Source organism: Spermophilus citellus (assembly GCF_964194105.1).
Source record: "Spermophilus citellus genome assembly, chromosome: 12".
In the NCBI taxonomy this organism is placed as follows: Eukaryota; Metazoa; Chordata; class Mammalia; order Rodentia; family Sciuridae; genus Spermophilus; species Spermophilus citellus.
Window position 1 is genome coordinate 21,949,044 of NC_138198.1, and position 144,179 is coordinate 22,093,222.

Consider the following 144,179-nt stretch of genomic DNA (forward strand, 5'->3'; position numbering starts at 1 on the left):
AGTGCTTAGGGCTACATCAAGAGGAAACAAACCATAGAGATAGAACGTGAAACTACTTTACTGTGTCAAGTTTCAAGAAGCTAGCCCAAACCGTGTTGGATTTAGAGTTCCAAATACATGTATCAATATAGGAGAAAACAGAGTGAAACCTAAAAATTCAAACTGTTACTGGAAATGAACGCTTCAACATAGAAGAACGAAATTTGGGGAACCAAGTCGCCTTAGTGTACTGATCATTACCTGAAAGTATCATCCAGTTTGGGTGAAAAAATATTTGCTGAGATTTCTGGAGATTCGTAATTTTAGGAAGCTTGGCAACCCCTTTCCATGAAAGTGTTTCTCGCCAGTCAGTGCTTAGGGCTACATCAAGAGGAAACAAACCATAGAGAGAGAACGTGAAACTATTTTACTGTGTCAAGTTTCAAGAAGCTAGCACAAACCGTGTTGGATTTAGAGTTCCAAATACATGTATCAATATAGGAGAAAACAGAGTGAAACCTAAAAATTCAAACTGTTACTGGAAATGAACGCTTCAACATAGAAGAATGAAATTTGGGGAACCAAGTCGCCTTAGTGTACTGATCATTACCTGAAAGTATCATCCAGTTTGGGTGAAAAAATATTTCCTGAGATTTCTGGAGATTCGTAATTTTTGGAAGCTTGGCAACCCCTTTCCATGAAAGTGTTTCTCGCCAGTCAGTGCTTAGGGCTACATCAAGAGGAAACAAACCATAGAGATAGAACGTGAAACTACTTTACTGTGTCAAGTTTCAAGAAGCTAGCCCAAACCGTGTTGGATTTAGAGTTCCAAATACATGTATCAATATAGGAGAAAACAGAGTGAAACCTAAAAATTCAAACTGTTACTGGAAATGAACGCTTCAACATAGAAGAACGAAATTCGGGGAACCAAGTCGCCTTAGTGTACTGATCATTACCTGAAAGTATCATCCAGTTTGGGTGAAAAAATATTTGCTGAGATTTCTGGAGATTCGTAATTTTAGGAAGCTTGGCAACCCCTTTCCATGAAAGTGTTTCTCGCCAGTCAGTGCTTAGGGCTACATCAAGAGGAAACAAACCATAGAGAGAGAACGTGAAACTATTTTACTGTGTCAAGTTTCAAGAAGCTAGCACAAACCGTGTTGGATTTAGAGTTCCAAATACATGTATCAATATAGGAGAAAACAGAGTGAAACCTAAAAATTCAAACTGTTACTGGAAATGAACGCTTCAACATAGAAGAATGAAATTTGGGGAACCAAGTCGCCTTAGTGTACTGATCATTACCTGAAAGTATCATCCAGTTTGGGTGAAAAAATATTGGCTGAGATTTCTGGAGATTCGTAATTTTTGGAAGCTGGGCAACCCCTTTCCATGAAAGTGTTTCTCGCCAGTCACTGCTTAGGGCTACATCAAGAGGAATCAAAACATAGAGATAGAACGTGAAACTACTTTACTGTGTCAAGTTTCAAGAAGCTTGCACAAACCGTGTTGGATTTAGAGTTCCAAATACATGTATCAATATAGGAGAAAACAGAGTGAAACCTAAAAATTCAAACTGTTACTGGAAATGAACGCTTCAACATAGAAGAACGAAATTTGGGGAACCGTGTCGCCTTAGTGTACAGATCATTACCTGAAAGTATCATCCAGTTTGGGTGAAAAAATATTGGCTGAGATTTCTGGAGATTCGTAATTTTTGGAAGCTTGGCAACCCCTTTCCATGAAAGTGTTTCTCGCCAGTCAGTGCTTAGGGCTACATCAAAAGGAAACAAACCATAGAGAGAGAACGTGAAACTACTTTACTGTGTCAAGTTTCAAGAAGCTAGCACAAACCGTGTTGGATTTAGAGTTCCAAATACATGTATTAATATAGGAGAAAACAGAGTGAAACCTAAAAATTCAAACTGTTACTGGAAATGAACGCTTCAACATAGAAGAACGAAATTTGGGGAACCAAGTCGCCTTAGTGTACTGATCATTACCTGAAAGTATCACCCAGTTTGGGTGAAAAAATATTTGCTGAGATTTCTGGAGATTCGTAATTTTTGGAAGCTTGGCAACCCCTTTCCATGAAAGTGTTTCTCGCCAGTCAGTGCTTAGGGCTACATCAAGAGGAAACAAACCATAGAGATAGAACGTGAAACTACTTTACTGTGTCAAGTTTCAAGAAGCTAGTACAAACCGTGTTGGATTTAGAGTTCCAAATACATGTATCAATATAGGAGAAAACAGAGTGAAACCTAAAAATTCAAACTGTTACTGGAAATGAACGCTTCAACATAGAAGAACGAAATTTGGGGAACCAAGTCGCCTTAGTGTACTGATCATTACCTGAAAGTATCATCCAGTTTGGGTGAAAAAATATTGGCTGAGATTTCTGGAGATTCGTAATTTTTGGAAACTTGGCAACCCCTTTCCATGAAAGTGTTTCTCGCCAGTCAGTGCTTAGGGCTACATCAAAAGAAAACAAACCATAGAGAGAGAACGTGAAACTACTTTACTGTGTCAAGTTTCAAGAAGCTAGCACAAACCGTGTTGGATTTAGAGTTCCAAATACATGTATCAATATAGGAGAAAACAGAGTGAAACCTAAAAATTCAAACTGTTACTGGAAATGAACGCTTCAACATAGAAGAACGAAATTTGGGGAACCGTGTCGCCTTAGTGTACAGATCATTACCTGAAAGTATCATCCAGTTTGGGTGAAAAAATATTGGCTGAGATTTCTGGAGATTCGTAATTTTTGGAAGCTTGGCAACCCCTTTCCATGAAAGTGTTTCTCGCCAGTCAGTGCTTAGGGCTACATCAAAAGGAAACAAACCGTAGAGAGAGAACGTGAAACTACTTTACTGTGTCAAGTTTCAAGAAGCTAGCACAAACCGTGTTGGATTTAGAGTTCCAAATACATGTATTAATATAGGAGAAAACAGAGTGAAACCTAAAAATTCAAACTGTTACTGGAAATGAACGCTTCAACATAGAAGAACGAAATTTGGGGAACCAAGTCGCCTTAGTGTACTGATCATTACCTGAAAGTATCATCCAGTTTGGGTGAAAAAATATTTGCTGAGATTTCTGGAGATTCGTAATTTTTGGAAGCTTGGCAACCCCTTTCCATGAAAGTGTTTCTCGCCAGTCAGTGCTTAGGGCTACATCAAGAGGAAACAAACCATAGAGATAGAACGTGAAACTACTTTACTGTGTCAAGTTTCAAGAAGCTAGCACAAACCGTGTTGGATTTAGAGTTCCAAATACATGTATCAATATAGGAGAAAACAGAGTGAAACCTAAAAATTCAAACTGTTACTGGAAATGAACGCTTCAACATAGAAGAACGAAATTTGGGGAACCAAGTCGCCTTAGTGTACTGATCATTACCTGAAAGTATCATCCAGTTTGGGTGAAAAAATATTGGCTGAGATTTCTGGAGATTCGTAATTTTTGGAAACTTGGCAACCCCTTTCCATGAAAGTGTTTCTCGCCAGTCAGTGCTTAGGGCTACATCAAAAGAAAACAAACCATAGAGAGAGAACGTGAAACTACTTTACTGTGTCAAGTTTCAAGAAGCTAGCACAAACCGTGTTGGATTTAGAGTTCCAAATACATGTATCAATATAGGAGAAAACAGAGTGAAACCTAAAAATTCAAACTGTTACTGGAAATGAACGCTTCAACATAGAAGAACGAAATTTGGGGAACCAAGTCGCCTTAGTGTACAGATCATTACCTGAAAGTATCATCCAGTTTGGGTGAAAAAATATTGGCTGAGATTTCTGGAGATTCGTAATTTTTGGAAGCTTGGCAACCCCTTTCCATGAAAGTGTTTCTCGCCAGTCACTTCTTTGGACTACATCAAGAGGAAACAAAACATAGAGACAGAACGTGAAACTACTTTACTGTGTCAAGTTTCAAGAAGCTAGCACAAACCGTGTGCGATTTAGAGTTCCAAATACATGTATCAATATAGGAGAAAACAGAGTGAAACCTAAAAATTCAAACTGTTACTGGAAATGAACGCTTCAACATAGAAGAACGAAATTTGGGGAACCAAGTCGCCTTAGTGTACTGATCATTACCTGAAAGTATCATCCAGTTTGGGTGAAAAAATATTGGCTGAGATTTCTGGAGATTCGTAATTTTTGGAAGCTTGGCAACCCCTTTCCATGAAAGTGTTTCTCGCCAGTCAGTGCTTAGGGCTACATCAAGATGAAACAAACCATAGAGAGAGAACGTGAAACTATTTTACTGTGTCAAGTTTCAAGAAGCTAGCACAAACCGTGTTGGATTTAGAGTTCCAAATACATGTATCAATATAGGAGAAAACAGAGTGAAACCTAAAAATTCAAACTGTTACTGGAAATGAACGCTTCAACATAGAAGAATAAAATTTGGGGAACCAAGTCGCCTTAGTGTACTGATCATTACCTGAAAGTATCATCCAGTTTGGGTGAAAAAATATTGGCTGAGATTTCTGGAGATTCGTAATTTTTGGAAGCTGGGCAACCCCTTTCCATGAAAGTGTTTCTCGCCAGTCACTGCTTAGGGCTACATCAAGAGGAATCAAAACATAGAGATAGAACGAGAAACTACTTTACTGTGTCAAGTTTCAAGAAGCTTGCACAAACCGTGTTGGATTTAGAGTTCCAAATACATGTATCAATATAGGAGAAAACAGAGTGAAACCTAAAAATTCAAACTGTTACTGGAAATGAACGCTTCAACATAGAAGAACGAAATTTGGGGAATCGTGTCGCCTTAGTGTACAGATCATTACCTGAAAGTATCATCCAGTTTGGGTGAAAAAATATTGGCTGAGATTTCTGGAGATTCGTAATTTTTGGAAGCTTGGCAACCCCTTTCCATGAAAGTGTTTCTCGCCAGTCAGTGCTTAGGGCTACATCAAAAGGAAACAAACCATAGAGAGAGAACGTGAAACTACTTTACTGTGTCAAGTTTCAAGAAGCTAGCACAAACCGTGTTGGATTTAGAGTTCCAAATACATGTATTAATATAGGAGAAAACAGAGTGAAACCTAAAAATTCAAACTGTTACTGGAAATGAACGCTTCAACATAGAAGAACGAAATTTGGGGAACCAAGTCGCCTTAGTGTACTGATCATTACCTGAAAGTATCATCCAGTTTGGGTGAAAAAATATTTGCTGAGATTTCTGGAGATTCGTAATTTTTGGAAGCTTGGCAACCCCTTTCCATGAAAGTGTTTCTCGCCAGTCAGTGCTTAGGGCTACATCAAGAGGAAACAAACCATAGAGATAGAACGTGAAACTACTTTACTGTGTCAAGTTTCAAGAAGCTAGCACAAACCGTGTTGGATTTAGAGTTCCAAATACATGTATCAATATAGGAGAAAACAGAGTGAAACCTAAAAATTCAAACTGTTACTGGAAATGAACGCTTCAACATAGAAGAACGAAATTTGGGGAACCAAGTCGCCTTAGTGTACTGATCATTACCTGAAAGTATCATCCAGTTTGGGTGAAAAAATATTGGCTGAGATTTCTGGAGATTCGTAATTTTTGGAACCTTGGCAACCCCTTTCCATGAAAGTGTTTCTCGCCAGTCAGTGCTTAGGGCTACATCAAAAGAAAACAAACCATAGAGAGAGAACGTGAAACTACTTTACTGTGTCAAGTTTCAAGAAGCTAGCACAAACCGTGTTGGATTTAGAGTTCCAAATACATGTATCAATATAGGAGAAAACAGAGTGAAACCTAAAAATTCAAACTGTTACTGGAAATGAACGCTTCAACATAGAAGAACGAAATTTGGGGAACCAAGTCGCCTTAGTGTACTGATCATTACCTGAAAGTATCATCCAGTTTGGGTGAAAAGATATTTGCTGAGATTTCTGGAGATTCGTAATTTTTGGAAGCTTGGCAACCCCTTTCCATGAAAGTGTTTCTCGCCAGTCAGTGCTTAGGGCTACATCAAGAGGAAACAAACCATAGAGATAGAACGTGAAACTACTTTACTGTGTCAAGTTTCAAGAAGCTAGCACAAACCGTGTTGGATTTAGAGTTCCAAATACATGTATCAATATAGGAGAAAACAGAGTGAAACCTAAAAATTCAAACTGTTACTGGAAATGAACGCTTCAACATAGAAGAACGAAATTTGGGGAACCAAGTCGCCTTCGTGTACTGATCATTACCTGAAAGTATCATCCAGTGTGTGTCAAAAAATATTTGCTGAGATTTCTGGAGATTCGTAATTTTTGGAAGCTTGGCAACCCCTTTCCATGAAAGTGTTTCTCGCCAGTCACTTCTTTGGACTACATCAAGAGGAAACAAAACATAGAGACAGAACGTGAAACTACTTTACTGTGTCAAGTTTCAAGAAGCTAGCACAAACCGTGTGCGATTTAGAGTTCCAAATACATGTATCAATATAGGAGAAAACAGAGTGAAACCTAAAAATTCAAACTGTTACTGGAAATGAACGCTTCAACATAGAAGAACGAAATTTGGGGAACCAAGTCGCCTTAGTGTACTGATCATTACCTGAAAGTATCATCCAGTTTGGGTGAAAAAATATTGGCTTAGATTTCTGGAGATTCGTAATTTTTGGAAGCTGGGCAACCCCTTTCCATGAAAGTGTTTCTCGCCAGTCAGTGCTTAGGGCTACATCAAGAGGAAACAAACCATAGAGAGAGAACGTGAAACTACTTTACTGTGTCAAGTTTCAAGAAGCTTGCACAAACCGTGTTGGATTTAGAGTTCCAAATACATGTTTCAATATAGGAGAAAACAGAGTGAAATCTAAAATTCAAACTGTTACTGGAAATGAACGCTTCAACATAGAAGAACGACATTTGGGGAACCAAGTCGCCTTAGTGTACTGATCATTACCTGAAAGTATCATCCAGTTTGGGTGAAAAAATATTGGCTGAGATTTCTGGAGATTCGTAATTTTTGGAAGCTTGGCAACCCCTTTCCATGAAAGTGTTTCTCGCCAGTCAGTGCTTAGGGCTACATCAAGATGAAACAAACCATAGAGAGAGAACGTGAAACTATTTTACTGTGTCAAGTTTCAAGAAGCTAGCACAAACCGTGTTGGATTTAGAGTTCCAAATACATGTATCAATATAGGAGAAAACAGAGTGAAACCTAAAAATTCAAACTGTTACTGGAAATGAACGCTTCAACATAGAAGAATGAAATTTGGGGAACCAAGTCGCCTTAGTGTACTGATCATTACCTGAAAGTATCATCCAGTTTGGGTGAAAAAATATTGGCTGAGATTTCTGGAGATTCGTAATTTTTGGAAGCTGGGCAACCCCTTTCCATGAAAGTGTTTCTCGCCAGTCACTGCTTAGGGCTACATCAAGAGGAAACAAAACATAGAGATAGAACGTGAAACTACTTTACTGTGTCAAGTTTCAAGAAGCTTGCACAAACCGTGTTGGATTAAGAGTTCCAAATACATGTATCAATATAGGAGAAAACAGAGTGAAACCTAAAAATTCAAACTGTTACTGGAAATGAACGCTTCAACATAGAAGAACGAAATTTGGGGAACCGTGTCGCCTTAGTGTACAGATCATTACCTGAAAGTATCATCCAGTTTGGGTGAAAAAATATTGGCTGAGATTTCTGGAGATTCGTAATTTTTGGAAGCTTGGCAACCCCTTTCCATGAAAGTGTTTCTCGCCAGTCAGTGCTTAGGGCTACATCAAAAGGAAACAAACCATAGAGAGAGAACGTGAAACTACTTTACTGTGTCAAGTTTCAAGAAGCTAGCACAAACCGTGTTGGATTTAGAGTTCCAAATACATGTATTAATATAGGAGAAAACAGAGTGAAACCTAAAAATTCAAACTGTTACTGGAAATGAACGCTTCAACATAGAAGAACGAAATTTGGGGAACCAAGTCGCCTTAGTGTACTGATCATTACCTGAAAGTATCATCCAGTTTGGGTGAAAAAATATTTGCTGAGATTTCTGGAGATTCGTAATTTTTGGAAGCTTGGCAACCCCTTTCCATGAAAGTGTTTCTCGCCAGTCAGTGCTTAGGGCTACATCAAGAGGAAACAAACCATAGAGACAGAACGTGAAACTACTTTACTGTGTCAAGTTTCAAGAAGCTAGCACAAACTGTGTTGGATTTAGAGTTCCAAATACATGTATCAATATAGGAGAAAACAGAGTGAAACCTAAAAATTCAAACTGTTACTGGAAATGAACGCTTCAACATAGAAGAACGAAATTTGGGGAACCAAGTCGCCTTAGTGTACTGATCATTACCTGAAAGTATCATCCAGTTTGGGTGAAAAAATATTGGCTGAGATTTCTGGAGATTCGTAATTTTTGGAAGCTTGGCAACCCCTTTCCATGAAAGTGTTTCTCGCCAGTCAGTGCTTAGGGCTACATCAAAAGAAAACAAACCATAGAGAGAGAACGTGAAACTACTTTACTGTGTCAAGTTTCAAGAAGCTAGCACAAACCGTGTTGGATTTAGAGTTCCAAATACATGTATCAATATCGAGAAAACAGAGTGAAACCTAAAAATTCAAACTGTTACTGGAAATGAACGCTTCAACATAGAAGAACGAAATTTGGGGAACCAAGTCGCCTTAGTGTACTGATCATTACCTGAAAGTATCATCCAGTTTGGGTGAAAAGATATTTGCTGAGATTTCTGGAGATTCGTAATTTTTGGAAGCTTGGCAACCCCTTTCCATGAAAGTGTTTCTCGCCAGTCAGTGCTTAGGGCTACATGAAAAGGAAACAAACCATAGAGAGAGAACGTGAAACTACTTTACTGTGTCAAGTTTCAAGAAGCTAGCACAAACCGTGTTGGATTTAGAGTTCCAAATACATGTATTAATATAGGAGAAAACAGAGTGAAACCTAAAAATTCAAACTGTTACTGGAAATGAACGCTTCAACATAGAAGAACGAAATTTGGGGAACCAAGTCGCCTTAGTGTACTGATCATTACCTGAAAGTATCATCCAGTTTGGGTGAAAAAATATTGGCTGAGATTTCTGGAGATTCGTAATTTTTGGAAGCTTGGCAACCCCTTTCCATGAAAGTGTTTCTCGCCAGTCAGTGCTTAGGGCTACATCAAGAGGAAACAAACCATAGAGATAGAACGTGAAACTACTTTACTGTGTCAAGTTTCAAGAAGCTAGCACAAACCGTGTTGGATTTAGAGTTCCAAATACATGTATCAATATAGGAGAAAACAGAGTGAAACCTAAAAATTCAAACTGTTACTGGAAATGAACGCTTCAACATAGAAGAACGAAATTTGGGGAACCAAGTCGCCTTAGTGTACAGATCATTACCTGAAAGTATCATCCAGTTTGGGTGAAAAAATATTGGCTGAGATTTCTGGAGATTCGTAATTTTTGGAAGCTTGGCAACCCCTTTCCATGAAAGTGTTTCTCGCCAGTCAGTGCTTAGGGCTACATCAAGAGGAAACAAACCATAGAGATAGAACGTGAAACTACTTTACTGTGTCAAGTTTCAAGAAGCTAGCACAAACCGTGTTGGATTTAGAGTTCCAAATACATGTATCAATATAGGAGAAAACAGAGTGAAACCTAAAAATTCAAACTGTTACTGGAAATGAACGCTTCAACATAGAAGAACGAAATTTGGGGAACCAAGTCGCCTTCGTGTACTGATCATTACCTGAAAGTATCATCCAGTGTGGGTCAAAAAATATTTGCTGAGATTTCTGGAGATTCGTAATTTTTGGAAGCTTGGCAACCCCTTTCCATGAAAGTGTTTCTCGCCAGTCACTTCTTTGGACTACATCAAGAGGAAACAAAACATAGAGATAGAACGTGAAACTACTTTACTGTGTCAAGTTTCAAGAAGCTAGCACAAACCGTGTGCGATTTAGAGTTCCAAATACATGTATCAATATAGGAGAAAACAGAGTGAAACCTAAAAATTCAAACTGTTACTGGAAATGAACGCTTCAACATAGAAGAACGAAATTTGGGGAACCAAGTCGCCTTAGTGTACTGATCATTACCTGAAAGTATCATCCAGTTTGGGTGAAAACATATTGGCTGAGATTTCTGGAGATTCGTAATTTTTGGAAGCTTGGCAACCCCTTTCCATGAAAGTGTTTCTCGCCAGTCAGTGCTTAGGGCTACATCAAGAGGAAACAAACCATAGAGAGAGAACGTGAAACTACTTTACTGTGTCAAGTTTCAAGAAGCTTGCACAAACCGTGTTGGATTTAGAGTTCCAAATACATGTTTCAATATAGGAGAAAACAGAGTGAAACCTAAAAATTCAAACTGTTACTGGAAATGAACGCTTCAACATAGAAGAACGACATTTGGGGAACCAAGTCGCCTTAGTGTACTGATCATTACCTGAAAGTATCATCCAGTTTGTGTGAAAAAATATTGGCTGAGATTTCTGGAGATTCGTAATTTTTGGAAGCTTGGCAACCCCTTTCCATGAAAGTGTTTCTCGCCAGTCAGTGCTTAGGGCTACATCAAGAGGAAACAAACCATAGAGATAGAACGTGAAACTACTTTACTGTGTCAAGTTTCAAGAAGCTAGCCCAAACCGTGTTGGATTTAGAGTTCCAAATACATGTATCATTATAGGAGAAAACAGAGTGATACCTAAAAATTCAAACTGTTACTGGAAATGAACGCTTCAACATAGAAGAACGAAATTTGGGGAACCAAGTCGCCTTAGTGTACTGATCATTACCTGAAAGTATCACCCAGTTTGGGTGAAAAAATATTGGCTGAGATTTCTGGAGATTCGTAATTTTTGGAAGCTTGGCAACCCCTTTCCATGAAAGTGTTTCTTGCCAGTCAGTGCTTAGGGCTACATCAAGAGGAAACAAACCATAGAGATAGAACGTGAAACTACTTTACTGTGTCAAGTTTCAAGAAGCTAGCCCAAACCGTGTTGGATTTAGAGTTCCAAATACATGTATCAATATAGGAGAAAACAGAGTGAAACCTAAAAATTCAAACTGTTACTGGAAATGAACGCTTCAACATAGAAGAACGAAATTTGGGGAACCAAGTCGCCTTAGTGTACTGATCATTACCTGAAAATATCATCCAGTTTGGGTGAAAAAATATTTGCTGAGATTTCTGGAGATTCGTAATTTTTGGAAGCTTGGCAACCCCTTTCCATGAAAGTGTTTCTCGCCAGTCAGTGCTTAGGGCTACATCAAGAGGAAACAAACCATAGAGATAGAACGTGAAACTACTTTACTGTGTCAAGTTTCAAGAAGCTAGCCCAAACCGTGTTGGATTTAGAGTTCCAAATACATGTATCAATATAGGAGAAAACAGAGTGAAACCTAAAAATTCAAACTGTTACTGGAAATGAACGCTTCAACATAGAAGAACGAAATTTGGGGAACCAAGTCGCCTTAGTGTACTGATCATTACCTGAAAGTATCATCCAGTTTGGGTGAAAAAATATTGGCTGAGATTTCTGGAGATTCGTAATTTTTGGAAGCTTGGCAACCCCTTTCCATGAAAGTGTTTCTCGCCAGTCAGTGCTTAGGGCTACATCAAAAGGAAACAAACCATAGAGAGAGAACGTGAAACTACTTTACTGTGTCAAGTTTCAAGAAGCTAGCACAAACCGTGTTGGATTTAGAGTTCCAAATACATGTATTAATATAGGAGAAAACAGAGTGAAACCTAAAAATTCAAACTGTTACTGGAAATGAACGCTTCAACATAGAAGAACGAAATTTGGGGAACCAAGTCGCCTTAGTGTACTGATCATTACCTGAAAGTATCATCCAGTTTGGGTGAAAAAATATTTGCTGAGATTTCTGGAGATTCGTAATTTTTGGAAGCTTGGCAACCCCTTTCCATGAAAGTTTTTCTCGCCAGTCAGTGCTTAGGGCTACATCAAGAGGAAACAAACCATAGAGATAGAACGTGAAACTACTTTACTGTGTCAAGTTTCAAGAAGCTAGCACAAACCGTGTTGGATTTAGAGTTCCAAATACATGTATCAATATAGGAGAAAACAGAGTGAAACCTAAAAATTCAAACTGTTACTGGAAATGAACGCTTCAACATAGAAGAACGAAATTTGGGGAACCAAGTCGCCTTAGTGTACTGATCATTACCTGAAAGTATCATCCAGTTTGGGTGAAAAAATATTGGCTGAGATTTCTGGAGATTCGTAATTTTTGGAAGCTGGGCAACCCCTTTCCATGAAAGTGTTTCTCGCCAGTCAGTGCTTAGGGCTACATCAAGAGGAAACAAACCATAGAGAGAGAACGTGAAACTACTTTACTGTGTCAAGTTTCAAGAAGCTTGCACAAACCGTGTTGGATTTAGAGTTCCAAATACATGTTTCAATATAGGAGAAAACAGAGTGAAACCTAAAAATTCAAACTGTTACTGGAAATGAACGCTTCAACATAGAAGAACGAAATTTGGGGAACCAAGTCGCCTTAGTGTACTGATCATTACCTGAAAGTATCATCCAGTTTGGGTGAAAAAATATTGGCTGAGATTTCTGGAGATTCGTAATTTTTGGAAGCTTGGCAACCCCTTTCCATGAAAGTGTTTCTCGCCAGTCAGTGCTTAGGGCTACATCAAAAGGAAACAAACCATAGAGAGAGAACGTGAAACTACTTTACTGTGTCAAGTTTCAAGAAGCTAGCACAAACCGTGTTGGATTTAGAGTTCCAAATACATGTATTAATATAGGAGAAAACAGAGTGAAACCTAAAAATTCAAACTGTTACTGGAAATGAACGCTTCAACATAGAAGAACGAAATTTGGGGAACCAAGTCGCCTTAGTGTACTGATCATTACCTGAAAGTATCATCCAGTTTGGGTGAAAAAATATTTGCTGAGATTTCTGGAGATTCGTAATTTTTGGAAGCTTGGCAACCCCTTTCCATGAAAGTTTTTCTCGCCAGTCAGTGCTTAGGGCTACATCAAGAGGAAACAAACCATAGAGATAGAACGTGAAACTACTTTACTGTGTCAAGTTTCAAGAAGCTAGCACAAACCGTGTTGGATTTAGAGTTCCAAATACATGTATCAATATAGGAGAAAACAGAGTGAAACCTAAAAATTCAAACTGTTACTGGAAATGAACGCTTCAACATAGAAGAACGAAATTTGGGGAACCAAGTCGCCTTAGTGTACTGATCATTACCTGAAAGTATCATCCAGTTTGGGTGAAAAAATATTGGCTGAGATTTCTGGAGATTCGTAATTTTTGGAAGCTGGGCAACCCCTTTCCATGAAAGTGTTTCTCGCCAGTCAGTGCTTAGGGCTACATCAAGAGGAAACAAACCATAGAGAGAGAACGTGAAACTACTTTACTGTGTCAAGTTTCAAGAAGCTTGCACAAACCGTGTTGGATTTAGAGTTCCAAATACATGTTTCAATATAGGAGAAAACAGAGTGAAACCTAAAAATTCAAACTGTTACTGGAAATGAACGCTTCAACATAGAAGAACGACATTTGGGGAACCAAGTCGCCTTAGTGTACTGATCATTACCTGAAAGTATCATCCAGTTTGTGTGAAAAAATATTGGCTGAGATTTCTGGAGATTCGTAATTTTTGGAAGCTTGGCAACCCCTTTCCATGAAAGTGTTTCTCGCCAGTCAGTGCTTAGGGCTACATCAAGAGGAAACAAACCATAGAGATAGAACGTGAAACTACTTTACTGTGTCAAGTTTCAAGAAGCTAGCCAAAACCGTGTTGGATTTAGAGTTCCAAATACATGTATCATTATAGGAGAAAACAGAGTGATACCTAAAAATTCAAACTGTTACTGGAAATGAACGCTTCAACATAGAAGAACGAAATTTGGGGAACCAAGTCGCCTTCGTGTACTGATCATTACCTGAAAGTATCATCCAGTGTGGGTCAAAAAATATTTGCTGAGATTTCTGGAGATTCGTAATTTTTGGAAGCTTGGCAACCCCTTTCCATGAAAGTGTTTCTCGGCAGTCACTTCTTAGGACTACATCAAGAGGAAACAAAACATAGAGATAGAACGTGAAACTACATTACTCTGTCAAGTTTCAAGAAGCTAGCACAAACCGTGTGCGATTTAGAGTTCCAAATACATGTATCAATATAGGAGAAAACAGAGTGAAACCTAAAAATTCAAACTGTTACTGGAAATGAACGCTTCAACATAGAAGAACGAAATTTGGGGAACCAAGTCGCCTTAGTGTACTGATCATTACCTGAAAGTATCATCCAGTTTGGGTGAAAAGATATTGGCTGAGATTTCTGGAGATTCGTAATTTTTGGAAGCTTGGCAACCCCTTTCCATGAAAGTGTTTCTCGCCAGTCAGTGCTTAGGGCTACATCAAGAGGAAACAAACCATAGAGATAGAACGTGAAACTACTTTACTGTGTCAAGTTTCAAGAAGCTAGCACAAACCGTGTTGGATTTAGAGTTCCAAATACATGTATCAATATAGGAGAAAACAGAGTGAAACCTAAAAATTCAAACTGTTACTGGAAATGAACGCTTCAACATAGAAGAACGAAATTTGGGGAACCAAGTCGCCTTAGTGTACTGATCATTACCTGAAAGTATCATCCAGTTTGGGTGAAAAAATATTTGCTGAGATTTCTGGAGATTCGTAATTTTAGGAAGCTTGGCAACCCCTTTCCATGAAAGTGTTTCTCGCCAGTCAGTGCTTAGGGCTACATCAAGAGGAAACAAACCATAGAGAGAGAACGTGAAACTATTTTACTGTGTCAAGTTTCAAGAAGCTAGCACAAACCGTGTTGGATTTAGAGTTCCAAATACATGTATCAATATAGGAGAAAACAGAGTGAAACCTAAAAATTCAAACTGTTACTGGAAATGAACGCTTCAACATAGAAGAATGAAATTTGGGGAACCAAGTCGCCTTAGTGTACTGATCATTACCTGAAAGTATCATCCAGTTTGGGTGAAAAAATATTGGCTGAGATTTCTGGAGATTCGTAATTTTTGGAAGCTGGGCAACCCCTTTCCATGAAAGTGTTTCTCGCCAGTCAGTGCTTAGGGCTACATCAAGAGGAAACAAACCATAGAGATAGAACGTGAAACTACTTTACTGTGTCAAGTTTCAAGAAGCTAGCACAAACCGTGTTGGATTTAGAGTTCCAAATACATGTTGGATTTAGAGTTCCAAATACATGTATCAATATAGGAGAAAACAGAGTGAAACCTAAAAATTCAAACTGTTACTGGAAATGAACGCTTCAACATAAAAGAATGAAATTTGGGGAACCAAGTCGCCTTAGTGTACTGATCATTACCTGAAAGTATCATCCAGTTTGGGTGAAAAAATATTGGCTGAGATTTCTGGAGATTCGTAATTTTTGGAAGCTGGGCAACCCCTTTCCATGAAAGTGTTTCTCGCCAGTCACTGCTTAGGACTACATCAAGAGGAAACAAAACATAGAGATAGAACGTGAAACTACTTTACTCTGTCAAGTTTCAAGAAGCTAGCACAAACCGTGTGCGATTTAGAGTTCCAAATACATGTATCAATATAGGAGAAAACAGAGTGAAACCTAAAAATTCAAACTGTTACTGGAAATGAACGCTTCAACATAGAAGAACGAAATTTGGGGAACCAAGTCGCCTTAGTGTACTGATCATTACCTGAAAGTATCATCCAGTTTGGGTGAAAACATATTGGCTGAGATTTCTGGAGATTCGTAATTTTTGGAAGCTTGGCAACCCCTTTCCATGAAAGTGTTTCTCGCCAGTCAGTGCTTAGGGCTACATCAAGAGGAAACAAACCATAGAGATAGAACGTGAAACTACTTTACTGTGTCAAGTTTCAAGAAGCTAGCACAAACCGTGTTGGATTTAGAGTTCCAAATACATGTATCAATATAGGAGAAAACAGAGTGAAACCTAAAAATTCAAACTGTTACTGGAAATGAACGCTTCAACATAGAAGAACGAAATTTGGGGAACCAAGTCGCCTTAGTGTACTGATCATTACCTGAAAGTATCATCCAGTTTGGGTGAAAAAATATTTGCTGAGATTTCTGGAGATTCGTAATTTTAGGAAGCTTGGCAACCCCTTTCCATGAAAGTGTTTCTCGCCAGTCAGTGCTTAGGGCTACATCAAGAGGAAACAAACCATAGAGAGAGAACGTGAAACTATTTTACTGTGTCAAGTTTCAAGAAGCTAGCACAAACCGTGTTGATTTAGAGTTCCAAATACATGTATCAATATAGGAGAAAACAGAGTGAAACCTAAAAATTCAAACTGTTACTGGAAATGAACGCTTCAACATAGAAGAATGAAATTTGGGGAACCAAGTCGCCTTAGTGTACTGATCATTACCTGAAAGTATCATCCAGTTTGGGTGAAAAAATATTGGCTGAGATTTCTGGAGATTCGTAATTTTTGGAAGCTGGGCAACCCCTTTCCATGAAAGTGTTTCTCGCCAGTCACTGCTTAGGGCTACATCAAGAGGAAACAAAACATAGAGATAGAACGTGAAACTACTTTACTGTGTCAAGTTTCAAGAAGCTTGCACAAACCGTGTTGGATTTAGAGTTCCAAATACATGTATCAATATAGGAGAAAACAGAGTGAAACCTAAAAATTCAAACTGTTACTGGAAATGAACGCTTCAACATAGAAGAACGAAATTTGGGGAACCGTGTCGCCTTAGTATACAGATCATTACCTGAAAGTATCATCCAGTTTGGGTGAAAAAATATTGGCTGAGATTTCTGTAGATTCGTAATTTTTGGAAGCTTGGCAACCCCTTTCCATGAAAGTGTTTCTCGCCAGTCAGTGCTTAGGGCTACATCAAAAGGAAACAAACCATAGAGAGAGAACGTGAAACTACTTTACTGTGTCAAGTTTCAAGAAGCTAGCACAAACCATGTTGGATTTAGAGTTCCAAATACATGTATCAATATAGGAGAAAACAGAGTGAAACCTAAAAATTCAAACTGTTACTGGAAATGAACGCTTCAACATAGAAGAACGAAATTTGGGGAACCAAGTCGCCTTAGTGTACTGATCATTACCTGAAAGTATCATCCAGTTTGGGTGAAAAGATATTTGCTGAGATTTCTGGAGATTCGTAATTTTTGGAAGCTTGGCAACCCCTTTCCATGAAAGTGTTTCTCGCCAGTCAGTGCTTAGGGCTACATCAAGAGGAAACAAACCATAGAGATAGAACGTGAAACTACTTTACTGTGTCAAGTTTCAAGAAGCTACCACAAACCGTGTTGGATTTAGAGTTCCAAATACATGTATCAATATAGGAGAAAACAGAGTGATACCTAAAAATTCAAACTGTTACTGGAAATGAACGCTTCAACATAGAAGAACGAAATTTGGGGAACCAAGTCGCCTTAGTGTACTGATCATTACCTGAAAGTATCATCCAGTTTGGGTGAAAACATATTTGCTGAGATTTCTGGAGATTCGTAATTTTTGGAAGCTTGGCAACCCCTTTCCATGAAAGTGTTTCTCGCCAGTCAGTGCTTAGGGCTACATCAAGAGGAAACAAACCATAGAGATAGAACGTGAAACTACTTTACTGTGTCAAGTTTCAAGAAGCTAGCACAAACCGTGTTGGATTTAGAGTTCCAAATACATGTTGGATTTAGAGTTCCAAATACATGTATCAATATAGGAGAAAACAGAGTGAAACCTAAAAATTCAAACTGTTACTGGAAATGAACGCTTCAACATAAAAGAATGAAATTTGGGGAACCAAGTCGCCTTAGTGTACTGATCATTACCTGAAAGTATCATCCAGTTTGGGTGAAAAAATATTGGCTGAGATTTCTGGAGATTCGTAATTTTTGGAAGCTGGGCAACCCCTTTCCATGAAAGTGTTTCTCGCCAGTCACTGCTTAGGGCTACATCAAGAGGAAACAAAACATAGAGATAGAACGTGAAACTACTTTACTGTGTCAAGTTTCAAGAAGCTTGCACAAACCGTGTTGGATTTAGAGTTCCAAATACATGTATCAATATAGGAGAAAACAGAGTGAAACCTAAAAATTCAAACTGTTACTGGAAATGAACGCTTCAACATACAAGAACGAAATTTGGGGAACCAAGTCGCCTTAGTGTACAGATCATTACCTGAAAGTATCATCCAGTTTGGGTGAAAAAATATTGGCTGAGATTTCTGGAGATTCGTAATTTTTGGAAGCTTGGCAACCCCTTTCCATGAAAGTGTTTCTCGCCAGTCAGTGCTTAGGGCTACATCAAAAGGAAACAAACCATAGAGAGAGAACGTGAAACTACTTTACTGTGTCAAGTTTCAAGAAGCTAGCACAAACCGTGTTGGATTTAGAGTTCCAAATACATGTATTAATATAGGAGAAAACAGAGTGAAACCTAAAAATTCAAACTGTTACTGGAAATGAACGCTTCAACATAGAAGAACGAAATTTGGGGAACCAAGTCGCCTTAGTGTACTGATCATTACCTGAAAGTATCATCCAGTTTGGGTGAAAAAATATTGGCTGAGATTTCTGGAGATTCGTAATTTTTGGAAGCTTGGCAACCCCTTTCCATGAAAGTGTTTCTCGCCAGTCAGTGCTTAGGGCTACATCAAGAGGAAACAAACCATAGAGATAGAACGTGAAACTACTTTACTGTGTCAAGTTGCAAGAAGCTAGCACAAACCGTGTTGGATTTAGAGTTCCAAATACATGTATCAATATAGGAGAAAACAGAGTGAAACCTAAAAATTCAAACTGTTACTGGAAATGAACGCTTCAACATAGAAGAACGAAATTTGGGGAACCAAGTCGCCTTCGTGTACTGATCATTACCTGAAAGTATCATCCAGTGTGGGTCAAAAAATATTTGCTGAGATTTCTGGAGATTCGTAATTTTTGGAAGCTTGGCAACCCCTTTCCATGAAAGTGTTTCTCGCCAGTCACTTCTTTGGACTACATCAAGAGGAAACAAAACATAGAGACAGAACGTGAAACTACTTTACTGTGTCAAGTTTCAAGAAGCTAGCACAAACCGTGTGCGATTTAGAGTTCCAAATACATGTATCAATATAGGAGAAAACAGAGTGAAACCTAAAAATTCAAACTGTTACTGGAAATGAACGCTTCAACATAGAAGAACGAAATTTGGGGAACCAAGTCGCCTTAGTGTACTGATCATTACCTGAAAGTATCATCCAGTTTGGGTGAAAAAATATTGGCTGAGATTTCTGGAGATTCGTAATTTTTGGAAGCTGGGCAACCCCTTTCCATGAAAGTGTTTCTCGCCAGTCAGTGCTTAGGGCTACATCAAGAGGAAACAAACCATAGAGAGAGAACGTGAAACTACTTTACTGTGTCAAGTTTCAAGAAGCTTGCACAAACCGTGTTGGATTTAGAGTTCCAAATACATGTTTCAATATAGGAGAAAACAGAGTGAAACCTAAAAATTCAAACTGTTACTGGAAATGAACGCTTCAACATAGAAGAACGACATTTGGGGAACCAAGTCGCCTTAGTGTACTGATCATTACCTGAAAGTATCATCCAGTTTGTGTGAAAAAATATTGGCTGAGATTTCTGGAGATTCGTAATTTTTGGAAGCTTGGCAACCCCTTTCCATGAAAGTGTTTCTCGCCAGTCAGTGCTTAGGGCTACATCAAGAGGAAACAAACCATAGAGATAGAACGTGAAACTACTTTACTGTGTCAAGTTTCAAGAAGCTTGCACAAACCGTGTTGGATTTAGAGTTCCAAATACATGTATCATTATAGGAGAAAACAGAGTGATACCTAAAAATTCAAACTGTTACTGGAAATGAACGCTTCAACATAGAAGAACGACATTTGGGGAACCAAGTCGCCTTAGTGTACTGATCATTACCTGAAAGTATCATCCAGTGTGGGTCAAAAAATATTTGCTGAGATTTCTGGAGATTCGTAATTTTTGGAAACTTGGCAACCCCTTTCCATGAAAGTGTTTCTCGGCAGTCACTTCTTAGGACTACATCAAGAGGAAACAAACCATAGAGATAGAACGTGAAACTACTTTACTGTGTCAAGTTTCAAGAAGCTAGCACAAACCGTGTGCGATTTAGAGTTCCAAATACATGTATCAATATAGGAGAAAACAGAGTGATACCTAAAAATTCAAACTGTTACTGGAAATGAACGCTTCAACATAGAAGAACGACATTTGGGGAACCAAGTCGCCTTAGTGTACTGATCATTACCTGAAAGTATCATCCAGTTTGGGTGAAAAAATATTTGCTGAGATTTCTGGAGATTCGTAATTTTTGGAAGCTTGGCAACCCCTTTCCATGAAAGTGTTTCTCGCCAGTCAGTGCTTAGGGCTACATCAAAAGGAAACAAACCATAGAGAGAGAACGTGAAACTACTTTACTGTGTCAAGTTTCAAGAAGCTAGCACAAACCGTGTGCGATTTAGAGTTCCAAATACATGTATCAATATAGGAGAAAACAGAGTGCAACCTAAAAATTCAAACTGTTACTGGAAATGAACGCTTCAACATAGAAGAACGAAATTTGGGGAACCAAGTCGCCTTAGTGTACTGATCATTACCTGAAAGTATCATCCAGTTTGGGTGAAAACATATTGGCTGAGATTTCTGGAGATTCGTAATTTTTGGAAGCTTGGCAACCCCTTTCCATGAAAGTGTTTCTCGCCAGTCAGTGCTTAGGGCTACATCAAGAGGAAACAAACCATAGAGATAGAACGTGAAACTACTTTACTGTGTCAAGTTTCAAGAAGCTAGCACAAACCGTGTTGGATTTAGAGTTCCAAATACATGTATCAATATAGGAGAAAACAGAGTGAAACCTAAAAATTCAAACTGTTACTGGAAATGAACGCTTCAACATAGAAGAACGAAATTTGGGGAACCAAGTCGCCTTAGTGTACTGATCATTACCTGAAAGTATCATCCAGTTTGGGTGAAAAAATATTGGCTGAGATTTCTGGAGATTCGTAATTTTTGGAAACTTGGCAACCCCTTTCCATGAAAGTGTTTCTCGCCAGTCAGTGCTTAGGGCTACATCAAAAGAAAACAAACCATAGAGAGAGAACGTGAAACTACTTTACTGTGTCAAGTTTCAAGAAGCTAGCACAAACCGTGTTGGATTTAGAGTTCCAAATACATGTATCAATATAGGAGAAAACAGAGTGAAACCTAAAAATTCAAACTGTTACTGGAAATGAACGCTTCAACATAGAAGAACGAAATTTGGGGAACCAAGTCGCCTTAGTGTACTGATCATTACCTGAAAGTATCATCCAGTTTGGGTGAAAAGATATTTGCTGAGATTTCTGGAGATTCGTAATTTTTGGAAGCTTGGCAACCCCTTTCCATGAAAGAGTTTCTCGCCAGTCAGTGCTTGGGGCTACATCAAGAGGAAACAAACCATAGAGATAGAACGTGAAACTACTTTACTGTGTCAAGTTTCAAGAAGCTAGCACAAACCGTGTTGGATTTAGAGTTCCAAATACATGTATCAATATAGGAGAAAACAGAGTGAAACCTAAAAATTCAAACTGTTACTGGAAATGAACGCTTCAACATAGAAGAACGAAATTTGGGGAACCAAGTCGCCTTCGTGTACTGATCATTACCTGAAAGTATCATCCAGTGTGGGTCAAAAAATATTTGCTGAGATTTCTGGAGATTCGTAATTTTTGGAAGCTTGGCAACCCCTTTCCATGAAAGTGTTTCTCGCCAGTCAGTGCTTAGGGCTACATCAAGAGGAAACAAACCATAGAGATAGAACGTGAAACTACTTTACTGTGTCAAGTTTCAAGAAGCTAGCACAAACCGTGTTGGATTTAGAGTTCCAAATACATGTTGGATTTAGAGTTCCAAATACATGTATCAATATAGGAGAAAACAGAGTGAAACCTAAAAATTCAAACTGTTACTGGAAATGAACGCTTCAACATAAAAGAATGAAATTTGGGGAACCAAGTCGCCTTAGTGTACTGATCATTACCTGAAAGTATCATCCAGTTTGGGTGAAAAAATATTGGCTGAGATTTCTGGAGATTCGTAATTTTTGGAAGCTGGGCAACCCATTTCCATGAAAGTGTTTCTCGCCAGTCACTGCTTAGGGCTACATCAAGAGGAAACAAAACATAGAGAGAGAACGTGAAACTACTTTACTGTGTCAAGTTTCAAGAAGCTTGCACAAACCGTGTTGGATTTAGAGTTCCAAATACATGTTTCAATATAGGAGAAAACAGAGTGAAACCTAAAAATTCAAACTGTTACTGGAAATGAACGCTTCAACATAGAAGAACGACATTTGGGGAACCAAGTCGCCTTAGTGTACTGATCATTACCTGAAAGTATCATCCAGTTTGTGTGAAAAAATATTGGCTGAGATTTCTGGAGATTCGTAATTTTTGGAAGCTTGGCAACCCCTTTCCATGAAAGTGTTTCTCGCCAGTCAGTGCTTAGGGCTACATCAAGAGGAAACAAACCATAGAGATAGAACGTGAAACTACTTTACTGTGTCAAGTTTCAAGAAGCTTGCACAAACCGTGTTGGATTTAGAGTTCCAAATACATGTATCATTATAGGAGAAAACAGAGTGATACCTAAAAATTCAAACTGTTACTGGAAATGAACGCTTCAACATAGAAGAACGACATTTGGGGAACCAAGTCGCCTTAGTGTACTGATCATTACCTGAAAGTATCATCCAGTGTGGGTCAAAAAATATTTGCTGAGATTTCTGGAGATTCGTAATTTTTGGAAACTTGGCAACCCCTTTCCATGAAAGTGTTTCTCGGCAGTCACTTCTTAGGACTACATCAAGAGGAAACAAACCATAGAGATAGAACGTGAAACTACTTTACTGTGTCAAGTTTCAAGAAGCTAGCACAAACCGTGTGCGATTTAGAGTTCCAAATACATGTATCAATATAGGAGAAAACAGAGTGATACCTAAAAATTCAAACTGTTACTGGAAATGAACGCTTCAACATAGAAGAACGACATTTGGGGAACCAAGTCGCCTTAGTGTACTGATCATTACCTGAAAGTATCATCCAGTTTGGGTGAAAAAATATTTGCTGAGATTTCTGGAGATTCGTAATTTTTGGAAGCTTGGCAACCCCTTTCCATGAAAGTGTTTCTCGCCAGTCAGTGCTTAGGGCTACATCAAAAGGAAACAAACCATAGAGAGAGAACGTGAAACTACTTTACTGTGTCAAGTTTCAAGAAGCTAGCACAAACCGTGTGCGATTTAGAGTTCCAAATACATGTATCATTATAGGGGAAAACAGAGTGCAACCTAAAAATTCAAACTGTTACTGGAAATGAACGCTTCAACATAGAAGAACGAAATTTGGGGAACCAAGTCGCCTTAGTGTACTGATCATTACCTGAAAGTATCATCCAGTTTGGGTGAAAACATATTGGCTGAGATTTCTGGAGATTCGTAATTTTTGGAAGCTTGGCAACCCCTTTCCATGAAAGTGTTTCTCGCCAGTCAGTGCTTAGGGCTACATCAAGAGGAAACAAACCATAGAGATAGAACGTGAAACTACTTTACTGTGTCAAGTTTCAAGAAGCTAGCACAAACCGTGTTGGATTTAGAGTTCCAAATACATGTATCAATATAGGAGAAAACAGAGTGAAACCTAAAAATTCAAACTGTTACTGGAAATGAACGCTTCAACATAGAAGAACGAAATTTGGGGAACCAAGTCGCCTTAGTGTACTGATCATTACCTGAAAGTATCATCCAGTTTGGGTGAAAAAATATTGGCTGAGATTTCTGGAGATTCGTAATTTTTGGAAACTTGGCAACCCCTTTCCATGAAAGTGTTTCTCGCCAGTCAGTGCTTAGGGCTACATCAAAAGAAAACAAACCATAGAGAGAGAACGTGAAACTACTTTACTGTGTCAAGTTTCAAGAAGCTAGCACAAACCGTGTTGGATTTAGAGTTCCAAATACATGTATCAATATAGGAGAAAACAGAGTGAAACCTAAAAATTCAAACTGTTACTGGAAATGAACGCTTCAACATAGAAGAACGAAATTTGGGGAACCAAGTCGCCTTAGTGTACTGATCATTACCTGAAAGTATCATCCAGTTTGGGTGAAAAGATATTTGCTGAGATTTCTGGAGATTCGTAATTTTTGGAAGCTTGGCAACCCCTTTCCATGAAAGAGTTTCTCGCCAGTCAGTGCTTGGGGCTACATCAAGAGGAAACAAACCATAGAGATAGAACGTGAAACTACTTTACTGTGTCAAGTTTCAAGAAGCTAGCACAAACCGTGTTGGATTTAGAGTTCCAAATACATGTATCAATATAGGAGAAAACAGAGTGAAACCTAAAAATTCAAACTGTTACTGGAAATGAACGCTTCAACATAGAAGAACGAAATTTGGGGAACCAAGTCGCCTTCGTGTACTGATCATTACCTGAAAGTATCATCCAGTGTGGGTCAAAAAATATTTGCTGAGATTTCTGGAGATTCGTAATTTTTGGAAGCTTGGCAACCCCTTTCCATGAAAGTGATTCTCGCCAGTCAGTGCTTAGGGCTACATCAAGAGGAAACAAACCATAGAGATAGAACGTGAAACTACTTTACTGTGTCAAGTTTCAAGAAGCTAGCACAAACCGTGTTGGATTTAGAGTTCCAAATACATGTTGGATTTAGAGTTCCAAATACATGTATCAATATAGGAGAAAACAGAGTGAAACCTAAAAATTCAAACTGTTACTGGAAATGAACGCTTCAACATAAAAGAATGAAATTTGGGGAACCAAGTCGCCTTAGTGTACTGATCATTACCTGAAAGTATCATCCAGTTTGGGTGAAAAAATATTGGCTGAGATTTCTGGAGATTCGTAATTTTTGGAAGCTGGGCAACCCATTTCCATGAAAGTGTTTCTCGCCAGTCACTGCTTAGGGCTACATCAAGAGGAAACAAAACATAGAGATAGAACGTGAAACTACTTTACTGTGTCAAATTTCAAGAAGCTTGCACAAACCGTGTTGGATTTAGAGTTCCAAATACATGTATCAATATAGGAGAAAACAGAGTGAAACCTAAAAATTCAAACTGTTACTGGAAATGAACGCTTCAACATACAAGAACGAAATTTGGGGAACCAAGTCGCCTTAGTGTACAGATCATTACCTGAAAGTATCATCCAGTTTGGGTGAAAAAATATTGGCTGAGATTTCTGGAGATTCGTAATTTTTGGAAGCTTGGCAACCCCTTTCCATGAAAGTGTTTCTCGCCAGTCAGTGCTTAGGGCTACATCAAGAGGAAACAAACCATAGAAATAGAACGTGAAACTACTTTACTGTGTCAAGTTTCAAGAAGCTAGCCCAAACCGTGTTGGATTTAGAGTTCCAAATACATGTATCATTATAGGAGAAAACAGAGTGATACCTAAAAATTCAAACTGTTACTGGAAATGAACGCTTCAACATAGAAGAACGAAATTTGGGGAACCAAGTCGCCTTCGTGTACTGATCATTACCTGAAAGTATCATCCAGTGTGGGTCAAAAAATATTTGCTGAGATTTCTGGAGATTCGTAATTTTTGGAAGCTTGGCAACCCCTTTCCATGAAAGTGTTTCTCGGCAGTCACTTCTTAGGACTACATCAAGAGGAAACAAAACATAGAGATAGAACGTGAAACTACTTTACTCTGTCAAGTTTCAAGAAGCTAGCACAAACCGTGTGCGATTTAGAGTTCCAAATACATGTATCAATATAGGAGAAAACAGAGTGAAACCTAAAAATTCAAACTGTTACTGGAAATGAACGCTTCAACATAGAAGAACGAAATTTGGGGAACCAAGTCGCCTTAGTGTACTGATCATTACCTGAAAGTATCATCCAGTTTGGGTGAAAAAATATTGGCTGAGATTTCTGGAGATTCGTAATTTTTGGAAGCTGGGCAACCCCTTTCCATGAAAGTGTTTCTCGCCAGTCAGTGCTTAGGGCTACATCAAGAGGAAACAAACCATAGAGAGAGAACGTGAAACTACTTTACTGTGTCAAGTTTCAAGAAGCTTGCACAAACCGTGTTGGATTTAGAGTTCCAAATACATGTTTCAATATAGGAGAAAACAGAGTGAAACCTAAAAATTCAAACTGTTACTGGAAATGAACGCTTCAACATAGAAGAACGAAATTTGGGGAACCGTGTCGCCTTAGTGTACAGATCATTACCTGAAAGTATCATCCAGTTTGCGTGAAAAAATATTGGCTGAGATTTCTGGAGATTCGTAATTTTTGGAAGCTTGGCAACCCCTTTCCATGAAAGTGTTTCTCGCCAGTCAGTGCTTAGGGCTACATCAAAAGGAAACAAACCATAGAGAGAGAACGTGAAACTACTTTACTGTGTCAAGTTTCAAGAAGCTAGCACAAACCGTGTTGGATTTAGAGTTCCAAATACATGTATCAATATAGGAGAAAACAGAGTGAAACCTAAAAATTCAAACTGTTACTGGAAATGAACGCTTCAACATAGAAGAACGAAATTTGGGGAACCAAGTCGCCTTAGTGTACTGATCATTACCTGAAAGTATCATCCAGTTTGGGTGAAAAAATATTGGCTGAGATTTCTGGAGATTCGTAATTTTTGGAAACTTGGCAACCCCTTTCCATGAAAGTGTTTCTCGCCAGTCAGTGCTTAGGGCTACATCAAAAGAAAACAAACCATAGAGAGAGAACGTGAAACTACTTTACTGTGTCAAGTTTCAAGAAGCTAGCACAAACCGTGTTGGATTTAGAGTTCCAAATACATGTATCAATATAGGAGAAAACAGAGTGAAACCTAAAAATTCAAACTGTTACTGGAAATGAACGCTTCAACATAGAAGAACGAAATTTGGGGAACCAAGTCGCCTTAGTGTACTGATCATTACCTGAAAGTATCATCCAGTTTGGGTGAAAAGATATTTGCTGAGATTTCTGGAGATTCGTAATTTTTGGAAGCTTGGCAACCCCTTTCCATGAAAGTGTTTCTCGCCAGTCAGTGCTTAGGGCTACATCAAGAGGAAACAAACCATAGAGATAGAACGTGAAACTACTTTACTGTGTCAAGTTTCAAGAAGCTAGCACAAACCGTGTTGGATTTAGAGTTCCAAATACATGTATCAATATAGGAGAAAACAGAGTGAAACCTAAAAATTCAAACTGTTACTGGAAATGAACGCTTCAACATAGAAGAACGAAATTTGGGGAACCAAGTCGCCTTCGTGTACTGATCGTTACCTGAAAGTATCATCCAGTGTGGGTCAAAAAATATTTGCTGAGATTTCTGGAGATTCGTAATTTTTGGAAGCTTGGCAACCCCTTTCCATGAAAGTGTTTCTCGCCAGTCACTTCTTTGGACTACATCAAGAGGAAACAAAACATAGAGACAGAACGTGAAACTACTTTACTGTGTCAAGTTTCAAGAAGCTAGCACAAACCGTGTGCGATTTAGAGTTCCAAATACATGTATCAATATAGGAGAAAACAGAGTGAAACCTAAAAATTCAAACTGTTACTGGAAATGAACGCTTCAACATAGAAGAACGAAATTTGGGGAACCAAGTCGCCTTAGTGTACTGATCATTACCTGAAAGTATCATCCAGTTTGGGTGAAAACATATTTGCTGAGATTTCTGGAGATTCGTAATTTTTGGAAGCTTGGCAACCCCTTTCCATGAAAGTGTTTCTCGCCAGTCAGTGCTTAGGGCTACATCAAGAGGAAACAAACCATAGAGATAGAACGTGAAACTACTTTACTGTGTCAAGTTTCAAGAAGCTTGCACAAACCGTGTTGGATTTAGAGTTCCAAATACATGTATCATTATAGGAGAAAACAGAGTGATACCTAAAAATTCAAACTGTTACTGGAAATGAACGCTTCAACATAGAAGAACGAAATTTGGGGAACCAAGTCGCCTTCGTGTACTGATCATTACCTGAAAGTATCATCCAGTGTGGGTCAAAAAATATTTGCTGAGATTTCTGGAGATTCGTAATTTTTGGAAGCTTGGCAACCCCTTTCCATGAAAGTGTTTCTCGCCAGTCAGTGCTTAGGGCTACATCAAGAGGAAACAAACCATAGAGATAGAACGTGAAACTACTTTACTGTGTCAAGTTTCAAGAAGCTAGCACAAACCGTGTTGGATTTAGAGTTCCAAATACATGTTGGATTTAGAGTTCCAAATACATGTATCAATATAGGAGAAAACAGAGTGAAACCTAAAAATTCAAACTGTTACTGGAAATGAACGCTTCAACATAAAAGAATGAAATTTGGGGAACCAAGTCGCCTTAGTGTACTGATCATTACCTGAAAGTATCATCCAGTTTGGGTGAAAAAATATTGGCTGAGATTTCTGGAGATTCGTAATTTTTGGAAGCTGGGCAACCCATTTCCATGAAAGTGTTTCTCGCCAGTCACTGCTTAGGGCTACATCAAGAGGAAACAAAACATAGAGATAGAACGTGAAACTACTTTACTGTGTCAAATTTCAAGAAGCTTGCACAAACCGTGTTGGATTTAGAGTTCCAAATACATGTATCAATATAGGAGAAAACAGAGTGAAACCTAAAAATTCAAACTGTTACTGGAAATGAACGCTTCAACATACAAGAACGAAATTTGGGGAACCAAGTCGCCTTAGTGTACAGATCATTACCTGAAAGTATCATCCAGTTTGGGTGAAAAAATATTGGCTGAGATTTCTGGAGATTCGTAATTTTTGGAAGCTTGGCAACCCCTTTCCATGAAAGTGTTTCTCGCCAGTCAGTGCTTAGGGCTACATCAAGAGGAAACAAACCATAGAAATAGAACGTGAAACTACTTTACTGTGTCAAGTTTCAAGAAGCTAGCCCAAACCGTGTTGGATTTAGAGTTCCAAATACATGTATCATTATAGGAGAAAACAGAGTGATACCTAAAAATTCAAACTGTTACTGGAAATGAACGCTTCAACATAGAAGAACGAAATTTGGGGAACCAAGTCGCCTTCGTGTACTGATCATTACCTGAAAGTATCATCCAGTGTGGGTCAAAAAATATTTGCTGAGATTTCTGGAGATTCGTAATTTTTGGAAGCTTGGCAACCCCTTTCCATGAAAGTGTTTCTCGGCAGTCACTTCTTAGGACTACATCAAGAGGAAACAAAACATAGAGATAGAACGTGAAACTACTTTACTCTGTCAAGTTTCAAGAAGCTAGCACAAACCGTGTGCGATTTAGAGTTCCAAATACATGTATCAATATAGGAGAAAACAGAGTGAAACCTAAAAATTCAAACTGTTACTGGAAATGAACGCTTCAACATAGAAGAACGAAATTTGGGGAACCAAGTCGCCTTAGTGTACTGATCATTACCTGAAAGTATCATCCAGTTTGGGTGAAAAAATATTGGCTGAGATTTCTGGAGATTCGTAATTTTTGGAAGCTGGGCAACCCCTTTCCATGAAAGTGTTTCTCGCCAGTCAGTGCTTAGGGCTACATCAAGAGGAAACAAACCATAGAGAGAGAACGTGAAACTACTTTACTGTGTCAAGTTTCAAGAAGCTTGCACAAACCGTGTTGGATTTAGAGTTCCAAATACATGTTTCAATATAGGAGAAAACAGAGTGAAACCTAAAAATTCAAACTGTTACTGGAAATGAACGCTTCAACATAGAAGAACGAAATTTGGGGAACCGTGTCGCCTTAGTGTACAGATCATTACCTGAAAGTATCATCCAGTTTGCGTGAAAAAATATTGGCTGAGATTTCTGGAGATTCGTAATTTTTGGAAGCTTGGCAACCCCTTTCCATGAAAGTGTTTCTCGCCAGTCAGTGCTTAGGGCTACATCAAAAGGAAACAAACCATAGAGAGAGAACGTGAAACTACTTTACTGTGTCAAGTTTCAAGAAGCTAGCACAAACCGTGTTGGATTTAGAGTTCCAAATACATGTATCAATATAGGAGAAAACAGAGTGAAACCTAAAAATTCAAACTGTTACTGGAAATGAACGCTTCAACATAGAAGAACGAAATTTGGGGAACCAAGTCGCCTTAGTGTACTGATCATTACCTGAAAGTATCATCCAGTTTGGGTGAAAAAATATTGGCTGAGATTTCTGGAGATTCGTAATTTTTGGAAACTTGGCAACCCCTTTCCATGAAAGTGTTTCTCGCCAGTCAGTGCTTAGGGCTACATCAAAAGAAAACAAACCATAGAGAGAGAACGTGAAACTACTTTACTGTGTCAAGTTTCAAGAAGCTAGCACAAACCGTGTTGGATTTAGAGTTCCAAATACATGTATCAATATAGGAGAAAACAGAGTGAAACCTAAAAATTCAAACTGTTACTGGAAATGAACGCTTCAACATAGAAGAACGAAATTTGGGGAACCAAGTCGCCTTAGTGTACTGATCATTACCTGAAAGTATCATCCAGTTTGGGTGAAAAGATATTTGCTGAGATTTCTGGAGATTCGTAATTTTTGGAAGCTTGGCAACCCCTTTCCATGAAAGTGTTTCTCGCCAGTCAGTGCTTAGGGCTACATCAAGAGGAAACAAACCATAGAGATAGAACGTGAAACTACTTTACTGTGTCAAGTTTCAAGAAGCTAGCACAAACCGTGTTGGATTTAGAGTTCCAAATACATGTATCAATATAGGAGAAAACAGAGTGAAACCTAAAAATTCAAACTGTTACTGGAAATGAACGCTTCAACATAGAAGAACGAAATTTGGGGAACCAAGTCGCCTTCGTGTACTGATCGTTACCTGAAAGTATCATCCAGTGTGGGTCAAAAAATATTTGCTGAGATTTCTGGAGATTCGTAATTTTTGGAAGCTTGGCAACCCCTTTCCATGAAAGTGTTTCTCGCCAGTCACTTCTTTGGACTACATCAAGAGGAAACAAAACATAGAGACAGAACGTGAAACTACTTTACTGTGTCAAGTTTCAAGAAGCTAGCACAAACCGTGTGCGATTTAGAGTTCCAAATACATGTATCAATATAGGAGAAAACAGAGTGAAACCTAAAAATTCAAACTGTTACTGGAAATGAACGCTTCAACATAGAAGAACGAAATTTGGGGAACCAAGTCGCCTTAGTGTACTGATCATTACCTGAAAGTATCATCCAGTTTGGGTGAAAACATATTTGCTGAGATTTCTGGAGATTCGTAATTTTTGGAAGCTTGGCAACCCCTTTCCATGAAAGTGTTTCTCGCCAGTCAGTGCTTAGGGCTACATCAAGAGGAAACAAACCATAGAGATAGAACGTGAAACTACTTTACTGTGTCAAGTTTCAAGAAGCTTGCACAAACCGTGTTGGATTTAGAGTTCCAAATACATGTATCATTATAGGAGAAAACAGAGTGAAACCTAAAAATTCAAACTGTTACTGGAAATGAACGCTTCAACATAGAAGAACGAAATTTGGGGAACCAAGTCGCCTTCGTGTACTGATCATTACCTGAAAGTATCATCCAGTGTGGGTCAAAAAATATTTGCTGAGATTTCTGGAGATTCGTAATTTTTGGAAGCTTGGCAACCCCTTTCCATGAAAGTGTTTCTCGACAGTCACTTCTTAGGACTACATCAAGAGGAAACAAAACATAGAGATAGAACGTGAAACTACTTTACTCTGTCAAGTTTCAAGAAGCTAGCACAAACCGTGTGCGATTTAGAGTTCCAAATACATGTATCAATATAGGAGAAAACAGAGTGAAACCTAAAAATTCAAACTGTTACTGGAAATGAACGCTTCAACATAGAAGAACGAAATTTGGGGAACCAAGTCGCCTTAGTGTACTGATCATTACCTGAAAGTATCATCCAGTTTGGGTGAAAACATATTGGCTGAGATTTCTGGAGATTCGTAATTTTTGGAAGCTTGGCAACCCCTTTCCATGAAAGTGTTTCTCGCCAGTCAGTGCTTAGGGCTACATCAAGAGGAAACAAACCATAGAGATAGAACGTGAAACTACTTTACTGTGTCAAGTTTCAAGAAGCTAGCACAAACCGTGTTGGATTTAGAGTTCCAAATACATGTATCAATATAGGAGAAAACAGAGTGAAACCTAAAAATTCAAACTGTTACTGGAAATGAACGCTTCAACATAGAAGAACGAAATTTGGGGAACCAAGTCGCCTTAGTGTACTGATCATTACCTGAAAGTATCATCCAGTTTGGGTGAAAAAATATTTGCTGAGATTTCTGGAGATTCGTAATTTTAGGAAGCTTGGCAACCCCTTTCCATGAAAGTGTTTCTCGCCAGTCAGTGCTTAGGGCTACATCAAGAGGAAACAAACCATAGAGAGAGAACGTGAAACTATTTTACTGTGTCAAGTTTCAAGAAGCTAGCACAAACCGTGTTGGATTTAGAGTTCCAAATACATGTATCAATATAGGAGAAAACAGAGTGAAACCTAAAAATTCAAACTGTTACTGGAAATGAACGCTTCAACATAGAAGAATGAAATTTGGGGAACCAAGTCGCCTTAGTGTACTGATCATTACCTGAAAGTATCATCCAGTTTGGGTGAAAAAATATTGGCTGAGATTTCTGGAGATTCGTAATTTTTGGAAGCTGGGCAACCCCTTTCCATGAAAGTGTTTCTCGCCAGTCACTGCTTAGGGCTACATCAAGAGGAAACAAAACATAGAGATAGAACGTGAAACTACTTTACTGTGTCAAGTTTCAAGAAGCTTGCACAAACCGTGTTGGATTTAGAGTTCCAAATACATGTATCAATATAGGAGAAAACAGAGTGAAACCTAAAAATTCAAACTGTTACTGGAAATGAACGCTTCAACATAGAAGAACGAAATTTGGGGAACCGTGTCGCCTTAGTGTACAGATCATTACCTGAAAGTATCATCCAGTTTGGGTGAAAAAATATTGGCTGAGATTTCTGTAGATTCGTAATTTTTGGAAGCTTGGCAACCCCTTTCCATGAAAGTGTTTCTCGCCAGTCAGTGCTTAGGGCTACATCAAAAGGAAACAAACCATAGAGAGAGAACGTGAAACTACTTTACTGTGTCAAGTTTCAAGAAGCTAGCACAAACCGTGTTGGATTTAGAGTTCCAAATACATGTATCAATATAGGAGAAAACAGAGTGAAACCTAAAAATTCAAACTGTTACTGGAAATGAACGCTTCAACATAGAAGAACGAAATTTGGGGAACCAAGTCGCCTTAGTGTACTGATCATTACCTGAAAGTATCATCCAGTTTGGGTGAAAAGATATTTGCTGAGATTTCTGGAGATTCGTAATTTTTGGAAGCTTGGCAACCCCTTTCCATGAAAGTGTTTCTCGCCAGTCAGTGCTTAGGGCTACATCAAGAGGAAACAAACCATAGAGATAGAACGTGAAACTACTTTACTGTGTCAAGTTTCAAGAAGCTAGCACAAACCGTGTTGGATTTAGAGTTCCAAATACATGTATCAATATAGGAGAAAACAGAGTGAAACCTAAAAATTCAAACTGTTACTGGAAATGAACGCTTCAACATAGAAGAACGAAATTTGGGGAACCAAGTCGCCTTAGTGTACTGATCATTACCTGAAAGTATCATCCAGTTTGGGTGAAAAAATATTTGCTGAGATTTCTGGAGATTCATAATTTTTGGAAGCTTGGCAACCCCTTTCCATGAAAGTGTTTCTCGCCAGTCAGTGCTTAGGGCTACATCAAGAGGAAACAAACCATAGAGAGAGAACGTGAAACTATTTTACTGTGTCAAGTTTCAAGAAGCTAGCACAAACCGTGTTGGATTTAGAGTTCCAAATACATGTATCAATATAGGAGAAAACAGAGTGAAACCTAAAAATTCAAACTGTTACTGGAAATGAACGCTTCAACATAGAAGAATGAAATTTGGGGAACCAAGTCGCCTTAGTGTACTGATCATTACCTGAAAGTATCATCCAGTTTGGGTGAAAAAATATTGGCTGAGATTTCTGGAGATTCGTAATTTTTGGAAGCTGGGCAACCCCTTTCCATGAAAGTGTTTCTCGCCAGTCACTGCTTAGGGCTACATCAAGAGGAAACAAAACATAGAGATAGAACGTGAAACTACTTTACTGTGTCAAGTTTCAAGAAGCTAGCACAAACCGTCTTGGATTTAGAGTTCCAAATACATGTATCAATATAGGAGAAAACAGAGTGAAACCTAAAAATTCAAACTGTTACTGGAAATGAACGCTTCAACATAGAAGAACGAAATTTGGGGAACCAAGTCGCCTTCGTGTACTGATCATTACCTGAAAGTATCATCCAGTGTGGGTCAAAAAATATTTGCTGAGATTTCTGGAGATTCGTAATTTTTGGAAGCTTGGCAACCCCTTTCCATGAAAGTGTTTCTCGCCAGTCCCTTCTTTGGACTACATCAAGAGGAAACAAAACATAGAGATAGAACGTGAAACTACTTTACTGTGTCAAGTTTCAAGAAGCTAGCACAAACCGTGTGCGATTTAGAGTTCCAAATACATGTATCAATATAGGAGAAAACAGAGTGAAACCTAAAAATTCAAACTGTTACTGGAAATGAACGCTTCAACATAGAAGAACGACATTTGGGGAACCAAGTCGCCTTAGTGTACTGATCATTACCTGAAAGTATCATCCAGTTTGGGTGAAAAGATATTTGCTGAGATTTCTGGAGATTCGTAATTTTTGGAAGCTTGGCAACCCCTTTCCATGAAAGTGTTACTCGCCAGTCAGTGCTTAGGGCTACATCAAGAGGAAACAAACCATAGAGATAGAACGTGAAACTACTTTACTGTGTCAAGTTTCAAGAAGCTAGCACAAACCGTGTTGGATTTAGAGTTCCAAATACATGTATCAATATAGGAGAAAACAGAGTGAAACCTAAAAATTCAAACTGTTACTGGAAATGAACGCTTCAACATAGAAGAACGAAATTTGGGGAACCAAGTCGCCTTAGTGTACTGATCATTACCTGAAAGTATCATCCAGTTTGGGTGAAAAAATATTTGCTGAGATTTCTGGAGATTCATAATTTTTGGAAGCTTGGCAACCCCTTTCCATGAAAGTGTTTCTCGCCAGTCAGTGCTTAGGGCTACATCAAGAGGAAACAAACCATAGAGAGAGAACGTGAAACTATTTTACTGTGTCAAGTTTCAAGAAGCTAGCACAAACCGTGTTGGATTTAGAGTTCCAAATACATGTATCAATATAGGAGAAAACAGAGTGAAACCTAAAAATTCAAACTGTTACTGGAAATGAACGCTTCAACATAGAAGAATGAAATTTGGGGAACCAAGTCGCCTTAGTGTACTGATCATTACCTGAAAGTATCATCCAGTTTGGGTGAAAAAATATTGGCTGAGATTTCTGGAGATTCGTAATTTTTGGAAGCTGGGCAACCCCTTTCCATGCAAGTGTTTCTCGCCAGTCACTGCTTAGGGCTACATCAAGAGGAAACAAAACATAGAGATAGAACGTGAAACTACTTTACTGTGTCAAGTTTCAAGAAGCTAGCACAAACCGTCTTGGATTTAGAGTTCCAAATACATGTATCAATATAGGAGAAAACAGAGTGAAACCTAAAAATTCAAACTGTTACTGGAAATGAACGCTTCAACATAGAAGAACGAAATTTGGGGAACCAAGTCGCCTTCGTGTACTGATCATTACCTGAAAGTATCATCCAGTGTGGGTCAAAAAATATTTGCTGAGATTTCTGGAGATTCGTAATTTTTGGAAGCTTGGCAACCCCTTTCCATGAAAGTGTTTCTCGCCAGTCACTTCTTTGGACTACATCAAGAGGAAACAAACCATAGAGATAGAACGTGAAACTACTTTACTGTGTCAAGTTTCAAGAAGCTAGCACAAACCGTGTGCGATTTAGAGTTCCAAATACATGTATCAATATAGGAGAAAACAGAGTGAAACCTAAAAATTCAAACTGTTACTGGAAATGAACGCTTCAACATAGAAGAACGACATTTGGGGAACCAAGTCGCCTTAGTGTACTGATCATTACCTGAAAGTATCATCCAGTTTGTGTGAAAAAATATTGGCTGAGATTTCTGGAGATTCGTAATTTTTGGAAGCTTGGCAACCCCTTTCCATGAAAGTGTTTCTCGCCAGTCAGTGCTTAGGGCTACATCAAGAGGAAACAAACCATAGAGATAGAACGTGAAACTACTTTACTGTGTCAAGTTTCAAGAAGCTAGCCCAAACCGTGTTGGATTTAGAGTTCCAAATACATGTATCATTATAGGAGAAAACAGAGTGATACCTAAAAATTCAAACTGTTACTGGAAATGAACGCTTCAACATAGAAGAACGAAATTTGGGGAACCAAGTCGCCTTAGTGTACTGATCATTACCTGAAAGTATCATCCAGTTTGGGTGAAAAAATATTTGCTGAGATTTCTGGAGATTCGTAATTTTTGGAAGCTTGGCAACCCCTTTCCATGAAAGTGTTTCTCGCCAGTCAGTGCTTAGGGCTACATCAAGAGGAAACAAACCATAGAGATAGAACGTGAAACTACATTACTGTGTCAAGTTTCAAGAAGCTAGCACAAACCGTGTTGGATTTAGAGTTCCAAATACATGTATCAATATAGGAGAAAACAGAGTGAAACCTAAAAATTCAAACTGTTACTGGAAATGAACGCTTCAACATAGAAGAACGAAATTTGGGGAACCAAGTCGCCTTAGTGTACTGATCATTACCTGAAAGTATCATCCAGTGTGGGTCAAAAAATATTTGCTGAGATTTCTGGAGATTCGTAATTTTTGGAAGCTTGGCAACCCCTTTCCATGAAAGTGTTTCTCGCCAGTCACTTCTTTGGACTACATCAAGAGGAAACAAAACATAGAGAGAGAACGTGAAACTACTTTACTGTGTCAAGTTTCAAGAAGCTAGCACAAACCGTGTGCGATTTAGAGTTCCAAATACATGTATCAATATAGGAGAAAACAGAGTGAAACCTAAAAATTCAAACTGTTACTGGAAATGAACGCTTCAACATAGAAGAACGAAATTTGGGGAACCAAGTCGCCTTAGTGTACTGATCATTACCTGAAAGTATCATCCAGTTTGGGTGAAAACATATTGGCTGAGATTTCTGGAGATTCGTAATTTTTGGAAGCTTGGCAACCCCTTTCCATGAAAGTGTTTCTCGCCAGTCAGTGTTTAGGGCTACATCAAGAGGAAACAAACCATACAGATAGAACGTGAAACTACTTTACTGTGTCAAGTTTCAAGAAGCTAGCCCAAACCGTGTTGGATTTAGAGTTCCAAATACATGTATCATTATAGGAGAAAACAGAGTGAAACCTAAAAATTCAAACTGTTACTGGAAATGAACGCTTCAACATAGAAGAACGAAATTTGGGGAACCAAGTCGCCTTCGTGTACTGATCATTACCTGAAAGTATCATCCAGTGTGGGTCAAAAAATATTTGCTGAGATTTCTGGAGATTCGTAATTTTTGGAAGCTTGGCAACCCCTTTCCATGAAAGTGTTTCTCGCCAGTCACTTCTTTGGACTACATCAAGAGGAAACAAACCATAGAGATAGAACGTGAAACTACTTTACTGTGTCAAGTTTCAAGAAGCTAGCACAAACCGTGTTGGATTTAGAGTTCCAAATACATGTATCAATATAGGAGAAAACAGAGTGAAACCTAAAAATTCAAACTGTTACTGGAAATGAACGCTTCAACATAGAAGAACGAAATTTGGGGAACCAAGTCGCCTTAGTGTACTGATCATTACCTGAAAGTATCATCCAGTGTGGGTCAAAAAATATTTGCTGAGATTTCTGGAGATTCGTAATTTTTGGAAGCTTGGCAACCCCTTTCCATGAAAGTGTTTCTCACCAGTCACTTCTTTGGACTACATCAAGAGGAAACAAAACATAGAGAGAGAACGTGAAACTACTTTACTGTGTCAAGTTTCAAGAAGCTAGCACAAACCGTGTGCGATTTAGAGTTCCAAATACATGTATCAATATAGGAGAAAACAGAGTGAAACCTAAAAATTCAAACTGTTACTGGAAATGAACGCTTCAACATAGAAGAACGACATTTGGGGAACCAAGTCGCCTTAGTGTACTGATCATTACCTGAAAGTATCATCCAGTTTGTGTGAAAAAATATTGGCTGAGATTTCTGGAGATTCGTAATTTTTGGAAGCTTGGCAACCCCTTTCCATGAAAGTGTTTCTCGCCAGTCAATGCTTAGGGCTACATCAAGAGGAAACAAACCATAGAGATAGAACGTGAAACTACTTTACTGTGTCAAGTTTCAAGAAGCTAGCCCAAACCGTGTTGGATTTAGAGTTCCAAATACATGTATCATTATAGGAGAAAACAGAGTGATACCTAAAAATTCAAACTGTTACTGGAAATGAACGCTTCAACATAGAAGAACAAAATTTGGGGAACCAAGTCGCCTTAGTGTACTGATCATTACCTGAAAGTATCATCCAGTTTGGGTGAAAAAATATTTGCTGAGATTTCTGGAGATTCGTAATTTTTGGAAGCTTGGCAACCCCTTTCCATGAAAGTGTTTCTCGCCAGTCAGTGCTTAGGTCTACATCAAGAGGAAACACACCATAGAGATAGAACGTGAAACTACTTTACTGTGTCAAGTTTGAAGAAGCTAGCACAAACCGTGTTGGATTTAGAGTTCCAAATACATGTATCAATATAGGAGAAAACAGAGTGAAACCTAAAAATTCAAACTGTTACTGGAAATGAACGCTTCAACATAGAAGAACGAAATTTGGGGAACCAAGTCGCCTTCGTGTACTGATCATTACCTGAAAGTATCATCCAGTGTGGGTCAAAAAATATTTGCTGAGATTTCTGGAGATTCGTAATTTTTGGAAGCTTGGCAACCCCTTTCCATGAAAGTGTTTCTCGCCAGTCACTTCTTTGGACTACATCAAGAGGAAACAAAACATAGAGATAGAACGTGAAACTACTTTACTGTGTCAAGTTTCAAGAAGCTAGCACAAACCGTGTGCGATTTAGAGTTCCAAATACATGTATCAATATAGGAGAAAACAGAGTGAAACCTAAAAATTCAAACTGTTACTGGAAATGAACGCTTCAACATAGAAGAACGAAATTTGGGGAACCAAGTCGCCTTAGTGTACTGATCATTACCTGAAAGTATCATCCAGTTTGGGTGAAAAAATATTGGCTGAGATTTCTGGAGATTCGTAATTTTTGGAAGCTGGGCAACCCCTTTCCATGAAAGTGTTTCTCGCCAGTCAGTGCTTAGGGCTACATCAAGAGGAAACAAACCATAGAGAGAGAACGTGAAACTACTTTACTGTGTCAAGTTTCAAGAAGCTTGCACAAACCGTGTTGGATTTAGAGTTCCAAATACATGTTTCAATATAGGAGAAAACAGAGTGAAACCTAAAAATTCAAACTGTTACTGGAAATGAACGCTTCAACATAGAAGAACGACATTTGGGGAACCAAGTCGCCTTAGTGTACTGATCATTACCTGAAAGTATCATCCAGTTTGTGTGAAAAAATATTGGCTGAGATTTCTGGAGATTCGTAATTTTTGGAAGCTTGGCAACCCCTTTCCATGAAAGTGTTTCTCGCCAGTCAGTGCTTAGGGCTACATCAAGAGGAAACAAACCATAGAGATAGAACGTGAAACTACTTTACTGTGTCAAGTTTCAAGAAGCTAGCCCAAACCGTGTTGGATTTAGAGTTCCAAATACATGTATCATTATAGGAGAAAACAGAGTGATACCTAAAAATTCAAACTGTTACTGGAAATGAACGCTTCAACATAGAAGAATGAAATTTGGGGAACCAAGTCGCCTTCGTGTACTGATCATTACCTGAAAGTATCATCCAGTGTGGGTCAAAAAATATTTGCTGAGATTTCTGGAGATTCGTAATTTTTGGAAGCTTGGCAACCCCTTTCCATGAAAGTGTTTCTCGGCAGTCACTTCTTAGGACTACATCAAGAGGAAACAAAACATAGAGATAGAACGTGAAACTACTTTACTGTGTCAAGTTTCAAGAAGCTAGCACAAACCGTGTTGGATTTAGAGTTCCAAATACATGTATCAATATAGGAGAAAACAGAGTGAAACCTAAAAATTCAAACTGTTACTGGAAATGAACGCTTCAACATAGAAGAACGAAATTTGGGGAACCAAGTCGCCTTAGTGTACTGATCATTACCTGAAAGTATCATCCAGTTTGGGTGAAAAAATATTTGCTGAGATTTCTGGAGATTCGTAATTTTTGGAAGCTTGGCAACCCCTTTCCATGAAAGTGTTTCTCGCCAGTCAGTGCTTAGGGCTACATCAAGAGGAAACAAACCATAGAGATAGAACGTGAAACTACTTTACTGTGTCAAGTTTCAAGAAGCTAGCACAAACCGTGTTGGATTTAGAGTTCCAAATACATGTATCAATATAGGAGAAAACAGAGTGATACCTAAAAATTCAAACTGTTACTGGAAATGAACGCTTCAACATAGAAGAACGAAATTTGGGGAACCAAGTCGCCTTAGTGTACTGATCATTACCTGAAAGTATCATCCAGTTTGGGTGAAAACATATTTGCTGAGATTTCTGGAGATTCGTAATTTTTGGAAGCTTGGCAACCCCTTTCCATGAAAGTGTTTCTCGCCAGTCAGTGCTTAGGGCTACATCAAGAGGAAACAAACCATAGAGATAGAACGTGAAACTACTTTACTGTGTCAAGTTTCAAGAAGCTAGCACAAACCGTGTTGGATTTAGAGTTCCAAATACATGTATCAATATAGGAGAAAACAGAGTGAAACCTAAAAATTCAAACTGTTACTGGAAATGAACGCTTCAACATAGAAGAACGAAATTTGGGGAACCAAGTCGCCTTAGTGTACTGATCATTACCTGAAAGTATCATCCAGTTTGGGTGAAAAAATATTTGCTGAGATTTCTGGAGATTCGTAATTTTAGGAAGCTGGGCAACCTCTTTCCATGAAAGTGTTTCTCGCCAGTCACTGCTTAGGGCTACATCAAGAGGAAACAAAACATAGAGATAGAACGTGAAACTACTTTACTGTGTCAAGTTTCAAGAAGCTTGCACAAACCGTGTTGGATTTAGAGTTCCAAATACATGTATCAATATAGGAGAAAACAGAGTGAAACCTAAAAATTCAAACTGTTACTGGAAATGAACGCTTCAACATAGAAGAACGAAATTTGGGGAACCGTGTCGCCTTAGTGTACAGATCATTACCTGAAAGTATCATCCAGTTTGGGTGAAAAAATATTGGCTGAGATTTCTGGAGATTCGTAATTTTTGGAAGCTTGGCAACCCCTTTCCATGAAAGTGTTTCTCGCCAGTCAGTGCTTAGGGCTACATCAAAAGGAAACAAACCATAGAGAGAGAACGTGAAACTACTTTACTGTGTCAAGTTTCAAGAAGCTAGCACAAACCGTGTGCGATTTAGAGTTCCAAATACATGTATCAATATAGGAGAAAACAGAGTGAAACCTAAAAATTCAAACTGTTACTGGAAATGAACGCTTCAACATAGAAGAACGAAATTTGGGGAACCAAGTCGCCTTAGTGTACTGATCATTACCTGAAAGTATCATCCAGTTTGGGTGAAAAAATATTGGCTGAGATTTCTGGAGATTCGTAATTTTTGGAAGCTGGGCAACCCCTTTCCATGAAAGTGTTTCTCGCCAGTCAGTGCTTAGGGCTACATCAAGAGGAAACAAACCATAGAGAGAGAACGTGAAACTACTTTACTGTGTCAAGTTTCAAGAAGCTTGCACAAACCGTGTTGGATTTAGAGTTCCAAATACATGTTTCAATATAGGAGAAAACAGTGTGAAACCTAAAAATTCAAACTGTTATTGGAAATGAACGCTTCAACATAGAAGAACGACATTTGGGGAACCAAGTCGCCTTAGTGTACTGATCATTACCTGAAAGTATCATCCAGTTTGTGTGAAAAAATATTGGCTGAGATTTCTGGAGATTCGTAATTTTTGGAAGCTTGGCAACCCCTTTCCATGAAAGTGTTTCTCGCCAGTCAGTGCTTAGGGCTACATCAAGAGGAAACAAACCATAGAAATAGAACGTGAAACTACTTTACTGTGTCAAGTTTCAAGAAGCTAGCCCAAACCGTGTTGGATTTAGAGTTCCAAATACATGTATCATTATAGGAGAAAACAGAGTGATACCTAAAAATTCAAACTGTTACTGGAAATGAACGCTTCAACATAGAAGAACGAAATTTGGGGAACCAAGTCGCCTTCGTGTACTGATCATTACCTGAAAGTATCATCCAGTGTGGGTCAAAAAATATTTGCTGAGATTTCTGGAGATTCGTAATTTTTGGAAGCTTGGCAACCCCTTTCCATGAAAGTGTTTCTCGGCAGTCACTTCTTAGGACTACATCAAGAGGAAACAAAACATAGAGATAGAACGTGAAACTACTTTACTGTGTCAAGTTTCAAGAAGCTAGCACAAACCGTGTTGGATTTAGAGTTCCAAATACATGTATCAATATAGGAGAAAACAGAGTGAAACCTAAAAATTCAAACTGTTACTGGAAATGAACGCTTCAACATAGAAGAACGAAATTTGGGGAACCAAGTCGCCTTAGTGTACTGATCATTACCTGAAAGTATCATCCAGTTTGGGTGAAAAAATATTTGCTGAGATTTCTGGAGATTCGTAATTTTTGGAAGCTTGGCAACCCCTTTCCATGAAAGTGTTTCTCGCCAGTCAGTGCTTAGGGCTACATCAAGAGGAAACAAACCATAGAGATAGAACGTGAAACTACTTTACTGTGTCAAGTTTCAAGAAGCTAGCACAAACCGTGTTGGATTTAGAGTTCCAAATACATGTATCAATATAGGAGAAAACAGAGTGATACCTAAAAATTCAAACTGTTACTGGAAATGAACGCTTCAACATAGAAGAACGAAATTTGGGGAACCAAGTCGCCTTAGTGTACTGATCATTACCTGAAAGTATCATCCAGTTTGGGTGAAAACATATTTGCTGAGATTTCTGGAGATTCGTAATTTTTGGAAGCTTGGCAACCCCTTTCCATGAAAGTGTTTCTCGCCAGTCAGTGCTTAGGGCTACATCAAGAGGAAACAAACCATAGAGATAGAACGTGAAACTACTTTACTGTGTCAAGTTTCAAGAAGCTAGCACAAACCGTGTTGGATTTAGAGTTCCAAATACATGTATCAATATAGGAGAAAACAGAGTGAAACCTAAAAATTCAAACTGTTACTGGAAATGAACGCTTCAACATAGAAGAACGAAATTTGGGGAACCAAGTCGCCTTAGTGTACTGATCATTACCTGAAAGTATCATCCAGTTTGGGTGAAAAAATATTGGCTGAGATTTCTGGAGATTCGTAATTTTTGGAAACTTGGCAAGCCCTTTCCATGAAAGTGTTTCTCGCCAGTCAGTGCTTAGGGCTACATCAAAAGAAAACAAACCATAGAGAGAGAACGTGAAACTACTTTACTGTGTCAAGTTTCAAGAAGCTAGCACAAACCGTGTTGGATTTAGAGTTCCAAATACATGTATCAATATAGGAGAAAACAGAGTGAAACCTAAAAATTCAAACTGTTACTGGAAATGAACGCTTCAACATAGAAGAACGAAATTTGGGGAACCAAGTCGCCTTAGTGTACTGATCATTACCTGAAAGTATCATCCAGTTTGGGTGAAAAGATATTTGCTGAGATTTCTGGAGATTCGTAATTTTTGGAATCTTGGCAACCCCTTTCCATGAAAGTGTTTCTCGACAGTCAGTGCTTAGGGCTACATCAAGAGGAAACAAACCATAGAGATAGAACGTGAAACTACTTTACTGTGTCAAGTTTCAAGAAGCTACCACAAACCTTGTTGGATTTAGAGTTCCAAATACATGTATCAATATAGGAGAAAACAGAGTGATACCTAAAAATTCAAACTGTTACTGGAAATGAACGCTTCAACATAGAAGAACGAAATTTGGGGAACCAAGTCGCCTTAGTGTACTGATCATTACCTGAAAGTATCATCCAGTTTGGGTGAAAACATATTTGCTGAGATTTCTTGAGATTCGTAATTTTTGGAAGCTTGGCAACCCCTTTCCATGAAAGTGTTTCTCGCCAGTCAGTGCTTAGGGCTACATCAATAGGAAACAAACCATAGAGATAGAACGTGAAACTACTTTACTGTGTCAAGTTTCAAGAAGCTAGCACAAACCGTGTTGGATTTAGAGTTCCAAATACATGTTGGATTTAGAGTTCCAAATACATGTATCAATATAGGAGAAAACAGAGTGAAACCTAAAAATTCAAACTGTTACTGGAAATGAACGCTTCAACATAAAAGAATGAAATTTGGGGAACCAAGTCGCCTTAGTGTACTGATCATTACCTGAAAGTATCATCCAGTTTGGGTGAAAAAATATTGGCTGAGATTTCTGGAGATTCGTAATTTTTGGAAGCTGGGCAACCCCTTTCCATGAAAGTGTTTCTCGCCAGTCACTGCTTAGGGCTACATCAAGAGGAAACAAAACATAGAGATAGAACGGGAAACTACTTTACTGTGTCAAGTTTCAAGAAGCTTGCACAAACCGTGTTGGATTTAGGGTTCCAAATACATGTATCAATATAGGAGAAAACAGAGTGAAACCTAAAAATTCAAACTGTTACTGGAAATGAACGCTTCATCATAGAAGAACGAAATTTGGGGAACCAAGTCGCCTTAGTGTACAGATCATTACCTGTAAGTATCATCCAGTTTGGGTGAAAAAATATTGGCTGAGATTTCTGGAGATTCGTAATTTTTGGAAGCTTGGCAACCCCTTTCCATGAAAGTGTTTCTCGCCAGTCAGTGCTTAGGGCTACATCAAAAGGAAACAAACCATAGAGAGAGAACGTGAAACTACTTTACTGTGTCAAGTTTCAAGAAGCTAGCACAAACCGTGTTGGATTTAGAGTTCCAAATACATGTATTAATATAGGAGAAAACAGAGTGAAACCTAAAAATTCAAACTGTTACTGGAAATGAACGCTTCAACATAGAAGAACGAAATTTGGGGAACCAAGTCGCCTTAGTGTACTGATCATTACCTGAAAGTATCATCCAGTTTGGGTGAAAACATATTTGCTGAGATTTCTGGAGATTCGTAATTTTTGGAAGCTTGGCAACCCCTTTCCATGAAAGTGTTTCTCGCCAGTCAGTGCTTAGGGCTACATCAAGAGGAAACAAACCATAGAGATAGAACGTGAAACAACTTTACTGTGTCAAGTTTCAAGAAGCTAGCACAAACCGTGTTGGATTTAGAGTTCCAAATACATGTATCAATATAGGAGAAAACAGAGTGAAACCTAAAAATTCAAACTGTTACTGGAAATGAACGCTTCAACATAGAAGAACGAAATTTGGGGAACCAAGTCGCCTTCGTGTACTGATCATTACCTGAAAGTATCATCCAGTGTGGGTCAAAAAATATTTGCTGAGATTTCTGGAGATTCGTAATTTTTGGAAGCTTGGCAACCCCTTTCCATGAAAGTGTTTCTCGCCAGTCACTTCTTAGGACTACATCAAGAGGAAACAAAACATAGAGACAGAACGTGAAACTACTTTACTGTGTCAAGTTTCAAGAAGCTAGCACAAACCGTGTGCGATTTAGAGTTCCAAATACATGTATCAATATAGGAGAAAACAGAGTGAAACCTAAAAATTCAAACTGTTACTGGAAATGAACGCATCAACATAGAAGAACGAAATTTGGGGAACCAAGTCGCCTTAGTGTACTGATCATTACCTGAAAGTATCATCCAGTTTGGGTGAAAAAATATTGGCTGAGATTTCTGGAATTCGTAATTTTTGGAAGCTGGGCAACCCCTTTCGAAGAAAGTGTTTCTCGCCAGTCAGTGCTTAGGGCTACATCAAGAGGAAACAATCCATAGAGAGAGAACGTGAAACTACTTTACTGTGTCAAGTTTCAAGAAGCTTGCACAAACCGTGTTGGATTTAGAGTTCCAAATACATGTTTCAATATAGGAGAAAACAGAGTGAAACCTAAAAATTCAAACTGTTACTGGAAATGAACGCTTCAACATAGAAGAACGAAATTTGGGGAACCAAGTCGCCTTAGTGTACTGATCATTACCTGAAAGTATCATCCAGTTTGGGTGAAAAAATATTGGCTGAGATTTCTGGAGATTCGTAATTTTTGGAAGCTGGGCAACCCCTTTCCATGAAAGTGTTTCTCGCCAGTCAGTGCTTAGGGCTACATCAAGAGGAAACAAACCATAGAGATAGAACGTGAAACTACTTTACTGTGTCAAGTTTCAAGAAGCTAGCCCAAACCGTGTTGGATTTAGAGTTCCAAATACATGTATCATTATAGGAGAAAACAGAGTGATACCTAAAAATTCAAACTGTTACTGGAAATGAACGCTTCAACATAGAAGAACGAAATTTGGGGAACCAAGTCGCCTTCGTGTACTGATCATTACCTGAAAGTATCATCCAGTGTGGGTCAAAAAATATTTGCTGAGATTTCTGGAGATTCGTAATTTTTGGAAGCTTGGCAACCCCTTTCCATGAAAGTGTTTCTCGGCAGTCACTTCTTAGGACTACATCAAGAGGAAACAAAACATAGAGATAGAACGTGAAACTACTTTACTGTGTCAAGTTTCAAGAAGCTAGCAGAAACCGTGTTGGATTTAGAGTTCCAAATACATGTTGGATTTAGAGTTCCAAATACATGTATAGGAGAAAACAGAGTGAAACCTAAAAATTCAAACTGTTACTGGAAATGAACGCTTCAACATACAAGAACGAAATTTGGGGAACCAAGTCGCCTTAGTGTACAGATCATTACCTGAAAGTATCATCCAGTTTGGGTGAAAAAATATTGGCTGAGATTTCTGGAGATTCGTAATTTTTGGAAGCTGGGCAACCCCTTTCCATGAAAGTGTTTCTCGCCAGTCAGTGCTTAGGGCTACATCAAGAGGAAACAAACCATAGAGAGAGAACGTGAAACTACTTTACTGTGTCAAGTTTCAAGAAGCTTGCACAAACCGTGTTGGATTTAGAGTTCCAAATACATGTTTCAATATAGGAGTAAACAGAGTGAAACCTAAAAATTCAAACTGTTACTGGAAATGAACGCTTCAACATAGAAGAACGACATTTGGGGAACCAAGTCGCCTTAGTGTACTGATCATTACCTGAAAGTATCATCCAGTTTGTGTGAAAAAATATTGGCTGAGATTTCTGGAGATTCGTAATTTTTGGAAGCTTGGCAACCCCTTTCCATGAAAGTGTTTCTCGCCAGTCAGTGCTTAGGGCTACATCAAGAGGAAACAAACCATAGAAATAGAACGTGAAACTACTTTACTGTGTCAAGTTTCAAGAAGCTAGCCCAAACCGTGTTGGATTTAGAGTTCCAAATACATGTATCATTATAGGAGAAAACAGAGTGATACCTAAAAATTCAAACTGTTACTGGAAATGAACGCTTCAACATAGAAGAACGAAATTTGGGGAACCAAGTCGCCTTCGTGTACTGATCATTACCTGAAAGTATCATCCAGTGTGGGTCAAAAAATATTTGCTGAGATTTCTGGAGATTCGTAATTTTTGGAAGCTTGGCAACCCCTTTCCATGAAAGTGTTTCTCGGCAGTCACTTCTTAGGACTACATCAAGAGGAAACAAAACATAGAGATAGAACGTGAAACTACTTTACTGTGTCAAGTTTCAAGAAGCTAGCACAAACCGTGTTGGATTTAGAGTTCCAAATACATGTATCAATATAGGAGAAAACAGAGTGAAACCTAAAAATTCAAACTGTTACTGGAAATGAACGCTTCAACATAGAAGAACGAAATTTGGGGAACCAAGTCGCCTTAGTGTACTGATCATTACCTGAAAGTATCATCCAGTTTGGGTGAAAAAATATTTGCTGAGATTTCTGGAGATTCGTAATTTTTGGAAGCTTGGCAACCCCTTTCCATGAAAGTGTTTCTCGCCAGTCAGTGCTTAGGGCTACATCAAGAGGAAACAAACCATAGAGATAGAACGTGAAACTACTTTACTGTGTCAAGTTTCAAGAAGCTAGCACAAACCGTGTTGGATTTAGAGTTCCAAATACATGTATCAATATAGGAGAAAACAGAGTGATACCTAAAAATTCAAACTGTTACTGGAAATGAACGCTTCAACATAGAAGAACGAAATTTGGGGAACCAAGTCGCCTTAGTGTACTGATCATTACCTGAAAGTATCATCCAGTTTGGGTGAAAACATATTTGCTGAGATTTCTGGAGATTCGTAATTTTTGGAAGCTTGGCAACCCCTTTCCATGAAAGTGTTTCTCGCCAGTCAGTGCTTAGGGCTACATCAAGAGGAAACAAACCATAGAGATAGAACGTGAAACTACTTTACTGTGTCAAGTTTCAAGAAGCTAGCACAAACCGTGTTGGATTTAGAGTTCCAAATACATGTATCAATATAGGAGAAAACAGAGTGAAACCTAAAAATTCAAACTGTTACTGGAAATGAACGCTTCAACATAGAAGAACGAAATTTGGGGAACCAAGTCGCCTTAGTGTACTGATCATTACCTGAAAGTATCATCCAGTTTGGGTGAAAAAATATTTGCTGAGATTTCTGGAGATTCGTAATTTTAGGAAGCTGGGCAACCTCTTTCCATGAAAGTGTTTCTCGCCAGTCACTGCTTAGGGCTACATCAAGAGGAAACAAAACATAGAGATAGAACGTGAAACTACTTTACTGTGTCAAGTTTCAAGAAGCTTGCACAAACCGTGTTGGATTTAGAGTTCCAAATACATGTATCAATATAGGAGAAAACAGAGTGAAACCTAAAAATTCAAACTGTTACTGGAAATGAACGCTTCAACATAGAAGAACGAAATTTGGGGAACCGTGTCGCCTTAGTGTACAGATCATTACCTGAAAGTATCATCCAGTTTGGGTGAAAAAATATTGGCTGAGATTTCTGGAGATTCGTAATTTTTGGAAGCTTGGCAACCCCTTTCCATGAAAGTGTTTCTCGCCAGTCAGTGCTTAGGGCTACATCAAAAGGAAACAAACCATAGAGAGAGAACGTGAAACTACTTTACTGTGTCAAGTTTCAAGAAGCTAGCACAAACCGTGTGCGATTTAGAGTTCCAAATACATGTATCAATATAGGAGAAAACAGAGTGAAACCTAAAAATTCAAACTGTTACTGGAAATGAACGCTTCAACATAGAAGAACGAAATTTGGGGAACCAAGTCGCCTTAGTGTACTGATCATTACCTGAAAGTATCATCCAGTTTGGGTGAAAAAATATTGGCTGAGATTTCTGGAGATTCGTAATTTTTGGAAGCTGGGCAACCCCTTTCCATGAAAGTGTTTCTCGCCAGTCAGTGCTTAGGGCTACATCAAGAGGAAACAAACCATAGAGAGAGAACGTGAAACTACTTTACTGTGTCAAGTTTCAAGAAGCTTGCACAAACCGTGTTGGATTTAGAGTTCCAAATACATGTTTCAATATAGGAGAAAACAGAGTGAAACCTAAAAATTCAAACTGTTACTGGAAATGAACGCTTCAACATAGAAGAACGACATTTGGGGAACCAAGTCGCCTTAGTGTACTGATCATTACCTGAAAGTATCATCCAGTTTGTGTGAAAAAATATTGGCTGAGATTTCTGGAGATTCGTAATTTTTGGAAGCTTGGCAACCCCTTTCCATGAAAGTGTTTCTCGCCAGTCAGTGCTTAGGGCTACATCAAGAGGAAACAAACCATAGAAATAGAACGTGAAACTACTTTACTGTGTCAAGTTTCAAGAAGCTAGCCCAAACCGTGTTGGATTTAGAGTTCCAAATACATGTATCATTATAGGAGAAAACAGAGTGATACCTAAAAATTCAAACTGTTACTGGAAATGAACGCTTCAACATAGAAGAACGAAATTTGGGGAACCAAGTCGCCTTCGTGTACTGATCATTACCTGAAAGTATCATCCAGTGTGGGTCAAAAAATATTTGCTGAGATTTCTGGAGATTCGTAATTTTTGGAAGCTTGGCAACCCCTTTCCATGAAAGTGTTTCTCGGCAGTCACTTCTTAGGACTACATCAAGAGGAAACAAAACATAGAGATAGAACGTGAAACTACTTTACTGTGTCAAGTTTCAAGAAGCTAGCACAAACCGTGTTGGATTTAGAGTTCCAAATACATGTATCAATATAGGAGAAAACAGAGTGAAACCTAAAAATTCAAACTGTTACTGGAAATGAACGCTTCAACATAGAAGAACGAAATTTGGGGAACCAAGTCGCCTTAGTGTACTGATCATTACCTGAAAGTATCATCCAGTTTGGGTGAAAAAATATTGGCTGAGATTTCTGGAGATTCGTAATTTTTGGAAACTTGGCAAGCCCTTTCCATGAAAGTGTTTCTCGCCAGTCAGTGCTTAGGGCTACATCAAAAGAAAACAAACCATAGAGAGAGAACGTGAAACTACTTTACTGTGTCAAGTTTCAAGAAGCTAGCACAAACCGTGTTGGATTTAGAGTTCCAAATACATGTATCAATATAGGAGAAAACAGAGTGAAACCTAAAAATTCAAACTGTTACTGGAAATGAACGCTTCAACATAGAAGAACGAAATTTGGGGAACCAAGTCGCCTTAGTGTACTGATCATTACCTGAAAGTATCATCCAGTTTGGGTGAAAAGATATTTGCTGAGATTTCTGGAGATTCGTAATTTTTGGAATCTTGGCAACCCCTTTCCATGAAAGTGTTTCTCGCCAGTCAGTGCTTAGGGCTACATCAAGAGGAAACAAACCATAGAGATAGAACGTGAAACTACTTTACTGTGTCAAGTTTCAAGAAGCTACCACAAACCTTGTTGGATTTAGAGTTCCAAATACATGTATCAATATAGGAGAAAACAGAGTGATACCTAAAAATTCAAACTGTTACTGGAAATGAACGCTTCAACATAGAAGAACGAAATTTGGGGAACCAAGTCGCCTTAGTGTACTGATCATTACCTGAAAGTATCATCCAGTTTGGGTGAAAACATATTTGCTGAGATTTCTTGAGATTCGTAATTTTTGGAAGCTTGGCAACCCCTTTCCATGAAAGTGTTTCTCGCCAGTCAGTGCTTAGGGCTACATCAATAGGAAACAAACCATAGAGATAGAACGTGAAACTACTTTACTGTGTCAAGTTTCAAGAAGCTAGCACAAACCGTGTTGGATTTAGAGTTCCAAATACATGTTGGATTTAGAGTTCCAAATACATGTATCAATATAGGAGAAAACAGAGTGAAACCTAAAAATTCAAACTGTTACTGGAAATGAACGCTTCAACATAAAAGAATGAAATTTGGGGAACCAAGTCGCCTTAGTGTACTGATCATTACCTGAAAGTATCATCCAGTTTGGGTGAAAAAATATTGGCTGAGATTTCTGGAGATTCGTAATTTTTGGAAGCTGGGCAACCCCTTTCCATGAAAGTGTTTCTCGCCAGTCACTGCTTAGGGCTACATCAAGAGGAAACAAAACATAGAGATAGAACGGGAAACTACTTTACTGTGTCAAGTTTCAAGAAGCTTGCACAAACCGTGTTGGATTTAGGGTTCCAAATACATGTATCAATATAGGAGAAAACAGAGTGAAACCTAAAAATTCAAACTGTTACTGGAAATGAACGCTTCAACATAGAAGAACGAAATTTGGGGAACCAAGTCGCCTTAGTGTACTGATCATTACCTGAAAGTATCATCCAGTTTGGGTGAAAAAATATTGGCTGAGATTTCTGGAGATTCGTAATTTTTGGAAGCTGGGCAACCCCTTTCCATGAAAGTGTTTCTCGCCAGTCAGTGCTTAGGGCTACATCAAGAGGAAACAAACCATAGAGAGAGAACGTGAAACTACTTTACTGTGTCAAGTTTCAAGAAGCTTGCACAAACCGTGTTGGATTTAGAGTTCCAAATACATGTTTCAATATAGGAGAAAACAGAGTGAAACCTAAAAATTCAAACTGTTACTGGAAATGAACGCTTCAACATAGAAGAACGACATTTGGGGAACCAAGTCGCCTTAGTGTACTGATCATTACCTGAAAGTATCATCCAGTTTGTGTGAAAAAATATTGGCTGAGATTTCTGGAGATTCGTAATTTTTGGAAGCTTGGCAACCCCTTTCCATGAAAGTGTTTCTCGCCAGTCAGTGCTTAGGGCTACATCAAGAGGAAACAAACCATAGAGATAGAACGTGAAACTACTTTACTGTGTCAAGTTTCAAGAAGCTAGCACAAACCGTGTTGGATTTAGAGTTCCAAATACATGTATTAATATAGGAGAAAACAGAGTGAAACCTAAAAATTCAAACTGTTACTGGAAATGAACGCTTCAACATAGAAGAACGAAATTTGGGGAACCAAGTCGCCTTAGTGTACAGATCATTACCTGAAAGTATCATCCAGTTTGGGTGAAAAAATATTGGCTGAGATTTCTGGAGATTCGTAATTTTTGGAAGCTTGGCAACCCCTTTCCATGAAAGTGTTTCTCGCCAGTCAGTGCTTAGGGCTACATCAAAAGGAAACAAACCATAGAGAGAGAACGTGAAACTACTTTACTGTGTCAAGTTTCAAGAAGCTAGCACAAACCGTGTTGGATTTAGAGTTCCAAATACATGTATTAATATAGGAGAAAACAGAGTGAAACCTAAAAATTCAAACTGTTACTGGAAATGAACGCTTCAACATAGAAGAACGAAATTTGGGGAACCAAGTCGCCTTAGTGTACTGATCATTACCTGAAAGCATCATCCAGTTTGGGTGAAAACATATTTGCTGAGATTTCTGGAGATTCGTAATTTTTGGAAGCTTGGCAACCCCTTTCCATGAAAGTGTTTCTCGCCAGTCAGTGCTTAGCGCTACATCAAGAGGAAACAAACCATAGAGATAGAACGTGAAACTACTTTACTGTGTCAAGTTTCAAGAAGCTAGCACAAACCGTGTTGGATTTAGAGTTCCAAATACATGTATCAATATAGGAGAAAACAGAGTGAAACCTAAAAATTCAAACTGTTACTGGAAATGAACGCTTCAACATAGAAGAACGAAATTTGGGGAACCAAGTCGCCTTAGTGTACTGATCATTACCTGAAAGTATCATCCAGTTTGGGTGAAAAAATATTGGCTGAGATTTCTGGAGATTCGTAATTTTTGGAAACTTGGCAAGCCCTTTCCATGAAAGTGTTTCTCGCCAGTCAGTGCTTAGGGCTACATCAAAAGAAAACAAACCATAGAGAGAGAACGTGAAACTACTTTACTGTGTCAAGTTTCAAGAAGCTAGCACAAACCGTGTTGGATTTAGAGTTCCAAATACATGTATCAATATAGGAGAAAACAGAGTGAAACCTAAAAATTCAAACTGTTACTGGAAATGAACGCTTCAACATAGAAGAACGAAATTTGGGGAACCAAGTCGCCTTAGTGTACTGATCATTACCTGAAAGTATCATCCAGTTTGGGTGAAAAGATATTTGCTGAGATTTCTGGAGATTCGTAATTTTTGGAATCTTGGCAACCCCTTTCCATGAAAGTGTTTCTCGCCAGTCAGTGCTTAGGGCTACATCAAGAGGAAACAAACCATAGAGATAGAACGTGAAACTACTTTACTGTGTCAAGTTTCAAGAAGCTACCACAAACCTTGTTGGATTTAGAGTTCCAAATACATGTATCAATATAGGAGAAAACAGAGTGATACCTAAAAATTCAAACTGTTACTGGAAATGAACGCTTCAACATAGAAGAACGAAATTTGGGGAACCAAGTCGCCTTAGTGTACTGATCATTACCTGAAAGTATCATCCAGTTTGGGTGAAAACATATTTGCTGAGATTTCTTGAGATTCGTAATTTTTGGAAGCTTGGCAACCCCTTTCCATGAAAGTGTTTCTCGCCAGTCAGTGCTTAGGGCTACATCAATAGGAAACAAACCATAGAGATAGAACGTGAAACTACTTTACTGTGTCAAGTTTCAAGAAGCTAGCACAAACCGTGTTGGATTTAGAGTTCCAAATACATGTTGGATTTAGAGTTCCAAATACATGTATCAATATAGGAGAAAACAGAGTGAAACCTAAAAATTCAAACTGTTACTGGAAATGAACGCTTCAACATAAAAGAATGAAATTTGGGGAACCAAGTCGCCTTAGTGTACTGATCATTACCTGAAAGTATCATCCAGTTTGGGTGAAAAAATATTGGCTGAGATTTCTGGAGATTCGTAATTTTTGGAAGCTGGGCAACCCCTTTCCATGAAAGTGTTTCTCGCCAGTCACTGCTTAGGGCTACATCAAGAGGAAACAAAACATAGAGATAGAACGGGAAACTACTTTACTGTGTCAAGTTTCAAGAAGCTTGCACAAACCGTGTTGGATTTAGGGTTCCAAATACATGTATCAATATAGGAGAAAACAGAGTGAAACCTAAAAATTCAAACTGTTACTGGAAATGAACGCTTCATCATAGAAGAACGAAATTTGGGGAACCAAGTCGCCTTAGTGTACAGATCATTACCTGAAAGTATCATCCAGTTTGGGTGAAAAAATATTGGCTGAGATTTCTGGAGATTCGTAATTTTTGGAAGCTTGGCAACCCCTTTCCATGAAAGTGTTTCTCGCCAGTCAGTGCTTAGGGCTACATCAAAAGGAAACAAACCATAGAGAGAGAACGTGAAACTACTTTACTGTGTCAAGTTTCAAGAAGCTAGCACAAACCGTGTTGGATTTAGAGTTCCAAATACATGTATTAATATAGGAGAAAACAGAGTGAAACCTAAAAATTCAAACTGTTACTGGAAATGAACGCTTCAACATAGAAGAACGAAATTTGGGGAACCAAGTCGCCTTAGTGTACTGATCATTACCTGAAAGTATCATCCAGTTTGGGTGAAAACATATTTGCTGAGATTTCTGGAGATTCGTAATTTTTGGAAGCTTGGCAACCCCTTTCCATGAAAGTGTTTCTCGCCAGTCAGTGCTTAGGGCTACATCAAGAGGAAACAAACCATAGAGATAGAACGTGAAACAACTTTACTGTGTCAAGTTTCAAGAAGCTAGCACAAACCGTGTTGGATTTAGAGTTCCAAATACATGTATCAATATAGGAGAAAACAGAGTGAAACCTAAAAATTCAAACTGTTACTGGAAATGAACGCTTCAACATAGAAGAACGAAATTTGGGGAACCAAGTCGCCTTCGTGTACTGATCATTACCTGAAAGTATCATCCAGTGTGGGTCAAAAAATATTTGCTGAGATTTCTGGAGATTCGTAATTTTTGGAAGCTTGGCAACCCCTTTCCATGAAAGTGTTTCTCGCCAGTCACTTCTTAGGACTACATCAAGAGGAAACAAAACATAGAGACAGAACGTGAAACTACTTTACTGTGTCAAGTTTCAAGAAGCTAGCACAAACCGTGTGCGATTTAGAGTTCCAAATACATGTATCAATATAGGAGAAAACAGAGTGAAACCTAAAAATTCAAACTGTTACTGGAAATGAACGCATCAACATAGAAGAACGAAATTTGGGGAACCAAGTCGCCTTAGTGTACTGATCATTACCTGAAAGTATCATCCAGTTTGGGTGAAAAAATATTGGCTGAGATTTCTGGAATTCGTAATTTTTGGAAGCTGGGCAACCCCTTTCCAAGAAAGTGTTTCTCGCCAGTCAGTGCTTAGGGCTACATCAAGAGGAAACAATCCATAGAGAGAGAACGTGAAACTACTTTACTGTGTCAAGTTTCAAGAAGCTTGCACAAACCGTGTTGGATTTAGAGTTCCAAATACATGTTTCAATATAGGAGAAAACAGAGTGAAACCTAAAAATTCAAACTGTTACTGGAAATGAACGCTTCAACATAGAAGAACGAAATTTGGGGAACCAAGTCGCCTTAGTGTACTGATCATTACCTGAAAGTATCATCCAGTTTGGGTGAAAAAATATTGGCTGAGATTTCTGGAGATTCGTAATTTTTGGAAGCTGGGCAACCCCTTTCCATGAAAGTGTTTCTCGCCAGTCAGTGCTTAGGGCTACATCAAGAGGAAACAAACCATAGAGATAGAACGTGAAACTACTTTACTGTGTCAAGTTTCAAGAAGCTAGCCCAAACCGTGTTGGATTTAGAGTTCCAAATACATGTATCATTATAGGAGAAAACAGAGTGATACCTAAAAATTCAAACTGTTACTGGAAATGAACGCTTCAACATAGAAGAACGAAATTTGGGGAACCAAGTCGCCTTCGTGTACTGATCATTACCTGAAAGTATCATCCAGTGTGGGTCAAAAAATATTTGCTGAGATTTCTGGAGATTCGTAATTTTTGGAAGCTTGGCAACCCCTTTCCATGAAAGTGTTTCTCGGCAGTCACTTCTTAGGACTACATCAAGAGGAAACAAAACATAGAGATAGAACGTGAAACTACTTTACTCTGTCAAGTTTCAAGAAGTTAGCACAAACCGTGTGCGATTTAGAGTTCCAAATACATGTATCAATATAGGAGAAAACAGAGTGAAACCTAAAAATTCAAACTGTTACTGGAAATGAACGCTTCAACATAGAAGAACGAAATTTGGGGAACCAAGTCGCCTTCGTGTACTGATCATTACCTGAAAGTATCATCCAGTTTGGGTGAAAAAATATTGGCTGAGATTTCTGGAGATTCGTAATTTTTGGAAGCTGGGCAATCCCTTTCCATGAAAGTGTTTCTCGCCAGTCAGTGCTTAGGGCTACATCAAGAGGAAACAAACCATAGAGAGAGAACGTGAAACTACTTTACTGTGTCAAGTTTCAAGAAGCTTGCACAAACCGTGTTGGATTTAGAGTTCCAAATACATGTTTCAATATAGGAGAAAACAGAGTGAAATCTAAAAATTCAAACTGTTACTGGAAATGAACGCTTCAACATAGAAGAACGACATTTGGGGAACCAAGTCGCCTTAGTGTACTGATAATTACCTGAAAGTATCATCCAGTTTGTGTGAAAAAATATTGGCTGAGATTTCTGGAGATTCGTAATTTTTGGAAGCTTGGCAACCCCTTTCCATGAAAGTGTTTCTCGCCAGTCAGTGCTTAGGGCTACATCAAGAGGAAACAAAACATAGAGATAGAATGTGAAACTACTTTACTCTGTCAAGTTTCAAGAAGCTAGCACAAACCGTGTGCGATTTAGAGTTCCAAATACATGTATCAATATAGGAGAAAACAGAGTGAAACCTAAAAATTCAAACTGTTACTGGAAATGAACGCTTCAACATAGAAGAACGAAATTTGGGGAACCAAGTCGCCTTAGTGTACTGATCATTACCTGAAAGTATCATCCAGTTTGGGTGAAAACATATTGGCTGAGATTTCTGGAGATTCGTAATTTTTGGAAGCTTGGCAACCCCTTTCCATGAAAGTGTTTCTCGCCAGTCAGTGCTTAGGGCTACATCAAGAGGAAACAAACCATAGAGATAGAACGTGAAACTACTTTACTGTGTCAAGTTTCAAGAAGCTAGCACAAACCGTGTTGGATTTAGAGTTCCAAATACATGTATCAATATAGGAGAAAACAGAGTGAAACCTAAAAATTCAAACTGTTACTGGAAATGAACGCTTCAACATAGAAGAACGAAATTTTGGGAACCAAGTCGCCTTAGTGTACTGATCATTACCTGAAAGTATCATCCAGTTTGGGTGAAAAAATATTTGCTGAGATTTCTGGAGATTCGTAATTTTAGGAAGCTTGGCAACCCCTTTCCATGAAAGTGTTTCTCGCCAGTCAGTGCTTAGGGCTACATCAAGAGGAAACAAACCATAGAGAGAGAACGTGAAACTATTTTACTGTGTCAAGTTTCAAGAAGCTAGCACAAACCGTGTTGGATTTAGAGTTCCAAATACATGTATCAATATAGGAGAAAACAGAGTGAAACCTAAAAATTCAAACTGTTACTGGAAATGAACGCTTCAACATAGAAGAATGAAATTTGGGGAACCAAGTCGCCTTAGTGTACTGATCATTACCTGAAAGTATCATCCAGTTTGGGTTAAAAAATATAGGCTGAGATTTCTGGAGATTCGTAATTTTTGGAAGCTGGGCAACGCCTTTCCATGAAAGTGTTTCTCGCCAGTCACTGCTTAGGGCTACATCAAGAGGAAACAAAACATAGAGATAGAACGTGAAACTACTTTACTGTGTCAAGTTTCAAGAAGCTTGCACAAACCGTGTTGGATTTAGAGTTCCAAATACATGTATCAATATAGGAGAAAACAGAGTGAAACCTAAAAATTCAAACTGTTACTGGAAATGAACGCTTCAACATAGAAGAACGAAATTTGGGGAACCAAGTCGCCTTAGTGTACTGATCATTACCTGAAAGTATCATCCAGTTTGGGTGAAAACATATTTGCTGAGATTTCTGGAGATTCGTAATTTTTGGAAGCTTGGCAACCCCTTACCATGAAAGTGTTTCTCGCCAGTCAGTGCTTAGGGCTACATCAAGAGGAAACAAACCATAGAGATAGAACGTGAAACTACTTTACTGTGTCAAGTTTCAAGAAGCTAGCACAAACCGTGTTGGATTTAGAGTTCCAAATACATGTTGGATTTAGAGTTCCAAATACATGTATAGGAGAAAACAGAGTGAAACCTAAAAATTCAAACTGTTACTGGAAATGAACGCTTCAACATACAAGAACGAAATTTGGGGAACCAAGTCGCCTTAGTGTACAGATCATTACCTGAAAGTATCATCCAGTTTGGGTGAAAAAATATTGGCTGAGATTTCTGGAGATTCGTAATTTTTGGAAGCTTGGCAACCCCTTTCCATGAAAGTGTTTCTCGCCAGTCAGTGCTTAGGGCTACATCAAAAGGAAACAAACCATAGAGAGAGAACGTGAAACTACTTTACTGTGTCAAGTTTCAAGAAGCTAGCACAAACCGTGTTGGATTTAGAGTTCCAAATACATGTTTCAATATAGGAGAAAACAGAGTGAAACCTAAAAATTCAAACTGTTACTGGAAATGAACGCTTCAACATAGAAGAACGACATTTGGGGAACCAAGTCGCCTTAGTGTACTGATCATTACCTGAAAGTATCATCCAGTTTGTGTGAAAAAATATTGGCTGAGATTTCTGGAGATTCGTAATTTTTGGAAGCTTGGCAACCCCTTTCCATGAAAGTGTTTCTCGCCAGTCAGTGCTTAGGGCTACATCAAGAGGAAACAAACCATAGAGATAGAACGTGAAACTACTTTACTGTGTCAAGTTTCAAGAAGCTAGCCCAAACCGTGTTGGATTTAGAGTTCCAAATACATGTATTATTATAGGAGAAAACAGAGTGATACCTAAAAATTCAAACTGTTACTGGAAATGAACGCTTCAACATAGAAGAACGAAATTTGGGGAACCAAGTTGCCTTCGTGTACTGATCATTACCTGAAAGTATCATCCAGTGTGGGTCAAAAAATATTTGCTGAGATTTCTGGAGATTCGTAATTTTTGGAAGCTTGGCAACCCCTTTCCATGAAAGTGTTTCTCGGCAGTCACTTCTTAGGACTACATCAAGAGGAAACAAAACATAGAGATAGAACGTGAAACTACTTTACTCTGTCAAGTTTCAAGAAGCTAGCACAAACCGTGTGCGATTTAGAGTTCCAAATACATGTATCAATATAGGAGAAAACAGAGTGAAACCTAAAAATTCAAACTGTTACTGGAAATGAACGCTTCAACATAGAAGAACGAAATTTGGGGAACCAAGTCGCCTTAGTGTACTGATCATTACCTGAAAGTATCATCCAGTTTGGGTTAAAAAATATTGGCTGAGATTTCTGGAGATTCGTAATTTTTGGAAGCTGGGCAACCCCTTTCCATGAAAGTGTTTCTCGCCAGTCAGTGCTTAGGGCTACATCAAGAGGAAACAAACCATAGAGAGAGAACGTGAAACTACTTTACTGTGTCAAGTTTCAAGAAGCTTGCACAAACCGTGTTGGATTTAGAGTTCCAAATACATGTTTCAATATAGGAGAAAACAGAGTGAAACCTAAAAATTCAAACTGTTACTGGAAATGAACGCTTCAACATAGAAGAACGACATTTGGGGAACCAAGTCGCCTTAGTGTACTGATCATTACCTGAAAGTATCATCCAGTTTGTGTGAAAAAATATTGGCTGAGATTTCTGGAGATTCGTAATTATTGGAAGCTTGGCAACCCCTTTCCATGAAAGTGTTTCTCGCCAGTCAGTGCTTAGGGCTACATCAAGAGGAAACAAACCATAGAGAGAGAACGTGAAACTACTTTACTGTGTCAAGTTTCAAGAAGCTTGCACAAACCGTGTTGGATTTAGAGTTCCAAATACATGTTTCAATATAGGAGAAAACAGAGTGAAACCTAAAAATTCAAACTGTTACTGGAAATGAACGCTTCAACATAGAAGAACGACATTTGGGGAACCAAGTCGCCTTAGTGTACTGATCATTACCTGAAAGTATCATCCAGTTTGTGTGAAAAAATATTGGCTGAGATTTCTGGAGATTCGTAATTTTTGGAAGCTTGGCAACCCCTTTCCATGAAAGTGTTTCTCGCCAGTCAGTGCTTAGGGCTACATCAAGAGGAAACAAACCAAAGAGATAGAACGTGAAACTACTTTACTGTGTCAAGTTTCAAGAAGCTAGCCCAAACCGTGTTGGATTTAGAGTTCCAAATACATGTATCATTATAGGAGAAAACAGAGTGATACCTAAAAATTCAAACTGTTACTGGAAATGAACGCTTCAACATAGAAGAACGAAATTTGGGGAACCAACTCGCCTTCGTGTACTGATCATTACCTGAAAGTATCATCCAGTGTGGGTCAAAAAATATTTGCTGAGATTTCTGGAGATTCGTAATTTTTGGAAGCTTGGCAACCCCTTTCCATGAAAGTGTTTCTCGGCAGTCACTTCTTAGGACTACATCAAGAGGAAACAAACCATAGAGATAGAACGTGAAACTACTTTACTGTGTCAAGTTTCAAGAAGCTAGCCCAAACCGTGTTGGATTTAGAGTTCCAAATACATGTATCATTATAGGAGAAAACAGAGTGATACCTAAAAATTCAAACTGTTACTGGAAATGAACGCTTCAACATAGAAGAACGAAATTTGGGGAACCAAGTCGCCTTCGTGTACTGATCATTACCTGAAAGTATCATCCAGTGTGGGTCAAAAAATATTTGCTGAGATTTCTGGAGATTCGTAATTTTTGGAAGCTTGGCAACCCCTTTCCATGAAAGTGTTTCTCGGCAGTCACTTCTTAGGACTACATCAAGAGGAAACAAAACATAGAGATAGAACGTGAAACTACTTTACTCTGTCAAGTTTCAAGAAGCTAGCACAAACCGTGTGCGATTTAGAGTTCCAAATACATGTATCAATATAGGAGAAAACAGAGTGAAACCTAAAAATTCAAACTGTTACTGGAAATGAACGCTTCAACATAGAAGAACGAAATTTGGGGAACCAAGTCGCCTTAGTGTACTGATCATTACCTGAAAGTATCTTCCAGTTTGGGTGAAAAAATATTGGCTGAGATTTCTGGAGATTCGTAATTTTTGGAAGCTGGGCAACCCCTTTCCATGAAAGTGTTTCTCGCCAGTCAGTGCTTAGGGCTACATCAAGAGGAAACAAACCATAGAGAGAGAACGTGAAACTACTTTACTGTGTCAAGTTTCAAGAAGCTTGCACAAACCGTGTTGGATTTAGATTTCCAAATACATGTTTCAATATAGGAGAAAACAGAGTGAAACCTAAAAATTCAAACTGTTACTGGAAATGAACGCTTCAACATAGAAGAACGACATTTGGGGAACCAAGTCGCCTTAGTGTACTGATCATTACCTGAAAGTATCATCCAGTTTGTGTGAAAAAATATTGGCTGAGATTTCTGGAGATTCGTAATTATTGGAAGCTTGGCAACCCCTTTCCATGAAAGTGTTTCTCGCCAGTCAGTGCTTAGGGCTACATCAAGAGGAAACAAACCATAGAGAGAGAACGTGAAACTACTTTACTGTGTCAAGTTTCAAGAAGCTTGCACAAACCGTGTTGGATTTAGAGTTCCAAATACATGTTTCAATATAGGAGAAAACAGAGTGAAACCTAAAAATTCAAACTGTTACTGGAAATGAACGCTTCAACATAGAAGAACGACATTTGGGGAACCAAGTCGCCTTAGTGTACTGATCATTACCTGAAAGTATCATCCAGTTTGTGTGAAAAAATATTGGCTGAGATTTCTGGAGATTCGTAATTTTTGGAAGCTTGGCAACCCCTTTCCATGAAAGTGTTTCTCGCCAGTCAGTGCTTAGGGCTACATCAAGAGGAAACAAACCATAGAGATAGAACGTGAAACTACTTTACTGTGTCAAGTTTCAAGAAGCTAGCCCAAACCGTGTTGGATTTAGAGTTCCAAATACATGTATCATTATAGGAGAAAACAGAGTGATACCTAAAAATTCAAACTGTTACTGGAAATGAATGCTTCAACATAGAAGAACGAAATTTGGGGAACCAACTCGCCTTCGTGTACTGATCATTACCTGAAAGTATCATCCAGTGTGGGTCAAAAAATATTTGCTGAGATTTCTGGAGATTCGTAATTTTTGGAAGCTTGGCAACCCCTTTCCATGAAAGTGTTTCTCGGCAGTCACTTCTTAGGACTACATCAAGAGGAAACAAACCATAGAGATAGAACGTGAAACTACTTTACTGTGTCAAGTTTCAAGAAGCTAGCACAAACCGTGTTGGATTTAGAGTTCCAAATACATGTATCAATATAGGAGAAAACAGAGTGAAACCTAAAAATTCAAACTGTTACTGGAAATGAACGCTTCAACATAGAAGAACGAAATTTGGGGAACCAAGTCGCCTTAGTGTACTGATCATTACCTGAAAGTATCACCCAGTTTGGGTGAAAAAATATTGGCTGAGATTTCTGGAGATTCGTAATTTTTGGAAGCTTGGCAACCCCTTTCCATGAAAGTGTTTCTTGCCAGTCAGTGCTTAGGGCTACATCAAGAGGAAACAAACCATAGTGATAGAACGTGAAACTACTTTACTGTGTCAAGTTTCAAGAAGCTAGCCCAAACCGTGTTGGATTTAGAGTTCCAAATACATGTATCAATATAGGAGAAAACAGAGTGAAACCTAAAAATTCAAACTGTTACTGGAAATGAACGCTTCAACATAGAAGAACGAAATTTGGGGAACCAAGTCGCCTTAGTGTACTGATCATTACCTGAAAGTATCATCCAGTTTGGGTGAAAAAATATTGGCTGAGATTTCTGGAGATTCGTAATTTTTGGAAGCTTGGCAACCCCTTTCCATGAAAGTGTTTCTCGCCAGTCAGTGCTTAGGGCTACATCAAGAGGAAACAAACCATAGAGATAGAACGTGAAACTACTTTACTGTGTCAAGTTTCAAGCAGCTAGCACAAACCGTGTTGGATTTAGAGTTCCAAATACATGTATCAATACAGGAGAAAACAGAGTGAAACCTAAAAATTCAAACTGTTACTGGAAATGAACGCTTCAACATAGAAGAACGAAATTTGGGGAACCAAGTCGCCTTAGTGTACTGATCATTACCTGAAAGTATCATCCAGTTTGGGTGAAAACATATTTGCTGAGATTTCTGGAGATTCGTAATTTTTGGAAGCTTGGCAACCCCTTTCCATGAAAGTGTTTCTCGCCAGTCAGTGCTTAGGGCTACATCAAGAGGAAACAAACCATAGAGATAGAACGTGAAACTACTTTACTGTGTCAAGTTTCAAGAAGCTAGCACAAACCGTGTTGGATTTAGAGTTCCAAATACATGTATCAATATAGGAGAAAACAGAGTGAAACCTAAAAATTCAAACTGTTACTGGAAATGAACACTTCAACATAGAAGAACGAAATTTGGGGAACCAAGTCGCCTTAGTGTACTGATCATTACCTGAAAGTATCATCCAGTTTGGGTCAAAAAATATTTGCTGAGATTTCTGGAGATTCGTAATTTTTGGAAGCTTGGCAACCCCTTTCCATGAAAGTGTTTCTCGCCAGTCAGTGCTTAGGGCTACATCAAGAGAAAACAAACCATAGAGAGAGAACGTGAAACTATTTTACTGTGTCAAGTTTCAAGAAGCTAGCACAAACCGTGTTGGATTTAGAGTTCCAAATACATGTATCAATATAGGAGAAAACAGAGTGAAACCTAAAAATTCAAACTGTTACTGGAAATGAACGCTTCAACATAGAAGAATGAAATTTGGGGAACCAAGTCGCCTTAGTGTACTGATCATTACCTGAAAGTATCATACAGTTTGGGTGAAAAAATATTGGCTGAGATTTCTGGAGATTCGTAATTTTTGGAAGCTGGGCAACCCCTTTCCATGAAAGTGTTTCTCGCCAGTCACTGCTTAGGGCTACATCAAGAGGAAACAAAACATAGAGATAGAACGTGAAACTACTTTACTGTGTGAAGTTTCAAGAAGCTAGCACAAACCGTGTTGGATTTAGAGTTCCAAATACATGTATCAATATAGGAGAAAACAGAGTGAAACCTAAAAATTCAAACTGTTACTGGAAATGAACGCTTCAACATAGAAGAACGAAATTTGGGGAACCAAGTCGCCTTAGTGTACTGATCATTACCTGAAAGTATCATCCAGTTTGGGTGAAAAGATATTTGCTGAGATTTCTGGAGATTCGTAATTTTTGGAAGCTTGGCAACCCCTTTCCATGAAAGTGTTTCTCGCCAGTCAGTGCTTAGGGCTACATCAAAAGGAAACAAACCATAGAGAGAGAACGTGAAACTACTGTACTGTGTCAAGTTTCAAGAAGCTAGCACAAACCGTGTTGTATTTAGAGTTCCAAATACATGTATCAATATAGGAGAAAACAGAGTGAAACCTAAAAATTCAAACTGTTACTGGAAATGAACGCTTCAACATAGAAGAACGAAATTTGGGGAACCAAGTCGCCTTAGTGTACTGATCATTACCTGAAAGTATCATCCAGTTTGGGTGAAAAGATATTTGCTGAGATTTCTGGAGATTCGTAATTTTTGGAAGCTTGGCAACCCCTTTCCATGAAAGTGTTTCTCGCCAGTCAGTGCTTAGGGCTACATCAAGAGGAAACAAACCATAGAGATAGAACGTGAAACTACTTTACTGTGTCAAGTTTCAAGAAGCTACCACAAACCGTGTTGGATTTAGAGTTCCAAATACATGTATCAATATAGGAGAAAACAGAGTGATACCTAAAAATTCAAACTGTTACTGGAAATGAACGCTTCAACATAGAAGAACGAAATTTGGGGAACCAAGTCGCCTTAGTGTACTGATCATTACCTGAAAGTATCATCCAGTTTGGGTGAAAACATATTTGCTGAGATTTCTGGAGATTCGTAATTTTTGGAAGCTTGGCAACCCCTTTCCATGAAAGTGTTTCTCGCCAGTCAGTGCTTAGGGCTACATCAAGAGGAAACAAACCATAGAGATAGAACGTGAAACTACTTTACTGTGTCAAGTTTCAAGAAGCTAGCACAAACCGTGTTGGATTTAGAGTTCCAAATACATGTTGGATTTAGAGTTCCAAATACATGTATAGGAGAAAACAGAGTGAAACCTAAAAATTCAAACTGTTACTGGAAATGAACGCTTCAACATACAAGAACGAAATTTGGGGAACCAAGTTGCCTTAGTGTACAGATCATTACCTGAAAGTATCATCCAGTTTGGGTGAAAAAATATTGGCTGAGATTTCTGGAGATTCGTAATTTTTGGAAGCTTGGCAACCCCTTTCCATGAAAGTGTTTCTCGGCAGTCACTTCTTTGGACTACATCAAGAGGAAACAAAACATAGAGACAGAACGTGAAACTACTTTACTCTGTCAAGTTTCAAGAAGCTAGCACAAACCGTGTTGGATTTAGAGTTCCAAATACATGTATTAATATAGGAGAAAACAGAGTGAAACCTAAAAATTCAAACTGTTACTGGAAATGAACGCTTCAACATAGAAGAACGAAATTTGGGGAACCAAGTCGCCTTAGTGTACTGATCATTACCTGAAAGTATCATCCAGTTTGGGTGAAAAAATATTTGCTGAGATTTCTGGAGATTCGTAATTTTTGGAAGCTTGGCAACCCCTTTCCATGAAAGTGTTTCTCGCCAGTCAGTGCTTAGGGCTACATCAAGAGGAAACAAACCATAGAGATAGAACGTGAAACTACTTAACTGTGTCAAGTTTCAAGAAGCTAGCACAAACCGTGTTGGATTTAGAGTTCCAAATACATGTATCAATATAGGAGAAAACAGAGTGAAACCTAAAAATTCAAACTGTTACTGGAAATGAACGCTTCAACATAGAAGAACGAAATTTGGGGAACCAAGTCGCCTTGGTGTACTGATCATTACCTGAAAGTATCATCCAGTGTGGGTCAAAAAATATTTGCTGAGATTTCTGGAGATTCGTAATTTTTGGAAGCTTGGCAACCCCTTTCCATGAAAGTGTTTCTCGCCAGTCACTTCTTTGGACTACATCAAGAGGAAACAAAACATAGAGACAGAACGTGAAACTACTTTACTCTGTCAAGTTTCAAGAAGCTAGCACAAACCGTGTGCGATTTAGAGTTCCAAATACATGTATCAATATAGGAGAAAACAGAGTGAAACCTAAAAATTCAAACTGTTACTGGAAATGAACGCTTCAACATAGAAGAACGAAATTTGGGGAACCAAGTCGCCTTAGTGTACTGATCATTACCTGAAAGTATCATCCAGTTTGGGTGAAAAAATATTGGCTGAGATTTCTGGAGATTCGTAATTTTTGGAAGCTGGGCAACCCCTTTCCAAGAAAGTGTTTCTCGCCAGTCAGTGCTTAGGGCTACATCAAGAGGAAACAAACCATAGAGAGAGAACGTGAAACTACTTTACTGTGTCAAGTTTCAAGAAGCTTGCACAAACCGTGTTGGATTTAGAGTTCCAAATACATGTTTCAATATAGGAGAAAACAGAGTGAAACCTAAAAATTCAAACTGTTACTGGAAATGAACGCTTCAACATAGAAGAACGACATTTGCGGAACCAAGTCGCCTTAGTGTACTGATCATTACCTGAAAGTATCATCCAGTTTGTGTGAAAAAATATTGGCTGAGATTTCTGGAGATTCGTAATTTTTGGAAGCTTGGCAACCCCTTTCCATGAAAGTGTTTCTCGCCAGTCAGTGCTTAGGGCTACATCAAGAGGAAACAAACCATAGAGATAGAACGTGAAACTACTTTACTGTGTCAAGTTTCAAGAAGCTAGCCCAAACCGTGTTGGATTTAGAGTTCCAAATACATGTATCATTATAGGAGAAAACAGAGTGATACCTAAAAATTCAAACTGTTACTGGAAATGAACGCTTCAACATAGAAGAAAGAAATTTGGGGAACCAAGTCGCCTTCGTGTACTGATCATTACCTGAAAGTATCATCCAGTGTGGGTCAAAAAATATTTGCTGAGATTTCTGGAGATTCGTAATTTTTGGAAGCTTGGCAACCCCTTTCCATGAAAGTGTTTCTCGCCAGTCAGTGCTTAGGGCTACATCAAGAGGAAACAAACCATAGAGATAGAACGTGAAACTACTTTACTGTGTCAAGTTTCAAGAAGCTAGCACAAACCGTGTGCGATTTAGAGTTCCAAATACATGTATCAATATAGGAGAAAACAGAGTGAAACCTAAAAATTCAAACTGTTACTGGAAATGAACGCTTCAACATAGAAGAACGAAATTTGGGGAACCAAGTCGCCTTAGTGTACTGATCATTACCTGAAAGTATCTTCCAGTTTGGGTGAAAAAATATTGGCTGAGATTTCTGGAGATTCGTAATTTTTGGAAGCTGGGCAACCCCTTTCCATGAAAGTGTTTCTCGCCAGTCAGTGCTTAGGGCTACATCAAGAGGAAACAAACCATAGAGAGAGAACGTGAAACTACTTTACTGTGTCAAGTTTCAAGAAGCTTGCACAAACCGTGTTGGATTTAGAGTTCCAAATACATGTTTCAATATAGGAGAAAACAGAGTGAAACCTAAAAATTCAAACTGTTACTGGAAATGAACGCTTCAACATAGAAGAACGACATTTGGGGAACCAAGTCGCCTTAGTGTACTGATCATTACCTGAAAGTATCATCCAGTTTGTGTGAAAAAATATTGGCTGAGATTTCTGGAGATTCGTAATTATTGGAAGCTTGGCAACCCCTTTCCATGAAAGTGTTTCTCGCCAGTCAGTGCTTAGGGCTACATCAAGAGGAAACAAACCATGGAGAGAGAACGTGAAACTACTTTACTGTGTCAAGTTTCAAGAAGCTAGCACAAACCGTGTTGGATTTAGAGTTCCAAATACATGTTTCAATATAGGAGAAAACAGAGTGAAACCTAAAAATTCAAACTGTTACTGGAAATGAACGCTTCAACATAGAAGAACGACATTTGGGGAACCAAGTCGCCTTAGTGTACTGATCATTACCTGAAAGTATCATCCAGTTTGTGTGAAAAAATATTGGCTGAGATTTCTGGAGATTCGTAATTTTTGGAAGCTTGGCAACCCCTTTCCATGAAAGTGTTTCTCGCCAGTCAGTGCTTAGGGCTACATCAAGAGGAAACAAACCATAGAGATAGAACGTGAAACTACTTTACTGTGTCAAGTTTCAAGAAGCTAGCCCAAACCGTGTTGGATTTAGAGTTCCAAATACATGTATCATTATAGGAGAAAACAGAGTGATACCTAAAAATTCAAACTGTTACTGGAAATGAACGCTTCAACATAGAAGAATGAAATTTGGGGAACCAAGTCGCCTTCGTGTACTGATCATTACCTGAAAGTATCATCCAGTGTGGGTCAAAAAATATTTGCTGAGATTTCTGGAGATTCGTAATTTTTGGAAGCTTGGCAACCCCTTTCCATGAAAGTGTTTCTCGGCAGTCACTTCTTTGGACTACATCAAGAGGAAACAAAACATAGAGACAGAACGTGAAACTACTTTACTCTGTCAAGTTTCAAGAAGCTAGCACAAACCGTGTGCGATTTAGAGTTCCAAATACATGTATCAATATAGGAGAAAACAGAGTGAAACCTAAAAATTCAAACTGTTACTGGAAATGAACGCTTCAACATAGAAGAACGAAATTTGGGGAACCAAGTCGCCTTAGTGTACTGATCATTACCTGAAAGTATCATCCAGTTTGGGTGAAAAAATATTGGCTGAGATTTCTGGAGATTCGTAATTTTTGGAAGCTGGGCAACCCCTTTCCAAGAAAGTGTTTCTCGCCAGTCAGTGCTTAGGGCTACATCAAGAGGAAACAAACCATAGAGAGAGAACGTGAAACTACTTTACTGTGTCAAGTTTCAAGAAGCTTGCACAAACCGTGTTGGATTTAGAGTTCCAAATACATGTTTCAATATAGGAGAAAACAGAGTGAAACCTAAAAATTCAAACTGTTACTGGAAATGAACGCTTCAACATAGAAGAACGACATTTGCGGAACCAAGTCGCCTTAGTGTACTGATCATTACCTGAAAGTATCATCCAGTTTGTGTGAAAAAATATTGGCTGAGATTTCTGGAGATTCGTAATTTTTGGAAGCTTGGCAACCCCTTTCCATGAAAGTGTTTCTCGCCAGTCAGTGCTTAGGGCTACATCAAGAGGAAACAAACCATAGAGATAGAACGTGAAACTACTTTACTGTGTCAAGTTTCAAGAAGCTAGCCCAAACCGTGTTGGATTTAGAGTTCCAAATACATGTATCATTATAGGAGAAAACAGAGTGATACCTAAAAATTCAAACTGTTACTGGAAATGAACGCTTCAACATAGAAGAACGAAATTTGGGGAACCAAGTCGCCTTCGTGTACTGATCATTACCTGAAAGTATCATCCAGTGTGGGTCAAAAAATATTTGCTGAGATTTCTGGAGATTCGTAATTTTTGGAAGCTTGGCAACCCCTTTCCATGAAAGTGTTTCTCGCCAGTCAGTGCTTAGTGCTACATCAAGAGGAAACAAACCATAGAGATAGAACGTGAAACTACTTTACTGTGTCAAGTTTCAAGAAGCTAGCACAAACCGTGTGCGATTTAGAGTTCCAAATACATGTATCAATATAGGAGAAAACAGAGTGAAACCTAAAAATTCAAACTGTTACTGGAAATGAACGCTTCAACATAGAAGAACGAAATTTGGGGAACCAAGTCGCCTTAGTGTACTGATCATTACCTGAAAGTATCTTCCAGTTTGGGTGAAAAAATATTGGCTGAGATTTCTGGAGATTCGTAATTTTTGGAAGCTGGGCAACCCCTTTCCATGAAAGTGTTTCTCGCCAGTCAGTGCTTAGGGCTACATCAAGAGGAAACAAACCATAGAGAGAGAACGTGAAACTACTTTACTGTGTCAAGTTTCAAGAAGCTTGCACAAACCGTGTTGGATTTAGAGTTCCAAATACATGTTTCAATATAGGAGAAAACAGAGTGAAACCTAAAAATTCAAACTGTTACTGGAAATGAACGCTTCAACATAGAAGAACGACATTTGGGGAACCAAGTCGCCTTAGTGTACTGATCATTACCTGAAAGTATCATCCAGTTTGTGTGAAAAAATATTGGCTGAGATTTCTGGAGATTCGTAATTATTGGAAGCTTGGCAACCCCTTTCCATGAAAGTGTTTCTCGCCAGTCAGTGCTTAGGGCTACATCAAGAGGAAACAAACCATGGAGAGAGAACGTGAAACTACTTTACTGTGTCAAGTTTCAAGAAGCTAGCACAAACCGTGTTGGATTTAGAGTTCCAAATACATGTTTCAATATAGGAGAAAACAGAGTGAAACCTAAAAATTCAAACTGTTACTGGAAATGAACGCTTCAACATAGAAGAACGACATTTGGGGAACCAAGTCGCCTTAGTGTACTGATCATTACCTGAAAGTATCATCCAGTTTGTGTGAAAAAATATTGGCTGAGATTTCTGGAGATTCGTAATTTTTGGAAGCTTGGCAACCCCTTTCCATGAAAGTGTTTCTCGCCAGTCAGTGCTTAGGGCTACATCAAGAGGAAACAAACCATAGAGATAGAACGTGAAACTACTTTACTGTGTCAAGTTTCAAGAAGCTAGCCCAAACCGTGTTGGATTTAGAGTTCCAAATACATGTATCATTATAGGAGAAAACAGAGTGATACCTAAAAATTCAAACTGTTACTGGAAATGAACGCTTCAACATAGAAGAACGAAATTTGGGGAACCAAGTCGCCTTCGTGTACTGATCATTACCTGAAAGTATCATCCAGTGTGGGTCAAAAAATATTTGCTGAGATTTCTGGAGATTCGTAATTTTTGGAAGCTTGGCAACCCCTTTCCATGAAAGTGTTTCTCGGCAGTCACTTCTTTGGACTACATCAAGAGGAAACAAAACATAGAGACAGAACGTGAAACTACTTTACTCTGTCAAGTTTCAAGAAGCTAGCACAAACCGTGTGCGATTTAGAGTTCCAAATACATGTATCAATATAGGAGAAAACAGAGTGAAACCTAAAAATTCAAACTGTTACTGGAAATGAACGCATCAACATAGAAGAACGAAATTTGGGGAACCAAGTCGCCTTAGTGTACTGATCATTACCTGAAAGTATCATCCAGTTTGGGTGAAAAAATATTGGCTGAGATTTCTGGAGATTCGTAATTTTTGGAAGCTGGGCAACCCCTTTCCAAGAAAGTGTTTCTCGCCAGTCAGTGCTTAGGGCTACATCAAGAGGAAACAATCCATAGAGAGAGAACGTGAAACTACTTTACTGTGTCAAGTTTCAAGAAGCTTGCACAAACCGTGTTGGATTTAGAGTTCCAAATACATCTTTCAATATAGGAGAAAACAGAGTGAAACCTAAAAATTCAAACTGTTACTGGAAATGAACGCTTCAACATAGAATAACGACATTTGGGGAACCAAGTCGCCTTAGTGTACTGATCATTACCTGAAAGTATCATCCAGTTTGTGTGAAAAAATATTGGCTGAGATTTCTGGAGATTCGTAATTTTTGGAAGCTGGGCACCCCTTTCCATGAAAGTGTTTCTCGCCAGTCAGTGCTTAGGGCTACATCAAGAGGAAACAAACCATAGAGATAGAACGTGAAACTACTTTACTGTGTCAAGTTTCAAGAAGCTAGCCCAAACCGTGTTGGATTTAGAGTTCCAAATACATGTATCATTATAGGAGAAAACAGAGTGATACCTAAAAATTCAAACTGTTACTGGAAATGAACGCTTCAACATAGAAGAACGAAATTTGGGGAACCAAGTCGCCTTCGTGTACTGATCATTACCTGAAAGTATCATCCAGTGTGGGTCAAAAAATATTTGCTGAGATTTCTGGAGATTCGTAATTTTTGGAAGCTTGGCAACCCCTTTCCATGAAAGTGTTTCTCGGCAGTCACTTCTTAGGACTACATCAAGAGGAAACAAAACATAGAGATAGAACGTGAAACTACTTTACTCTGTCAAGTTTCAAGAAGCTAGCACAAACCGTGTGCGATTTAGAGTTCCAAATACATGTATCAATATAGGAGAAAACAGAGTGAAACCTAAAAATTCAAACTGTTACTGGAATTGAACGCTTCAACATAGAAGAACGAAATTTGGGGAACCAAGTCGCCTTAGTGTACTGATCATTACCTGAAAGTATCATCCAGTTTGGGTGAAAAAATATTGGCTGAGATTTCTGGAGATTCGTAATTTTTGGAAGCTGGGCAATCCCTTTCCATGAAAGTGTTTCTCGCCAGTCAGTGCTTAGGGCTACATCAAGAGGAAACAAACCATAGAGAGAGAACGTGAAACTACTTTACTGTGTCAAGTTTCAAGAAGCTTGCACAAACCGTGTTGGATTTAGAGTTCCAAATACATGTTTCAATATAGGAGAAAACAGAGTGAAATCTAAAAATTCAAACTGTTACTGGAAATGAACGCTTCAACATAGAAGAACGACATTTGGGGAACCAAGTCGCCTTAGTGTACTGATCATTACCTGAAAGTATCATCCAGTTTGTGTGAAAAAATATTGGCTGAGATTTCTGGAGATTCGTAATTTTTGGAAGCTTGGCAACCCCTTTCCATGAAAGTGTTTCTCGGCAGTCACTTCTTTGGACTACATCAAGAGGAAACAAAACATAGAGATAGAATGTGAAACTACTTTACTCTGTCAAGTTTCAAGAAGCTAGCACAAACCGTGTGCGATTTAGAGTTCCAAATACATGTATCAATATAGGAGAAAACAGAGTGAAACCTAAAAATTCAAACTGTTACTGGAAATGAACGCTTCAACATAGAAGAACGAAATTTGGGGAACCAAGTCGCCTTAGTGTACTGATCATTACCTGAAAGTATCATCCAGTTTGGGTGAAAACATATTGGCTGAGATTTCTGGAGATTCGTAATTTTTGGAAGCTTGGCAACCCTTTTCCATGAAAGTGTTTCTCGCCAGTCAGTGCTTAGGGCTACATCAAGAGGAAACAAACCATAGAGATAGAACGTGAAACTACTTTACTGTGTCAAGTTTCAAGAAGCTAGCACAAACCGTGTTGGATTTAGAGTTCCAAATACATGTATCAATATAGGAGAAAACAGAGTGAAACCTAAAAATTCAAACTGTTACTGGAAATGAACGCTTCAACATAGAAGAACGAAATTTGGGGAACCAAGTCGCCTTAGTGTACTGATCATTACCTGAAAGTATCATCCAGTTTGGGTGAAAAAATATTTGCTGAGATTTCTGGAGATTCGTAATTTTAGGAAGCTTGGCAACCCCTTTCCATGAAAGTGTTTCTCGCCAGTCAGTGCTTAGGGCTACATCAAGAGGAAACAAACCATAGAGAGAGAACGTGAAACTATTTTACTGTGTCAAGTTTCAAGAAGCTAGCACAAACCGTGTTGGATTTAGAGTTCCAAATACATGTATCAATATAGGAGAAAACAGAGTGAAACCTAAAAATTCAAACTGTTACTGGAAATGAACGCTTCAACATAGAAGAATGAAATTTGGGGAACCAAGTCGCCTTAGTGTACTGATCATTACCTGAAAGTATCATCCAGTTTGGGTGAAAAAATATTGGCTGAGATTTCTGGAGATTCGTAATTTTTGGAAGCTGGGCAACCCCTTTCCATGAAAGTGTTTCTCGCCAGTCACTGCTTAGGGCTACATCAAGAGGAAACAAAACATAGAGATAGAACGTGAAACTACTTTACTGTGTCAAGTTTCAAGAAGCTTGCACAAACCGTGTTGGATTTAGAGTTCCAAATACATGTATCAATATAGGAGAAAACAGAGTGAAACCTAAAAATTCAAACTGTTACTGGAAATGAACGCTTCAACATAGAAGAACGAAATTTGGGGAACCAAGTCGCCTTAGTGTACTGATCATTACCTGAAAGTATCATCCAGTTTGGGTGAAAACATATTTGCTGAGATTTCTGGAGATTCGTAATTTTTGGAAGCTTGGCAACCCCTTTCCATGAAAGTGTTTCTCGCCAGTCAGTGCTTAGGGCTACATCAAGAGGAAACAAACCATAGAGATAGAACGTGAAACTACTTTACTGTGTCAAGTTTCAAGAAGCTAGCACAAACCGTGTTGGATTTAGAGTTCCAAATACATGTTGGATTTAGAGTTCCAAATACATGTATAGGAGAAAACAGAGTGAAACCTAAAAATTCAAACTGTTACTGGAAATGAATGCTTCAACATACAAGAACGAAATTTGGGGAACCAAGTCGCCTTAGTGTACAGATCATTACCTGAAAGTATCATCCAGTTTGGGTGAAAAAATATTGGCTGAGATTTCTGGAGATTCGTAATTTTTGGAAGCTTGGCAACCCCTTTCCATGAAAGTGTTTCTCGCCAGTCAGTGCTTAGGGCTACATCAAAAGGAAACAAACCATAGAGAGAGAACGTGAAACTACTTTACTGTGTCAAGTTTCAAGAAGCTAGCACAAACCGTGTTGGATTTAGAGTTCCAAATACATGTTTCAATATAGGAGAAAACAGAGTGAAACCTAAAAATTCAAACTGTTACTGGAAATGAACGCTTCAACATAGAAGAACGACATTTGGGGAACCAAGTCGCCTTAGTGTACTGATCATTACCTGAAAGTATCATCCAGTTTGTGTGAAAAAATATTGGCTGAGATTTCTGGAGATTCGTAATTTTTGGAAGCTTGGCAACCCCTTTCCATGAAAGTGTTTCTCGCCAGTCAGTGCTTAGGGCTACATCAAGAGGAAACAAACCATAGAGACAGAACGTGAAACTACTTTACTGTGTCAAGTTTCAAGAAGCTAGCACAAACCGTGTGCGATTTAGAGTTCCAAATACATGTATCATTATAGGAGAAAACAGAGTGATACCTAAAAATTCAAACTGTTACTGGAAATGAACGCTTCAACATAGAAGAACGAAATTTGGGGAACCAAGTCGCCTTCGTGTACTGATCATTACCTGAAAGTATCATCCAGTGTGGGTCAAAAAATATTTGCTGAGATTTCTGGAGATTCGTAATTTTTGGAAGCTTGGCAACCCCTTTCCATGAAAGTGTTTCTCGGCAGTCACTTCTTAGGACTACATCAAGAGGAAACAAAACATAGAGACAGAACGTGAAACTACTTTACTGTGTCAAGTTTCAAGAAGCTAGCACAAACCGTGTGCGATTTAGAGTTCCAAATACATGTATCAATATAGGAGAAAACAGAGTGAAACCTAAAAATTCAAACTGTTACTGGAAATGATCGCTTCAACATAGAAGAACGAAATTTGGGGAACCAAGTCGCCTTAGTGTACTGATCATTACCTGAAAGTATCATCCAGTTTGGGTGAAAAAATATTTGCTGAGATTTCTGGAGATTCGTAATTTTTGGAAGCTGGGCAACCCCTTTCCATGAAAGTGTTTCTCGCCAGTCAGTTCTTAGGGCTACATCAAGAGGAAACAAACCATAGAGAGAGAACGTGAAACTACTTTACTGTGTCAAGTTTCAAGAAGCTTGCACAAACCGTGTTGGATTTAGAGTTCCAAATACATGTTTCAATATAGGAGAAAACAGAGTGAAACCTAAAAATTCAAACTGTTACTGGAAATGAACGCTTCAACATAGAAGAACGACATTTGGGGAACCAAGTCGCCTTAGTGTACTGATCATTACCTGAAAGTATCATCCAGTTTGTGTGAAAAAATATTGGCTGAGATTTCTGGAGATTCGTAATTATTGGAAGCTTGGCCACCCCTTTCCATGAAAGTGTTTCTCGCCAGTCAGTGCTTAGGGCTACATCAAGAGGAAACAAACCATAGAGAGAGAACGTGAAACTACTTTACTGTGTCAAGTTTCAAGAAGCTTGCACAAACCGTGTTGGATTTAGAGTTCCAAATACATGTTTCAATATAGGAGAAAACAGAGTGAAACCTAAAAATTCAAACTGTTACTGGAAATGAACGCTTCAACATAGAAGAACGACATTTGGGGAACCAAGTCGCCTTAGTGTACTGATCATTACCTGAAAGTATCATCCAGTTTGTGTGAAAAAATATTGGCTGAGATTTCTGGAGATTCGTAATTTTTGGAAGCTTGGCAACCCCTTTCCATGAAAGTGTTTCTCGCCAGTCAGTGCTTAGGGCTACATCAAGAGGAAACAAACCATAGAGATAGAACGTGAAACTACTTTACTGTGTCAAGTTTCAAGAAGCTAGCCCAAACCGTGTTGGATTTAGAGTTCCAAATACATGTATCATTATAGGAGAAAACAGAGTGATACCTAAAAATTCAAACTGTTACTGGAAATGAACGCTTCAACATAGAAGAACGAAATTTGGGGAACCAACTCGCCTTCGTGTACTGATCATTACCTGAAAGTATCATCCAGTGTGGGTCAAAAAATATTTGCTGAGATTTCTGGAGATTCGTAATTTTTGGAAGCTTGGCAACCCCTTTCCATGAAAGTGTTTCTCGGCAGTCACTTCTTAGGACTACATCAAGAGGAAACAAACCATAGAGATAGAACGTGAAACTACTTTACTGTGTCAAGTTTCAAGAAGCTAGCACAAACCGTGTTGGATTTAGAGTTCCAAATACATGTATCAATATAGGAGAAAACAGAGTGAAACCTAAAAATTCAAACTGTTACTGGAAATGAACGCTTCAACATAGAAGAACGAAATTTGGGGAACCAAGTCGCCTTAGTGTACTGATCATTACCTGAAAGTATCACCCAGTTTGGGTGAAAAAATATTGGCTGAGATTTCTGGAGATTCGTAATTTTTGGAAGCTTGGCAACCCCTTTCCATGAAAGTGTTTCTTGCCAGTCAGTGCTTAGGGCTACATCAAGAGGAAACAAACCATAGAGATAGAACGTGAAACTACTTTACTGTGTCAAGTTTCAAGAAGCTAGCCCAAACCGTGTTGGATTTAGAGTTCCAAATACATGTATCAATATAGGAGAAAACAGAGTGAAACCTAAAAATTCAAACTGTTACTGGAAATGAACGCTTCAACATAGAAAAACGAAATTTGGGGAACCAAGTCGCCTTAGTGTACTGATCATTACCTGAAAGTATCATCCAGTTTGGGTGAAAAAATATTTGCTGAGATTTCTGGAGATTCGTAATTTTTGGAAGCTTGGCAACCCCTTTCCATGAAAGTGTTTCTCGCCAGTCAGTGCTTAGGGCTACATCAAGAGGAAACAAACCATAGAGATAGAACGTGAAACTACTTTACTGTGTCAAGTTTCAAGAAGCTAGCACAAACCGTGTTGGATTTAGAGTTCCAAATACATGTATCAATATAGGAGAAAACAGAGTGATACCTAAAAATTCAAACTGTTACTGGAAATGAACGCTTCAACATAGAAGAACGAAATTTGGGGAACCAAGTCGCCTTAGTGTACTGATCATTACCTGAAAGTATCATCCAGTTTGGGTGAAAACATATTTGCTGAGATTTCTGGAGATTCGTAATTTTTGGAAGCTTGGCAACCCCTTTCCATGAAAGTGTTTCTCGCCAGTCAGTGCTTAGGGCTACATCAAGAGGAAACAAACCATAGAGATAGAACGTGAAACTACTTTACTGTGTCAAGTTTCAAGAAGCTAGCACAAACCGTGTTGGATTTAGAGTTCCAAATACATGTATCAATATAGGAGAAAACAGAGTGAAACCTAAAAATTCAAACTGTTACTGGAAATGAACGCTTCAACATAGAAGAACGAAATTTGGGGAACCAAGTCGCCTTAGAGTACTGATCATTACCTGAAAGTATCATCCAGTTTGGGTGAAAAAATATTTGCTGAGATTTCTGGAGATTCGTAATTTTTGGAAGCTTGGCAACCCCTTTCCATGAAAGTGTTTCTCGCCAGTCAGTGCTTAGGGCTACATCAAGAGAAAACAAACCATAGAGAGAGAACGTGAAACTATTTTACTGTGTCAAGTTTCAAGAAGCTAGCACAAACCGTGTTGGATTTAGAGTTCCAAATACATGTATCAATATAGGAGAAAACAGAGTGAAACCTAAAAATTCAAACTGTTACTGGAAATGAACGCTTCAACATAGAAGAATGAAATTTGGGGAACCAAGTCGCCTTAGTGTACTGATCATTACCTGAAAGTATCATCCAGTTTGGGTGAAAAAATATTGGCTGAGATTTCTGGAGATTCGTAATTTTTGGAAGCTGGGCAACCCCTTTCCATGAAAGTGTTTCTCGCCAGTCACTGCTTAGGGCTACATCAAGAGGAAACAAAACATAGAGATAGAACGTGAAACTACTTTACTGTGTGAAGTTTCAAGAAGCTAGCACAAACCGTGTTGGATTTAGAGTTCCAAATACATGTATCAATATAGGAGAAAACAGAGTGAAACCTAAAAATTCAAACTGTTACTGGAAATGAACGCTTCAACATAGAAGAACGAAATTTGGGGAACCAAGTCGCCTTAGTGTACTGATCATTACCTGAAAGTATCATCCAGTTTGGGTGAAAAGATATTTGCTGAGATTTCTGGAGATTCGTAATTTTTGGAAGCTTGGCAACCCCTTTCCATGAAAGTGTTTCTCGCCAGTCAGTGCTTAGGGCTACATCAAAAGGAAACAAACCATAGAGAGAGAACGTGAAACTACTTTACTGTGTCAAGTTTCAAGAAGCTAGGACAAACCGTGTTGGATTTAGAGTTCCAAATACATGTATCAATATAGGAGAAAACAGAGTGAAACCTAAAAATTCAAACTGTTACTGGAAATGAACGCTTCAACATAGAAGAACGAAATTTGGGGAACCAAGTCGCCTTAGTGTACTGATCATTACCTGAAAGTATCATCCAGTTTGGGTGAAAAGATATTTGCTGAGATTTCTGGAGATTCGTAATTTTTGGAAGCTTGGCAACCCCTTTCCATGAAAGTGTTTCTCGCCAGTCAGTGCTTAGGGCTACATCAAGAGGAAACAAACCATAGAGATAGAACGTGAAACTACTTTACTGTGTCAAGTTTCAAGAAGCTACCACAAACCGTGTTGGATTTAGAGTTCCAAATACATGTATCAATATAGGAGAAAACAGAGTGATACCTAAAAATTCAAACTGTTACTGGAAATGAACGCTTCAACATAGAAGAACGAAATTTGGGGAACCAAGTCGCCTTAGTGTACTGATCATTACCTGAAAGTATCATCCAGTTTGGGTGAAAACATATTTGCTGAGATTTCTGGAGATTCGTAATTTTTGGAAGCTTGGCAACCCCTTTCCATGAAAGTGTTTCTCGCCAGTCAGTGCTTAGGGCTACATCAAGAGGAAACAAAACATAGAGATAGAACGTGAAACTACTTTACTGTGTCAAGTTTCAAGAAGCTAGCACAAACCGTGTTGGATTTAGAGTTCCAAATACATGTTGGATTTAGAGTTCCAAATACATGTATAGGAGAAAACAGAGTGAAACCTAAAAATTCAAACTGTTACTGGAAATGAACGCTTCAACATACAAGAACGAAATTTGGGGAACCAAGTCGCCTTAGTGTACAGATCATTACCTGAAAGTATCATCCAGTTTGGGTGAAAAAATATTTGCTGAGATTTCTGGAGATTCGTAATTTTTGGAAGCTTGGCAACCCCTTTCCATGAAAGTGTTTCTCGCCAGTCAGTGCTTAGGGCTACATCAAAAGGAAACAAACCATAGAGAGAGAACGTGAAACTACTTTACTGTGTCAAGTTTCAAGAAGCTAGCACAAACCGTGTTGGATTTAGAGTTCCAAATACATGTATTAATATAGGAGAAAACAGAGTGAAACCTAAAAATTCAAACTGTTACTAGAAATGAACGCTTCAACATAGAAGAACGAAATTTGGGGAACCAAGTCGCCTTAGTGTACTGATCATTACCTGAAAGTATCATCCAGTTTTGGTGAAAAAATATTGGCTGAGATTTCTGGAGATTCGTAATTTTTGGAAGCTTGGCAACCCCTTTCCATGAAAGTGTTTCTCGCCAGTCAGTGCTTAGGGCTACATCAAGAGGAAACAAACCATAGAGACAGAACGTGAAACTACTTTACTGTGTCAAGTTTCAAGAAGCTAGCACAAACCGTGTGCGATTTAGAGTTCCAAATACATGTATCATTATAGGAGAAAACAGAGTGATACCTAAAAATTCAAACTGTTACTGGAAATGAACGCTTCAACATAGAAGAACGAAATTTGGGGAACCAAGTCGCCTTCGTGTACTGATCATTACCTGAAAGTATCATCCAGTGTGGGTCAAAAAATATTTGCTGAGATTTCTGGAGATTCGTAATTTTTGGAAGCTTGGCAACCCCTTTCCATGAAAGTGTTTCTCGGCAGTCACTTCTTAGGACTACATCAAGAGGAAACAAAACATAGAGACAGAACGTGAAACTACTTTACTGTGTCAAGTTTCAAGAAGCTAGCACAAACCGTGTGCGATTTAGAGTTCCAAATACATGTATCAATATAGGAGAAAACAGAGTGAAACCTAAAAATTCAAACTGTTACTGGAAATGAACGCTTCAACATAGAAGAACGAAATTTGGGGAACCAAGTCGCCTTAGTGTACTGATCATTACCTGAAAGTATCATCCAGTTTGGGTGAAAAAATATTTGCTGAGATTTCTGGAGATTCGTAATTTTTGGAAGCTGGGCAACCCCTTTCCATGAAAGTGTTTCTCGCCAGTCAGTTCTTAGGGCTACATCAAGAGGAAACAAACCATAGAGAGAGAACGTGAAACTACTTTACTGTGTCAAGTTTCAAGAAGCTTGCACAAACCGTGTTGGATTTAGAGTTCCAAATACATGTTTCAATATAGGAGAAAACAGAGTGAAACCTAAAAATTCAAACTGTTACTGGAAATGAACGCTTCAACATAGAAGAACGACATTTGGGGAACCAAGTCGCCTTAGTGTACTGATCATTACCTGAAAGTATCATCCAGTTTGTGTGAAAAAATATTGGCTGAGATTTCTGGAGATTCGTAATTATTGGAAGCTTGGCCACCCCTTTCCATGAAAGTGTTTCTCGCCAGTCAGTGCTTAGGGCTACATCAAGAGGAAACAAACCATAGAGAGAGAACGTGAAACTACTTTACTGTGTCAAGTTTCAAGAAGCTTGCACAAACCGTGTTGGATTTAGAGTTCCAAATACATGTTTCAATATAGGAGAAAACAGAGTGAAACCTAAAAATTCAAACTGTTACTGGAAATGAACGCTTCAACATAGAAGAACGACATTTGGGGAACCAAGTCGCCTTAGTGTACTGATCATTACCTGAAAGTATCATCCAGTTTGTGTGAAAAAATATTGGCTGAGATTTCTGGAGATTCGTAATTTTTGGAAGCTTGGCAACCCCTTTCCATGAAAGTGTTTCTCGCCAGTCAGTGCTTAGGGCTACATCAAGAGGAAACAAACCATAGAGATAGAACGTGAAACTACTTTACTGTGTCAAGTTTCAAGAAGCTAGCCCAAACCGTGTTGGATTTAGAGTTCCAAATACATGTATCATTATAGGAGAAAACAGAGTGATACCTAAAAATTCAAACTGTTACTGGAAATGAACGCTTCAACATAGAAGAACGAAATTTGGGGAACCAACTCGCCTTCGTGTACTGATCATTACCTGAAAGTATCATCCAGTGTGGGTCAAAAAATATTTGCTGAGATTTCTGGAGATTCGTAATTTTTGGAAGCTTGGCAACCCCTTTCCATGAAAGTGTTTCTCGGCAGTCACTTCTTAGGACTACATCAAGAGGAAACAAACCATAGAGATAGAACGTGAAACTACTTTACTGTGTCAAGTTTCAAGAAGCTAGCACAAACCGTGTTGGATTTAGAGTTCCAAATACATGTATCAATATAGGAGAAAACAGAGTGAAACCTAAAAATTCAAACTGTTACTGGAAATGAACGCTTCAACATAGAAGAACGAAATTTGGGGAACCAAGTCGCCTTAGTGTACTGATCATTACCTGAAAGTATCACCCAGTTTGGGTGAAAAAATATTGGCTGAGATTTCTGGAGATTCGTAATTTTTGGAAGCTTGGCAACCCCTTTCCATGAAAGTGTTTCTTGCCAGTCAGTGCTTAGGGCTACATCAAGAGGAAACAAACCATAGAGATAGAACGTGAAACTACTTTACTGTGTCAAGTTTCAAGAAGCTAGCCCAAACCGTGTTGGATTTAGAGTTCCAAATACATGTATCAATATAGGAGAAAACAGAGTGAAACCTAAAAATTCAAACTGTTACTGGAAATGAACGCTTCAACATAGAAAAACGAAATTTGGGGAACCAAGTCGCCTTAGTGTACTGATCATTACCTGAAAGTATCATCCAGTTTGGGTGAAAAAATATTTGCTGAGATTTCTGGAGATTCGTAATTTTTGGAAGCTTGGCAACCCCTTTCCATGAAAGTGTTTCTCGCCAGTCAGTGCTTAGGGCTACATCAAGAGGAAACAAACCATAGAGATAGAACGTGAAACTACTTTACTGTGTCAAGTTTCAAGAAGCTAGCACAAACCGTGTTGGATTTAGAGTTCCAAATACATGTATCAATATAGGAGAAAACAGAGTGATACCTAAAAATTCAAACTGTTACTGGAAATGAACGCTTCAACATAGAAGAACGAAATTTGGGGAACCAAGTCGCCTTAGTGTACTGATCATTACCTGAAAGTATCATCCAGTTTGGGTGAAAAAATATTTGCTGAGATTTCTGGAGATTCGTAATTTTTGGAAGCTTGGCAACCCCTTTCCATGAAAGTGTTTCTCGCCAGTCAGTGCTTAGGGCTACATCAAGAGGAAACAAACCATAGAGATAGAACGTGAAACTACTTTACTGTGTCAAGTTTCAAGAAGCTAGCACAAACCGTGTTGGATTTAGAGTTCCAAATACATGTATCAATATAGGAGAAAACAGAGTGAAACCTAAAAATTCAAACTGTTACTGGAAATGAACGCTTCAACATAGAAGAACGAAATTTGGGGAACCAAGTCGCCTTAGAGTACTGATCATTACCTGAAAGTATCATCCAGTTTGGGTGAAAAAATATTTGCTGAGATTTCTGGAGATTCGTAATTTTTGGAAGCTTGGCAACCCCTTTCCATGAAAGTGTTTCTCGCCAGTCAGTGCTTAGGGCTACATCAAGAGAAAACAAACCATAGAGAGAGAACGTGAAACTATTTTACTGTGTCAAGTTTCAAGAAGCTAGCACAAACCGTGTTGGATTTAGAGTTCCAAATACATGTATCAATATAGGAGAAAACAGAGTGAAACCTAAAAATTCAAACTGTTACTGGAAATGAACGCTTCAACATAGAAGAATGAAATTTGGGGAACCAAGTCGCCTTAGTGTACTGATCATTACCTGAAAGTATCATCCAGTTTGGGTGAAAAAATATTGGCTGAGATTTCTGGAGATTCGTAATTTTTGGAAGCTGGGCAACCCCTTTCCATGAAAGTGTTTCTCGCCAGTCACTGCTTAGGGCTACATCAAGAGGAAACAAAACATAGAGATAGAACGTGAAACTACTTTACTGTGTCAAGTTTCAAGAAGCTAGCACAAACCGTGTTGGATTTAGAGTTCCAAATACATGTATCAATATAGGAGAAAACAGAGTGAAACCTAAAAATTCAAACTGTTACTGGAAATGAACGCTTCAACATAGAAGAACGAAATTTGGGGAACCAAGTCGCCTTAGTGTACTGATCATTACCTGAAAGTATCATCCAGTTTGGGTGAAAAGATATTTGCTGAGATTTCTGGAGATTCGTAATTTTTGGAAGCTTGGCAACCCCTTTCCATGAAAGTGTTTCTCGCCAGTCAGTGCTTAGGGCTACATCAAAAGGAAACAAACCATAGAGAGAGAACGTGAAACTACTTTACTGTGTCAAGTTTCAAGAAGCTAGCACAAACCGTGTTGGATTTAGAGTTCCAAATACATGTATCAATATAGGAGAAAACAGAGTGAAACCTAAAAATTCAAACTGTTACTGGAAATGAACGCTTCAACATAGAAGAACGAAATTTGGGGAACCAAGTCGCCTTAGTGTACTGATCATTACCTGAAAGTATCATCCAGTTTGGGTGAAAAGATATTTGCTGAGATTTCTGGAGATTCGTAATTTTTGGAAGCTTGGCAACCCCTTTCCATGAAAGTGTTTCTCGCCAGTCAGTGCTTAGGGCTACATCAAGAGGAAACAAACCATAGAGATAGAACGTGAAACTACTTTACTGTGTCAAGTTTCAAGAAGCTACCACAAACCGTGTTGGATTTAGAGTTCCAAATACATGTATCAATATAGGAGAAAACAGAGTGATACCTAAAAATTCAAACTGTTACTGGAAATGAACGCTTCAACATAGAAGAACGAAATTTGGGGAACCAAGTCGCCTTAGTGTACTGATCATTACCTGAAAGTATCATCCAGTTTGGGTGAAAACATATTTGCTGAGATTTCTGGAGATTCGTAATTTTTGGAAGCTTGGCAACCCCTTTCCATGAAAGTGTTTCTCGCCAGTCAGTGCTTAGGGCTACATCAAGAGGAAACAAAACATAGAGATAGAACGTGAAACTACTTTACTGTGTCAAGTTTCAAGAAGCTAGCACAAACCGTGTTGGATTTAGAGTTCCAAATACATGTTGGATTTAGAGTTCCAAATACATGTATAGGAGAAAACAGAGTGAAACCTAAAAATTCAAACTGTTACTGGAAATGAACGCTTCAACATACAAGAACGAAATTTGGGGAACCAAGTCGCCTTAGTGTACAGATCATTACCTGAAAGTATCATCCAGTTTGGGTGAAAAAATATTTGCTGAGATTTCTGGAGATTCGTAATTTTTGGAAGCTTGGCAACCCCTTTCCATGAAAGTGTTTCTCGCCAGTCAGTGCTTAGGGCTACATCAAAAGGAAACAAACCATAGAGAGAGAACGTGAAACTACTTTACTGTGTCAAGTTTCAAGAAGCTAGCACAAACCGTGTTGGATTTAGAGTTCCAAATACATGTATTAATATAGGAGAAAACAGAGTGAAACCTAAAAATTCAAACTGTTACTAGAAATGAACGCTTCAACATAGAAGAACGAAATTTGGGGAACCAAGTCACCTTAGTGTACTGATCATTACCTGAAAGTATCATCCAGTTTTGGTGAAAAAATATTGGCTGAGATTTCTGGAGATTCGTAATTTTTGGAAGCTTGGCAACCCCTTTCCATGAAAGTGTTTCTCGCCAGTCAGTGCTTAGGGCTACATCAAGAGGAAACAAACCATAGAGATAGAACGTGAAACTACTTTACTGTGTCAAGTTTCAAGAAGCTACCACAAACCGTGTTGGATTTAGAGTTCCAAATACATGTATCAATATAGGAGAAAACAGAGTGAAACCTAAAAATTCAAACTGTTACTGGAAATGAACGCTTCAACATAGAAGAACGAAATTTGGGGAACCAAGTCGCCTTCGTGTACTGATCATTACCTGAAAGTATCATCCAGTGTGGGTCAAAAAATATTTGCTGAGATTTCTGGAGATTCGTAATTTTTGGAAGCTTGGCAACCCCTTTCCATGAAAGTGTTTCTCGCCAGTCACTTCTTTGGACTACATCAAGAGGAAACAAAACATAGAGACAGAACGTGAAACTACTTTACTGTGTCAAGTTTCAAGAAGCTAGCACAAACCGTGTGCGATTTAGAGTTCCAAATACATGTATCAATATAGGAGAAAACAGAGTGAAACCTAAAAATTCAAACTGTTACTGGAAATGAACGCTTCAACATAGAAGAACGAAATTTGGGGAACCAAGTCGCCTTAGTGTACTGATCATTACCTGAAAGTATCATCCAGTTTGCGTGAAAAAATATTGGCTGAGATTTCTGGAGATTCGTAATTTTTGGAAGCTGGGCAACCCCTTTCCATGAAAGTGTTTCTCGCCAGTCAGTGCTTAGGGCTACATCAAGAGGAAACAAACCATAGAGAGAGAACGTGAAACTACTTTACTGTGTCAAGTTTCAAGAAGCTTGCACAAACCGTGTTGGATTTAGAGTTCCAAATACATGTTTCAATATAGGAGAAAACAGAGTGAAACCTAAAAATTCAAACTGTTACTGGAAATGAACGCTTCAACATAGAAGAACGACATTTGGGGAACCAAGTCGCCTTAGTGTACTGATCATTACCTGAAAGTATCATCCAGTTTGTGTGAAAAAATATTGGCTGAGATTTCTGGAGATTCGTAATTTTTGGAAGCTGGGCAACCCCTTTCCATGAAAGTGTTTCTCGCCAGTCAGTGCTTAGGGCTACATCAAGAGGAAACAAACCATAGAGATAGAACGTGAAACTACTTTACTGTGTCAAGTTTCAAGAAGCTAGCACAAACCGTGTTGGATTTAGAGTTCCAAATACATGTATCATTATAGGAGAAAACAGAGTGATACCTAAAAATTCAAACTGTTACTGGAAATGAACGCTTCAACATAGAAGAACGAAATTTGGGGAACCAAGTCGCCTTAGTGTACTGATCATTACCTGAAAGTATCATCCAGTTTGGGTGAAAAAATATTGGCTGAGATTTCTGGAGATTCGTAATTTTTGGAAGCTTGGCAACCCCTTTCCATGAAAGTGTTTCTCGCCAGTCAGTGCTTAGGGCTACATCAAGAGGAAACAAACCATAGAGATAGAACGTGAAACTACTTTACTGTGTCAAGTTTCAAGAAGCTTGCACAAACCGTGTTGGATTTAGAGTTCCAAATACATGTTGGATTTAGAGTTCCAAATACATGTATAGGAGAAAACAGAGTGAAACCTAAAAATTCAAACTGTTACTGGAAATGAACGCTTCAACATACAAGAACGAAATTTGGGGAACCAAGTCGCCTTAGTGTACAGATCATTACCTGAAAGTATCATCCAGTTTGGGTGAAAAAATATTTGCTGAGATTTCTGGAGATTCTTAATTTTTGGAAGCTTGGCAACCCCTTTCCATGAAAGTGTTTCTCGCCAGTCAGTGCTTAGGGCTACATCAAAAGGAAACAAACCACAGAGAGAGAACGTGAAACTACTTTACTGTGTCAAGTTTCAAGAAGCTAGCACAAACCGTGTTGGATTTAGAGTTCCAAATACATGTATTAATATAGGAGAAAACAGAGTGAAACCTAAAAATTCAAACTGTTACTGGAAATGAACGCTTCAACATAGAAGAACGAAATTTGGGGAACCAAGTCGCCTTAGTGTACTGATCATTACCTGAAAGTATCATCCAGTTTGGGTGAAAAAATATTGGCTGAGATTTCTGGAGATTCGTAATTTTTGGAAGCTTGGCAACCCCTTTCCATGAAAGTGTTTCTCGCCAGTCAGTGCTTAGGGCTACATCAAGAGGAAACAAACCATAGAGATAGAACGTGAAACTACTTTACTGTGTCAAGTTTCAAGAAGCTTGCACAAACCGTGTTGGATTTAGAGTTCCAAATACATGTATCAATATAGGAGAAAACAGAGTGAAACCTAAAAATTCAAACTGTTACTGGAAATGAACGCTTCAACATAGAAGAACGAAATTTGGGGAACCAAGTCGCCTTGGTGTACTGATCATTACCTGAAAGTATCATCCAGTTTGGGTGAAAAAATATTGGCTGAGATTTCTGGAGATTCGTAATTTTTGGAAGCTGGGCAACCCCTTTCCATGAAAGTGTTTCTCGCCAGTCACTGCTTAGGGCTACATCAAGAGGAAACAAAACATAGAGATAGAACGTGAAACTACTTTACTGTGTGAAGTTTCAAGAAGCTAGCACAAACCGTGTTGGATTTAGAGTTCCAAATACATGTATCAATATAGGAGAAAACAGAGTGAAACCTAAAAATTCAAACTGTTACTGGAAATGAACGCTTCAACATAGAAGAACGAAATTTGGGGAACCAAGTCGCCTTCGTGTACTGATCATTACCTGAAAGTATCATCCAGTGTGGGTCAAAAAATATTTGCTGAGATTTCTGGAGATTCGTAATTTTTGGAAGCTTGGCAACCCCTTTCCATGAAAGTGTTTCTCGCCAGTCACTTCTTTGGACTACATCAAGAGGAAACAAAACATAGAGATAGAACGTGAAACTACTTTACTGTGTCAAGTTTCAAGAAGCTAGCACAAACCGTGTGCGATTTAGAGTTCCAAATACATATATCAATATAGGAAAAAACAGAGTGAAACCTAAAAATTCAACCTGTTACTGGAAATGAACGCTTCAACATAGAAGAACGAAATTTGGGGAACCAAGTCGCCTTAGTGTACTGATCATTACCTGAAAGTATCATCCAGTTTGGGTGAAAAAATATTTGCTGAGATTTCTGGAGATTCGTAATTTTTGGAAGCTGGGCAACCCCTTTCCATGAAAGTGTTTCTCGCCAGTCAATGCTTAGGGCTACATCAAGAGGAAACAAACCATAGAGAGAGAACGTGAAACTACTTTACTGTGTCAAGTTTCAAGAAGCTTGCACAAACCGTGTTGGATTTAGAGTTCCAAATACATGTTTCAATATAGGAGAAAACAGAGTGAAACCTAAAAATTCAAACTGTTACTGGAAATGAACGCTTCAACATAGAAGAACGACATTTGGGGAACCAAGTCGCCTTAGTGTACTGATCATTACCTGAAAGTATCATCCAGTTTGTGTGAAAAAATATTGGCTGAGATTTCTGGAGATTCGTAATTTTTGGAAGCTTGGCAACCCCTTTCCATGAAAGTGTTTCTCGCCAGTCAGTGCTTAGGGCTACATCAAGAGGAAACAAACCATAGAGATAGAACGTGAAACTACTTTACTGTGTCAAGTTTCAAGAAGCTAGCCCAAACCGTGTTGGATTTAGAGTTCCAAATACATGTATCATTATAGGAGAAAACAGAGTGATACCTAAAAATTCAAACTGTTACTGGAAATGAACGCTTCAACGTAGAAGAACGAAATTTGGGGAACCAAGTCGCCTTCGTGTACTGATCATTACCTGAAAGTATCATCCAGTGTGGGTCAAAAAATATTTGCTGAGATTTCTGGAGATTCGTAATTTTTGGAAGCTTGGCAACCCCTTTCCATGAAAGTGTTTCTCGCCAGTCACTTCTTAGGACTACATCAAGAGGAAACAAAACATAGAGATAGAACGTGAAACTACTTTACTGTGTCAAGTTTCAAGAAGCTAGCACAAACCGTGTTGGATTTAGAGTTCCAAATACATGTATCAATATAGGAGAAAACAGAGTGAAACCTAAAAATTCAAACTGTTACTGGAAATGAACGCTTCAACATAGAAGAATGAAATTTGGGGAACCAAGTCGCCTTAGTGTACTGATCATTACCTGAAAGTATCATCCAGTTTGGGTGAAAAAATATTGGCTGAGATTTCTGGAGATTCGTAATTTTTGGAAGCTGGGCAACCCCTTTCCATGAAAGTGTTTCTCGCCAGTCACTGCTTAGGGCTACATCAAGAGGAAACAAAACATAGAGATAGAACGTGAAACTACTTTACTGTGTGAAGTTTCAAGAAGCTAGCACAAACCGTGTTGGATTTAGAGTTCCAAATACATGTATCAATATAGGAGAAAACAGAGTGAAACCTAAAAATTCAAACTGTTACTGGAAATGAACGCTTCAACATAGAAGAACGAAATTTGGGGAACCAAGTCGCCTTAGTGTACTGATCATTACCTGAAAGTATCATCCAGTTTGGGTGAAAAGATATTTGCTGAGATTTCTGGGGATTCGTAATTTTTGGAAGCTTGGCAACCCCTTTCCATGAAAGTGTTTCTCGCCAGTCAGTGCTTAGGGCTACATCAAGAGGAAACAAACCATGGAGATAGAACGTGAAACTACTTTACTGTGTCAAGTTTCAAGAAGCTAGCACAAACCGTGTTGGATTTAGAGTTCCAAATACATGTATCAATATAGGAGAAAACAGAGTGAAACCTAAAAATTCAAACTGTTACTGGAAATGAACGCTTCAACATAGAAGAACGAAATTTGGGGAACCAAGTCGCCTTAGTGTACTGATCATTACCTGAAAGTATCACCCAGTTTGGGTGAAAAAATATTGGCTGAGATTTCTGGAGATTCGTAATTTTTGGAAGCTTGGCAACCCCTTTCCATGAAAGTGTTTCTTGCCAGTCAGTGCTTAGGGCTACATCAAGAGGAAACAAACCATAGAGATAGAACGTGAAAGTACTTTACTGTGTCAAGTTTCAAGAAGCTAGCCCAAACCGTGTTGGATTTAGAGTTCCAAATACATGTATCAATATAGGAGAAAACAGAGTGAAACCTAAAAATTCAAACTGTTACTGGAAATGAACGCTTCAACATAGAAGAACGACATTTGGGGAACCAAGTCGCCTTAGTGTACTGATCATTACCTGAAAGTATCATCCAGTTTGTGTGAAAAAATATTGGCTGAGATTTCTGGAGATTCGTAATTTTTGGAAGCTTGGCAACCCCTTTCCATGAAAGTGTTTCTCGCCAGTCAGTGCTTAGGGCTACATCAAGAGGAAACAAACCATAGAGATAGAACGTGAAACTACTTTACTGTGTCAAGTTTCAAGAAGCTAGCCCAAACCGTGTTGGATTTAGAGTTCCAAATACATGTATCAATATAGGAGAAAACAGAGTGATACCTAAAAATTCAAACTGTTACTGGAAATGAACGCTTCAACATAGAAGAACGAAATTTGGGGAACCAAGTCGCCTTCGTGTACTGATCATTACCTGAAAGTATCATCCAGTGTGGGTCAAAAAATATTTGCTGAGATTTCTGGAGATTCGTAATTTTTGGAAGCTTGGCAACCCCTTTCCATGAAAGTGTTTCTCGCCAGTCACTTCTTAGGACTACATCAAGAGGAAACAAAACATAGAGATAGAACGTGAAACTACTTTACTGTGTCAAGTTTCAAGAAGCTAGCACAAACCGTGTTGGATTTAGAGTTCCAAAAACATGTATCAATATAGGAGAAAACAGAGTGAAACCTAAAAATTCAAACTGTTACTGGAAATGAACGCTTCAACATAGAAGAATGAAATTTGGGGAACCAAGTCGCCTTAGTGTACTGATCATTACCTGAAAGTATCATCCAGTTTGGGTGAAAAAATATTGGCTGAGATTTCTGGAGATTCGTAATTTTTGGAAGCTGGGCAACCCCTTTCCATGAAAGTGTTTCTCGCCAGTCACTGCTTAGGGCTACATCAAGAGGAAACAAAACATAGAGATAGAACGTGAAACTACTTTACTGTGTGAAGTTTCAAGAAGCTAGCACAAACCGTGTTGGATTTAGAGTTCCAAATACATGTGTCAATATAGGAGAAAACAGAGTGAAACCTAAAAATTCAAACTGTTACTGGAAATGAACGCTTCAACATAGAAGAACGAAATTTGGGGAACCAAGTCGCCTTAGTGTACTGATCATTACCTGAAAGTATCATCCAGTTTGGGTGAAAAGATATTTGCTGAGATTTCTGGAGATTCGTAATTTTTGGAAGCTTGGCAACCCCTTTCCATGAAAGTGTTTCTCGCCAGTCAGTGCTTAGGGCTACATCAAGAGGAAACAAACCATAGAGATAGAACGTGAAACTACTTTACTGTGTCAAGTTCCAAGAAGCTACCACAAACCGTGTTGGATTTAGAGTTCCAAATACATGTATCAATATAGGAGAAAACAGAGTGATACCTAAAAATTCAAACTGTTACAGGAAATGAACGCTTCAACATAGAAGAACGAAATTTGGGGAACCAAGTCGCCTTAGTGTACTGATCATTACCTGAAAGTATCATCCAGTTTGGGTGAAAACATATTTGCTGAGATTTCTGGAGATTCGTAATTTTTGGAAGCTTGGCAACCCCTTTCCATGAAAGTGTTTCTCGCCAGTCAGTGCTTAGGGCTACATCAAGAGGAAACAAACCATAGAGATAGAACGTGAAACTACTTTACTGTGTCAAGTTTCAAGAAGCTAGCACAAACCGTGTTGTATTTAGAGTTCCAAATACATGTTGGATTTAGAGTTCCAAATACATGTTGGATTTAGAGTTCCAAATACATGTATCAATATAGGAGAAAACAGAGTGAAACCTAAAAATTCAAACTGTTACTGGAAATGAACGCTTCAACATAAAAGAATGAAATTTGGGGAACCAAGTCACCTTAGTGTACTGATCATTACCTGAAAGTATCATCCAGTTTGGGTGAAAAAATATTGGCTCAGATTTCTGGAGATTCGTAATTTTTGGAAGCTGGGCAACCCCTTTCCATGAAAGTGTTTCTCGCCAGTCACTGCTTAGGGCTACATCAAGAGGAAACAAAACATAGAGATAGAACGTGAAACTACTTTACTGTGTCAAGTTTCAAGAAGCTTGCACAAACCGTGTTGGATTTAGAGTTCCAAATACATGTATCAATATAGGAGAAAACAGAGTGAAACCTAAAAATTCAAACTGTTACTGGAAATGAACGCTTCAACATAGAAGAACGAAATTTGGGGAACCAAGTCGCCTTAGTGTACTGATCATTACCTGAAAGTATCATCCAGTTTGGGTGAAAAAATATTTGCTGAGATTTCTGGAGATTCGTAATTTTTGGAAGCTTGGCAACCCCTTTCCATGAAAGTGTTTCTCGCCAGTCAGTGCTTAGGGCTACATCAAGAGGAAACAAACCATAGAGATAGAACGTGAAACTACTTTACTGTGTCAAGTTTCAAGAAGCTAGCACAAACCGTGTTGGATTTAGAGTTCCAAATAAATGTATCAATATAGGAGAAAACAGAGTGAAACCTAAAAATTCAAACTGTTACTGGAAATGAACGCTTCAACATAGAAGAACGAAATTTGGGGAACCAAGTCGCCTTCGTGTACTGATCATTACCTGAAAGTATCATCCAGTGTGGGTCAAAAAATATTTGCTGAGATTTCTGGAGATTCGTAATTTTTGGAAGCTTGGCAACCCCTTTCCATGAAAGTGTTTCTCGCCAGTCACTTCTTTGGACTACATCAAGAGGAAACAAACCATAGAGATAGAACGTGAAACTACTTTACTGTGTCAAGTTTCAAGAAGCTAGCACAAACCGTGTGCGATTTAGAGTTCCAAATACATGTATCAATATAGGAGAAAACAGAGTGAAACCTAAAAATTCAAACTGTTACTGGAAATGAACGCTTCAACATAGAAGAACGAAATTTGGGGAACCAAGTCGCCTTAGTGTACTGATCATTACCTGAAAGTATCATCCAGTTTGGGTGAAAACATATTTGCTGAGATTTCTGGAGATTCGTAATTTTTGGAAGCTTGGCAACCCCTTTCCATGAAAGTGTTTCTCGCCAGTCAGTGCTTAGGGCTACATCAAGAGGAAACAAACCATAGAGATAGAACGTGAAACTACTTTACTGTGTCAAGTTTCAAGAAGCTAGCACAAACCGTGTTGGATTTAGAGTTCCAAATACATGTTGGATTTAGAGTTCCAAATACATGTTGGATTTAGAGTTCCAAATACATGTATCAATATAGGAGAAAACAGAGTGAAACCTAAAAATTCAAACTGTTACTGGAAATGAACGCTTCAACATAAAAGAATGAAATTTGGGGAACCAAGTCGCCTTAGTGTACTGATCATTACCTGAAAGTATCATCCAGTTTGGGTGAAAAAATATTGGCTCAGATTTCTGGAGATTCGTAATTTTTGGAAGCTGGGCAACCCCTTTCCATGAAAGTGTTTCTCGCCAGTCACTGCTTAGGGCTACATCAAGAGGAAACAAAACATAGAGATAGAACGTGAAACTACTTTACTGTGTCAAGTTTCAAGAAGCTTGCACAAACCGTGTTGGATTTAGAGTTCCAAATACATGTATCAATATAGGAGAAAACAGAGTGAAACCTAAAAATTCAAACTGTTACTGGAAATGAACGCTTCAACATAGAAGAACGAAATTTGGGGAACCAAGTCGCCTTAGTGTACTGATCATTACCTGAAAGTATCATCCAGTTTGGGTGAAAAAATATTTGCTGAGATTTCTGGAGATTCGTAATTTTTGGAAGCTTGGCAACCCCTTTCCATGAAAGTGTTTCTCGCCAGTCAGTGCTTAGGGCTACATCAAGAGGAAACAAACCATAGAGATAGAACGTGAAACTACTTTACTGTGTCAAGTTTCAAGAAGCTAGCACAAACCGTGTTGGATTTAGAGTTCCAAATAAATGTATCAATATAGGAGAAAACAGAGTGAAACCTAAAAATTCAAACTGTTACTGGAAATGAACGCTTCAACATAGAAGAACGAAATTTGGGGAACCAAGTCGCCTTCGTGTACTGATCATTACCTGAAAGTATCATCCAGTGTGGGTCAAAAAATATTTGCTGAGATTTCTGGAGATTCGTAATTTTTGGAAGCTTGGCAACCCCTTTCCATGAAAGTGTTTCTCGCCAGTCACTTCTTTGGACTACATCAAGAGGAAACAAACCATAGAGATAGAACGTGAAACTACTTTACTGTGTCAAGTTTCAAGAAGCTAGCACAAACCGTGTGCGATTTAGAGTTCCAAATACATGTATCAATATAGGAGAAAACAGAGTGAAACCTAAAAATTCAAACTGTTACTGGAAATGAACGCTTCAACATAGAAGAACGAAATTTGGGGAACCAAGTCGCCTTAGTGTACTGATCATTACCTGAAAGTATCATCCAGTTTGGGTGAAAACATATTTGCTGAGATTTCTGGAGATTCGTAATTTTTGGAAGCTTGGCAACCCCTTTCCATGAAAGTGTTTCTCGCCAGTCAGTGCTTAGGGCTACATCAAGAGGAAACAAACCATAGAGATAGAACGTGAAACTACTTTACTGTGTCAAGTTTCAAGAAGCTAGCACAAACCGTGTTGGATTTAGAGTTCCAAATACATGTTGGATTTAGAGTTCCAAATACATGTTGGATTTAGAGTTCCAAATACATGTATCAATATAGGAGAAAACAGAGTGAAACCTAAAAATTCAAACTGTTACTGGAAATGAACGCTTCAACATAAAAGAATGAAATTTGGGGAACCAAGTCGCCTTAGTGTACTGATCATTACCTGAAAGTATCATCCAGTTTGGGTGAAAAAATATTGGCTGAGATTTCTGGAGATTCGTAATTTTTGGAAGCTGGGCAACCCCTTTCCATGAAAGTGTTTCTCGCCAGTCACTGCTTAGGGCTACATCAAGAGGAAACAAAACATAGAGATAGAACGTGAAACTACTTTACTGTGTCAAGTTTCAAGAAGCTTGCACAAACCGTGTTGGATTTAGAGTTCCAAATACATGTATCAATATAGGAGAAAACAGAGTGAAACCTAAAAATTCAAACTGTTACTGGAAATGAACGCTTCAACATAGAAGAACGAAATTTGGGGAACCAAGTCGCCTTAGTGTACTGATCATTACCTGAAAGTATCATCCAGTTTGGGTGAAAAAATATTTGCTGAGATTTCTGGAGATTCGTAATTTTTGGAAGCTTGGCAACCCCTTTCCATGAAAGTGTTTCTCGCCAGTCAGTGCTTAGGGCTACATCAAGAGGAAACAAACCATAGAGATAGAACGTGAAACTACTTTACTGTGTCAAGTTTCAAGAAGCTAGCACAAACCGTGTTGGATTTAGAGTTCCAAATAAATGTATCAATATAGGAGAAAACAGAGTGAAACCTAAAAATTCAAACTGTTACTGGAAATGAACGCTTCAACATAGAAGAACGAAATTTGGGGAACCAAGTCGCCTTCGTGTACTGATCATTACCTGAAAGTATCATCCAGTGTGGGTCAAAAAATATTTGCTGAGATTTCTGGAGATTCGTAATTTTTGGAAGCTTGGCAACCCCTTTCCATGAAAGTGTTTCTCGCCAGTCACTTCTTTGGACTACATCAAGAGGAAACAAAACATAGAGATAGAACGTGAAACTACTTTACTGTGTCAAGTTTCAAGAAGCTAGCACAAACCGTGTGCGATTTAGAGTTCCAAATACATGTATCAATATAGGAGAAAACAGAGTGAAACCTAAAAATTCAAACTGTTACTGGAAATGAACGCTTCAACATAGAAGAACGAAATTTGGGGAACCAAGTCGCCTTAGTGTACTGATCATTACCTGAAAGTATCATCCAGTTTGGGTGAAAAAATATTTGCTGAGATTTCTGGAGATTCGTAATTTTTGGAAGCTGGGCAACCCCTTTCCATGAAAGTGTTTCTCGCCAGTCAGTGCTTAGGGCTACATCAAGAGGAAACAAACCATAGAGAGAGAACGTGAAACTACTTTACTGTGTCAAGTTTCAAAAAGCTTGCACAAACCGTGTTGGATTTAGAGTTCCAAATACATGTTTCAATATAGGAGAAAACAGAGTGAAACCTAAAAATTCAAACTGTTACTGGAAATGAACGCTTCAACATAGAAGAACGACATTTGGGGAACCAAGTCGCCTTAGTGTACTGATCATTACCTGAAAGTATCATCCAGTTTGTGTGAAAAAATATTGGCTGAGATTTCTGGAGATTCGTAATTTTTGGAAGCTTGGCAACCCCTTTCCATGAAAGTGTTTCTCGCCAGTCAGTGCTTAGGGCTACATCAAGAGGAAACAAACCATAGAGATAGAACGTGAAACTACTTTACTGTGTCAAGTTTCAAGAAGCTAGCCCAAACCGTGTTGGATTTAGAGTTCCAAATACATGTATCATTATAGGAGAAAACAGAGTGATACCTAAAAATTCAAACTGTTACTGGAAATGAACGCTTCAACATAGAAGAACGAAATTTGGGGAACCAAGTCGCCTTCGTGTACTGATCATTACCTGAAAGTATCATCCAGTGTGGGTCAAAAAATATTTGCTGAGATTTCTGGAGATTCGTAATTTTTGGAAGCTTGGCAACCCCTTTCCATGAAAGTGTTTCTCGCCAGTCACTTCTTAGGACTACATCAAGAGGAAACAAAACATAGAGATAGAACGTGAAACTACTTTACTGTGTCAAGTTTCAAGAAGCTAGCACAAACCGTGTTGGATTTAGAGTTCCAAATACATGTATCAATATAGGAGAAAACAGAGTGAAACCTAAAAATTCAAACTGTTACTGGAAATGAACGCTTCAACATAGAAGAACGAAATTTGGGGAACCAAGTCGCCTTAGTGTACTGATCATTACCTGAAAGTATCACCCAGTTTGGGTGAAAAAATATTTGCTGAGATTTCTGGAGATTCGTAATTTTTGGAAGCTTGGCAACCCCTTTCCATGAAAGTGTTTCTTGCCAGTCAGTGCTTAGGGCTACATCAAGAGGAAACAAACCATAGAGATAGAACGTGAAAGTACTTTACTGTGTCAAGTTTCAAGAAGCTAGCCAAAACGGGTTGGATTTAGAGTTCCAAATACATGTATCAATATAGGAGAAAACAGAGTGAAACCTAAAAATTCAAACTGTTACTGGAAATGAACGCTTCAACATAGAAGAACGAAATTTGGGGAACCAAGTCGCCTTAGTGTACTGATCATTACCTGAAAGTATCATCCAGTTTGTGTGAAAAAATATTTGCTGAGATTTCTGGAGATTCGTAATTTTTGGAAGCTTGGCAACCCCTTTCCATGAAAGTGTTTCTCGCCAGTCAGTGCTTAGGGCTACATCAAGAGGAAACAAACCATAGAGATAGAACGTGAAACTACTTTACTGTGTCAAGTTTCAAGAAGCTAGCACAAACCGTGTTGGATTTAGCGTTCCAAATACATGTATCAATATAGGAGAAAACAGAGTGATACCTAAAAATTCAAACTGTTACTGGAAATGAACGCTTCAACATAGAAGAACGAAATTTGGGGAACCAAGTCGCCTTAGTGTACTGATCATTACCTGAAAGTATCATCCAGTTTGGGTGAAAACATATTTGCTGAGATTTCTGGAGATTCGTAATTTTTGGAAGCTTGGCAACCCCTTTCCATGAAAGTGTTTCTCGCCAGTCAGTGCTTAGGGCTACATCAAGAGGAAACAAACCATAGAGATAGAACGTGAAACTACTTTACTGTGTCAAGTTTCAAGAAGCTAGCACAAACCGTGTTGGATTTAGAGTTCCAAATACATGTATCAATATAGGAGAAAACAGAGTGAAACCTAAAAATTCAAACTGTTACTGGAAATGAACGCTTCAACATAGAAGAACGAAATTTGGGGAACCAAGTCGCCTTAGTGTACTGATCATTACCTGAAAGTATCATCCAGTTTGGGTGAAAAAATATTTGCTGAGATTTCCGGAGATTCGTAATTTTTGGAAGCTTGGCAACCCCTTTCCATGAAAGTGTTTCTCGCCAGTCAGTGCTTAGGGCTACATCAAGAGGAAACAAACCATAGAGAGAGAACGTGAAACTATTTTACTGTGTCAAGTTTCAAGAAGCTAGCACAAACCGTGTTGGATTTAGAGTTCCAAATACATGTATCAATATAGGAGAAAACAGAGTGAAACCTAAAAATTCAAACTGTTACTGGAAATGAACGCTTCAACATAGAAGAATGAAATTTGGGGAACCAAGTCGCCTTAGTGTACTGATCATTACCTGAAAGTATCATCCAGTTTGGGTGAAAAAATATTGGCTGAGATTTCTGGAGATTCGTAATTTTTGGAAGCTTGGCAACCCCTTTCCATGAAAGTGTTTCTCGCCAGTCAGTGCTTAGGGCTACATCAAGAGGAAACAAACCATAGAGATAGAACGTGAAACTACTTTACTGTGTCAAGTTTCAAGAAGCTAGCACAAACCGTGTTGGATTTAGAGTTCCAAATAAATGTATCAATATAGGAGAAAACAGAGTGAAACCTAAAAATTCAAACTGTTACTGGAAATGAACGCTTCAACATAGAAGAACGAAATTTGGGGAACCAAGTCGCCTTCGTGTACTGATCATTACCTGAAAGTATCATCCAGTGTGGGTCAAAAAATATTTGCTGAGATTTCTGGAGATTCGTAATTTTTGGAAGCTTGGCAACCCCTTTCCATGAAGGTGTTTCTCGCCAGTCACTTCTTTGGACTACATCAAGAGGAAACAAAACATAGAGATAGAACGTGAAACTACTTTACTGTGTCAAGTTTCAAGAAGCTAGCACAAACCGTGTGCGATTTAGAGTTCCAAATACATGTATCAATATAGGAGAAAACAGAGTGAAACCTAAAAATTCAAACTGTTACTGGAAATGAACGCTTCAACATAGAAGAACGAAATTTGGGGAACCAAGTCGCCTTAGTGTACTGATCATTACCTGAAAGTATCATCCAGTTTGGGTGAAAAAATATTTGCTGAGATTTCTGGAGATTCGTAATTTTTGGAAGCTGGGCAACCCCTTTCCATGAAAGTGTTTCTCGCCAGTCAGTGCTTAGGGCTACATCAAGAGGAAACAAACCATAGAGAGAGAACGTGAAACTACTTTACTGTGTCAAGTTTCAAGAAGCTTGCACAAACCGTGTTGGATTTAGAGTTCCAAATACATGTTTCAATATAGGAGAAAACAGAGTGAAACCTAAAAATTCAAACTGTTACTGGAAATGAACGCTTCAACATAGAAGAACGACATTTGGGGAACCAAGTCGCCTTAGTGTACTGATCATTACCTGAAAGTATCATCCAGTTTGTGTGAAAAAATATTGGCTGAGATTTCTGGAGATTCGTAATTTTTGGAAGCTTGGCAACCCCTTTCCATGAAAGTGTTTCTCGCCAGTCAGTGCTTAGGGCTACATCAAGAGGAAACAAACCATAGAGATAGAACGTGAAACTACTTTACTGTGTCAAGTTTCAAGAAGCTAGCCCAAACCGTGTTGGATTTAGAGTTCCAAATACATGTATCATTATAGGAGAAAACAGAGTGATACCTAAAAATTCAAACTGTTACTGGAAATGAACGCTTCAACATAGAAGAATGAAATTTGGGGAACCAAGTCGCCTTCGTGTACTGATCATTACCTGAAAGTATCATCCAGTGTGGGTCAAAAAATATTTGCTGAGATTTCTGGAGATTCGTAATTTTTGGAAGCTTGGCAACCCCTTTCCATGAAAGTGTTTCTCGCCAGTCACTTCTTAGGACTACATCAAGAGGAAACAAAACATAGAGATAGAACGTGAAACTACTTTACTGTGTCAAGTTTCAAGAAGCTAGCACAAACCGTGTTGGATTTAGAGTTCCAAATACATGTATCAATATAGGAGAAAACAGAGTGAAACCTAAAAATTCAAACTGTTACTGGAAATGAACGCTTCAACATAGAAGAACGAAATTTGGGGAACCAAGTCGCCTTAGTGTACTGATCATTACCTGAAAGTATCACCCAGTTTGGGTGAAAAAATATTGGCTGAGATTTCTGGAGATTCGTAATTTTTGGAAGCTTGGCAACCCCTTTCCATGAAAGTGTTTCTTGTAGTCAGTGCTTAGGGCTACATCAACAGGAAACAAACCATAGAGATAGAACGTGAAAGTACTTTACTGTGTCAAGTTTCAAGAAGCTAGCCCAAACCGTGTTGGATTTAGAGTTCCAAATACATGTATCAATATAGGAGAAAACAGAGTGAAACCTAAAAATTCAAACTGTTACTGGAAATGAACGCTTCAACATAGAAGAACGAAATTTGGGGAACCAAGTCGCCTTAGTGTACGGATCATTACCTGAAAGTATCATCCAGTTTGTGTGAAAAAATATTGGCTGAGATTTCTGGAGATTCGTAATTTTTGGAAGCTTGGCAACCCCTTTCCATGAAAGTGTTTCTCGCCAGTCAGTGCTTAGGGCTACATCAAGAGGAAACAAACCATAGAGAGAGAACGTGAAACTACTTTACTGTGTCAAGTTACAAGAAGCTAGCACAAACCGTGTTGGATTTAGAGTTCCAAATACATGTATCAATATAGGAGAAAACAGAGTGAAACCTAAAAATTCAAACTGTTACTGGAAATGAACGCTTCAACATAGAAGAACGAAATTTGGGGAACCAAGTCGCCTTAGTGTACTGATCATTACCTGAAAGTATCATCCAGTTTGGGTGAAAAAATATTTGCTGAAATTTCAGGAGATTCGTAATTTTTGGAAGCTTGGCAACCCCTTTCCATGAAAGTGTTTCTCGCCAGTCAGTGCTTAGGGCTACATCAAGAGGAAACAAACCATAGAGAGAGAACGTGAAACTATTTTACTGTGTCAAGTTTCAAGAAGCTAGCACAAACCGTGTTGGATTTAGAGTTCCAAATACATGTATCAATATAGGAGAAAACAGAGTGAAACCTAAAAATTCAAACTGTTACTGGAAATGAACGCTTCAACATAGAAGAATGAAATTTGGGGAACCAAGTCGCCTTAGTGTACTGATCATTACCTGAAAGTATCATCCAGTTTGGGTGAAAAAATATTGGCTGAGATTTCTGGAGATTCGTAATTTTTGGAAGCTGGGCAACCCCTTTCCATGAAAGTGTTTCTCGCCAGTCACTTCTTTGGACTACATCAAGAGGAAACAAAACATAGAGATAGAACGTGAAACTACTTTACTGTGTCAAGTTTCAAGAAGCTAGCACAAACCGTGTGCGATTTAGAGTTCCAAATACATGTATCAATATAGGAGAAAACAGAGTGAAACCTAAAAATTCAAACTGTTACTGGAAATGAACGCTTCAACATAGAAGAACGAAATTTGGGGAACCAAGTCGCCTTAGTGTACTGATCATTAACTGAAAGTATCACCCAGTTTGGGTGAAAAAATATTTGCTGAGATTTCTGGAGATTCGTAATTTTTGGAAGCTTGGCAACCCCTTTCCATGAAAGTGTTTCTTGCCAGTCAGTGCTTAGGGCTACATCAAGAGGAAACAAACCATAGAGATAGAACGTGAAAGTACTTTACTGTGTCAAGTTTCAAGAAGCTAGCCAAAACGGGTTGGATTTAGAGTTCCAAATACATGTATCAATATAGGAGAAAACAGAGTGAAACCTAAAAATTCAAACTGTTACTGGAAATGAACGCTTCAACATAGAAGAACGAAATTTGGGGAACCAAGTCGCCTTAGTGTACTGATCATTACCTGAAAGTATCATCCAGTTTGGGTGAAAAAATATTTGCTGAGATTTCTGGAGATTCGTAATTTTTGGAAGCTTGGCAACCCCTTTCCATGAAAGTGTTTCTCGCCAGTCAGTGCTTAGGGCTACATCAAGAGGAAACAAACCATAGAGATAGAACGTGAAACTACTTTACTGTGTCAAGTTTCAAGAAGCTAGCACAAACCGTGTTGGATTTAGAGTTCCAAATACATGTATCAATATAGGAGAAAACAGAGTGATACCTAAAAATTCAAACTGTTACTGGAAATGAACGCTTCAACATAGAAGAACGAAATTTGGGGAACCAAGTCGCCTTAGTGTACTGATCATTACCTGAAAGTATCATCCAGTTTGGGTGAAAACATATTTGCTGAGATTTCTGGAGATTCGTAATTTTTGGAAGCTTGGCAACCCCTTTCCATGAAAGTGTTTCTCGCCAGTCAGTGCTTAGGGCTACATCAAGAGGAAACAAACCATAGAGATAGAACGTGAAACTACTTTACTGTGTCAAGTTTCAAGAAGCTAGCACAAACCGTGTTGGATTTAGAGTTCCAAATACATGTATCAATATAGGAGAAAACAGAGTGAAACCTAAAAATTCAAACTGTTACTGGAAATGAACGCTTCAACATAGAAGAACGAAATTTGGGGAACCAAGTCGCCTTAGTGTACTGATCATTACCTGAAAGTATCATCCAGTTTGGGTGAAAAAATATTGGCTGAGATTTCTGGAGATTCGTAATTTTTGGAAGCTTGGCAACCCCTTTCCATGAAAGTGTTTCTCGCCAGTCAGTGCTTAGGGCTACATCAAGAGGAAACAAACCATAGAGAGAGAATGTGAAACTATTTTACTGTGTCAAGTTTCAAGAAGCTAGCACAAACCGTGTTGGATTTAGAGTTCCAAATACATGTATCAATATAGGAGAAAACAGAGTGAAACCTAAAAATTCAAACTGTTACTGGAAATGAACGCTTCAACATAGAAGAATGAAATTTGGGGAACCAAGTCGCCTTAGTGTACTGATCATTACCTGAAAGTATCATCCAGTTTGGGTGAAAAAATATTGGCTGAGATTTCTGGAGATTCGTAATTTTTGGAAGCTGGGCAACCCCTTTCCATGAAAGTGTTTCTCGCCAGTCACTGCTTAGGGCTACATCAAGAGGAAACAAAACATAGAGATAGAACGTGAAACTACTTTACTGTGTCAAGTTTCAAGAAGCTTGCACAAACCGTGTTGGATTTAGAGTTCCAAATACATGTATCAATATAGGAGAAAACAGAGTGAAACCTAAAAATTCAAACTGTTACTGGAAATGAACGCTTCAACATAGAAGAACGAAATTTGGGGAACCGTGTCGCCTTAGTGTACAGATCATTACCTGAAAGTATCATCCAGTTTGGGTGAAAAAATATTGGCTGAGATTTCTGGAGATTCGTAATTTTTGGAAGCTTGGCAACCCCTTTCCATGAAAGTGTTTCTCGCCAGTCAGTGCTTAGGGCTACATCAAAAGGAAACAAACCATAGAGAGAGAACGTGAAACTACTTTACTGTGTCAAGTTTCAAGAAGCTAGCACAAACCGTGTTGGATTTAGAGTTCCAAATACATGTATTAATATAGGAGAAAACAGAGTGAAACCTAAAAATTCAAACTGTTACTGGAAATGAACGCTTCAACATAGAAGAACGAAATTTGGGGAACCAAGTCGGCTTAGTGTACTGATCATTACCTGAAAGTATCATCCAGTTTGGGTGAAAAAATATTTGCTGAGATTTCTGGAGATTCGTAATTTTTGGAAGCTTGGCAACCCCTTTCCATGAAAGTGTTTCTCGCCAGTCAGTGCTTAGGGCTACATCAAGAGGAAACAAACCATAGAGATAGAACGTGAAACTACTTTACTGTGTCAAGTTTCAAGAAGCTAGCACAAACCGTGTTGGATTTAGAGTTCCAAATACATGTATCAATATAGGAGAAAACAGAGTGAAACCTAAAAATTCAAACTGTTACTGGAAATGAACGCTTCAACATAGAAGAACGAAATTTGGGGAACCAAGTCGCCTTCGTGTACTGATCATTACCTGAAAGTATCATCCAGTGTGGGTCAAAAAATATTTGCTGAGATTTCTGGAGATTCGTAATTTTTGGAAGCTTGGCAACCCCTTTCCATGAAAGTGTTTCTCGCCAGTCACTTCTTTGGACTACATCAAGAGGAAACAAAACATAGAGATAGAACGTGAAACTACTTTACTGTGTCAAGTTTCAAGAAGCTAGCACAAACCGTGTGCGATTTAGAGTTCCAAATACATGTATCAATATAGGAGAAAACAGAGTGAAACCTAAAAATTCAAACTGTTACTGGAAATGAACGCTTCAACATAGAAGAACGACATTTGGGGAACCAAGTCGCCTTAGTGTACTGATCATTACCTGAAAGTATCATCCAGTTTGTGTGAAAAAATATTGGCTGAGATTTCTGGAGATTCGTAATTTTTGGAAGCTTGGCAACCCCTTTCCATGAAAGTGTTTCTCGCCAGTCAGTGCTTAGGGCTACATCAAGAGGAAACAAACCATAGAGATAGAACGTGAAACTACTTTACTGTGTCAAGTTTCAAGAAGCTAGCCCAAACCGTGTTGGATTTAGAGTTCCAAATACAAGTATCATTATAGGAGAAAACAGAGTGATACCTAAAAATTCAAACTGTTACTGGAAATGAACGCTTCAACATAGAAGAACGAAATTTGGGGAACCAAGTCGCCTTAGTGTACTGATCATTACCTGTAAGTATCATCCAGTTTGGGTGAAAAAATATTTGCTGAGATTTCTGGAGATTCGTAATTTTTGGAAGCTTGGCAACCCCTTTCCATGAAAGTGTTTCTCGCCAGTCAGTGCTTAGGGCTACATCAAGAGGAAACAAACCATAGAGATAGAACGTGAAACTACTTTACTGTGTCAAGTTTCAAGAAGCTAGCACAAACCGTGTTGGATTTAGAGTTCCAAATAAATGTATCAATATAGGAGAAAACAGAGTGAAACCTAAAAATTCAAACTGTTACTGGAAATGAACGCTTCAACATAGAAGAACGAAATTTGGGGAACCAAGTCGCCTTCGTGTACTGATCATTACCTGAAAGTATCATCCAGTGTGGGTCAAAAAATATTTGCTGAGATTTCTGGAGATTCGTAATTTTTGGAAGCTTGGCAACCCCTTTCCATGAAAGTGTTTCTCGCCAGTCACTTCTTTGGACTACATCAAGAGGAAACAAAACATAGAGATAGAACGTGAAACTACTTTACTGTGTCAAGTTTCAAGAAGCTAGCACAAACCGTGTGCGATTTAGAGTTCCAAATACATGTATCAATATAGGAGAAAACAGAGTGAAACCTAAAAATTCAAACTGTTACTGGAAATGAACGCTTCAACATAGAAGAACGAAATTTGGGGAACCAAGTCGCCTTAGTGTACTGATCATTACCTGAAAGTATCATCCAGTTTGGGTGAAAAAATATTGGCTGAGATTTCTGGAGATTCGTAATTTTTGGAAGCTGGGCAACCCCTTTCCATGAAAGTGTTTCTCGCCAGTCAGTGCTTAGGGCTACATCAAGAGGAAACAAACCATAGAGAGAGAACGTGAAACTACTTTACTGTGTCAAGTTTCAAGAAGCTTGCACAAACCGTTTTGGATTTAGAGTTCCAAATACATGTTTCAATATAGGAGAAAACAGAGTGAAACCTAAAAATTCAAACTGTTACTGGAAATGAACGCTTCAACATAGAAGAACGACATTTGGGGAACCAAGTCGCCTTAGTGTACTGATCATTACCTGAAAGTATCATCCAGTTTGTGTGAAAAAATATTGGCTGAGATTTCTGGAGATTCGTAATTTTTGGAAGCTTGGCAACCCCTTTCCATGAAAGTGTTTCTCGCCAGTCAGTGCTTAGGGCTACATCAAGAGGAAACAAACCATAGAGATAGAACGTGAAACTACTTTACTGTGTCAAGTTTCAAGAAGCTAGCCCAAACCGTGTTGGATTTAGAGTTCCAAATACATGTATCATTATAGGAGAAAACAGAGTGATACCTAAAAATTCAAACTGTTACTGGAAATGAACGCTTCAACATAGAAGAACGAAATTTGGGGAACCAAGTCGCCTTCGTGTACTGATCATTACCTGAAAGTATCATCCAGTGTGGGTCAAAAAATATTTGCTGAGATTTCTGGAGATTCGTAATTTTTGGAAGCTTGGCAACCCCTTTCCATGAAAGTGTTTCTCGCCAGTCACTTCTTAGGACTACATCAAGAGGAAACAAAACATAGAGATAGAACGTGAAACTACTTTACTGTGTCAAGTTTCAAGAAGCTAGCACAAACCGTGTTGGATTTAGAGTTCCAAATACATGTATCAATATAGGAGAAAACAGAGTGAAACCTAAAAATTCAAACTGTTACTGGAAATGAACGCTTCAACATAGAAGAACGAAATTTGGGGAACCAAGTCGCCTTAGTGTACTGATCATTACCTGAAAGTATCACCCAGTTTGGGTGAAAAAATATTGGCTGAGATTTCTGGAGATTCGTAATTTTTGGAAGCTTGGCAACCCCTTTCCATGAAAGTGTTTCTTGCCAGTCAGTGCTTAGGGCTACATCAAGAGGAAACAAACCATAGAGATAGAACGTGAAAGTACTTTACTGTGTCAAGTTTCAAGAAGCTAGCCCAAACCGTGTTGGATTTAGAGTTCCAAATACATGTATCAATATAGGAGAAAACAGAGTGAAACCTAAAAATTCAAACTGTTACTGGAAATGAACGCTTCAACATAGAAGAACGAAATTTGGGGAACCAAGTCGCCTTAGTGTACTGATCATTACCTGAAAGTATCATCCAGTTTGGGTGAAAAAATATTTGCTGAGATTTCTGGAGATTCGTAATTTTTGGAAGCTTGGCAACCCCTTTCCATGAAAGTGTTTCTCGCCAGTCAGTGCTTAGGGCTACATCAAGAGGAAACAAACCATAGAGATAGAACGTGAAACTACTTTACTGTGTCAAGTTTCAAGAAGCTAGCACAAACCGTGTTGGATTTAGAGTTCCAAATACATGTATCAATATAGGAGAAAACAGAGTGATACCTAAAAATTCAAACTGTTACTGGAAATGAACGCTTCAACATAGAAGAACGAAATTTGGGGAACCAAGTCGCCTTAGTGTACTGATCATTACCTGAAAGTATCATCCAGTTTGGGTGAAAACATATTTGCTGAGATTTCTGGAGATTCGTAATTTTTGGAAGCTTGGCAACCCCTTTCCATGAAAGTGTTTCTCGCCAGTCAGTGCTTAGGGCTACATCAAGAGGAAACAAACCATAGAGATAGAACGTGAAACTACTTTACTGTGTCAAGTTTCAAGAAGCTAGCACAAACCGTGTTGGATTTAGAGTTCCAAATACATGTATCAATATAGGAGAAAACAGAGTGAAACCTAAAAATTCAAACTGTTACTGGAAATGAACGCTTCAACATAGAAGAACGAAATTTGGGGAACCAAGTCGCCTTAGTGTACTGATCATTACCTGAAAGTATCATCCAGTTTGGGTGAAAAAATATTTGCTGAGATTTCTGGAGATTCGTAATTTTTGGAAGCTTGGCAACCCCTTTCCATGAAAGTGTTTCTCGCCAGTCAGTGCTTAGGGCTACATCAAGAGGAAACAAACCATAGAGAGAGAACGTGAAACTACTTTACTGTGTCAAGTTTCAAGAAGCTTGCACAAACCGTGTTGGATTTAGAGTTCCAAATACATGTATCAATATAGGAGAAAACAGAGTGAAACCTAAAAATTCAAACTGTTACTGGAAATGAACGCTTCAACATAGAAGAACGAAATTTGGGGAACCGTGTCGCCTTAGTGTACAGATAATTACCTGAAAGTATCATCCAGTTTGGGTGAAAAAATATTGGCTGAGATTTCTGGAGATTCGTAATTTTTGGAAGCTTGGCAACCCCTTTCCATGAAAGTGTTTCTCGCCAGTCAGTGCTTAGGGCTACATCAAAAGGAAACAAACCATAGAGAGAGAACATGAAACTACTTTACTGTGTCAAGTTTCAAGAAGCTAGCACAAACCGTGTTGGATTTAGAGTTCCAAATACATGTATTAATATAGGAGAAAACAGAGTAAAACCTAAAAATTCAAACTGTTACTGGAAATGAACGCTTCAACATAGAAGAACGAAATTTGGGGAACCAAGTCGCCTTAGTGTACTGATCATTACCTGAAAGTATCATCCAGTTTGGGTGAAAAAATATTTGCTGAGATTTCTGGAGATTCGTAATTTTTGGAAGCTTGGCAACCCCTTTCCATGAAAGTGTTTCTCGCCAGTCAGTGCTTAGGGCTACATCAAGAGGAAACAAACCATAGAGATAGAATGTGAAACTACTTTACTGTGTCAAGTTTCAAGAAGCTAGCACAAACCGTGTTGGATTTAGAGTTCCAAATACATGTATCAATATAGGAGAAAACAGAGTGAAACCTAAAAATTCAAACTGTTACTGGAAATGAACGCTTCAACATAGAAGAACGAAATTTGGGGAACCAAGTCGCCTTCGTGTACTGATCATTACCTGAAAGTATCATCCAGTGTGGGTCAAAAAATATTTGCTGAGATTTCTGGAGATTCGTAATTTTTGGAAGCTTGGCAACCCCTTTCCATGAAAGTGTTTCTCGCCAGTCACTTCTTTGGACTACATCAAGAGGAAACAAAACATAGAGATAGAACATTGAACTACTTTACTGTGTCAAGTTTCAAGAAGCTAGCACAAACCGTGTGCGATTTAGAGTTCCAAATACATGTATCAATATAGGAGAAAACAGAGTGAAACCTAAAAATTCAAACTGTTACTGGAAATGAACGCTTCAACATAGAAGAACGACATTTGGGGAACCAAGTCGCCTTAGTGTACTGATCATTACCTGAAAGTATCATCCAGTTTGGGTGAAAAAATATTGCCTGAGATTTCTGGAGATTCGTAATTTTTGGAAGCTTGGCAACCCCTTTCCATGAAAGTGTTTCTCGCCAGTCAGTGCTTAGGGCTACATCAAGAGGAAACAAACCATAGAGATAGAACGTGAAACTACTTTACTGTGTCAAGTTTCAAGAAGCTAGCCCAAACCGTGTTGGATTTAGAGTTCCAAATACATGTATCAATATAGGAGAAAACAGAGTGATACCTAAAAATTCAAACTGTTACTGGAAATGAACGCTTCAACATAGAAGAACAAAATTTGGGGAACCAAGTCGCCTTAGTGTACTGATCATTACCTGAAAGTATCATCCAGTTTGGGTGAAAAAATATTTGCTGAGATTTCTGGAGATTCGTAATTTTTGGAAGCTTGGCAACCCCTTTCCATGAAAGTGTTTCTCGCCAGTCAGTGCTTAGGGCTACATCAAGAGGAAACAAACCATAGAGATAGAACGTGAAACTACTTTACTGTGTCAAGTTTCAAGAAGCTAGCACAAACCGTGTTGGATTTAGAGTTCCAAATACATGTATCAATATAGGAGAAAACAGAGTGAAACCTAAAAATTCAAACTGTTACTGGATATGAACGCTTCAAAATAGAAGAACGAAATTTGGGGAACCAAGTCGCCTTCGTGTACTGATCATTACCTGAAAGTATCATCCAGTGTGGGTCAAAAAATATTTGCTGAGATTTCTGGAGATTCGTAATTTTTGGAAGCTTGGCAACCCCTTTCCATGAAAGTGTTTCTCGCCAGTCACTTCTTTGGACTACATCAAGAGGAAACAAAACATAGAGATAGAACGTGAAACTACTTTACTGTGTCAAGTTTCAAGAAGCTAGCACAAACCGTGTGCGATTTAGAGTTCCAAATACATGTATCAATATAGGAGAAAACAGAGTGAAACCTAAAAATTCAAACTGTTACTGGAAATGAACGCTTCAACATAGAAGAACGACATTTGGGGAACCAAGTCGCCTTAGTGTACTGATCATTACCTGAAAGTATCATCCAGTTTGTGTGAAAAAATATTGGCTGAGATTTCTGGAGATTCGTAATTTTTGGAAGCTTGGCAACCCCTTTCCATGAAAGTGTTTCTCGCCAGTCAGTGCTTAGGGCTACATCAAGAGGAAACAAACCATAGAGATAGAACGTGAAACTACTTTACTGTGTCAAGTTTCAAGAAGCTAGCCCAAACCGTGTTGGATTTAGAGTTCCAAATACATGTATCATTATAGGAGAAAACAGAGTGATACCTAAAAATTCAAACTGTTACTGGAAATGAACGCTTCAACATAGAAGAACGAAATTTGGGGAACCAAGTCGCCTTCGTGTACTGATCATTACCTGAAAGTATCATCCAGTGTGGGTCAAAAAATATTTGCTGAGATTTCTGGAGATTCGTAATTTTTGGAAGCTTGGCAACCCCTTTCCATGAAAGTGTTTCTCGCCAGTCACTTCTTAGGACTACATCAAGAGGAAACAAAACATAGAGATAGAACGTGAAACTACTTTACTGTGTCAAGTTTCAAGAAGCTAGCACAAACCGTGTTGGATTTAGAGTTCCAAATACATGTATCAATATAGGAGAAAACAGAGTGAAACCTAAAAATTCAAACTGTTACTGGAAATGAACGCTTCAACATAGAAGAACGAAATTTGGGGAACCAAGTCGCCTTAGTGTACTGATCATTACCTGAAAGTATCACCCAGTTTGGGTGAAAAAATATTGGCTGAGATTTCTGGAGATTCGTAATTTTTGGAAGCTTGGCAACCCCTTTCCATGAAAGTGTTTCTTGCCAGTCAGTGCTTAGGGCTACATCAAGAGGAAACAAACCATAGAGATAGAACGTGAAAGTACTTTACTGTGTCAAGTTTCAAGAAGCTAGCCCAAACCGTGTTGGATTTAGAGTTCCAAATACATGTATCAATATAGGAGAAAACAGAGTGAAACCTAAAAATTCAAACTGTTACTGGAAATGAACGCTTCAACATAGAAGAACGAAATTTGGGGAACCAAGTCGCCTTAGTGTACTGATCATTACCTGAAAGTATCATCCAGTTTGGGTGAAAAAACATTTGCTGAGATTTCTGGAGATTCGTAATTTTTGGAAGCTTGGCAACCCCTTTCCATGAAAGTGTTTCTCGCCAGTCAGTGCTTAGGGCTACATCAAGAGGAAACAAACCATAGAGATAGAACGTGAAACTACTTTACTGTGTCAAGTTTCAAGAAGCTAGCACAAACCGTGTTGGATTTAGAGTTCCAAATACATGTATCAATATAGGAGAAAACAGAGTGATACCTAAAAATTCAAACTGTTACTGGAAATGAACGCTTCAACATAGAAGAACGAAATTTGGGGAACCAAGTCGCCTTAGTGTACTGATCATTACCTGAAAGTATCATCCAGTTTGGGTGAAAACATATTTGCTGAGATTTCTGGAGATTCGTAATTTTTGGAAGCTTGGCAACCCCTTTCCATGAAAGTGTTTCTCGCCAGTCAGTGCTTAGGGCTACATCAAGAGGAAACAAACCATAAAGATAGAACGTGAAACTACTTTACTGTGTCAAGTTTCAAGAAGCTAGCACAAACCGTGTTGGATTTAGAGTTCCAAATACATGTATCAATATAGGAGAAAACAGAGTGAAACCTAAAAATTCAAACTGTTACTGGAAATGAACGCTTCAACATAGAAGAACGAAATTTGGGGAACCAAGTCGCCTTAGTGTACTGATCATTACCTGAAAGTATCATCCAGTTTGGGTGAAAAAATATTTGCTGAGATTTCTGGAGATTCGTAATTTTTGGAAGCTTGGCAACCCCTTTCCATGAAAGTGTTTCTCGCCAGTCAGTGCTTAGGGCTACATCAAGAGGAAACAAACCATAGAGAGAGAACGTGAAACTACTTTACTGTGTCAAGTTTCAAGAAGCTTGCACAAACCGTGTTGGATTTAGAGTTCCAAATACATGTATCAATATAGGAGAAAACAGAGTGAAACCTAAAAATTCAAACTGTTACTGGAAATGAACGCTTCAACATAGAAGAACGAAATTTGGGGAACCGTGTCGCCTTAGTGTACAGATAATTACCTGAAAGTATCATCCAGTTTGGGTGAAAAAATATTGGCTGAGATTTCTGGAGATTCGTAATTTTTGGAAGCTTGGCAACCCCTTTCCATGAAAGTGTTTCTCGCCAGTCAGTGCTTAGGGCTACATCAAAAGGAAACAAACCATAGAGAGAGAACGTGAAACTACTTTACTGTGTCAAGTTTCAAGAAGCTAGCACAAACTGTGTTGGATTTAGAGTTCCAAATACATGTATTAATATAGGAGAAAACAGAGTGAAACCTAAAAATTCAAACTGTTACTGGAAATGAACGCTTCAACATAGAAGAACGAAATTTGGGGAACCAAGTCGCCTTAGTGTACTGATCATTACCTGAAAGTATCATCCAGTTTGGGTGAAAAAATATTTGCTGAGATTTCTGGAGATTCGTAATTTTTGGAAGCTTGGCAACCCCTTTCCATGAAAGTGTTTCTCGCCAGTCAGTGCTTAGGGCTACATCAAGAGGAAACAAACCATAGAGATAGAACGTGAAACTACTTTACTGTGTCAAGTTTCAAGAAGCTAGCACAAACCGTGTTGGATTTAGAGTTCCAAATACATGTATCAATATAGGAGAAAACAGAGTGAAACCTAAAAATTCAAACTGTTACTGGAAATGAACGCTTCAACATAGAAGAACGAAATTTGGGGAACCAAGTCGCCTTCGTGTACTGATCATTACCTGAAAGTATCATCCAGTGTGGGTCAAAAAATATTTGCTGAGATTTCTGGAGATTCGTAATTTTTGGAAGCTTGGCAACCCCTTTCCATGAAAGTGTTTCTCGCCAGTCACTTCTTTGGACTACATCAAGAGGAAACAAAACATAGAGATAGAACGTTGAACTACTTTACTGTGTCAAGTTTCAAGAAGCTAGCACAAACCGTGTGCGATTTAGAGTTCCAAATACATGTATCAATATAGGAGAAAACAGAGTGAAACCTAAAAATTCAAACTGTTACTGGAAATGAACGCTTCAACATAGAAGAACGACATTTGGGGAACCAAGTCGCCTTAGTGTACTGATCATTACCTGAAAGTATCATCCAGTTTGGGTGAAAAAATATTGGCTGAGATTTCTGGAGATTCGTAATTTTTGGAAGCTTGGCAACCCCTTTCCATGAAAGTGTTTCTCGCCAGTCAGTGCTTAGGGCTACATCAAGAGGAAACAAACCATAGAGATAGAACGTGAAACTACTTTACTGTGTCAAGTTTCAAGAAGCTAGCCCAAACCGTGTTGGATTTAGAGTTCCAAATACATGTATCAATATAGGAGAAAACAGAGTGATACCTAAAAATTCAAACTGTTACTGGAAATGAACGCTTCAACATAGAAGAACAAAATTTGGGGAACCAAGTCGCCTTAGTGTACTGATCATTACCTGAAAGTATCATCCAGTTTGGGTGAAAAAATATTTGCTGAGATTTCTGGAGATTCGTAATTTTTGGAAGCTTGGCAACCCCTTTCCATGAAAGTGTTTCTCGCCAGTCAGTGCTTAGGGCTACATCAAGAGGAAACAAACCATAGAGATAGAACGTGAAACTACTTTACTGTGTCAAGTTTCAAGAAGCTAGCACAAACCGTGTTGGATTTAGAGTTCCAAATACATGTATCAATATAGGAGAAAACAGAGTGAAACCTAAAAATTCAAACTGTTACTGGATATGAACGCTTCAAAATAGAAGAACGAAATTTGGGGAACCAAGTCGCCTTCGTGTACTGATCATTACCTGAAAGTATCATCCAGTGTGGGTCAAAAAATATTTGCTGAGATTTCTGGAGATTCGTAATTTTTGGAAGCTTGGCAACCCCTTTCCATGAAAGTGTTTCTCGCCAGTCACTTCTTTGGACTACATCAAGAGGAAACAAAACATAGAGATAGAACGTGAAACTACTTTACTGTGTCAAGTTTCAAGAAGCTAGCACAAACCGTGTGCGATTTAGAGTTCCAAATACATGTATCAATATAGGAGAAAACAGAGTGAAACCTAAAAATTCAAACTGTTACTGGAAATGAACGCTTCAACATAGAAGAACGAAATTTGGGGAACCAAGTCGCCTTAGTGTACTGATCATTACCTGAAAGTATCATCCAGTTTGGGTGAAAAAATATTGGCTGAGATTTCTGGAGATTCGTAATTTTTGGAAGCTGGGCAACCCCTTTCCATGAAAGTGTTTCTCGCCAGTCAGTGCTTAGGGCTACATCAAGAGGAAACAAACCATAGAGAGAGAACGTGAAACTACTTTACTGTGTCAAGTTTCAAGAAGCTTGCACAAACCGTTTTGGATTTAGAGTTCCAAATACATGTATCAATATAGGAGAAAACAGAGTGAAACCTAAAAATTCAAACTGTTACTGGAAATGAACGCTTCAACATAGAAGAACGAAATTTGGGGAACCAAGTCGCCTTCGTGTACTGATCATTACCTGAAAGTATCATCCAGTGTGGGTCAAAAAATATTTGCTGAGATTTCTGGAGATTCGTAATTTTTGGAAGCTTGGCAACCCCTTTCCATGAAAGTGTTTCTTGCCAGTCAGTGCTTAGGGCTACATCAAGAGGAAACAAACCATAGAGATAGAACGTGAAAGTACTTTACTGTGTCAAGTTTCAAGAAGCTAGCCCAAACCGTGTTGGATTTAGAGTTCCAAATACATGTATCAATATAGGAGAAAACAGAGTGAAACCTAAAAATTCAAACTGTTACTGGAAATGAACGCTTCAACATAGAAGAACGAAATTTGGGGAACCAAGTCGCCTTAGTGTACTGATCATTACCTGAAAGTATCATCCAGTTTGGGTGAAAAAATATTTGCTGAGATTTCTGGAGATTCGTAATTTTTGGAAGCTTGGCAACCCCTTTCCATGAAAGTGTTTCTCGCCAGTCAGTGCTTAGGGCTACATCAAGAGGAAACAAACCATAGAGATAGAACGTGAAACTACTTTACTGTGTCAAGTTTCAAGAAGCTAGCACAAACCGTGTTGGATTTAGAGTTCCAAATACATGTATCAATATAGGAGAAAACAGAGTGATACCTAAAAATTCAAACTGTTACTGGAAATGAACGCTTCAACATAGAAGAACGAAATTTGGGGAACCAAGTCGCCTTAGTGTACTGATCATTACCTGAAAGTATCATCCAGTTTGGGTGAAAACATATTTGCTGAGATTTCTGGAGATTCGTAATTTTTGGAAGCTTGGCAACCCCTTTCCATGAAAGTGTTTCTCGCCAGTCAGTGCTTAGGGCTACATCAAGAGGAAACAAACCATAGAGATAGAACGTGAAACTACTTTACTGTGTCAAGTTTCAAGAAGCTAGCACAAACCGTGTTGGATTTAGAGTTCCAAATACATGTATCAATATAGGAGAAAACAGAGTGAAACCTAAAAATTCAAACTGTTACTGGAAATGAACGCTTCAACATAGAAGAACGAAATTTGGGGAACCAAGTCGCCTTAGTGTACTGATCATTACCTGAAAGTATCATCCAGTTTGGGTGAAAAAATATTTGCTGAGATTTCTGGAGATTCGTAATTTTTGGAAGCTTGGCAACCCCTTTCCATGAAAGTGTTTCTCGCCAGTCAGTGCTTAGGGCTACATCAAGAGGAAACAAACCATAGAGAGAGAACGTGAAACTACTTTACTGTGTCAAGTTTCAAGAAGCTTGCACAAACCGTGTTGGATTTAGAGTTCCAAATACATGTATCAATATAGGAGAAAACAGAGTGAAACCTAAAAATTCAAACTGTTACTGGAAATGAACGCTTCAACATAGAAGAACGAAATTTGGGGAACCGTGTCGCCTTAGTGTACAGATAATTACCTGAAAGTATCATCCAGTTTGGGTGAAAAAATATTGGCTGAGATTTCTGGAGATTCGTAATTTTTGGAAGCTTGGCAACCCCTTTCCATGAAAGTGTTTCTCGCCAGTCAGTGCTTAGGGCTACATCAAAAGGAAACAAACCATAGAGAGAGAACGTGAAACTACTTTACTGTGTCAAGTTTCAAGAAGCTAGCACAAACCGTGTTGGATTTAGAGTTCCAAATACATGTATTAATATAGGAGAAAACAGAGTGAAACCTAAAAATTCAAACTGTTACTGGAAATGAACGCTTCAACATAGAAGAACGAAATTTGGGGAACCAAGTCGCCTTAGTGTACTGATCATTACCTGAAAGTATCATCCAGTTTGGGTGAAAAAATATTTGCTGAGATTTCTGGAGATTCGTAATTTTTGGAAGCTTGGCAACCCCTTTCCATGAAAGTGTTTCTCGCCAGTCAGTGCTTAGGGCTACATCAAGAGGAAACAAACCATAGAGATAGAACGTGAAACTACTTTACTGTGTCAAGTTTCAAGAAGCTAGCACAAACCGTGTTGGATTTAGAGTTCCAAATACATGTATCAATATAGGAGAAAACAGAGTGAAACCTAAAAATTCAAACTGTTACTGGAAATGAACGCTTCAACATAGAAGAACGAAATTTGGGGAACCAAGTCGCCTTCGTGTACTGATCATTACCTGAAAGTATCATCCAGTGTGGGTCAAAAAATATTTGCTGAGATTTCTGGAGATTCGTAATTTTTGGAAGCTTGGCAACCCCTTTCCATGAAAGTGTTTCTCGCCAGTCACTTCTTTGGACTACATCAAGAGGAAACAAAACATAGAGATAGAACGTTGAACTACTTTACTGTGTCAAGTTTCAAGAAGCTAGCACAAACCGTGTGCGATTTAGAGTTCCAAATACATGTATCAATATAGGAGAAAACAGAGTGAAACCTAAAAATTCAAACTGTTACTGGAAATGAACGCTTCAACATAGAAGAACGACATTTGGGGAACCAAGTCGCCTTAGTGTACTGATCATTACCTGAAAGTATCATCCAGTTTGGGTGAAAAAATATTGCCTGAGATTTCTGGAGATTCGTAATTTTTGGAAGCTTGGCAACCCCTTTCCATGAAAGTGTTTCTCGCCAGTCAGTGCTTAGGGCTACATCAAGAGGAAACAAACCATAGAGATAGAACGTGAAACTACTTTACTGTGTCAAGTTTCAAGAAGCTAGCCCAAACCGTGTTGGATTTAGAGTTCCAAATACATGTATCAATATAGGAGAAAACAGAGTGATACCTAAAAATTCAAACTGTTACTGGAAATGAACGCTTCAACATAGAAGAACAAAATTTGGGGAACCAAGTCGCCTTAGTGTACTGATCATTACCTGAAAGTATCATCCAGTTTGGGTGAAAAAATATTTGCTGAGATTTCTGGAGATTCGTAATTTTTGGAAGCTTGGCAACCCCTTTCCATGAAAGTGTTTCTCGCCAGTCAGTGCTTAGGGCTACATCAAGAGGAAACAAACCATAGAGATAGAACGTGAAACTACTTTACTGTGTCAAGTTTCAAGAAGCTAGCACAAACCGTGTTGGATTTAGAGTTCCAAATACATGTATCAATATAGGAGAAAACAGAGTGAAACCTAAAAATTCAAACTGTTACTGGATATGAACGCTTCAAAATAGAAGAACGAAATTTGGGGAACCAAGTCGCCTTCGTGTACTGATCATTACCTGAAAGTATCATCCAGTGTGGGTCAAAAAATATTTGCTGAGATTTCTGGAGATTCGTAATTTTTGGAAGCTTGGCAACCCCTTTCCATGAAAGTGTTTCTCGCCAGTCACTTCTTTGGACTACATCAAGAGGAAACAAAACATAGAGATAGAACGTGAAACTACTTTACTGTGTCAAGTTTCAAGAAGCTAGCACAAACCGTGTGCGATTTAGAGTTCCAAATACATGTATCAATATAGGAGAAAACAGAGTGAAACCTAAAAATTCAAACTGTTACTGGAAATGAACGCTTCAACATAGAAGAACGACATTTGGGGAACCAAGTCGCCTTAGTGTACTGATCATTACCTGAAAGTATCATCCAGTTTGTGTGAAAAAATATTGGCTGAGATTTCTGGAGATTCGTAATTTTTGGAAGCTTGGCAACCCCTTTCCATGAAAGTGTTTCTCGCCAGTCAGTGCTTAGGGCTACATCAAGAGGAAACAAACCATAGAGATAGAACGTGAAACTACTTTACTGTGTCAAGTTTCAAGAAGCTAGCCCAAACCGTGTTGGATTTAGAGTTCCAAATACATGTATCATTATAGGAGAAAACAGAGTGATACCTAAAAATTCAAACTGTTACTGGAAATGAACGCTTCAACATAGAAGAACGAAATTTGGGGAACCAAGTCGCCTTCGTGTACTGATCATTACCTGAAAGTATCATCCAGTGTGGGTCAAAAAATATTTGCTGAGATTTCTGGAGATTCGTAATTTTTGGAAGCTTGGCAACCCCTTTCCATGAAAGTGTTTCTCGCCAGTCACTTCTTAGGACTACATCAAGAGGAAACAAAACATAGAGATAGAACGTGAAACTACTTTACTGTGTCAAGTTTCAAGAAGCTAGCACAAACCGTGTTGGATTTAGAGTTCCAAATACATGTATCAATATAGGAGAAAACAGAGTGAAACCTAAAAATTCAAACTGTTACTGGAAATGAACGCTTCAACATAGAAGAACGAAATTTGGGGAACCAAGTCGCCTTAGTGTACTGATCATTACCTGAAAGTATCACCCAGTTTGGGTGAAAAAATATTGGCTGAGATTTCTGGAGATTCGTAATTTTTGGAAGCTTGGCAACCCCTTTCCATGAAAGTGTTTCTTGCCAGTCAGTGCTTAGGGCTACATCAAGAGGAAACAAACCATAGAGATAGAACGTGAAAGTACTTTACTGTGTCAAGTTTCAAGAAGCTAGCCCAAACCGTGTTGGATTTAGAGTTCCAAATACATGTATCAATATAGGAGAAAACAGAGTGAAACCTAAAAATTCAAACTGTTACTGGAAATGAACGCTTCAACATAGAAGAACGAAATTTGGGGAACCAAGTCGCCTTAGTGTACTGATCATTACCTGAAAGTATCATCCAGTTTGGGTGAAAAAATATTTGCTGAGATTTCTGGAGATTCGTAATTTTTGGAAGCTTGGCAACCCCTTTCCATGAAAGTGTTTCTCGCCAGTCAGTGCTTAGGGCTACATCAAGAGGAAACAAACCATAGAGATAGAACGTGAAACTACTTTACTGTGTCAAGTTTCAAGAAGCTAGCACAAACCGTGTTGGATTTAGAGTTCCAAATACATGTATCAATATAGGAGAAAACAGAGTGATACCTAAAAATTCAAACTGTTACTGGAAATGAACGCTTCAACATAGAAGAACGAAATTTGGGGAACCAAGTCGCCTTAGTGTACTGATCATTACCTGAAAGTATCATCCAGTTTGGGTGAAAACATATTTGCTGAGATTTCTGGAGATTCGTAATTTTTGGAAGCTTGGCAACCCCTTTCCATGAAAGTGTTTCTCGCCAGTCAGTGCTTAGGGCTACATCAAGAGGAAACAAACCATAAAGATAGAACGTGAAACTACTTTACTGTGTCAAGTTTCAAGAAGCTAGCACAAACCGTGTTGGATTTAGAGTTCCAAATACATGTATCAATATAGGAGAAAACAGAGTGAAACCTAAAAATTCAAACTGTTACTGGAAATGAACGCTTCAACATAGAAGAACGAAATTTGGGGAACCAAGTCGCCTTAGTGTACTGATCATTACCTGAAAGTATCATCCAGTTTGGGTGAAAAAATATTTGCTGAGATTTCTGGAGATTCGTAATTTTTGGAAGCTTGGCAACCCCTTTCCATGAAAGTGTTTCTCGCCAGTCAGTGCTTAGGGCTACATCAAGAGGAAACAAACCATAGAGAGAGAACGTGAAACTACTTTACTGTGTCAAGTTTCAAGAAGCTTGCACAAACCGTGTTGGATTTAGAGTTCCAAATACATGTATCAATATAGGAGAAAACAGAGTGAAACCTAAAAATTCAAACTGTTACTGGAAATGAACGCTTCAACATAGAAGAACGAAATTTGGGGAACCGTGTCGCCTTAGTGTACAGATAATTACCTGAAAGTATCATCCAGTTTGGGTGAAAAAATATTGGCTGAGATTTCTGGAGATTCGTAATTTTTGGAAGCTTGGCAACCCCTTTCCATGAAAGTGTTTCTCGCCAGTCAGTGCTTAGGGCTACATCAAAAGGAAACAAACCATAGAGAGAGAACGTGAAACTACTTTACTGTGTCAAGTTTCAAGAAGCTAGCACAAACCGTGTTGGATTTAGAGTTCCAAATACATGTATTAATATAGGAGAAAACAGAGTGAAACCTAAAAATTCAAACTGTTACTGGAAATGAACGCTTCAACATAGAAGAACGAAATTTGGGGAACCAAGTCGCCTTAGTGTACTGATCATTACCTGAAAGTATCATCCAGTTTGGGTGAAAAAATATTTGCTGAGATTTCTGGAGATTCGTAATTTTTGGAAGCTTGGCAACCCCTTTCCATGAAAGTGTTTCTCGCCAGTCAGTGCTTAGGGCTACATCAAGAGGAAACAAACCATAGAGATAGAACGTGAAACTACTTTACTGTGTCAAGTTTCAAGAAGCTAGCACAAACCGTGTTGGATTTAGAGTTCCAAATACATGTATCAATATAGGAGAAAACAGAGTGAAACCTAAAAATTCAAACTGTTACTGGAAATGAACGCTTCAACATAGAAGAACGAAATTTGGGGAACCAAGTCGCCTTCGTGTACTGATCATTACCTGAAAGTATCATCCAGTGTGGGTCAAAAAATATTTGCTGAGATTTCTGGAGATTCGTAATTTTTGGAAGCTTGGCAACCCCTTTCCATGAAAGTGTTTCTCGCCAGTCACTTCTTTGGACTACATCAAGAGGAAACAAAACATAGAGATAGAACGTTGAACTACTTTACTGTGTCAAGTTTCAAGAAGCTAGCACAAACCGTGTGCGATTTAGAGTTCCAAATACATGTATCAATATAGGAGAAAACAGAGTGAAACCTAAAAATTCAAACTGTTACTGGAAATGAACGCTTCAACATAGAAGAACGACATTTGGGGAACCAAGTCGCCTTAGTGTACTGATCATTACCTGAAAGTATCATCCAGTTTGGGTGAAAAAATATTGGCTGAGATTTCTGGAGATTCGTAATTTTTGGAAGCTTGGCAACCCCTTTCCATGAAAGTGTTTCTCGCCAGTCAGTGCTTAGGGCTACATCAAGAGGAAACAAACCATAGAGATAGAACGTGAAACTACTTTACTGTGTCAAGTTTCAAGAAGCTAGCCCAAACCGTGTTGGATTTAGAGTTCCAAATACATGTATCAATATAGGAGAAAACAGAGTGATACCTAAAAATTCAAACTGTTACTGGAAATGAACGCTTCAACATAGAAGAACAAAATTTGGGGAACCAAGTCGCCTTAGTGTACTGATCATTACCTGAAAGTATCATCCAGTTTGGGTGAAAAAATATTTGCTGAGATTTCTGGAGATTCGTAATTTTTGGAAGCTTGGCAACCCCTTTCCATGAAAGTGTTTCTCGCCAGTCAGTGCTTAGGGCTACATCAAGAGGAAACAAACCATAGAGATAGAACGTGAAACTACTTTACTGTGTCAAGTTTCAAGAAGCTAGCACAAACCGTGTTGGATTTAGAGTTCCAAATACATGTATCAATATAGGAGAAAACAGAGTGAAACCTAAAAATTCAAACTGTTACTGGATATGAACGCTTCAAAATAGAAGAACGAAATTTGGGGAACCAAGTCGCCTTCGTGTACTGATCATTACCTGAAAGTATCATCCAGTGTGGGTGAAAAAATATTTGCTGAGATTTCTGGAGATTCGTAATTTTTGGAAGCTTGGCAACCCCTTTCCATGAAAGTGTTTCTCGCCAGTCACTTCTTTGGACTACATCAAGAGGAAACAAAACATAGAGATAGAACGTGAAACTACTTTACTGTGTCAAGTTTCAAGAAGCTAGCACAAACCGTGTGCGATTTAGAGTTCCAAATACATGTATCAATATAGGAGAAAACAGAGTGAAACCTAAAAATTCAAACTGTTACTGGAAATGAACGCTTCAACATAGAAGAACGAAATTTGGGGAACCAAGTCGCCTTAGTGTACTGATCATTACCTGAAAGTATCATCCAGTTTGGGTGAAAAAATATTGGCTGAGATTTCTGGAGATTCGTAATTTTTGGAAGCTGGGCAACCCCTTTCCATGAAAGTGTTTCTCGCCAGTCAGTGCTTAGGGCTACATCAAGAGGAAACAAACCATAGAGAGAGAACGTGACACTACTTTACTGTGTCAAGTTTCAAGAAGCTTGCACAAACCGTTTTGGATTTAGAGTTCCAAATACATGTATCAATATAGGAGAAAACAGAGTGAAACCTAAAAATTCAAACTGTTACTGGAAATGAACGCTTCAACATAGAAGAACGAAATTTGGGGAACCAAGTCGCCTTCGTGTACTGATCATTACCTGAAAGTATCATCCAGTGTGGGTCAAAAAATATTTGCTGAGATTTCTGGAGATTCGTAATTTTTGGAAGCTTGGCAACCCCTTTCCATGAAAGTGTTTCTCGCCAGTCACTTCTTTGGACTACATCAAGAGGAAACAAAACATAGAGATAGAACGTGAAACTACTTTACTGTGTCAAGTTTCAAGAAGCTAGCACAAACCGTGTGCGATTTAGAGTTCCAAATACATGTATCAATATAGGAGAAAACAGAGTGAAACCTAAAAATTCAAACTGTTACTGGAAATGAACGCTTCAACATAGAAGAACGACATTTGGGGAACCAAGTCGCCTTAGTGTACTGATCATTACCTGAAAGTATCATCCAGTTTGTGTGAAAAAATATTGGCTGAGATTTCTGGAGATTCGTAATTTTTGGAAGCTTGGCAACCCCTTTCCATGAAAGTGTTTCTCGCCAGTCAGTGCTTAGGGCTACATCAAGAGGAAACAAACCATAGAGATAGAACGTGAAACTACTTTACTGTGTCAAGTTTCAAGAAGCTAGCCCAAACCGTGTTGGATTTAGAGTTCCAAATACAAGTATCATTATAGGAGAAAACAGAGTGAAACCTAAAAATTCAAACTGTTACTGGAAATGAACGCTTCAACATAGAAGAACGAAATTTGGGGAACCAAGTCGCCTTAGTGTACTGATCATTACCTGAAAGTATCATCCAGTTTGGGTGAAAAAATATTTGCTGAGATTTCTGGAGATTCGTAATTTTTGGAAGCTTGGCAACCCCTTTCCATGAAAGTGTTTCTCGCCAGTCAGTGCTTAGGGCTACATCAAGAGGAAACAAACCATAGAGATAGAACGTGAAACTACTTTACTGTGTCAAGTTTCAAGAAGCTAGCACAAACCGTGTTGGATTTAGAGTTCCAAATAAATGTATCAATATAGGAGAAAACAGAGTGAAACCTAAAAATTCAAACTGTTACTGGAAATGAACGCTTCAACATAGAAGAACGAAATTTGGGGAACCAAGTCGCCTTCGTGTACTGATCATTACCTGAAAGTATCATCCAGTGTGGGTCAAAAAATATTTGCTGAGATTTCTGGAGATTCGTAATTTTTGGAAGCTTGGCAACCCCTTTCCATGAAAGTGTTTCTCGCCAGTCACTTCTTTGGACTACATCAAGAGGAAACAAAACATAGAGATAGAACGTGAAACTACTTTACTGTGTCAAGTTTCAAGAAGCTAGCACAAACCGTGTGCGATTTAGAGTTCCAAATACATGTATCAATATAGGAGAAAACAGAGTGAAACCTAAAAATTCAAACTGTTACTGGAAATGAACGCTTCAACATAGAAGAACGAAATTTGGGGAACCAAGTCGCCTTAGTGTACTGATCATTACCTGAAAGTATCATCCAGTTTGGGTGAAAAAATATTTGCTGAGATTTCTGGAGATTCGTAATTTTTGGAAGCTTGGCAACCCCTTTCCATGAAAGTGTTTCTCGCCAGTCAGTGCTTAGGGCTACATCAAGAGGAAACAAACCATAGAGATAGAACGTGAAACTACTTTACTGTGTCAAGTTTCAAGAAGCTAGCACAAACCGTGTTGGATTTAGAGTTCCAAATAAATGTATCAATATAGGAGAAAACAGAGTGAAACCTAAAAATTCAAACTGTTACTGGAAATGAACGCTTCAACATAGAAGAACGAAATTTGGGGAACCAAGTCGCCTTCGTGTACTGATCATTACCTGAAAGTATCATCCAGTGTGGGTCAAAAAATATTTGCTGAGATTTCTGGAGATTCGTAATTTTTGGAAGCTTGGCAACCCCTTTCCATGAAAGTGTTTCTCGCCAGTCACTTCTTTGGACTACATCAAGAGGAAACAAAACATAGAGATAGAACGTGAAACTACTTTACTGTGTCAAGTTTCAAGAAGCTAGCACAAACCGTGTGCGATTTAGAGTTCCAAATACATGTATCAATATAGGAGAAAACAGAGTGAAACCTAAAAATTCAAACTGTTACTGGAAATGAACGCTTCAACATAGAAGAACGAAATTTGGGGAACCAAGTCGCCTTAGTGTACTGATCATTACCTGAAAGTATCATCCAGTTTGGGTGAAAAAATATTGGCTGAGATTTCTGGAGATTCGTAATTTTTGGAAGCTGGGCAACCCCTTTCCATGAAAGTGTTTCTCGCCAGTCAGTGCTTAGGGCTACATCAAGAGGAAACAAACCATAGAGAGAGAACGTGAAACTACTTTACTGTGTCAAGTTTCAAGAAGCTTGCACAAACCGTTTTGGATTTAGAGTTCCAAATACATGTATCAATATAGGAGAAAACAGAGTGAAACCTAAAAATTCAAACTGTTACTGGAAATGAACGCTTCAACATAGAAGAACGAAATTTGGGGAACCAAGTCGCCTTCGTGTACTGATCATTACCTTAAAGTATCATCCAGTTTGGGTGAAAAAATATTGGCTGAGATTTCTGGAGATTCGTAATTTTTGGAAGCTTGGCAACCCCTTTCCATGAAAGTGTTTCTCGCCAGTCACTTCTTTGGACTACATCAAGAGGAAACAAAACATAGAGATAGAACGTGAAACTACTTTACTGTGTCAAGTTTCAAGAAGCTAGCACAAACCGTGTGCGATTTAGAGTTCCAAATACATGTATCAATATAGGAGAAAACAGAGTGAAACCTAAAAATTCAAACTGTTACTGGAAATGAACGCTTCAACATAGAAGAACGACATTTGGGGAACCAAGTCGCCTTAGTGTACTGATCATTACCTGAAAGTATCATCCAGTGTGGGTCAAAAAATATTTGCTGAGATTTCTGGAGATTCGTAATTTTTGGAAGCTTGGCAACCCCTTTCCATGAAAGTGTTTCTCGCCAGTCACTTCTTTGGACTACATCAAGAGGAAACAAAACATAGAGATAGAACGTGAAACTACTTTACTGTGTCAAGTTTCAAGAAGCTAGCACAAACCGTGTGCGATTTAGAGTTCCAAATACATGTATCAATATAGGAGAAAACAGAGTGAAACCTAAAAATTCAAACTGTTACTGGAAATGAACGCTTCAACATAGAAGAACGACATTTGGGGAACCAAGTCGCCTTAGTGTACTGATCATTACCTGAAAGTATCATCCAGTTTGTGTGAAAAAATATTGGCTGAGATTTCTGGAGATTCGTAATTTTTGGAAGCTTGGCAACCCCTTTCCATGAAAGTGTTTCTCGCCAGTCAGTGCTTAGGGCTACATCAAGAGGAAACAAACCATAGAGATAGAACGTGAAACTACTTTACTGTGTCAAGTTTCAAGAAGCTAGCCCAAACCGTGTTGGATTTAGAGTTCCAAATACAAGTATCATTATAGGAGAAAACAGAGTGAAACCTAAAAATTCAAACTGTTACTGGAAATGAACGCTTCAACATAGAAGAACGAAATTTGGGGAACCAAGTCGCCTTAGTGTACTGATCATTACCTGAAAGTATCATCCAGTTTGGGTGAAAAAATATTTGCTGAGATTTCTGGAGATTCGTAATTTTTGGAAGCTTGGCAACCCCTTTCCATGAAAGTGTTTCTCGCCAGTCAGTGCTTAGGGCTACATCAAGAGGAAACAAACCATAGAGATAGAACGTGAAACTACTTTACTGTGTCAAGTTTCAAGAAGCTAGCACAAACCGTGTTGGATTTAGAGTTCCAAATAAATGTATCAATATAGGAGAAAACAGAGTGAAACCTAAAAATTCAAACTGTTACTGGAAATGAACGCTTCAACATAGAAGAACGAAATTTGGGGAACCAAGTCGCCTTCGTGTACTGATCATTACCTGAAAGTATCATCCAGTGTGGGTCAAAAAATATTTGCTGAGATTTCTGGAGATTCGTAATTTTTGGAAGCTTGGCAACCCCTTTCCATGAAAGTGTTTCTCGCCAGTCACTTCTTTGGACTACATCAAGAGGAAACAAAACATAGAGATAGAACGTGAAACTACTTTACTGTGTCAAGTTTCAAGAAGCTAGCACAAACCGTGTGCGATTTAGAGTTCCAAATACATGTATCAATATAGGAGAAAACAGAGTGAAACCTAAAAATTCAAACTGTTACTGGAAATGAACGCTTCAACATAGAAGAACGAAATTTGGGGAACCAAGTCGCCTTAGTGTACTGATCATTACCTGAAAGTATCATCCAGTTTGGGTGAAAAAATATTGGCTGAGATTTCTGGAGATTCGTAATTTTTGGAAGCTGGGCAACCCCTTTCCATGAAAGTGTTTCTCGCCAGTCAGTGCTTAGGGCTACATCAAGAGGAAACAAACCATAGAGAGAGAACGTGAAACTACTTTACTGTGTCAAGTTTCAAGAAGCTTGCACAAACCGTTTTGGATTTAGAGTTCCAAATACATGTTTCAATATAGGAGAAAACAGAGTGAAACCTAAAAATTCAAACTGTTACTGGAAATGAACGCTTCAACATAGAAGAACGACATTTGGGGAACCAAGTCGCCTTAGTGTACTGATCATTACCTGAAAGTATCATCCAGTTTGTGTGAAAAAATATTGGCTGAGATTTCTGGAGATTCGTAATTTTTGGAAGCTTGGCAACCCCTTTCCATGAAAGTGTTTCTCGCCAGTCAGTGCTTAGGGCTACATCAAGAGGAAACAAACCATAGAGATAGAACGTGAAACTACTTTACTGTGTCAAGTTTCAAGAAGCTAGCCCAAACCGTGTTGGATTTAGAGTTCCAAATACATGTATCATTATAGGAGAAAACAGAGTGATACCTAAAAATTCAAACTGTTACTGGAAATGAACGCTTCAACATAGAAGAACGAAATTTGGGGAACCAAGTCGCCTTCGTGTACTGATCATTACCTGAAAGTATCATCCAGTGTGGGTCAAAAAATATTTGCTGAGATTTCTGGAGATTCGTAATTTTTGGAAGCTTGGCAACCCCTTTCCATGAAAGTGTTTCTCGCCAGTCAGTGCTTAGGGCTACATCAAGAGGAAACAAACCATAGAGATAGAACGTGAAACTACTTTACTGTGTCAAGTTTCAAGAAGCTAGCACAAACCGTGTTGGATTTAGAGTTCCAAATAAATGTATCAATATAGGAGAAAACAGAGTGAAACCTAAAAATTCAAACTGTTACTGGAAATGAACGCTTCAACATAGAAGAACGAAATTTGGGGAACCAAGTCGCCTTCGTGTACTGATCATTACCTGAAAGTATCATCCAGTGTGGGTCAAAAAATATTTGCTGAGATTTCTGGAGATTCGTAATTTTTGGAAGCTTGGCAACCCCTTTCCATGAAAGTGTTTCTCGCCAGTCACTTCTTTGGACTACATCAAGAGGAAACAAAACATAGAGATAGAACGTGAAACTACTTTACTGTGTCAAGTTTCAAGAAGCTAGCACAAACCGTGTGCGATTTAGAGTTCCAAATACATGTATCAATATAGGAGAAAACAGAGTGAAACCTAAAAATTCAAACTGTTACTGGAAATGAACGCTTCAACATAGAAGAACGAAATTTGGGGAACCAAGTCGCCTTAGTGTACTGATCATTACCTGAAAGTATCATCCAGTTTGGGTGAAAAAATATTGGCTGAGATTTCTGGAGATTCGTAATTTTTGGAAGCTGGGCAACCCCTTTCCATGAAAGTGTTTCTCGCCAGTCAGTGCTTAGGGCTACATCAAGAGGAAACAAACCATAGAGAGAGAACGTGAAACTACTTTACTGTGTCAAGTTTCAAGAAGCTTGCACAAACCGTTTTGGATTTAGAGTTCCAAATACATGTTTCAATATAGGAGAAAACAGAGTGAAACCTAAAAATTCAAACTGTTACTGGAAATGAACGCTTCAACATAGAAGAACGACATTTGGGGAACCAAGTCGCCTTAGTGTACTGATCATTACCTGAAAGTATCATCCAGTTTGTGTGAAAAAATATTGGCTGAGATTTCTGGAGATTCGTAATTTTTGGAAGCTTGGCAACCCCTTTCCATGAAAGTGTTTCTCGCCAGTCAGTGCTTAGGGCTACATCAAGAGGAAACAAACCATAGAGATAGAACGTGAAACTACTTTACTGTGTCAAGTTTCAAGAAGCTAGCCCAAACCGTGTTGGATTTAGAGTTCCAAATACATGTATCATTATAGGAGAAAACAGAGTGATACCTAAAAATTCAAACTGTTACTGGAAATGAACGCTTCAACATAGAAGAACGAAATTTGGGGAACCAAGTCGCCTTCGTGTACTGATCATTACCTGAAAGTATCATCCAGTGTGGGTCAAAAAATATTTGCTGAGATTTCTGGAGATTCGTAATTTTTGGAAGCTTGGCAACCCCTTTCCATGAAAGTGTTTCTCGCCAGTCAGTGCTTAGGGCTACATCAAGAGGAAACAAACCATAGAGATAGAACGTGAAACTACTTTACTGTGTCAAGTTTCAAGAAGCTAGCACAAACCGTGTTGGATTTAGAGTTCCAAATAAATGTATCAATATAGGAGAAAACAGAGTGAAACCTAAAAATTCAAACTGTTACTGGAAATGAACGCTTCAACATAGAAGAACGAAATTTGGGGAACCAAGTCGCCTTCGTGTACTGATCATTACCTGAAAGTATCATCCAGTGTGGGTCAAAAAATATTTGCTGAGATTTCTGGAGATTCGTAATTTTTGGAAGCTTGGCAACCCCTTTCCATGAAAGTGTTTCTCGCCAGTCACTTCTTTGGACTACATCAAGAGGAAACAAAACATAGAGATAGAACGTGAAACTACTTTACTGTGTCAAGTTTCAAGAAGCTAGCACAAACCGTGTGCGATTTAGAGTTCCAAATACATGTATCAATATAGGAGAAAACAGAGTGAAACCTAAAAATTCAAACTGTTACTGGAAATGAACGCTTCAACATAGAAGAACGAAATTTGGGGAACCAAGTCGCCTTAGTGTACTGATCATTACCTGAAAGTATCATCCAGTTTGGGTGAAAAAATATTGGCTGAGATTTCTGGAGATTCGTAATTTTTGGAAGCTGGGCAACCCCTTTCCATGAAAGTGTTTCTCGCCAGTCAGTGCTTAGGGCTACATCAAGAGGAAACAAACCATAGAGAGAGAACGTGAAACTACTTTACTGTGTCAAGTTTCAAGAAGCTTGCACAAACCGTTTTGGATTTAGAGTTCCAAATACATGTTTCAATATAGGAGAAAACAGAGTGAAACCTAAAAATTCAAACTGTTACTGGAAATGAACGCTTCAACATAGAAGAACGACATTTGGGGAACCAAGTCGCCTTAGTGTACTGATCATTACCTGAAAGTATCATCCAGTTTGTGTGAAAAAATATTGGCTGAGATTTCTGGAGATTCGTAATTTTTGGAAGCTTGGCAACCCCTTTCCATGAAAGTGTTTCTCGCCAGTCAGTGCTTAGGGCTACATCAAGAGGAAACAAACCATAGAGATAGAACGTGAAACTACTTTACTGTGTCAAGTTTCAAGAAGCTAGCCCAAACCGTGTTGGATTTAGAGTTCCAAATACATGTATCATTATAGGAGAAAACAGAGTGATACCTAAAAATTCAAACTGTTACTGGAAATGAACGCTTCAACATAGAAGAACGAAATTTGGGGAACCAAGTCGCCTTCGTGTACTGATCATTACCTGAAAGTATCATCCAGTGTGGGTCAAAAAATATTTGCTGAGATTTCTGGAGATTCGTAATTTTTGGAAGCTTGGCAACCCCTTTCCATGAAAGTGTTTCTCGCCAGTCAGTGCTTAGGGCTACATCAAGAGGAAACAAACCATAGAGATAGAACGTGAAACTACTTTACTGTGTCAAGTTTCAAGAAGCTAGCACAAACCGTGTTGGATTTAGAGTTCCAAATAAATGTATCAATATAGGAGAAAACAGAGTGAAACCTAAAAATTCAAACTGTTACTGGAAATGAACGCTTCAACATAGAAGAACGAAATTTGGGGAACCAAGTCGCCTTCGTGTACTGATCATTACCTGAAAGTATCATCCAGTGTGGGTCAAAAAATATTTGCTGAGATTTCTGGAGATTCGTAATTTTTGGAAGCTTGGCAACCCCTTTCCATGAAAGTGTTTCTCGCCAGTCACTTCTTTGGACTACATCAAGAGGAAACAAAACATAGAGATAGAACGTGAAACTACTTTACTGTGTCAAGTTTCAAGAAGCTAGCACAAACCGTGTGCGATTTAGAGTTCCAAATACATGTATCAATATAGGAGAAAACAGAGTGAAACCTAAAAATTCAAACTGTTACTGGAAATGAACGCTTCAACATAGAAGAACGAAATTTGGGGAACCAAGTCGCCTTAGTGTACTGATCATTACCTGAAAGTATCATCCAGTTTGGGTGAAAAAATATTGGCTGAGATTTCTGGAGATTCGTAATTTTTGGAAGCTGGGCAACCCCTTTCCATGAAAGTGTTTCTCGCCAGTCAGTGCTTAGGGCTACATCAAGAGGAAACAAACCATAGAGAGAGAACGTGAAACTACTTTACTGTGTCAAGTTTCAAGAAGCTTGCACAAACCGTTTTGGATTTAGAGTTCCAAATACATGTTTCAATATAGGAGAAAACAGAGTGAAACCTAAAAATTCAAACTGTTACTGGAAATGAACGCTTCAACATAGAAGAACGACATTTGGGGAACCAAGTCGCCTTAGTGTACTGATCATTACCTGAAAGTATCATCCAGTTTGTGTGAAAAAATATTGGCTGAGATTTCTGGAGATTCGTAATTTTTGGAAGCTTGGCAACCCCTTTCCATGAAAGTGTTTCTCGCCAGTCAGTGCTTAGGGCTACATCAAGAGGAAACAAACCATAGAGATAGAACGTGAAACTACTTTACTGTGTCAAGTTTCAAGAAGCTAGCCCAAACCGTGTTGGATTTAGAGTTCCAAATACATGTATCATTATAGGAGAAAACAGAGTGATACCTAAAAATTCAAACTGTTACTGGAAATGAACGCTTCAACATAGAAGAACGAAATTTAGGGAACCAAGTCGCCTTCGTGTACTGATCATTACCTGAAAGTATCATCCAGTGTGGGTCAAAAAATATTTGCTGAGATTTCTGGAGATTCGTAATTTTTGGAAGCTTGGCAACCCCTTTCCATGAAAGTGTTTCTCGCCAGTCACTTCTTAGGACTACATCAAGAGGAAACAAAACATAGAGATAGAACGTGAAACTGCTTTACTGTGTCAAGTTTCAAGAAGCTAGCACAAACCGTGTTGGATTTAGAGTTCCAAATACATGTATCAATATAGGAGAAAACAGAGTGAAACCTAAAAATTCAAACTGTTACTGGAAATGAACGCTTCAACATAGAAGAACGAAATTTGGGGAACCAAGTCGCCTTAGTGTACTGATCATTACCTGAAAGTATCACCCAGTTTGGGTGAAAAAATATTGGCTGAGATTTCTGGAGATTCGTAATTTTTGGAAGCTTGGCAACCCCTTTCCATGAAAGTGTTTCTTGCCAGTCAGTGCTTAGGGCTACATCAAGAGGAAACAAACCATAGAGATAGAACGTGAAAGTACTTTACTGTGTCAAGTTTCAAGAAGCTAGCACAAACCGTGTTGGATTTAGAGTTCCAAATACATGTATCAATATAGGAGAAAACAGAGTGAAACCTAAAAATTCAAACTGTTACTGGAAATGAACGCTTCAACATAGAAGAACGAAATTTGGGGAACCATGTCGCCTTAGTGTACGGATCATTACCTGAAAGTATCATCCAGTTTGGGTGAAAAAATATTTGCTGAGATTTCTGGAGATTCGTAATTTTTGGAAGCTTGGCAACCCCTTTCCATGAAAGTGTTTCTCGCCAGTCAGTGCTTAGGGCTACATCAAGAGGAAACAAACCATAGAGATAGAACGTGAAACTACTTTACTGTGTCAAGTTTCAAGAAGCTAGCACAAACCGTGTTGGATTTAGAGTTCCAAATACATGTATCAATATAGGAGAAAACAGAGTGATACCTAAAAATTCAAACTGTTACTGGAAATGAACGCTTCAACATAGAAGAACGAAATTTGGGGAACCAAGTCGCCTTAGTGTACTGATCATTACCTGAAAGTATCATCCAGTTTGGGTGAAAACATATTTGCTGAGATTTCTGGAGATTCGTAATTTTTGGAAGCTTGGCAACCCCTTTCCATGAAAGTGTTTCTCGCCAGTCAGTGCTTAGGGCTACATCAAGAGGAAACAAACCATAGAGATAGAACGTGAAACTACTTTACTGTGTCAAGTTTCAAGAAGCTAGCACAAACCGTGTTGGATTTAGAGTTCCAAATACATGTATCAATATAGGAGAAAACAGAGTGAAACCTAAAAATTCAAACTGTTACTGGAAATGAACGCTTCAACATAGAAGAACGAAATTTGGGGAACCAAGTCGCCTTAGTGTACTGATCATTACCTGAAAGTATCATCCAGTTTGGGTGAAAAAATATTTGCTGAGATTTCTGGAGATTCGTAATTTTTGGAAGCTTGGCAACCCCTTTCCATGAAAGTGTTTCTCGCCAGTCAGTGCTTAGGGCTACATCAAGAGGAAACAAACCATAGAGAGAGAACGTGAAACTACTTTACTGTGTCAAGTTTCAAGAAGCTTGCACAAACCGTGTTGGATTTAGAGTTCCAAATACATGTATCAATATAGGAGAAAACAGAGTGAAACCTAAAAATTCAAACTGTTACTGGAAATGAACGCTTCAACATAGAAGAACGAAATTTGGGGAACCGTGTCGCCTTAGTGTACAGATAATTACCTGAAAGTATCATCCAGTTTGGGTGAAAAAATATTGGCTGAGATTTCTGGAGATTCGTAATTTTTGGAAGCTTGGCAACCCCTTTCCATGAAAGTGTTTCTCGCCAGTCAGTGCTTAGGGCTACATCAAAAGGAAACAAACCATAGAGAGAGAACGTGAAACTACTTTACTGTGTCAAGTTTCAAGAAGCTAGCACAAACCGTGTTGGATTTAGAGTTCCAAATACATGTATTAATATAGGAGAAAACAGAGTGAAACCTAAAAATTCAAACTGTTACTGGAAATGAACGCTTCAACATAGAAGAACGAAATTTGGGGAACCAAGTCGCCTTAGTGTACTGATCATTACCTGAAAGTATCATCCAGTTTGGGTGAAAAAATATTTGCTGAGATTTCTGGAGATTCGTAATTTTTGGAAGCTTGGCAACCCCTTTCCATGAAAGTGTTTCTCGCCAGTCAGTGCTTAGGGCTACATCAAGAGGAAACAAACCATAGAGATAGAACGTGAAACTACTTTACTGTGTCAAGTTTCAAGAAGCTAGCACAAACCGTGTTGGATTTAGAGTTCCAAATACATGTATCAATATAGGAGAAAACAGAGTGAAACCTAAAAATTCAAACTGTTACTGGAAATGAACGCTTCAACATAGAAGAACGAAATTTGGGGAACCAAGTCGCCTTCGTGTACTGATCATTACCTGAAAGTATCATCCAGTGTGGGTCAAAAAATATTTGCTGAGATTTCTGGAGATTCGTAATTTTTGGAAGCTTGGCAACCCCTTTCCATGAAAGTGTTTCTCGCCAGTCACTTCTTTGGACTACATCAAGAGGAAACAAAACATAGAGATAGAACGTTGAACTACTTTACTGTGTCAAGTTTCAAGAAGCTAGCACAAACCGTGTGCGATTTAGAGTTCCAAATACATGTATCAATATAGGAGAAAACAGAGTGAAACCTAAAAATTCAAACTGTTACTGGAAATGAACGCTTCAACATAGAAGAACGACATTTGGGGAACCAAGTCGCCTTAGTGTACTGATCATTACCTGAAAGTATCATCCAGTTTGGGTGAAAAAATATTGGCTGAGATTTCTGGAGATTCGTAATTTTTGGAAGCTTGGCAACCCCTTTCCATGAAAGTGTTTCTCGCCAGTCAGTGCTTAGGGCTACATCAAGAGGAAACAAACCATAGAGATAGAACGTGAAACTACTTTACTGTGTCAAGTTTCAAGAAGCTAGCCCAAACCGTGTTGGATTTAGAGTTCCAAATACATGTATCAATATAGGAGAAAACAGAGTGATACCTAAAAATTCAAACTGTTACTGGAAATGAACGCTTCAACATAGAAGAACAAAATTTGGGGAACCAAGTCGCCTTAGTGTACTGATCATTACCTGAAAGTATCATCCAGTTTGGGTGAAAAAATATTTGCTGAGATTTCTGGAGATTCGTAATTTTTGGAAGCTTGGCAACCCCTTTCCATGAAAGTGTTTCTCGCCAGTCAGTGCTTAGGGCTACATCAAGAGGAAACAAACCATAGAGATAGAACGTGAAACTACTTTACTGTGTCAAGTTTCAAGAAGCTAGCACAAACCGTGTTGGATTTAGAGTTCCAAATACATGTATCAATATAGGAGAAAACAGAGTGAAACCTAAAAATTCAAACTGTTACTGGATATGAACGCTTCAACATAGAAGAACGAAATTTGGGGAACCAAGTCGCCTTCGTGTACTGATCATTACCTGAAAGTATCATCCAGTGTGGGTCAAAAAATATTTGCTGAGATTTCTGGAGATTCGTAATTTTTGGAAGCTTGGCAACCCCTTTCCATGAAAGTGTTTCTCGCCAGTCACTTCTTTGGACTACATCAAAAGGAAACAAACCATAGAGAGAGAACGTGAAACTACTTTACTGTGTCAAGTTTCAAGAAGCTAGCACAAACCGTGTTGGATTTAGAGTTCCAAATACATGTATTAATATAGGAGAAAACAGAGTGAAACCTAAAAATTCAAACTGTTACTGGAAATGAACGCTTCAACATAGAAGAACGAAATTTGGGGAACCAAGTCGCCTTAGTGTACTGATCATTACCTGAAAGTATCATCCAGTTTGGGTGAAAAAATATTTGCTGAGATTTCTGGAGATTCGTAATTTTTGGAAGCTTGGCAACCCCTTTCCATGAAAGTGTTTCTCGCCAGTCAGTGCTTAGGGCTACATCAAGAGGAAACAAACCATAGAGATAGAACGTGAAACTACTTTACTGTGTCAAGTTTCAAGAAGCTAGCACAAACCGTGATGGATTTAGAGTTCCAAATACATGTATCAATATAGGAGAAAACAGAGTGAAACCTAAAAATTCAAACTGTTACTGGAAATGAACGCTTCAACATAGAAGAACGAAATTTGGGGAACCAAGTCGCCTTCGTGTACTGATCATTACCTGAAAGTATCATCCAGTGTGGGTCAAAAAATATTTGCTGAGATTTCTGGAGATTCGTAATTTTTGGAAGCTTGGCAACCCCTTTCCATGAAAGTGTTTCTCGCCAGTCACTTCTTTGGACTACATCAAGAGGAAACAAAACATAGAGATAGAACGTGAAACTACTTTACTGTGTCAAGTTTCAAGAAGCTAGCACAAACCGTGTTGGATTTAGAGTTCCAAATACATGTATCAATATAGGAGAAAACAGAGTGAAACCTAAAAATTCAAACTGTTACTGGAAATGAACGCTTCAACATAGAAGAACGAAATTTGGGGAACCAAGTCGCCTTAGTGTACTGATCATTACCTGAAAGTATCATCCAGTTTGGGTGAAAAAATATTTGCTGAGATTTCTGGAGATTCGTAATTTTTGGACGCTGGGCAACCCCTTTCCATGAAAGTGTTTCTCGCCAGTCAGTGCTTAGGGCTACATCAAGAGGAAACAAACCATAGAGATAGAACGTGAAACTACTTTACTGTGTCAAGTTTCAAGAAGCTAGCACAAACCGTGATGGATTTAGAGTTCCAAATACATGTATCAATATAGGAGAAAACAGAGTGAAACCTAAAAATTCAAACTGTTACTGGAAATGAACGCTTCAACATAGAAGAACGAAATTTGGGGAACCAAGTCGCCTTCGTGTACTGATCATTACCTGAAAGTATCATCCAGTGTGGGTCAAAAAATATTTGCTGAGATTTCTGGAGATTCGTAATTTTTGGAAGCTTGGCAACCCCTTTCCATGAAAGTGTTTCTCGCCAGTCACTTCTTTGGACTACATCAAGAGGAAACAAAACATAGAGATAGAACGTGAAACTACTTTACTGTGTCAAGTTTCAAGAAGCTAGCACAAACCGTGTTGGATTTAGAGTTCCAAATACATGTATCAATATAGGAGAAAACAGAGTGAAACCTAAAAATTCAAACTGTTACTGGAAATGAACGCTTCAACATAGAAGAACGAAATTTGGGGAACCAAGTCGCCTTAGTGTACTGATCATTACCTGAAAGTATCATCCAGTTTGGGTGAAAAAATATTTGCTGAGATTTCTGGAGATTCGTAATTTTTGGACGCTGGGCAACCCCTTTCCATGAAAGTGTTTCTCGCCAGTCAGTGCTTATGGCTACATCAAGAGGAAACAAACCATAGAGAGAGAACGTGAAACTACTTTACTGTGTCAAGTTTCAAGAAGCTTGCACAAACCGTGTTGGATTTAGAGTTCCAAATACATGTATCAATATAGGAGAAAACAGAGTGAAACCTAAAAATTCAAACTGTTACTGGAAATGAACGCTTCAACATAGAAGAACGAAATTTGGGGAACCGTGTCGCCTTAGTGTACAGATCATTACCTGAAAGTATCATCCAGTTTGGGTGAAAAAATATTGGCTGAGATTTCTGGAGATTCGTAATTTTTGGAAGCTTGGCAACCCCTTTCCATGAAAGTGTTTCTCGCCAGTCAGTGCTTAGGGCTACATAAAAAGGAAACAAACCATAGAGAGAGAACGTGAAACTACTTTACTGTGTCAAGTTTCAAGAAGCTAGCACAAACCGTGTTGGATTTAGAGTTCCAAATACATGTATTAATATAGGAGAAAACAGAGTGAAACCTAAAAATTCAAACTGTTACTGGAAATGAACGCTTCAACATAGAAGAACGAAATTTGGGGAACCAAGTCGCCTTAGTGTACTGATCATTACCTGAAAGTATCATCCAGTTTGGGTCAAAAAATATTTGCTGAGATTTCTGGAGATTCGTAATTTTTGGAAGCTTGGCAACCCCTTTCCATGAAAGTGTTTCTCGCCAGTCACTTCGTTGGACTACATCAAGAGGAAACAAACCATAGAGATAGAACGTGAAACTACTTTACTGTGTCAAGTTTCAAGAAGCTAGCACAAACCGTGTTGGATTTAGAGTTCCAAATACATGTATCAATATAGGAGAAAACAGAGTGAAACCTAAAAATTCAAACTGTTACTGGAAATGAACGCTTCAACATAGAAGAATGAAATTTGGGGAACCAAGTCGCCTTAGTGTACTGATCATTACCTGAAAGTATCATCCAGTTTGGGTGAAAAAATATTGGCTGAGATTTCTGGAGATTCGTAATTTTTGGAAGCTGGGCAACCCCTTTCCATGAAAGTGTTTCTCGCCAGTCACTGCTTAGGGCTACATCAAGAGGAAACAAAACATAGAGATAGAACGTGAAACTACTTTACTGTGTCAAGTTTCAAGAAGCTTGCACAAACCGTGTTGGATTTAGAGTTCCAAATACATGTATCAATATAGGAGAAAACAGAGTGAAACCTAAAAATTCAAACTGTTACTGGAAATGAACGCTTCAACATAGAAGAACGAAATTTGGGGAACCGTGTCGCATTAGTGTACAGATCATTACCTGAAAGTATCATCCAGTTTGGGTGAAAAAATATTGGCTGAGATTTCTGGAGATTCGTAATTTTTGGAAGCTTGGCAACCCCTTTCCATGAAAGTGTTTCTCGCCAGTCACTTCTTTGGACTACATCAAGAGGAAACAAAACATAGAGATAGAACGTGAAACTACTTTACTGTGTCAAGTTTCAAGAAGCTAGCACAAACCGTGTGCGATTTAGAGTTCCAAATACATGTATCAATATAGGAGAAAACAGAGTGAAACCTAAAAATTCAAACTGTTACTGGAAATGAACGCTTCAACATAGAAGAACGAAATTTGGGGAACCAAGTCGCCTTAGTGTACTGATCATTACCTGAAAGTATCATCCAGTTTGGGTGAAAAAATATTTGCTGAGATTTCTGGAGATTCGTAATTTTTGGAAGCTTGGCAACCCCTTTCCATGAAAGTGTTTCTCGCCAGTCAGTGCTTAGGGCTACATCAAGAGGAAACAAACCATAGAGATAGAACGTAAAACTACTTTACTGTGTCAAGTTTCAAGAAGCTAGCACAAACCGTGTTGGATTTAGAGTTCCAAATACATGTATCAATATAGGAGAAAACAGAGTGAAACCTAAAAATTCAAACTGTTACTGGAAATGAACGCTTCAACATAGAAGAATGAAATTTGGGGAACCAAGTCGCCTTAGTGTACTGATCATTACCTGAAAGTATCATCCAGTTTGGGTGAAAAAATATTGGCTGAGATTTCTGGAGATTCGTAATTTTTGGAAGCTGGGCAACCCCTTTCCATGAAAGTGTTTCTCGCCAGTCACTGCTTAGGGCTACATCAAGAGGAAACAAAACATAGAGATAGAACGTGAAACTACTTTACTGTGTCAAGTTTCAAGAAGCTTGCACAAACCGTGTTGGATTTAGAGTTCCAAATACATGTATCAATATAGGAGAAAACAGAGTGAAACCTAAAAATTCAAACTGTTACTGGAAATGAACGCTTCAACATAGAAGAACGAAATTTGGGGAACCGTGTCGCCTTAGTGTACTGATCATTACCTGAAAGTATCATCCAGTTTGGGTGAAAAAATATTGGCTGAGATTTCTGGAGATTCGTAATTTTTGGAAGCTGGGCAACCCCTTTCCATGAAAGTGTTTCTCGCCAGTCACTGCTTAGGGCTACATCAAGAGGAAACAAAACATAGGGATAGAACGTGAAACTACTTTACTGTGTCAAGTTTCAAGAAGCTTGAACAAACCGTGTTGGATTTAGAGTTCCAAATACATGTATCAATATAGGAGAAAACAGAGTGAAACCTAAAAATTCAAACTGTTACTGGAAATGAACGCTTCAACATAGAAGAACGAAATTTGGGGAACCAAGTCGCCTTAGTGTACTGATCATTACCTGAAAGTATCATCCAGTTTGGGTGAAAAAATATTTGCTGAGATTTCTGGAGATTCGTAATTTTTGGAAGCTTGGCAACCCCTTTCCATGAAAGTGTTTCTCGCCAGTCAGTGCTTAGGGCTACATCAAGAGGAAACAAACCATAGAGATAGAACGTGAAACTACTGTGTCAAGTTTCAAGAAGCTAGCACAAACCGTGTTGGATTTAGAGTTCCAAATAAATGTATCAATATAGGAGAAAACAGAGTGAAACCTAAAAATTCAAACTGTTACTGGAAATGAACGCTTCAACATAGAAGAACGAAATTTGGGGAACCAAGTCGCCTTCGTGTACTGATCATTACCTGAAAGTATCATCCAGTGTGGGTCAAAAAATATTTGCTGAGATTTCTGGAGATTCGTAATTTTTGGAAGCTTGGCAACCCCTTTCCATGAAAGTGTTTCTCGCCAGTCACTTCTTTGGACTACATCAAGAGGAAACAAAACATAGAGATAGAACGTGAAACTACTTTACTGTGTCAAGTTTCAAGAAGCTAGCACAAACCATGTGCGATTTAGAGTTCCAAATACATGTATCAATATAGGAGAAAACAGAGTGAAACCTAAAAATTCAAACTGTTACTGGAAATGAACGCTTCAACATAGAAGAACGAAATTTGGGGAACCAAGTCGCCTTAGTGTACTGATCATTACCTGAAAGTATCACCCAGTTTGGGTGAAAAAATATTGGCTGAGATTTCTGGAGATTCGTAATTTTTGGAAGCTGGGCAACCCCTTTCCATGAAAGTGTTTCTCGCCAGTCAGTGCTTAGGGCTACATCAAGAGGAAACAAACCATAGAGAGAGAACGTGAAACTACTTTACTGTGTCAAGTTTCAAGAAGCTTGCACAAACCGTGTTGGATTTAGAGTTCCAAATACATGTTTCAATATAGGAGAAAACAGAGTGAAACCTAAAAATTCAAACTGTTACTGGAAATGAACGCTTCAACATAGAAGAACGACATTTGGGGAACCAAGTCGCCTTAGTGTACTGATCATTACCTGAAAGTATCATCCAGTTTGTGTGAAAAAATATTGGCTGAGATTTCTGGAGATTCGTAATTTTTGGAAGCTTGGCAACCCCTTTCCATGAAAATGTTTCTCGCCAGTCAGTGCTTAGGGCTACATCAAGAGGAAACAAACCATAGAGATAGAACGTGAAACTACTTTACTGTGTCAAGTTTCAAGAAGCTAGCCCAAACCGTGTTGGATTTAGAGTTCCAAATACATGTATCATTATAGGAGAAAACAGAGTGATACCTAAAAATTCAAACTGTTACTGGAAATGAACGCTTCAACATAGAAGAACGAAATTTGGGGAACCAAGTCGCCTTCGTGTACTGATCATTACCTGAAAGTATCATCCAGTGTGGGTCAAAAAATATTTGCTGAGATTTCTGGAGATTCGTAATTTTTGGAAGCTTGGCAACCCCTTTCCATGAAAGTGTTTCTCGCCAGTCACTTCGTTGGACTACATCAAGAGGAAACAAAACATAGAGATAGAACGTGAAACTACTTTACTGTGTCAAGTTTCAAGAAGCTAGCACAAACCGTGTTGGATTTAGAGTTCCAAATACATGTATCAATATAGGAGAAAACAGAGTGAAACCTAAAAATTCAAACTGTTACTGGAAATGAACGCTTCAACATAGAAGAACGAAATTTGGGGAACCAAGTCGCCTTAGTGTACTGATCATTACCTGAAAGTATCACCCAGTTTGGGTGAAAAAATATTTGCTGAGATTTCTGGAGATTCGTAATTTTTGGAAGCTTGGCAACCCCTTTCCATGAAAGTGTTTCTTGCCCGTCAGTGCTTAGGGCTACATCAAGAGGAAACAAACCATAGAGATAGAACGTGAAAGTACTTTACTGTGTCAAGTTTCAAGAAGCTAGCACAAACCGTGTTGGATTTAGAGTTCCAAATACATGTATCAATATAGGAGAAAACAGAGTGAAACCTAAAAATTCAAACTGTTACTGGAAATGAACGCTTCAACATAGAAGAACGAAATTTGGGGAACCAAGTCGCCTTAGTGTACTGATCATTACCTGAAAGTATCATCCAGTTTGGGTGAAAAAATATTTGCTGAGATTTCTGGAGATTCGTAATTTTTGGAAGCTTGGCAACCCCTTTCCATGAAAGTGTTTCTCGCCAGTCAGTGCTTAGGGCTACATCAAGAGGAAACAAACCATAGAGATAGAACGTGAAACTACTTTACTGTGTCAAGTTTCAAGAAGCTAGCACAAACCGTGTGCGATTTAGAGTTCCAAATACATGTATCAATATAGGAGAAAACAGAGTGATACCTAAAAATTCAAACTGTTACTGGAAATGAACGCTTCAACATAGAAGAACGAAATTTGGGGAACCAAGTCGCCTTAGTGTACTGATCATTACCTGAAAGTATCATCCAGTTTGGGTGAAAACATATTTGCTGAGATTTCTGGAGATTCGTAATTTTTGGAAGCTTGGCAACCCCTTTCCATGAAAGTGTTTCTCGCCAGTCAGTGCTTAGGGCTACATCAAGAGGAAACAAACCATAGAGATAGAACGTGAAACTACTTTACTGTGTCAAGTTTCAAGAAGCTAGCACAAACCGTGTTGGATTTAGAGTTCCAAATACATGTATCAATATACGAGAAAACAGAATGAAACCTAAAAATTCAAACTGTTACTGGAAATGAACGCTTCAACATAGAAGAACGAAATTTGGGGAACCAAGTCGCCTTAGTGTACTGATCATTACTTGAAAGTATCATCCAGTTTGGGTGAAAAAATATTTGCTGAGATTTCTGGAGATTCGTAATTTTTGGAAGCTTGGCAACCCCTTTCCATGAAAGTGTTTCTCGCCAGTCAGTGCTTAGGGCTACATCAAGAGGAAACAAACCATAGAGAGAGAACGTGAAACTATTTTACTGTGTCAAGTTTCAAGAAGCTAGCACAAACCGTGTGCGATTTAGAGTTCCAAATACATGTATCAATATAGGAGAAAACAGAGTGAAACCTAAAAATTCAAACTGTTACTGGAAATGAACGCTTCAACATAGAAGAATGAAATTTGGGGAACCAAGTCGCCTTAGTGTTCTGATCATTACCTGAAAGTATCATCCAGTTTGGGTGAAAAAATATTTGCTGAGATTTCTGGAGATTCGTAATTTTTGGAAGCTTGGCAACCCCTTTCCATGAAAGTGTTTCTCGCCAGTCAGTGCTTAGGGCTACATCAAGAGGAAACAAACCATAGAGATAGAACGTGAAACTACTTTACTGTGTCAAGTTTCAAGAAGCTAGCCCAAACCGTGTTGGATTTAGAGTTCCAAATACATGTATCATTATAGGAGAAAACAGAGTGATACCTAAAAATTCAAACTGTTACTGGAAATGAACGCTTCAACATAGAAGAACGAAATTTGGGGAACCAAGTCGCCTTCGTGTACTGATCATTACCTGAAAGTATCATCCAGTGTGGGTCAAAAAATATTTGCTGAGATTTCTGGAGATTCGTAATTTTTGGAAGCTTGGCAACCCCTTTCCATGAAAGTGTTTCTCGCCAGTCACTTCTTAGGACTACATCAAGAGGAAACAAAACATAGAGATAGAACGTGAAACTACTTTACTGTGTCAAGTTTCAAGAAGCTAGCACAAACCGTGTTGGATTTAGAGTTCCAAATACATGTATCAATATAGGAGAAAACAGAGTGAAACCTAAAAATTCAAACTGTTACTGGAAATGAACGCTTCAACATAGAAGAACGAAATTTGGGGAACCAAGTCGCCTTAGTGTACTGATCATTACCTGAAAGTATCACCCAGTTTGGGTGAAAAAA